Source organism: Mytilus californianus, unplaced genomic scaffold, assembly GCF_021869535.1.
Source record: "Mytilus californianus isolate M0D057914Y unplaced genomic scaffold, xbMytCali1.0.p SCAF_2, whole genome shotgun sequence".
NCBI classification, from domain to species: Eukaryota; Metazoa; Mollusca; class Bivalvia; order Mytilida; family Mytilidae; genus Mytilus; species Mytilus californianus.
Window position 1 is genome coordinate 72,764,207 of NW_026262668.1, and position 134,627 is coordinate 72,898,833.

Genomic DNA, 134,627 nt, shown 5'->3' on the forward strand with positions numbered 1-134,627 from the left:
TTTTTTATTGAGAAGATACAGAACCCTCTATTGCTACAGTACATGAATAACTTAGAACTCCAAATATTGAAACACTGTTACGTTCCCTTTTAATCAAAAGTAGAATTTAATTCTATAGAAGTATTATCTTAGGTTTTGTTGAATTTGATTCCATTGCACATGATATAATTATTTCTATATTTTGAATTTTTTCGTAATTAATTGGTAAATTAAATTCAGCCTCCTCGGTTTAGGTATTTTTTGTTATTTTAATTTTCTTCCACGTGTAGTATAAATCTGTACTTGCCTAACTCTTTTTTTTTGTCCATTCGAATTGCACACATTATCTTACCCCTTATACATTTCTACGAATATCTTTTGGTAAACAAGTAAAATAACAAAAATACCTAATTCCAAGGAAAATTCAAGACGGAAAGTCCCTTATCAAATTGCAAAATCAAAAGCTCAAACATATCAAACGAATGGATAACAACAGCCATATTCCTGACTTGGTACAGGCATTTCCATATGTAAAAAGTGATTTATTAAACCTGGTTTTATAGCTAGCTAAACCTCTCATATGTATGACAGTCGCACAAAATTCCATTATATTGACAACAATGTGTGAACATAAAAAACCAGACATAATAGGTAAAAATGTCAAAAATAGGGGTACAGAAGTCAACATTGTGTTATAATTTTAATCATCACAACCACTAACAGATATATCAACAAAGAAAATCAAAATGGCATAAAGACAAAGTACATCAGCAAAGATAAAAGACAGGAATACCAATTATGACACAATAACACAATGGCGGGAGGTATAAGTACCGAGCAACGCCAAAAGGATACTAAGAAAAAAATGGACTTAATAGTAAAGATAAATAATTTACAAAGACAAATAAAAGAACACTTTAACACGTAATCCAATGATAAACAACGTCAGTACCTAGAATCTATACTTTACGACCATCATGTATTATTTGTGAAGTTGATACTGAATATTTATCAACAGGGTCTTGGTATCATCCGATGAACTTTTTGAGAAAGCGAACACGTGGAGACCCAGTATATTTAATATTTTGATAGTGGGCGTGTTTTATTTAATAGAATCATGTGCAAAACAGTGTAGCCGAGACCATTGATTGGCGCGCTTAAATATCCCATTGACTGGGTCAGATTACGTGAACGTTCGTCTGTAACGCCCACAACTCACGACGTATTTATTATAGACATTTAAACTGTGGGGTCACCAAAGGGTCTCAACGCCTAAATAAAATAATTCGAAAAACTAATCAGGAATAACCTTTGTGTTTTGATTCATATTGAATACTTAAACGTTCTTTACTTGTGTTTTTGTTATGTTTTGATAATGAATTTTTATGATATCGGACGTTCTTTCAGCAAAAAAGGATTTAACTGGCTTTAAAAGTTACAATGGATGTGTTGATTATTATCTTTTTTTCGGACGTCAAAGCGATTTAACAATTGCGGTTGTCCAATTATGTCATCTTTTAACTTTTATCTGGTCAAAATTTTGTTTTAGAACGAATGCATGATCAACTTCAAAAGTGTGCAAACACAAAGCATATAGACAAAATATACTTCTTTCCTGTCTTTTTCGTACTTGCAAGTTATTAGACAGTAAAAAGGCTATTTGGATCAAGCCTTGTGAAATTTGCATTTACGTTTTTGAGTACACTGAAATGCAGTCAAGTTTAGCGATTGATAATTCATTGATAACATTCTGGCGTATCACAAACAAACAACTTGTAACGTCTCATTTTATTGGCCGAAAGATTTAAATACAACAACAATTGTAGTGTGCACGTGAATTGACACAGGTGACCGACAATGGAATGTACTACGTTACTACGAACGTAAAAAACAATGATTTTTGGTCGAAATAATTAAATAAGTATTTTGTGAATTTCAAATAGTAGGGTCGAAATATTATACTAATAATTTGTGTTAAGTAATATTCTTTATGCATGCAGCACTTGTACCGCACTATGAAAAATATAAGGATAAAATTAAATACATGTGCCGCTTTTATACGGATGAATGTATGAACCACTTTAATTTCTTTTATATTGACGCTAGGTTATTATCCTGACAATGTCGTAGTTACTTATAATAAGGATCTCATAATACTGATCCATTTCAAATTTATGATGGGTTGCACATTCCTCTTTTATTGTTTTCATGCTATAAAACGAAAATAATGTAGCTAAGCGTTTGGTCATTCAGAAATGACGTGTCATAAACGAGCAAATTGTCCCCTAGAGATCGTATCATGTGTGCACGTGAATATAGATGTACTATGCAATGTACTATCATGGTCACCACGAAATTCAAATGAATTCAGTGAAGGCATGTTGGTGTAAAAAGGTTTGAAATGTTTCATCGGCGAAGATTTCATTTTTGCATGTGTGGAACTAAAAAATAAATAAATACTTGTGAGAAATGTCGTAGTTTATAAGGAACTATATAAATGTACTGTTTTCGATTTTAATTGGTTGAAAATTTATCCTTTAATTTCATACCGTAAGAATAGAGCTTTGCATAACATTGTTGAACTATCCGCCAAAGTAACGTGTGGCATGCGTGCGTATTAAAATGAAATACAAAATCATACATGTATGATAAACTTATAAACGAAATATTAAGAAATTAAGGATGACTACTGTAAAAGTATGTACAAAAATGGAGTCACCTTTTATCAATACATTTAGTGAATAACCACACTGTTTAAAACTGATTGTTTTCTATGCAACTATTTAAATATTTACAATATATAATTTTCAACCGAGGATAGCAAAACAGTTAATTATAAATTAAGAAAGTATATCGCTGGAGTTTGTAAAGTACATTTCCTTCCACTGTGCCATGGTTTGCCATCTCCATTTTTTTCTCTAAACAAAGCATGGCTGGTTACACGTTCTGAATTTACTTAGAATTTCGGGATTTTTTTTTCAAAATCAAGTAAACTAAATCAGAAAAAAAAATCACACTATCCTAAAACTTATGAAAGAATATGAATAATGAACATGACAGTTTATAACAAAAAACCCATTTACTATAAAAATCGAGCAATATCTTTAGTATGTAATTTGGTTATTTTTGTAGTTTAGTACGGTTTCATTTCAAGTACAACGTTAATTCATCAAGTCCATTGAATAAAAGATAAGGCAGGGTGAGCAACTTGACAAAAAAAAAAAGGCAGGATGACGATTTATGTAAAAAAAAAAGCAGGATAAACTAATAAATATAGTCAGGACCTAACAGACTGAAAAAAAGAAAGACAGGACAGAGATAACAACTAAAAAAAAGGACAAAATGTTTCATCCAAGTCCCCCACCCCCAATCAAAATAAAATGGTAGCACCCTTAATCCAGAACCAATTGAGAGGAGACAGTTGAATTAAATATTTCGACGTGACTGTTAAGATTAAAGTTTAAAATTTTACATGCACATTTTTAAAAGCTAGAATTGCCATGGGATAATCAGGAACACAATCATGTACGTGAATACGACGATGGAAGTTTTTAACGACCTTGACCGGCTACGTGAATACTGATCAGTCCATTCTACTTTTTAGTACTCGTGTTCTAATTTCGCAGGTGTGAGGTCGAAGGTTTGAATTGACCAATGAAAACGATCGTTCCTTAACGAGTTAATCTAATAAAGTTTGTTTGACTGATTATGTTTCACGACCTTTCGCTAAGCTTGGCCGCAGTTCAGTATAGTTTGATGATCTTTTCTGCTAACTACTATACTTGTGAAAAACCCTTGGCAACAGAAACATATTCAGCTTTTTTTTTAATCGACCCAATTTACATAGTAATGGACGACTTCGTACATTTTATGATCGCAAATAAAATATGTATATATAATATACTGTGCACTGTAGTTCGTATATATAGTGAGACCCTTTGGCAACCCCACAGTTTAAATGTTTATAATAAATACGTCGTGAGTTGTGGGCGTTACAGACGAACGTTCACCTAATCTGACCCAGTCAATGGGATATTTCAGCGCGCCAATCAATGGTCTCGGCTACACTGTTTTGCACATGATTCTACACGATTAGTAATAGTGTTACGTCTTTTGGTAAAAACAATATCATGTTGAAAAAAAATCTGAAACGTTTCTCCCAGACAATAAATGGAGAAATTGATGATAAACGCCTCTCTTTTGAAAAGAAATGAAGAAAACCCATTAAAGGCTAACAACTTGTTTTTGTTGGTATTTATTTTTGTATAGGCAAATGGAAATAGGTTTTTAATATTGAAGACATGCCACTTTTCTGAACTCCACATATCAAGATAGTTGGTAAGATAAATTCATTACACAGTGTGCTAGTGACCTAATACGATATATACGGGGTCAGCAAATTTCAAATGGGGTTTTCTCTTATTAGGTCACTAGCAGACCATGTAACTAATATTACTCCATATTTGAAATGTCGATATGTGTAATGCAACGTCTGCTGCCTTACTCAACGATTTACAAAGTAATTTATATGACCACAAAATGACATAGAAATAATAGTAAAATCCATCTAAGGTCAAAAAAATGTACCAAAAATACCGAACTCTAAGGTAATTCAAAAAGGGAAAGTCATAAAAACTGACAAAATCAAACATTATAAACCAACGGAACGAATGAAAAAAAAAACTGTCATATTCTTGATTTGGTACAGACACTATCCAAAGTAAATGGTTGGTAAAACCTCCAACTTTGCCTGAGATAGTTGAAACCTCGTTTTCTTAATAATTTCTAAATTTCTAAATGGGCGATTTAAGAAAGGTTTGTTTTAAATCATGGCAGTACTGAAGTTCTGACTACTGAGCTAATGCTACCCTCGGGGACTGATAGTCCATCAGCAGCGGTATCGACCATGTGCTGTAAAAATTATAACATCACTTAATAAATGTCATTCATCTAAAGTGCTTTTCTGGTAATATTCAAGATGTTTGTATATTTAAATTTTGGTGTTCTTGTCGATTAGTAAAAGTTTCGATGAATTAGTCAATTCAAATATAGAACCACAATTTCATTCTTGATGTCATATCAGGTAATGTCAAAATATATTTACAATAGTTTTAACCTCAATAGTGTCAGTGTAAAAAATAATTGTGAACTGAAAATCAATATTATAATACTATGTCATCTATAACATCAATCAAAAAATCAAGCATCTTGATGATGTCAGTTTCAGATACTGTTTTGTTTGAATCAGAGTGAAGTACGATTTATCACTCCCTAAGACAAAATACTTGTATCTACTTTAGCCATTCTCTTTATGAAACGAAGCAAGATCAATTCTTTTAATTTGTCTTTTAATTCGGAATCCGGAATACTTATGTAAAGGTTGGAAAAGTCAAATGTTTTGATATAATTGCAAGAGACTTTGGTTGTATTTACTTTAGAAAAATGAAAACAACACGCTATAATTTGTATGCGTCCGAAGCGCTTTTCTGGATTTATTTTCATCAGGAACGCTCCAATCCGAATATTTGAAAGCCAAATATGTATAAGAACCGAAACAATTCAAGAGATAAATGAAAAAAGGAAGTAAAAATAGCCTTATCCATCTAAGGTCAACTTTGCCTGAGGGAGTTGAAACCTTAGTTTCATAACTTCAAAATTTATAAACGGATAATTTTAGAAAGGTTTGTTATAAATCATGACAGAACCGAAGTACTGACTACTGAGCTGATGATACCCTCGGGGATCGAAAGTCCACCAGCAGAAATATCGACCAAGCGCTGTAAAAATTAAAACAACACATTATAAAATGTATGCATCCGAAAAATCTTTAGAATTTTTAAGTATCCGCATCTGATTCTCTCAGTCCCTATAGTAAGTAGTTCCATAATAACTTTAAAACTCGGCTTTGATTGTTGATAAAATTGATGTTAATCATTTAGAAAGAGGTTTTGTGGAGCACTTGTAAGACCCAGCAATATAACGTTGCTTGTGTGGTATTTATGTAATTTAAGGTAATTTAGGTATCCAATACATTGAAGGAAGATCCAGTTTTTCATCTTTGGTTGAATTTCAAAAGGAACATAGAAAAGATCTATGATTAATTAGAATTTCCTCCTTGGTAAGTGTCGAGGAGGGTATTTGTTAAGTTTCCAAATGAATTGTCAATACCTAATTCTTTTATCGAGTAGTTTAAGTAATGTGATTTACACACAAAAGCGATGTTGTTTTTGGATTTATTTTATCATAGTTGTCATGGGTGTAGGACATGCCATGTCATATGGTGACCCGCAAATACAAAATGTCGAAAAACTAGTGTTTTCGTGTGGTTGTTTTATTGTTGGGTCCGTATCTTCTTTTATTAATGTATTTAATGTGCATGTTCCTCACTATCTTGATATTTCGATAAGTTTAAAAAAAGGAACAAATGTAAACTTCGATAATTTACTACATTAGGCGCTGCTGACATATTTTTTATTCTGAGAAAAAAACTGAATATTGTTTGGGTTTATGTTTCATGTATTTCAATCAAAAATCAACAATACTTAGTATTAAAGGTCGTTAAACACCTTGACGTAGTAGTAATAATACTTAAAAATTTAGTTTTTTTTGAGAAAACCAAATTGTATTTATTCATATTTTTTAGTTTCTGTGTATATTAACTTGCAGTTTAAATTGTTAATTAATTGACGAACTAATGCAATCTTACACTCTTATACATATATAAACAATCGTACTTTTAATGGTCCTACGGGAGTACTTATAAAAAATGAAAGAACTTTGTATGATTTTAAAATATGTAGTTCATATAATGGTATATCAAAAATGTACGTAACATAGCTAGTTTTGCACAATTGTGCACAATTCTCATATTGTGTAAGCGGACTCGATAATATGCGTGTTCTGAGTAGTTCTGAATCACTAGTCTGATAACACCTATTTTGTGAATTCGAACCCTACACGTGGCTGGTCTGTTCGACTGACTAGGATTGCTTATTTTCCTGCCGGAGGTAGATGGTTCTCTCTTGGCCCTCAGATTTCCTCGACCAATAAAAAAAATCGCGAAATAGCCGAAAGTGCAAAAAATGGCTTAAAACCCAACAATCAATCAATTAATCAATCATGTTTTGTAAGGTTTGATCCTCAATTCGTGTTATACATTTTCTTCCAACTTTTTTTATTCGAGCGCCACTTATGAGTCTTATATAGACGAACAAGCATATCTTGTTACAAATTATAAGCCTGAAATATTTGTATTATTATATTAACAGAAAGAAAACAAATTGGTTGAATTCTTAAATGCAATTACATTCTATTTAGGTTAGGTTCATATAAACTTTGACATGTATTTGTTTTATTTAGTCTTTTTTTAACTGTATCTAATTCAACTGTTTGTTATATGAATATATTGATCTAGTAGTAAACCAAAGCAAAATAAACCGATTGCAACAACAAAAATATATTTAAATATATTAAAACCATTCAATTGTAATGTTTTGTTCTCATGTTTTCCACATTATGTTGAGAGTCAGATCAAGTACCCATTCGGCATACATGTATTTTTATTTCTAACGATTTGTGCATTTCAGTTATTAGCTTTCTTAACAACTGATTCTAATTGTATTAGTTTCCAAGACTGTTTAGCAAGTCTTTCGTGCAGTTTTAATTAAAATTATAGTTATTCTCAATATTACGAAGTACATCACTTGACTGAGCACTCAGTTTAAGTGTAGTATTAAGGTACTTTGACCCGAGCTCCGTACATTGTTATGCGAGATGTATGACATTAAGAATTGTGAACAAATCACATTTACACACTGTTAATTAACAAAGTTGAAACATTTTGTAATTTCCCCATAATACCCGTAGGCATCGAGGTATTAGGCTATGCATTAAATTTGCTTTTCAAGGGCAAATAAACCATTTTTATTTCTATTTGAATCAAATATTTCTCTTCTGCCAGTCATCCGTAGTGGTTACTAACTTTTGGCCTCATATTTCGTCAGAAATCCACTTTCAGGTTTCAAATAAGTTTACCTAACGTATAGCGTGTTCGTGATTCTCCCAATGAATTATAAATGTAGTGCAAATGAATGTTATATCATTCTGACAAAATAAAAATATTTGTCTTCTGTTTAATCACTGTGTCTAAACTACCCCGGCAAAAAATGTTTGGACTCGATGGTATCTAATATCCGGCACGGTGACGGAACATCAATAGACAGAGAAAAGGTAGTTTTCTTGTTATTTATATGTTATTTTTATGATATCGAAGAATATATATTCACATATAACTATTTTCTATTGTGAGATGTAATATTTTCTACAACCATTCTAGATTAACGGAGAAATAAGTAAAAATGCACGTCAAAATGATGAATTGAGTGAACCTTGCCTCGAATTTGTTTAATTTCTCCTTAAATTGTTCACATGGTACGGAAAGAAACGTACGGAAAGAAAGATATTGACATGGAGATTGCAAAACTAGTCACTTTGAGCACCTCAATCCTTGTTTTTCTGCGTATGGAACGAAAGAAATATGTCATGTCAAAATGGAAGCACCCGGTTTTGTCAATGTTGTTTACTACACAATGACCCGGTTTTGTCTATGTATAGAACCCGGTTTTGTTTATTTTATTAAAAGCAACGTTAACACTGGTACCCTGAAACAAAAAATTAATTAACGAATGGCTGATCATGTGGGTTTTCAAACCAGATACCTCAATAAAGCGTGTGGCCAAGTTTAACTAAATTGTTAAAGAGGAGAAGATTTTTGTAAGATAATTGGCAAAAACGCAAAGAAATGGTAAAAATCGTAATTAAAGGTCTATAATTCTTACAAGGATTTCGACCAAGTCGACTTATTCGTATATATTGTTTTGCTGATCATTTTTGCTATATAACTTTTATATATTTCAAGATAATAGACAGAAATGGAAAAAAGGAGAAATTTGTCATTCAAGGACGTTAATTTCTATAAGAATTCGTGTGAGAGTTTTGATGTGTATGGACAAAAGGTAGAGCTCAACATTATGAACATATCTGCCCCTGTTAAATTTTCTCTATCTATAACTGTTTTCAAATAATAGACAAAACTTGCATTCCCCATGTTCTATTTTAAGCCATGTCGGCCATCTTTGTTGACAAGCGGGGTCATCAAATTTTTTTTAAACTAGATACCCCAATGATGATGAAAAACAGTTAAACATAATTTCGTTAGACCTTTTAAAACCGACATAAGATTGTGGATAAGGTTTGTTGAATGTATTGTAGCCCAGTAATTTCAGAGGAGAAGATTATGTAATAAAATAACGGAAGACGACGGACGACGGGGGCCAAGTGATGAAAAAAGCTCACTTTCCCCTTGAGGTCAGGTGAGCTAAAACCAACCAAGAATTCCAAACAAGATTGCACCGTTCTTGAATTAAAAAAAAAGTCTAACAATTCATAATAAAGGCTTGCACGAACGAGATAAACTAATCAGACATGGCAAAACAACTTCAATTGCGTTTTTTTTTAACAAAAATAAATTCTACGTATTATTTGTACAAGAGTGACTGTACGCACTGACATGTAGCGAATGCTACAATGATCGTTATCGAATTTATTTTGAAGGTCTGTAAGATAAATAATTTAATAAAAGTATCTCATAAAATTAACATTGTTCATGGAACAAAAAAGTCAAGGTCTGATGAAACCTGCAAGACGGACATGAACACATTACAATCATTAAAACCAACCAAAAAAAACCTTAACATTTACCAATTAATCAAGAAAATAAGTTCAAGGTCACTTAAATAGTCATGTGCGCCATACGAGCAAATATAGCTGACCTATTACTTATGGTATTAGAGATATGGATTTGAACACGAAATGTTAACCTTGATCATAGATATTAACCATTATCAGCTATTCATTTTGTTAGGAATTCGCTGAACCATGAAAATGAGGTCAAGGGCAATGGACATATGACAGATAGAAACATCGTTACATAAAAGATCTGTGTGCGAGGTTCTGTATGTTGCAGTCAGGCCTTCTAACTTCTGACATATGAAGCTTCATACAAATAGTTCAAGCCGCTACGAATTTGAATCCCTTGGTCTCGCATTCCGACGATTCCAAAATATCAATGTGAATTTTTAGAATAAACATGATAATCCTACTCACATACATCAAATTTCGCGGATGTCCCTGCTTTCTTATTTCTTATAAAATTTTAAGTTGGTATACGATTTAGTTATAAAACATCAGTGGCGAATCCAGGCGGCGTAAAGGTCACACGCTCCCCACCCCCATCTTTGATGGCCCAAAAAATACAACTATTAATAAAATAATCATTATTGCATTTTCTCGATGGCCTGAGACTATTATACTAATTTATACTTAGTATTATAGTTACAATTAGGGATAGATAGATTTGATTTTTAATGCATGATTATTGTAATCCTTTTCTCACCATAAACATTCATTTTCTATGGCGATTATGCAAGCATATATACATCACATATCAAATGTGCGCCCTTCAATTTTTAAGACCATAAACTCTAATTTTAAGTTTAAACACTAAAATTAACATAATTCATATAAAAAAAAACGTATAGAGAGCTTAAACCTCAATTTGCGGTTTAACCTTCATTTCTATCTATTTCGCAGTAAGAGTATTTTGTTTTAAATGCAAAGCAAAATTATAATTATTTTTGTTCCAATAATGTAGGAATTCAAGTGTTTACAGATTCATATAAATAATAAGTTGTCCTCTGTAAGAAATCGTTTTCCAACCAGCCACCAAACTCCTTTTAATTGCTGAAGTTCAATTATGTTATGCGATTATGCCTTTTTTTTTAATTTTGACAAAACCGGGTTCTGCCTTGTGAAATCTAGGACAAAACCGGGTTGTACACATTGACAAAACCGGGTGCTTCAATTTTGACATGACTCATTTCTTTCGGTCCATACGCAGAAATACAAATATTGAGGTGCTCAAAGTGACTAGTTTTGCAATCTGCATGTCAATATCTTTCTTTCCGTACGTTTCTTTCCGTACCATGTGAACAATTTAAGGAGAAATAAAACAAATTCGAGGCAAGGTTCACTCAATTCGTCATTTTGACGTGCATTTTTACTTATTTCTCCGTTAATCTAGAATGGTTGTAGAAAATATTACATCTCACAATAGAAAATAGTTATATATGTATAAATATTCTTCGATATCATAACAATAACAAATAAATAAACAGAAAACTACCTTTTCTCTGTCTATTGATGTTCCGTCACCGTGCCGGATATTAGATACCATCGAGTCCAAACATTTTTTGCCGGGGTAGTTTAGACACAGTGTTTAATTTAAAACACAAAACAAAAACATGTTTTATGAAATGTATTGTAATTCAACAAGAGAGAATATACATAGAGGGCAATACACAATCAAAAGTCCAATAAAAAAAGAAATGCCATGAACAAAAACAATCAACAATAACATTACATTGCATATTCATCCATTCAACAATCTAACTTTGATATGTATTTGAACATGTTAGTGATATGTTGTACACACATTTCAATTTCCTATCAATTGAATGCAACCTTGATCAAATTTTTATTCTTGACAGATATAAGCGTATACCAAATATTGTTGAATTGCAGAAGTATTAATCCATTGTACCATTAATATTATTATTATATCCTACTCAAAGAAAGTTTCTCAACAATCCCATTGAGATCAATGGAACTTAAACTTTGAGAGGTCATATCTTTGTAGATAATGCTCAAAATAATCTGAAATTAACAGCATTCTTGTTTCAAAAGATGTTGAGTTGATTAAAGAAGAAACCTAAAAAAAGTATAATAAAATTGGAAAGGGGGGGTGGGGGGTGGATCCCTCACAATGTTTATTTTTTTTTTAAGAAAATGTTAGTTTCTGTTCATATATAAATCAATTATGCTAATAGGTTCACCGCTTCGTCCAGTTTTTTTTCATTCATTGTAACCACACCCTGAGTAAAACATTGTTAAAATTGTGACTTTCAGTGTGTGACCCCTTTCCTCAAAGTTTGCGCACAATGTAGCTGTCTGAAATTTGGCCATCATAACTGTAGTACTTTTGAATACACAAACGATTGACTATTAAGAAAATACAAACTTCAAAGATAACGTAGATTTTGTTTTACTTTATTTTCAATCATGAGTTGTGTTTGTTAACTTTTTTTATCAGTATATATGGGCCTCGGAAGAAACTAATTTAAAAAATCTAATTATCATTCAGTAGATTATAGTATGTTATTGTCAACGTGCGTATCTCAAAAGAAATAGAGTCATGTTACCAACACGCGGAAGACTCGACATGTTTTAGAAATGCACATAAACGATTACAAACTATAGTATATCTGACCTATAGACAAGCACTTCTAATGAATCTGACTGCATTTTAAAGAGAATAATGAACAACAATTCTCAATTATGCGCTTTAATGCAAGTGCTGAATATTAGGAATATTTATTATATCATCTTAGATAATATGATAATATAATTATGATAGTAACAGCACAACACGAAACAACTCACACGACTATTTATTGAGTGCATCACATTTCATCTTGCGTATATAGTTTTGGAAAATATACAACCTTTTTTTATCAAATTAATTTTTAAAATCTTAAACTCCGAATATCGCAAAATAAATATATAAGACCGTCATAATCATGATCATTATTTAGACTAGTATTGTGAAAATAGTTGTAAATTTGTAAAACCCTATGTTATTCTGAGGTTTACATGTTGAAATGTGCTATTATGTTATTTATTTATGCGTTTCTCTGTGCTGGGTGTTCTTGTGTGTGTTTGTACTGTATTCCTGTCACGTAGTGTTGTCATTTTAGCGATATTTTTTAACATTGCCATATAAGCTGGAGCTTTGGCTATCAATAAAACTAGGTTCAACCCACAATTTTTTCATAAAATGTCCTGTACCAAGTCAGGAATACGGCAATTGTTATCAAATAGTCCGTTTCTATGTATGTTGGCGTTTGTTTTTGTTGCACTTCAGTGTTTTTGTTGTTCCGTTGTTTTCCTCTTTCCCTCGGTTGTAGTTTGTAACCCGGGTTTGTTTTCTTTTAATCGATTTATGACTTTTGAACAGCGGTATACTACTGTTGCCTTTATTAAACTCAATCAAATAGACTTATTAACAAGAACAAGTAAACATACACTGAACGAATAAATTAGATCTATGACAAAACATAAATACAATATTAATAAAATTATTTACAAATATGAAAAAAGAACACCTTCTAGGTGATCAACTGATTTTTTGCAGATCCTTTGGCTATTAGAAATATTTCCAATGAATACTTGTTGGTACTTAACTAATATTTTAAATTAATAAACTATATTATTTTATGGTTATATATAACTGAATAATTTCAGTCGAATGTAAAATGATTATCTATATATATTTAAAATTATGATATATATCAAATACACCTGTAATTGATTTCGTGTCATCAATTCAATTTTCTGTTAATAGTATGTAACCTTAATCAAATTTATATTCTGGGAAGATATTATTTGATTCCACAAATTGTTCAATTACAGAAGTAGCAATCAATGTATTTTGGCAATATATATTGTCAAACAAATTATAATCGTTACTAGATATTCTAAGACTTTAGTGTCTAAGATGCAAATTTTGATTGACTTGTATTTTATGCCATATTTTCTCACTGACTTTAACATACATCTTCTTCTATTTATTCTTATAGTGTATCCCACTCTGGCAGTGAGACTAAATTGCTGTCATCTTATCTGTTTGTTAGTCCGTCTGTTCGTCCTACAAATATTTCAGACACACTTTTCTCATGTGTATTTCTCAACATATTGACCTCAAATTTGTTGACTTGACAGTGATTATTTCGAAAGTTTAGGCGCTTTTTGGATCTGCCAGATGCCTAATTTTTGTTTCCCAACACATGGAATATTTTTATATGTTGAATGAACTTAAAATGTTTGGTATACACTACTCATGTACTATTGAAAATAATTACTTGTTATTTGGCTTGCAGTGTCACAGTGAGTATTTAGGTATGAATGTTTACTAGCTCTGTCAGACACATATTTCCTGTGTGTCGATACTTTGATTTTCAACATGTTGAATGACTTTAATATTTTCGTCACACGTTCTCCCGTACAACTTAACAGAATGACTTAATATTGGGTCAGCAGCTTGATAATGGTGAGTTGTAACGTGTTTTTCCAATCTACCAGACACTTATTTTCTTATGATTTTCGATACTTTGATTTTTTTGAATATGTTAAATGAACTTTATGGTCGTCACAAATTTCTTCAGTATTACTTTGAATGACAAGTGGTGGCAAGCTCAGCATGATAGGCATACATGCTAATTCTTTTAGTATCAACGTTCTTTTTCAGTATTCAAATGTATTTTGCGAAACTTATACAACGCTTATTTTCATTCATTTTCCTTATTCTGAATTTTTTATGGTAGGTCTGACTACTTTTTAATGTGAAATAACTCATCAACGATACCATGTTTCTGATTTTGTATGCCGATAGGTTTCTAAATTATGTCCTTATTTGAATCAATTTCGTTTGGAACTTATGTTCACATGGTTAAAATGATACCTCAAAAGAAACTGTTAAGTAACAAATAGCAAATGTGCTACTACAGGATACCTAATTTCTATCTTAATAAAAGGGAAATAAATATGCAAATTCCATTCTACCGAATAAGAAACAAATAAACAAAAATCAAAGAAAGAAGAAAAGAAAACTTTAATTTAACCTTATATGAACACGACAGTGTATATATTTAATAAGTCTTATTACCTAAATTTTTAAAGTTGTTCCAAATACCTTGGCATGGCAGAAGTAAAGGTAGCTGGGGTGTCTTTCTGCTTCTTTGATTTTGAAATAGCAGATAACAATCGGTCTAGATCTTTAATGAAAAGTGCAAATTTCGAAAGTAATACTAGTATGTAATCTATGTATAAGACTTTTCTTGTTAATATAGAAAATTATGTCTTTTATCATATTTACGGCTGTATTTTACACAAAAAAAACAGAATGTTTTTGTTTTACTCTTTTTTGTTAAACTTTGCCACATAAGGGGAGATAACTCAAATAAAGTAACTTTTTAGTAATAGAATGTTTTGTGAATTTACCTATTTTATTATGTAGCAAGAAAACGAATCGGGTTACCCCATTTTTTCTTTTTCTTATCTGAAAACATATTATTAGAGCTGTCTTCTCATATTTTATTTTTAAAAATCTATGGTGTAGTTTTCTTTTTATCACACAACATGGGGTTTTCCATGCATAGTCTATATACAACCTGTAGCCTGAAAAAAGGCCGGTGACCCATGCTTTTTATTATATTTTTGAAAAAGCATGATATAAACTACATTTTAACAAATTATTAGAAATTTCTACGGATTTTAATTTAGACCCACATCTACCTAAATAATATTCAATAAAATTTCTTTTTAAGTTGTTCCGTACGCCGTGGAAGGACGAACTTGCTATTACAGGTTTTGTTATCCGGGCTGTAAATATCCCAGGAATGTATGTTGTAAGACAATTTCCTACCCGTGTTGGGGGCGAGGAAAACGATCAATGGACGACGAGGTTCGACTTGGTATGTTATCATTAAGGTTACAGTACTACTGTTATTTCGTCATTGAGCTAAGTTTTTTCTCATACACTTATACATGTCATATATAAGTGTCACGACACAAATAATGGTGTGATATTTTACTCCGTAAAAATGACTATATTGAAACATTTAAACCTCAAATTTCAGTATATGCTTTCTCAATGGTTTTGATTTTAATTAGATTTATCTACTATTTTCATCAATTTCTTCACTTAAAAGTTAAGATAATATTGGAAATGGCAGAACAATGAAAATTTATCAAAAATAGGAATAAAAAGTAGTGTCGATTTCAGACGTTCTTCCTCATAACTCTGTTGTAGCAGTTTTTGTGTAAATGAACACATCCCAGCTTATTGTATGAACATGTACCAGCGTATAGTATCAATAGAGATATTTAAAAGCCAAATTATGGGGCAAAAAAGTATGTAATAGCTGAGAATTGTGAAGTGTACAATTGGAAATTTGAAGTAATCACGTTTGTCGTAGAATTTAGTTTCAAGTCGTTCATCTGTTTCAATATCGAGGAAAATGTCAATGTATGAAGCAGAATTTCTAGTTTCAGTAGTATACTTCATCTCAAGTTCACAGGAATATATAAGATTCAAGGACTCACTGGAATTTGGTTTTATGAAAGACAGGATATCATCATAACTGAAAGTGAAATTCAAAAACTTTGCAAAATGCTTTTCTTTTTGTCTTTGAGATGGTTTTGTATGCATTCTGCTCCATGAGTACAAAAACAAGTCGGCCAGTATAGGGGTTCACAATTAGAATACCAACTGTTTGTATCCTGTACCAAGTCAGGAATATGACAGTTGTGTTTCACTTGTTCCGATGAGATCATTGATAGTTTGCGTTTGATTTTGTCAGTTTTATTGACTTCCCTTTTTGAATTTGCCTTGGGTATTTTTGTTCATTTGTTTTTGAAAAATCAATCCACAAAAACTCAACAAATATGTTGTAGATTAAATAGTGCAGCATTTTGATGATATCATCCTCAGGGTATTTGGGTTTGTTTTTTTTGGAATCAGTGCGGTTCTTCACAAAGTTAGATTTTGATGACCTAAAACAAGAAAGGAGTAAAAAGGGGCACTAAGGCCATTATTTGGCCCAAATATTACTGTAAATTTAAAAGTTATCATACATATTCTTAATTTTGTCCAAACTAGACTAAGGTCGAGGTATTCAGAAAATAAAAACAACTTTCACTTTGAACGAGTTAGAATGGCAACAAACCATGACAAAATTTGCATATTTTGTAAAATTTCTTTGATTTTCCTTATTTTTCATCAAATTCTAAGTATATTTTACATTGGAAAAGTATGTGTGTACCCCAGAAACAACTTTATATTTGTTGAGATTATGTCAATAGTTATAATAAAGTTTCTCTTAAATTATTTTGTTGTTTCCTGGCTGCGCACGATGTTTCCACAATGGAAATAACGATGGAAAACTGCATGAATTCTGTATTTTTCATAGTTTTTGTGAAAACGGTACGTATTATGACGTAATTGTGACGTCATCAGATAAAATTTTTTATGTTTTTCATTGATATTTCTTGACCCTATGCATTTCCAAACATTATGTGCTAATTTAAAATCGTTGTCAAACATTTTATTTTCTTGTGCCAAAACCGGGCCTTTAACTATCTTTAATGAGAAGATGTATTCGATTTTTCAATTGAGTATGGGTTATAGTAGTGTAGAGCGTATTAAAATCAAAAGTTTTGATATTACTGCAAAATTGTAAGGATTATTTTTAGATATTTTGCAGTAGATCTTCAGAATGTTTAAGAATCCACATGCATCTGATTGGCACCACTGGTTAAATGTACCTCATTACAATATTTCTGAGGACCTTTTTTACTGTAGAAAGTAAAGTAGTAAGAAATTTGCAAAGATTTTTAGTCGAAAATCATACATCTTTAAGTAACCGTACTTGCGGCCTTCAAGAACGAGCAACACTGACATATTTTGCCTAGCTTACTATCAACATGTCTATTTGAAAAATATGCAACATTTACTTCGCCTATCATTAACATAAAAAGTCTATGACAATATAAAATAACTGTAAATTAACAAAATAAATGTATATTGGTATATTTTTAGATGACATAGAAGACAAGTAGTGAAAAAAATCATCTGAGCAGTCAAATGGCAATCAGTGTAACATGTGTAATAATAAAACGTTTATAAACTATATTTATTGTTTACATATTAAAAAAAGGAGATGTTGTATGATTGTCAAAAAACATTATCTAGTAGACACCAAATGACGTGGATGTAAGCAACTATATGTCACCGTATTGCCTTCAGCCATGAGCAACAGATATACTGTCAGCTATCAAATCTGTAAAGGACAAAGAAATGGACAAGGAAACACAATTATCTTAATTTGGGCAACAATTAAGGCATTGCACAGGAATAGTTTTGGATACTCACTTGCAATTTTGTTGATAAAATGATTTCAGATGTATTGCCTTCTTTTACACGACGGTTATAAAGTTCAATTACCTTTATTAATTAACTCTTTTTTAAGAATACGGGGATGTGTTATGATTACCAGTGAGACAACTTTCTTCAGGAGTTCAAATGAAGGTATACGCAATTACAGGTCACTATAAGGCTCTCAACAATGAGAAACACCTATACCGTGTATCCGGATTTAAAGACCCCACATGAAAAATTTGAACAACTACGTATAGATAAAAGGTATTGCGTTCGAAGAACTCTAATAAAAACTTTACTTTAATGCCTGAAGTAAAGACCATGAGTAACACATAACAAACATCTAACAAACACAGGGCAAGTAAAGAAAATACAAAATTCTTACATGCAAAAATAATCCATAATTGTAAAAAATAAGGGCGTCCACAACTAGCACGGGATATTTTCTACTGTTACCACTTAAACAGTTTGTTTACTCACCTTAACTTAATCTGGAAGAAGTGTTCAGATAATTTGAATTGGTTTTGTTCAGACGTGTAATTGTATCATTTGTATCTTACTGGCCCAACCATTTCTTCGCTAGCAATGAATTCGAACCAGGATTCCAGGCTACAGCCAATCTAATAAAAGAAGAGTTCCAATGTCCCCCGCCTTGCACATATTTAATCTATACAAGGGCAATAAAAAAAAACATTTTTTTTGTTTTTTTAAAACTTTTCACAAATATCTTAGACAAATGAAGGCTTGAGAGCAAATACATGTGCAATGCAATAAATTTGAAAAAAAATTGTAAACATGAAAGATCTTACAATGCAATTTTCCATATAATTAACATTTTCAACGGGCAGAACTCTTTTAAAAATACTTGATCGACACTGATTTTCTAACTCGTCCGAGACATTGCTGATATAAACCTATGATATAAGTTTCATACAAACTGGCAATAATTGTACATATTAGAGCGCTAACAATGAAATTTTCTATATAATTAACATTTCCAAAGGGTATAAATCTTTTAAAAATAGTTGATCGGCACTGATTTTCGAACTTGTCAGAGTCTTGTTGATATTAACCTATGATACAAGTTTTATAAAATTTGGCAAGTATTGTACACGTGCGAGCGCTAACAAGACAGGACGGATAGAGGCACGGTTGGACGTCCGGTATTTCTATGTCCCCCGCAACGCGTTGCGCGGGGGACAAACACTTCTGTACTGGAAAGTAATATGAATAAAGTCCACTGTTAGTGTTGACATAATCAGTTATGTCACGTCCCTGGTTTTGACACTCAGCTACTTTTGAACCGTGTGATGGGCGAGTCCTACATATTTGCTTACACTATCAATGCATTTAGTCTCTCTCCGTATTAAGTTCGAACAATTTTGTGTCTCACTTCAATGTTAGACTGAAACATACCTGGACTATTTATGTATTAATAAATCATTGATATAGAATTTTTGTGTTGGCACATGTTCTGCATTTGAATACGGCCTACAACAAAACCTTGTAGTGTCAAGGAATTAATTGGAAATTTCTTCAATATATATAACGATCTTGGGTGTCCTGACTGATGTCTGAAATGTTTAAATATTTTGTCTTCTCAAACTTTAATAACTGCAGGGTTTTCGCGAAAAACATTGCAGCTGGTGTCTGATCTTGATAAGACCAAAGAAAACACCACTCTATTGATACTCCTGATAATAAAACCTGCAAATATAAGAACAACTTGACCCCTGGAAATTCAGTTTCAAATTTTCCAGTTAATACAAATGAGATGTACCCTTCTTTCTCTTTTGTTTATGTATACTCGTTGGTATATAATATAGAGTTAATTGACTGTTTCTGTATTGGCCTTGTTATAGATTCGAGGTTAGCAGTATTGGCCCCGAGACTCGTAAAGTCGAGGGCCAATACAGATGATCGAGAATCTATAACAGGGTCAATACAGAAACAGCCAGTTCATAACACTTTTATGAAAATATTTCAATTCTTCGATTAAACCAAGAAACTTACTTAAGTTATTTGAACTTGTTTTTTCGCAGTTACGATGCATTATGAAATTTCTGATTTCTCGTCCAAGTACTTAATATTTGCTATTTTAATTCACTTTATCTAGAAAGTATAACATGTAAAAAGTAGCAAGAAATAATAATTCAGACAGTTTACCCATTCTTACTCTTGAATCATCTGCGTTCTGATGATTGATCAACAGAAATTAAACAATGATAATAATCTCTGACTATTATACTAACTTTTAATAAGTATAATAGTCACAGTAATAATCGAAAGTTATTCTCGGAAAGGCTTTTCCCGTATTGGACCGATCCGAAAAGCAATATTAACTCATGATTTTTATTATCACGGCAACGTCATGAGTATTGCACATGCTGATTTATCCGTATTAGGGGTGATTTGCTCATATCATATAATAATATAATAATACATCTTCATTTTGCTTTAATTATCAAACCATTGTCTTGTATTTCCGGGACATTGATATCAGATATCTTATCTAGATTGGAAAAAAAACAGGTAATTTATATCATTTCTTCATTTTTCTATATTCAAGTTTTGTACATAAACTTTTTTATTTTATTTTATTTTCACGTTGCTGCTGTCTTGAATCATTTTGGAAGAAGAGTAATGGCATCATAATTTAAAAAGGCTTGATTTCCATATCAATAGCAACAATACTTCGAGCTACCTGTCAGTTACTGCGAACATTCTGTGATTTGGTTTTATTAAGTATTGATTGATTTGTTGCTTTGTTATAGCATAGAATACCACTAACATTGCACTCATTGCATTTTTTCTGAATCGCGGTTGTTGAGTGTTGTTTTCTGCAACTTTTGATTGGTCACATGTTATTTGAATGATAGGGGAACTAGCAATACTATTTAAAGCATTAATATATGTTTTATATCAGGAATCTCTTGTTTAAAGGTTGTCTTTTTGTATATATATATGTTAAGGTTTTTTCTATTAAGGAATGTCATGATGATAGAAGATCATTTAAAAATTTCTCTTCAATTTATTCACAACTTAGTGCTTTACATATACCATAGATTCTTTTATATTGTTGAAAACTGTATGTGTAATTGTTCCTTTTGATTTTTTTATTGATGTGTGCTGTCTCATTTCCGTATGTCCGAAATCTTCTATCATGCACATTCAAAAGAATGATTTTGACAAAAAAAGTATAACAAAAATACTGAACTCCAAGGCAAATTCAAAAAAGGGAAGTCAATAAAAACTGACAATATCAAATGCTATCAATCAACAAAACAAGGGAAAAACAACTGCCCTATTTTTGACTTAGTACAGGCATTTTCCTTAGAAAATGTGGGGTAAAACATGGTTTCATAGCTATCTAACCTCCCACTTGTTTGATAGTTGTTTATAGTTCCGTTATATTGATAACATTGGGTAAGCAAACCAAACAGACGTAATAGGTTAATGTGACAATAATTGAGATCCAGCAGTCAAACTGTGTAAACCTACACAACAACTGAATAAAAAATTTAAACAAAAATACAAATTAATCTAACAAATACGTCAACAAAAAGGTGCAGTAAATAGTAATGACTCATCATAGATGCCAAGACCAAAATTTTGTACGCCAGATGCGTGTTTTGTCTACAAAAGACTCATCAGTAACGTAAATTAGACAATGACGTCACTAACAAACAAATTATTGTTGGCGTTGATAGTACATACAGTATGTAGTAGACACTTTCTCGATAAAGTAAAAATAAAGTAAAGACATGTTAGATCAAATTAGTAAAACGTTTTCAGTCAATATCACTCACATGATTGTTTTGTTTATGTTTTCCTGAAAATGTCCTTAAGGATCATAGAAAGATTATAACATGATGCCAAAAGAGAAAATTTCAGTGAAAATAAATGGTAACATGGGAATTCACATATAAATGATTCCATTCGTAATTAACAACTTTAATAAAACTGTAACTGAATAAATTTACATAAAGTAACAATAACAAAGTGCACATTATATTTATGTTGTATAATTTATATTCCTTTATTCATCTCTCCATCTCCGTTTTATATTTGAATTTTAGACAACCAAATATATATCTTTTTCTATTACAAAATCAAAATTACATCATAACAGATTTCAAGCAAGACAATACCATTTTTCCCGTATATCTTAAAATAAACAAATTATTATCTTTAAAAAGAGTAAAATAACAAAAATACAAATATTGAACTTCAAGGAAAATTCAAAACGGAAAGTCCCTTATCGTATGGCAAAATCAGAAGCTCAAACACATCAAACGAATGGAAAACAACTGTCATATTCCTGACTTGGTAAAGTTTAATACTGTTGTTTGGATGCATCAACACCCAATCTTTGTTTAAATCGTCTGAATATTATAAATTTAAAGTACATCAATTTCATTGTTTTATATTTTGAAACTATTCCCATCTTTGGTTGGAAGCGTATTTTTGTTTTACTTCCAAATGTTCTGATATACAGAAGCATTAACTTTTTTCATAGGCATATTTCATTAGTATTTATTTAGAGAGATACATTTTCATACATGTTTGTCTTTTCATGATCTAACCTTAAAGAGAGAACAGAAATACCCATACCATAGATAACTAAAAGCAATTGTTAACCCAAATAGGCCCTTACCTTAATATTCAAAATCTTTTAGAAAAATTTGGAGAAAAAATCCTAGATTATTTTTTTATTGACACTAAATTTTATCTGTGAAAAAAATTAAATAATTTAACTAAAGTGTTAACTAAAGAATTAAATAACTTTAAGGTGATAGCGGATAATGTAGTAACTACAATCTCGTCCCCTTTTCACGAATGTGACCTACCGAATTAGACTTTTTACCGGATTTGTACTAACGTGAGCAACACGACGGGTACCACATGTGGAGCAGGATCTGCTTACCCTTCCGGAGCACCTGAGATCACCTCCAGTTTTTGGTGGGGTTCGTGTTGCTTAGTCTTTAGTTTCCTTTGTTTTGTTATGTGAAGTATTGTTTGTCTGTTGGTCTTTTTTTTCTTTTTTTAGCCATGGTGTTGTCAGTTTATTTTCGACTTATGAGTTTGTATGTCCCTCTGGTATCTTTCGCCTTTTTTTAACATTATCTGCTTTGATTCATGATCAATAGAATTATGTCTGCATGCAATATTGTTTTCTGATTTTAAATTTTACCAAAACAAATCAACTGCTATTATACCTCGGACAACAAAATCTTGTGAAGACAGTGTCATTGAAACAGCAACTGATTTTGTAACCCCTGTTTGCTCTTTATAACCTGGATTTTCTATTCCTAAAAATATTAGTATCATAAACATATTAATAGCAATTTATTTGGAAAGACATCTTCAAATCACAGCACACTTCTGCTGAGCAGTGAGCCAGTATACCAGGCTAATGGTTTCGGAAATGTGTTACATTTGATTGAAAGTATAAATTTGAGTCAAAAACAGGTTCATTATTCTATAATTTGTTCGCAAAAGTTAGCAAAACTTATAAATGTGAAATGGAATAATAATCATTTGGTCACAAGGATGGTCTTTCTGTATAAATAATAACAGAATCATGTCAGTTTTCTGTTAATGAATTTACCTTGATCAAACTATTATTCCGGGATTGTTTGATTCTATATAGTATCCAATTACAGAAATGTAAATCAATATACTTAGGTATAATGTATATTTTAACAAAATTTTTTATCAGTACTGCTTTTTGATAATCATCTAAATTGTGGTTCATCTTGTCTTTCTTTTAAATTTTATTCACTTAATAAGACTTACCAAATTATTTTTAATTACATGCAAATACATACGGATTACGCATTGAGATTACTTTTCGTTCATCTCTTATATCATCACACGTTTTTCTACAATATAAAAATGAATCATTTTCAAATTGTTATTCTTCAAACATGCATGTTAAAGCTGTTTGAAATTATTTTTCAAAAAAGTAACTGATTTCGTATTTAGAGTTTAATAGTGCTGTTATTGAAAAAGGGATAAAAATGTCGACGTTGATGATTTTTCTTCTTTTTGCTGGTCCTATGGGTAAGTATATATTTTTTTTTACACACACATTTTGTTCTTAGATTTTGCGATGGTAAATGTATTTAACGATGTCTTTTTGTAGTGTATTATTTAATTTCCATCTAAGCCAGGATATTTCAACATATTTAATTTTATTCATTTACATAGCTGATTTTACCACACAGTGTGGCAATTTCGACTATTTATAGCTCTTAACCGATGCTCGACGCCAAAATGTCTACAAATAGAAAATATTATGCAAACATTGAAAAAAAGATATAAACGATAAGGACAAAGAGTATAGCCAAACCTGGACAGGAATCAGGTATATGCACGAAGAAAGTACATTCCTTACTCTTGTAAGGTTTCCTACGTTTTATAATAGCAAATTTCCACAGAACAATATCCACTCATATACTAATTTAAATTTAAGTCAGTGAATATATTTCAAATTACATTATGGCAAAGTTAAATGTAAAAAGATAAATATTGCTTGAATGTGAAGACATGTACAGTGTGTAAATGATATTCAGGAAATTGTTTTGTTTTTGTATTTGTTCCTGATTTCGTGGACGGTAATTGTTGTTGGAGATGTGCAGTGTATTGTCAAGAAGTATGTTGTAAATATGAGCGAATATATATTGCACGTAAGCTCTCAACCGAGAAAAAAGTAAAATTACAAATGTAGGTATGTAACAAACAATACAACAAAATCTATAGTAATCCAGGTATTGAGGTTTTTTCCATTTGTTAAAAATGAAAATTGTTTCTTTATTGTATTCATTCGTTTATTTGTTGTAGATAAGACCAATCAATGGTATAATGTGTTTTACGACAGTAGACAACATTAAGACAGTAAAACTTCCATAGTTTTAAGATGATTAATGACTTGTCGAATTATTTTTCTACATGTTTAAATTTTGTTTAATAAAAAAAAGGTTAGATAACGGAAATGAAAGAACAATGGAAAATAGTTTCAACAAGAATACATGTATCAGTGGTCTAAAAATATATGTATTCAATTCAAATTTTACAAAATCTGTAAATATAATATCTCCAACGTTCATTAAGAAATAATTGCTAGAACTCAAGGATTAAGTCAGACCATATGTGTATTTAGGTAAAACATGCAGCTTAGTATGCAAAACTAGACGAGAGCAACAGTCCGGACGGTGATAAGGATATATATATAAATATATTATTAATAAACACAACAACAAAAATTAAAGAATAGTTAATCCATATTATTGCAAAATTTCTTATAATAAAAATTATGAAAGTAGAAATACGAATCTTTTACTTCTTTGTATTGCATTGAACAAAACACTCATCGACAATACAATGTAGATGTAAATCTTAAATATAACGTTTTTCATATTTTTACAGCTGAGCTAAAAGACAAGCTAATTCATGACCCCTACAAGTCAGATAGAAAACTGATGCTTTCAGATAATAAAAAAAACTGTATCAAAAGAGGGACGAAAAACACCAGAGGGACAGTCAAACTCATAGATTGAAAACAAACTGACAACGTCATGGCCAAAAATAAAAAGACAAACAGACAAATAATAGTACAGATGACACAACATAGAAAACTAAAGACTAAGCAACACGAACCCCACCAAAAACTGATCTCAAGTGCTCCGGAAGGGTAAGCAGATCCTGCTCCACATGTGGCACCCGTCGTGTTGCTTATGTTATTACAAATCCGGTGAATAGACTAATTCGGTAGGTCACATTAACGAAAAGGGAAGGGTATTGTAGTTACAACATAAGGAACATATCCGATATCATCTGTGAAACGGTTATTACATAACGGTCAACGAACTCGTGATGGCGTCCGTAAAATTTACAAAAGGATGATTTCAAATTCACCATTTGGAACTCTTGGTTTACTAGCTTCCTTGTGAGCAGCAATCCTCTATCAAGGAAATCATGATAGGAAATACAAGCCCGGGAATATCATATCAATTGGGAGATATATACTCTGGATGCAGGCGCTGCTGGAATGTTGCTACATAGAAATGGAATGTTCACAATTGGAAAGCTGAAATCATCTCTTTTGTCGTAAAGTTTTGTTTTCAAACGACCCGCATTGTCAATTTCTAGATGTAAGTCAAGATAAGAGGCAGACTTAACTGTATCTGTAGTATCCTTTATCTCTAGTTCGATAGGATAGATTCGTTCAACATAGTCACCAAATTTTGTATTATTTAGTGAGAGAACATCATCTATATAGCGGAACGTAAAGTTAAAGGATATTGCTTACTTCTTATCTTTCTTCCTAAGAAGTTCCTGTATGAAGTCAGCCTCATAATAATAAAGAAACAAGTCGGCAGAAGAGGGGCACAATTGGTTCCCATTGGAATTCCGACAGTCTGTTGAAAAACACGTCCTCCAAACATAACAAATATGTTGTCAATCAAGAAATCAAGCATCTTGATAATGTCAGTTTCAGAGAATTTTTTGTTTGAATCAGAGTGATTCTTTACAAAGTAGGATTTATCCCTCCCCAAGACTATTTGTTTCTTCTGTTTATTCCTGTATTTTAATTGAGAAGATATAGAACCCTCTATTGTACACGAATAACTTATAACTCCAAATATTGAAACACTATTGCGTTCCATTTTGATCATAAGTAGAATTTTGTTCTATAGAAGTGTTATATTAGGTTTTTGATTAATTTTATTTCTTTCCACATAAAATGATTATTTCATTACTTTGAAATATTTACCAATTAATTGGTAATTCAAATCTGCTTCTACGTGTAGTATAAATCTGTACTTGCCTAACTCTGATCTTTTTGTCTCTTCGAATTGCACCCATTATCTTACCCTTATACATTCATAGGAATATCATTGGTTAAGAAGCGAACACGTGGAGACCCTGTATATTTGATATTGGGTTAATGGGCGTGTTTTATTTTAATACACAGTTAGTAACAGTGTTACATCCCTTGGAAAAAAACCATATGATGTTGAAGAAAAATATGAAACGTTTCGCCAAGACAACGGATGAAGAAATTGATGATAAACGATTGAATATTAAATGCAGAAAACACATTAAAGCCTAACAAATTGTTATTTGGCATATTTTTGTTGTACAGACAAATGAAAGAAGGTTCTTAATATTGAAGACTTGATCACTTTAAAAGGCCGCCTTCCTGAATTCATCATGTTAAGATAGTCGGTAAGACAAATTTGTTACACGGTGTAATTGTGACATAATACCATATATACGGGGTCACTATTCTATATGGGGCTCGTTTTTCACCCAATATGAATTAACTGAAACCGTATATATCGTATTGGGTCACTAGCACACCATGTAACTAATATCATTCAATATCTGTAATGTCGATATGTGAAATGTAACTCAACGATTTGCACGTTCTTCAGTAAGAATTGGTAACAAATGAAAACAACACTTTATAAATTGCACTTTCCTTGATTTACTTTCATCAAGAAAAACTTAAAGTTGAATATTTGAAGGGAAGGATGTATAAGAACCGAAACAGCTGAAATGCAATATCACAAAAAAGGACATAAAAATAATAGAAAAACACTCATAGGTCGATAAGATGTTCAAAAAAAAATACCGAACTACAAGGTAAATTCACAAAGGGAAGGTCAATACAAACTGACAAAATCGAACATTATAAACCAACGAAACGACTGAAAAACAACTGTCATATTCCTGACTTGGTTAACAGGTATTTTCCGAAGAAAATGGTTGGTAAAACCTGGTTTTATTGCTAGCTAAACCTCCAACTTTGCATAATGGAGTTTGAAACGCGGTTTTTTAATAATTTCTAAATTTCTTAATGGACGATTAAAGAAAGTTTTGTTATAATCATAGACGTACTGAAGTTCTGACTACTGAGCTAATGCTATATTAAAACTGAAATTAGTGCCAAAGAATTTAACTTTTACATTCTGACCTTTGTTATGAAGATACGTTTTATAGTTTATATTAATTCAAGCAAAATTTCAAAAAAACAAATAGATTCACCAGACGTGAAGATCTTTAGAGATAATCAGAGGCTGATATAGAATGTGCCCAGCGAAACTTACAACTTTTACAAAGTTTTGATACCGAATTCTATTTATACAAAAGCTATTTTGTTTCATAGGACAGTTTTGTATCTTATGGAGGATCTTTCATCTAATTTATGGAACAATACACTTTTTGATGTGAATTTTTTAAAGGATCCCGCCGTGACCTTACCTTTTATATTAGTGAAAAGGAGACCCCATTTAACCAATCAAACTTTTGTTCAAAGATGAATAGATCAGCTAGATATGATACAATGACAGTTACACACGAGTTTTTCTCTAGTTGACCAACTTTTGACTTTATTTCGACTGTTAAATTTTCAAGCGTCACCCATGTTGTGACATGCACGTTAAATAGACCATCACAAATTTACAAATTGACATATTTGCAAATACTTTTAAAACATCCCCTTTTCATGCAATTTTTCTTTTTCTTATAGTTTTTGTTAGATAATTATAACTGTGAATCATTAACATATCAACAAGATTCTATAGCTTAAGGGACTATCCGTTTTGAATTTTCCTTGGAGTTCGGTATTTTTGTTATTCTACTTTATTCTATAAAATATGGAAATTTGTACAGCGCAAATTAGATTTATCGTGTTTCGAATGGTACTGTTTTCGTTGAGTATAAAAGGGTTGGGGTAGTGAACTAGCAGTATCTCAAATCTATATAATTTAAAAATTCTTAGACAAAAAAGACGTGTAAACTTGATCATAATTATGTGGTATGCTGGTCACATTGATCAAATTGTAACAAAAAAAATCAAATAAATCAGGATAATTTGGTATGACCGACGGCCAAATGAAATAAACCTAATGTCAAAAATGTAAGCAACTCTTTCAAACAAGATACAGGCTAAAATGACTCAAATATTCTTTATCAATTTAGTACTATAGGATAGAAAATTTGGAAACGTTGTAAACTTTCATTGAATTACGATTATGGGCATTTGAAATTAATCTTAAAGATACAAATTACTGAATTTTTTTCTGAGTTTGTTAATCAACTATGCAGTTGGATGTGCTTGTTTGCTAGGTGGATCGCACAGACAGCGCTTTTTTCTCTAACTACCGATTTCAAAAGTAACATTTTTTTATACAGTAAAAAATGACCTTCAAAAATATTGCGATGAGGTATATCATTCAGCGGTGTCAATCAGATAGGGAGTCTTTAAAATTCTAAAGATCTATTTCAAACTCTTCAATCATAATCTTTACAATTTTGCAGAAATCTTAAAACTTTGAATTTTCTACGTTTTCAACTTCTATTCACAAAGATCAACTAACAAATCAAATATAACATCTATTAAACAGAGCTTTTTATAAAAATTAAGAATCAGAATCGTAGATACAAGTTTCCTGTTTTAGGCAATGCGAAATCTAATTTGTGAAGAACTGCACAGATTCAAAACAAAAATAAAAATACCGAGGATAATATCATCAAAATAATGTATATTTTAATTGACAACAATTTGTTCAGTTTTGTGGGTTAATATCAACATTCATTGGGTATTCCAAAGGTTATTGATTTTTCACGCCTACTGGCTGACTTGGTATTTTATCATATGAAGCAGAATTCATGCTTGCATCTCATTTATCAAAGTGAACTTCAAATCTACGTATATCTCAATGAACTTGATATAAAGTATGCTACATATTTACCTGTGAACTTGAGATTACCGATACTACCGAAACCACAAGGTTTTGTCATACCTTGATATTTTTCTTCGATATATTTACAACGGATGGACGACTTAAAACTAAAACATATGATAAACGGGATGATTTCAACTCTTCAAACCCTAGATTTTTCTACATTTTTAACTTCTATTCACAAAGATCAACTGACAAATCAAATAAAACGTCTCATTAAACAGAGCTTTTAATACAAAATAAGAATCGCAGATACAAATTTCTTGTTTGAGGCAATGCAAAATCTTATTTGTGAAGAACTGCACAGATTCAAAACAAAAGTAAAAATACAGAGGATAATATCATCAAAATACTGTTTTTTTTAATTGACAACAATTTGTTCAGTTTTGTGGGTTGATATATCAACATCTATTGGATATTCCAAAAGGTTTAATTTTTCACGCATACTGGCTGACTTGGTACGTTATCCTATGAAGCAGAATTCATCCTTCACACATATCCAAGTGAACTTCAAACGAATTACTATGTATATCTCAATGAACTTGAGATAAAGTATACTAAATATTTCCCTGTGAACTTGTGATTACGGATACTACCGAAACTAGAAGGTTTTGTCATATCTTATTTTTTTCTTCGATATTGACACGGACGAACGACTTAAAACTAGAATATATGATAAACGGGATAATTTCAACTTTTCAATTGTCAACTTCATATTTCTCAGGAGTAAAAAAAAACACATCGAAGCTACTCAGGCTTATAATTTTGTATGCATGACGGGCGTTTCGTAACATACCATCTGTTCCATTGTAGGACGTTTGCATATCTCAATTGTTACGTTACGCTCGTGCATGTTCACACTTTGACGAGTTTGTTAACAGAGGTGTGCTCCTTACAAAAAACAACTGCTGCAAATGAGTTCTTAGACAGAACGATGGAAATCGACACTACATAGGTTTTAGAAATCATCATCACAAATTATTTTCGACTTATGAGTTTGAATGTCCCTTTGGTATCTTTCGCCCCTCTTTTACCAAGTGTGTCCTATTGTGAAATTTTAATTGAGTGTGGATTCGCATTGCCGTGATACACGAATAGCAGGAGACGTTTACCCTGTCATCACATTCGGTCTCGCTCCTTATAGACATTATGAAATTCTATCCGTCTCTGTTTCATTATCCTAGGGGGGACAAAGTCGAGCTCGTCTAGCAATTTGGTGAACAACTTCAAAATGTTGGGGCATGCGAAAGACCGGGCTTCCGGACGTCATTATTCGATTTGTGGGCAAAAGTTAAGAATAGTTTTACCAAACTTGGCTTGATAATGTTTCATTGAGATAACCCCTCAAAATCAAGCACACAGCAGCTAATGATATTTGTAAGTTTTAGCAAAATTTAAAAGTCTAGATATTATCTTTTAAACCATACGTCCACCAAACTTAGTCTCGAAAGAGGAAGACACTTATAGATTGTTAGGCCAGTGTCATAGCAGTTAATGATAGATTGGGGTAGATATTTGGACACAATTTTGGCTTCCGGAATGTTATTTTTTAAACCATATCTGAAATATCTAAACAAACTAAGTTCGGGTTGTCAAATTTGATATATGCCTTTTTGTGCTTCTTTGTTACATATTTGTTTGTTTTTATAGTGATTAAGATTATAACATAATGTTGACTGCTGTACCCCTTTTTTGACATTTTTACTTATTATGTCTGTTTGTTTTGTTCACGGATCGTTGTCAATATAATGGAATTTGATGCGACTGTCATACAAGTGAGCGGTTTAGCTAGCTATAAAACCAGGTTCAATCCACCATTTTTCTGCATAAGAAAATGCCTGTACCAAGTCAGGAATATGACAGTTGTTATCCATTTGTTTGATCTGTTTGAGCTTTTGATTCTGTCATTTGATTAGGGACTTTCCGATTTGAATTTTCCTCGGAGTTCAGTATTTTTGTGATTTTACTTTTTTTCGGTAATGACAAATGGGGTAAGATATCCTATATTTTTTTTAATATAAAGGTCAAGGACAAAACATCTACTGGTGGACTAAAATGTTAACAAATTTTAGTTTCCGGACGTTATCTTTTGAACCCTATCTTGGATTTGTTTTTTTCTCAATCGATTTATGAATTTCGAACAGCGGTATACTACTGTTGCCTTTATTTCTTACCTTTAAAAGAAATAAATTGTTAATGCCCAATGAGATGACGAACATAAAATTGAGAATGGAAATGGGGAATATATCAAAGAGACAACAACCCGACCAAAGAGCAGACAACAGCCGAAGGCCACCAATGGGTCTTTAACGCAGCGAGAATATCCCGCACCCGCAGGTGGTCCTCAGCTGGTCCCTAAATAAAATTATGTACTAGTCAGTGAAAATCGACGTCACACTAAACTCCAAAACATATAAATGAACTAAAATTAAAAAACATACAAGATTAACAAAGGCCAGATGCTCCTGACTTGGGACAGGCGCAAAAATGCGGCGGGTTAAACATGTTTTGTGAGATCTCAACCTTCCCCCTATACCTCTAGCCAATGTAGAATAAAGAAACACATATCAATACGCACAGTAAAACTCAGTTTAAAAGAAGTCCGAGTCCGATGTCAGAATAGGTAACAAAAGAAACAAAGCAAAATGACAATGATACATAAATGAACAAAGTACTACTAGCAGTTACTGACATGCCAGCTCCAGACCTCAGTTAAACTGATTGAAAGATTATGTCTTCATTATATGAAAATCAATACCAATCCCTCCCGTTGGGGGTTTAGTATCATACCATCATAAAATATATGAAAAGAACATAACCCGTACCATGCCAACAATTGGTTTTAGAATAAATGTGTTTATATCCGATGCAAAGACCCTATGAGTGAATCAATATTAATACCAAAATATGCAATCCTTAATGACTTGACAACAGTATCGTAACTATATCCTGTCCGACTAAGTCTGTTTAACGGTTTGGTTAGCTTTTGATGTGAATGCCGACATGTTTGTGCTTTGTAAAGAATATTACCATATTGGATGTGAAATACCTGAACATATAAGATGTCTGCATGTTGATTTATATTTACGAATGATGTTCTTGTACCGATGATAAAATTTAGTAAATGTTTTGACTAGTTTGTGATATCGAAAACCCTGGTGTAATAATTTTTCAGTAATACAGAGATTTCTTTCGTTGAAATCAAATACGTTGTTACATACACGACCGAATCGAACAAGTTGAGATATATAAACACCATAAGATGGCGACAAGGGAACGTCACCATCTAAAAATGGATAATTAACAATAGGAAATGAAAAATCATCTCTTTTATCATAAATTTTGGTATTAAGTTTCCCGTTAAAGATAAAGATATCAAGATCGAGGAAAAGGGCAGTGTTCATTGTTAGTATTAGCTTTATTTAAAGTCAGTTCGGCAGGATAAATCTCTTTAGTGTACATACTGAAGTCGTCATTATTGAGAGCCAATATGTCATCTAAATATCTAAAAGTGATATTAAATTTTTGAATCAGATGTTGTTTCGATGGGTCTTTGCTGATTTTAGTCATAAATTGTAACGCATTACAATATAGAAACTTGTCCGCAATAAGTGGTGCACAGTTAGTCCCCATGGGAATTCCGATAACCTGACGATATACGGAATCTCCATAGCGAACAAGAATGTTATCTAGTAAAAATTCAAGGGCAGTTATAGTATCAAAGCATGTCCAATTGATATAGTTTTTTTTGTTTGTTGTTACTAAAAAATGACCTAAAAGAGTTTGAACATATATATTCGCATTCCGACTTTTTAAATGCAGGAAACGTGGTATATAGGGTAGAAAAATCAAAACTTTCAACAGATTCGAAATCACCAATATAAGAATGCAATTTATCAAGTACTTCCAACGAAGTTTTATCAGGTTAAAGGTCAAGGTTTGCAGCAGTTATGTTTAAATTTAAATGTGTACAGTCCTTCGGTTTTATGTTCAAATAATTTAATTGGAAGACCATTTGATATTCTGGAAAGGCATGAGGATTTTTTGTTGTTTGACTATTCATTTTCATCTGTTGTTAAGCATATTTTTCTGGCCTCCGCAGCATACTAATCTTCAGCAATCTATGATGGATAATGCCACTCGAAAGAAGATTTCATTGATTTTCGAAGTCAGTAGGTCAAAGGTTAAGGTCACGGAAACTATAAATAGACTAAAACTTTGCAAAAAATTCTATTCTGACAAATCGCTTTCGGTTTAAAAAGATCCTATTAGTTTTGTTTTTTGACAAGGTTATACTTACAGAGGTAATTAATGGAAATGGGTAAATGTTTTGATTCCCATAATGTGACATTCATTGTCGGGGAACTTTACAGTCATTTATGAACTCGACTTAAAGATCTATTTCCTGTACTACAAATCCAAAGTCGGCTTATGCAACAATGGTGCTTCTGCAATTATGAGTCAATCAAAACGGCATAGGATATGACTGAAAACTTGTTTCACTAGTTTGTCTCCATATTCACAATAGCTAATTTAGGATGATTGTTTCAACTATCAAACCAGAAAACTTAAATACTAAATTATCATATACTAGATAAGCAAATAGTTAAACTAAGTGATTGAGCTGTAATCAAATCCAGTCTTTTGAAAAGAGTATATTATATAGGCATAGCCCAATAACATTCGTTTTAAGAAATATATGTATGCCTTCGCATTATCTAAAGTCATGTAGTGACCTGTGAATATACTTTCGACAACCTAGTGTTTTTGTATTGTTGTTTCATTTGATCACCCAGTTTCTTCCTTTATTTATGTCTTTGATGTGTATATTCATCATGATCTTAGTATTTCGACAAGATAACATGAACAGCTTTAAAAATGTATTATTTACTACACAAGAAAAAAGTCATCAAAGATACCAGACCTATAATTGTGTACGCCAGACGCGCGTTTTGTCTACAAAATACTCATCACTGACTTGAATTAAAACAGTAAAAGGCCATCTAGGCGTTAAGGGCCACAAATTCCGAAAGTTTTTACCATATACAGCTTATGTAATATATTTTTGTGATCGAAAATCCTTATTACCGTATAGCGGGTTATTTTCGCGGGTGTAAAATTTCGCAATTTAAGGGCAACAAAGTATACGAAAAATTTTGGCGGTTTTTATTTTGGTGGATTCTTTAATCCCAATTAAATATTTTGGCGGATACTGAAATGGTTGCAGTTAAAAAGTAAAACTTGACAAAAAAGGGTCAATTGTTATTGTTAAATGATTGTTTTACCTGCATGACGTCTTATTTATTGATTATATTTTGATAAATTAATCAATAGAATACCGGTACATAGTTATTTGTCACAGGTGTACAAACATCTTGTAAATGTTACGGTCGATTAGTTACGAAATTGACTCGACCTTTGATGTACTATTGAGATTATAAAATTATCATGAGTGACTTGCAACTCTTATATAATTTGACACTAATTAATAAGGATAAAATACCTGACAGAGTACCTTACACTCTTATATTATTATTTATTTCATTATGTAACCAATAAACTAATTAAGACCTGACAGCCAGTGAACAATGGCCTTTGGCATTTATGTTGTTTAAATTAACATGATCCGTCGAACTCGAAAAAATAGATAGTTTACAAAACGCTTTAGCTATTAGAAAGAATCGAACGTATGCATAAATTTTCGCGGAATTTATTTTCGCGATTTCCCCTGACCCGCCAAAATAAGCGAAAATAAACACCCCGCGAAAATAACCCGCTATACGGTATTTCGAACAATTTAAAGTTTTGTAAACAGTAAATTCATAAATATGACAATATGAATGATAATTTATGTCAACACAGAAGTCGGGCTGACATGAATTGTATTCTGGGAAAAAACTTAAATGTACTGTTTGGGTTTTAAATTTCATGTATTTCAGTTACTAATCAATAATACAAAAAAAACTTGTTTATTTTGAGAAAAACAAATGAATGTATTGATTGTTGTTATCTAAATTCAAGATCAAATATATGATTTGGACATTTACACATCAAGATTATTATAATGGCTTCAATCTTCTTTTGGGTTTTTACTATGGATGTTACTCTTTCTTCTTTGTTTTTTTATCGGATGTCAACCAAACTGTTCTGAAAATGTTTAACAATGTTGTCGAGTATTATCGCATATTTAAATTTAAGATTTGAAAAATTGCTTTAAAATTTCATGGGAGGTAGATAGATTTAGTAATTTCTCACTTGTTTGAAGCGAGTTATAAATCACTAATCTTTGGTAATCAGGCGAAGAAGGAAAAAGCTAAATGTATACAAAAATCCAAGAACATGTTTCCGTTGAATTGTTTAAAAAATTAGGAGGGATGTCCGAAAAATTGTCAAAATATAACAAAAATCGCCAATTCGGATCTTTTGATCAAGATTTCTAAAATCTGCAACAATGAAGCACTCTACGACAGGCTTTTTCGAAGAACGTTATATTTATCTTCAATTTAAGACAAAAATCAGTCATGATGTATGTCGGTCCATTAAATTTTCAAATTCACCGTTCGTTGCAGTGTATTAGTAATGTTAGAGGTGAGATCAAATGTTTAAAAGAGGGGTACGGTACGCATTCATCATATCTTTATTTTCTACGATTTGTGTAATAGTGACAGAATTTTTAGGTTTCTCAACAACGACATCTCATAATATTAATTTACAAGACTTTTTAGCAAGTGCTCCGTGTAATTTTTAAACAAACAGTGTTATAGAATTCAAATTATTGTCAATATTACGAAGAATATTACATTGTTATGCATCATGCCTGACATTTAGATTTGTAAACAAGCAACTCATACTTACGCACTGTTAAGTAAGAAATTTCAAGCATTTTGTAATATATCCAATATAAGTGTTGGCATCAGGTATTATTGAAGCATTTTATTAGCTGTTCAAGGCCGAATTAATTTGTGAGTCAAGCTCTTGTTATTTTTATTTAAAAAGACAGAAGATACCAAGAGGGTAACACAAAATACATTTTCCAATAAAAACAGACAACGCCGTGAACAAAAAGAAAACCGACCAAAAACAACCAACAATAACATGGCACTACACATTCAACTTTTATTAATCTAACTGTATATGTGTTTAAACAGGTAACTGATATCTGGTATACAATTTCCAATTAAATTTATATAACATTGATCATGTTTTTTCTTATTCTGGGAAGAAATTATCTTATACCACATATTGTTAAGTTGCAAAAGTAACAGTCTATTTATATCGTTAATATTTTATTGTTATAAGATATGCAACTCGAACTCACCTAATCTATAAAGTGATATTTTCATTCATTAGATGTATAGCCCTTTATCGTCTACCGTGCGTTTGTAAAACAAATGAATCCCCCTACTCACCAACATGTGGAGGACTCGATATGTTTTAGAAATGCACATATAAACGATAATGGGCTAAAGTATATATCTGACTAATAGATCTGATTGATTCTTGAAGAGAATAATTAACAGAAGTTCTTAAAAAAATATGTTATTGTTTTACATATTAGAAATAGTTATTTTTTCATCTTTGATTTAGAATAATTAGCTGCGATTAGAAATAAGAAAGAAACTAATTTGTTTTATTTTCTCTTAAACAGTAGATAAACATAAAGCAACTCATTAAAGATCATTTAAGCGCATAACGTCTCATTTGGCGGGTGTCGTTTTAGAAACTATAACTCTCAAATTTATATTAAATAAATTTTTAAAAACATAAAATTCTTAAACCGAAAATTCATGGAACATTTTGAATATTGGTGAAAAATTGCACATATATTCATCCATTAAATTGTATGTATTTAATATACCTGTAACTGATATCATGTCATTAATTCAATTTCCTGTTAATTGTATGTAACCTTGATCAAATTTTTATTCTGGGAATATATTGTTTGATACCACATGTTGTTCCATTACAGATGTATCAATCAATATATTTTGGCAATAAATATAGACAAAACAAGAATAATAATGAATTCAGATATCAATTAAAATTGTATATAGATGTAAGTAATATATGTTTAATCACTTCTGTTATGGATATTCATTTAAGTTGCGATAGATTTTATATCAGTTTTATTTAACTATGTAATGGTTTTAAACGTATATTTATGAATTCGAAATAATTCGATTTGAAGATATTTGTCAATTAACAGTCATCTTTTTTTTATACAGAAATGATTAAATTGTAAAAAATAATCAAATAATAATTAACAGCTAACCTTCAAATATAAAATCTAGTTGACATTATTAGACATACCTATCATAAAAATGACTGATTTTGTATATTTTGTAGCAGAGCTATAATTACGAAAAGGTGAGAAATGTTGAAATTTGTGATGTTTCTGCTTCTTGCTGGTCTACTGAGTAAGTTTTAAACAAATTATATTCGTTACTTAATTTTTGTTATGACTTTGCTACTCTTATTTACTAAGATGCTAATTTCGTTTGACTTGTATTGTCGGTTTTTTTCTCTTTGACTTTTAAACACATCTCCTTTTCTTGATTATTATATCATATCCACACTCTGGGAGTGAGGCTATATTACAATCACATTCTCCGTCCGTTCGCTCGACACATATTTCCGTCATACTTTACTCATGAACAGAGTGAATTCGTATTTGATCAGCAGCTTGACAATGATGAGTTGTAATGTGTAAATGCTTTTCGAATCTGCCATGCACATGCCTCCTATGACACTTTAGATTGTTCAACATGTTGAATGAACATAATATTTTTGTCACACATTGTTTACTTGTAACATGTATTAAGGGTTTATTGGTTTCGTCAGACACTTACTTCTGGATTTTAGATACTTTTGATTAAAATGAAAATGACACGTTATCAATTTCGTGCGTCCGACGCGCTTTTCTGGATTTTCCTTCATCAGAAACGTTCAATCCCAAATATATGAATGCGAAATATGCATAAGATCTAAACAGCTATTTGACCAAAAGACACATAAAAGAAATAGCAGAATTCAACTGAGGTCAAATTTACCTGAGGGAGTTGGACCATTAGTTTCTTAATAATTTCTGAATTTATCAACGGAGAATTTAAGCAATGTTTGATAAAGTACTGACTACTGAGTTAATGAAACCCGCTGGGACTAGCAGTCCATCAGCAGTGGTATCGACCTAGTGCTAGTAAATGAAAATAACATTTTATGAATTTCGTGTTACCGAAGCACTTTTCTGGATTTACCTTCATCAGGAACGCTCTAACCCAAACATTTGAAAGCCAAGTTGTAGACCTAAAACACGTGAAGAGCTGTATGACCAAAAGGAACATAAAAATAAAACATGCAGCCAAATTCATCTAAGGTCTACTTTGCCTGAGTGAGTTGGAACCTTAAGTTCTTAATAATTTCGGAATTTTTCAACAGATAATTTTTGAAAAGTTTGTTACAAATCATGTCAGTATCAAAGCACTGACTTCTGTCATACAAGTGGGAGGTTAAGCTAGCTATAAAACCAGGTTTAATACACCATTTCTTTGGAAAATGCCTGTACCAAGTCGGGAATATGACAGTTGTTTTCCACTCATTGTGTTGGTTGATAAAGCCTAACGTTTGATTTTGTCAGTTTTTATGGACTTCCCCTTTTTTAATTTACCTTGGAGTTCAGTATTTATGTTGATACTTTTGTTCTGGGTTGATGATACCATAAGGGACTAGCAGTGGTATCGAGCCAGTGCTAGTGAATCAGAATAACACTTTTTTAATCTCGTGCGTCCGAAGTACGTGTCGGTATTCATATCACGACCATGCGTGTCACTTCTTGTTGTATTTACATTCTCGGCCACAATGACAGACATTTATTTCATTCAGATTGTAATCTTAATTTTTTGGGGAAATTATTCAATAGAAAAACAAAGGATATGGGGTATCCATCCATGACACAAAATCAGTACACTCACAGTAAAAAAACACACAAAAAGCAAAGAAATGTTTATTTCCTTATAGTATCCTAATTTTAATCCTCGACAGTTTTCAAAACAAAACAAAAAAACATTTGCTCTTGTGTTCGTTTACTGTGCCGTATCAAATCTGGCTGACATGATCATTGTTTATATGGGTTTTTGGTTTCTCTTTTCAGACCCCTTTTGGTGTAAATATTCCTAGTATTTATACATTTTTCGCTTTTGTTTTGACTGTTCCTTGTGAAGCATCGAGCAATAAACATCGATATGGTTTACATCGTTTTATATTTACAAAAATTATCGATTTCGATCAATAAGGTGTTCATACTATCCCATAACGAAAAGTTCCGTTGAAAGCGGTTATCTTAAATAGACTTATTTTAATAAGAACGGTGATATAAACAATTGAAACAATCAATCACGATCAGTTCAAACAGTTTAAACTAATTATGCCTTTACATGTATATAGTCCCGAAACCGATTGCAATCGATCGCAACTGTTCTGATTACGAACGATAAACGGTAGAATCAATTGCGATTGATTTAGTTTCATTCCGTGAGTGGTCGTTATACTTTATTTTTGAAATACTACCTTCATTTGAATCAGTCTCGGTTGATATGAATGTGAATATGGTTAAATCGATTCCTTTATAAGAAAAAAAAGTATAACAAAAATACCGAACTCCAAGGAAAATTCAAAAAGGGGAAGTCCATAAAAACTGATAAAATCAAACGCTATCAATCAACGGAACAAGTGAAAAACAACTGCCATATTCATAACATGGTACAGGCATTTTCCGAAGTGGTGGGTTAAACCTGGCTTTTTGGCTAGCTGAAACTGCTGAGTATCATATAGAAAATATGCTATTCCAAGCATAGTTCAGGACGGAGATATAACTATATAATTGTAAGATCTAATTTCAGAAATAATGTATATATATATTCTTTCTTAATAAAAAGAAACAAAAAATGTAAAGATGTCATGTTACCAAATTAAAAACATCAACAAGCAAAAACAAAATCAAAAATTAAAGAAGAAAAAAAAAACTTTTTATTCCACTGTTTAAACATATTGATAGTTTAATCAATATTTCATTGGTTGAGACTATCCCACGTGTCATTGAACAAATCTTCATATTCCATTCTGAGGATCATATTACCCTCTGAAATATCGGGATTACTTCGTGCGACGTTAAGCGCGGTTGATGTACATAACGTTTTGAACTTCTTATTCTTCTTAAAATAGCGATAGCAAAAATCATTATCATGTTCAAATTTATCTCAGACGATAAAACAAAAAGACTTATAATTAAATTTTGATCCTTACTGTTTATCAATGAGTATGTCGTGTTTAGTTTGACTTACAAAAACAAGCGGATAAGAAAATAAATGTATGCAAAATAATATTTAATGTATTGATAGTAAACAAAGCATAGGCAGTGGAATAAAACATTCATTTCCCTTTGCCTCCGGAGATATGAAGATTTGCTCACCCTCGAAAAATATTCTTGGGTGAACAAATCTTCATATCTCCCTCCGGCACGGGAAATAAATATATAATATGGACTTGACCGTAGGTAATGTTATTGAATACGTCTATTTTGTTTTTAAGTTGCCGTGGCGTGACAGTTGTTAATAATATTCAATAAATTTCATTTTTTCAAAGTTGTTCCGCACGCCGTGGAAGGAAAAACTTGCTATCAGAGGGTATGTTTGTGTAAATATAGCTACTGTTGTAAGACATATTCCTACCCGTGTTGGGGAAGAAGACGCTCACTGGACGACGAGGTTCGACTTGGTATGTTACCATTAAGATTACAATTTTGTTTTCATTTAGGCATTGAGCTAAGTTCTTTCCTTTTTTTTAATCTTAATTTGAAATTGTACTAGATAACAATAATAATGTTGTAATATGGTTCTCCTTAAAAATGACAATATTGAAAACATTTAAATTTCAAATTTCAGTATACATTCTTGCTCTGGCTTTCTATGAGATTTATATATAAGTTTAATCAATTTCATTACAAAAAAGTTAATATAGTAATGGAAATGAAAAATTTAACAAAACTGAGAATGAAAAAAAACAACTAACGTTTGATCACATAAGATTTTGAACTATAGAAATGAAGTAGTCCATATCGAAAAAAGATATGGTATGATTGCCAATGTAATGAAACTGTCTCAACCACTGATCACAAGACAAGGGTGTTAATTAGGCAACAGTTACTGAAGTTTACTGATGTTCAAATCTCAAAAATCGATTAAGATGATAAAATCAAGGTAACAAACAAAAACTGAGGAAATGACAAAAAAATAAATAACACTTTGTAAACTGTATGCGTCCGCAACGGTTTTCTGGATTTACCATCATCAGGAACCCTAAAAGTGAAATATTTCAAAGCCAATGATTTATAAGAGCAGAAACAAGAGAAGAGAGGAGACCGCGTGCGTCAACAGGGTAAAATTCCTCTGCTATGCATGCATCACCTGCTATGCGAATCGACACACAAAATGTCACAATCGGGGGAAAATGACACAATCGGGGGAAAATGACACAATCGGGAAAAGACACAATCGGTAAATTTACAGAATAACCGACTATTCATGTATCTAAATACCGTGAATTTATTTTGCTATTTTAACAGTGGCGGATCCAGAGGGGGGCGTAGAGGGCGTACGCCCCCCCCCCCCCCCTTTTCTTGAACCTTTTTTTTTTTTTTTGTAAAATGATTAATCAGACTAGACTTCGTGAACTTTGCCATTTTCCGCGTATTTATTTTTTATGCGACAATTCTTTACTTATAAAGATATGTTTCGCTCGTATTTACTGTAATATATTATTGATTATGTCAAAATCATGTGATTCGCTACGGTGGAGTTGACCAGTGCGTCGAAAACATGTCACTCAGTCATTTTGAAATTCAAATTGCAGTAACACATTGCTTAGGCTGGGGATGATAAGCTTGACACATTCAAAGCGACAATGGATTGAGCAAGAACGTATTTATTGACTTCTATTTCACAATTCCACCGAACAGAAAGTAATACTCTATTACACTTTCATGAAAAAAAAAGTTCCACAGCAATATTATTTACCTACGAAAACATGTTTAACCCAACACGCCCCAGCCTATTAATAACATAGCCGAAAAATGATCCCCAGTCAATAAGCTCTAGATAGATTTAAAGTCTAAGGTACGGACCATTTGATTTAAAGGGGCAGTCTGAGATGTTTGAGAGAAAAAAATCTGCCTAAACAAAAATTCTGGCCGTATCTGGATTGAAAACAATAATCTTGTCCACTTTTTTTGCTATTAGAAACAAATTTTCCAACAGAATTATTTAGCATTAAATGAATATGATGAATAAAAAAACGGGCGTAATTTTTTTGGGGCCGGGGGTTTGTATGTAAATCCCATATCTGACCGGAATGTCTGTTTCGTCGAACTGATAAAATGAATACTTTTTCAAGGCCCGACTGCAACCTGCCTGCTGGGTGTGGCCTTTATGTCTCCATTTGTCGACCGTCCTTCATATATTCGTTGTCATTTCAGGCTCATGCGTAGCCTTTGATTGATTTGGACTCCTCACTTCCCTTGTTGGGTGAAACATTTCAACCAAACATTTGGATAAAAATTGCTTGTTTGTCTTTCTTAACTCGTGTCGGTCGTATTGTAAATTTCATTGAATAGCCCGACGTATATCTTGTTTACAACAAGAAATCCGTGACGTTATGCTAACTAAACATACAACGAACGAGAATTTTCCATGTCAATTTTTTACTGACAAGTCCCACATCAAATATATTATTACATAGCTTTGGATCCATCCAATCATTTTATAATAGACAATTAATGAGGAGAATACGGCATCAAAAATGTCCAACCCTTACACTTTAACTATAAAATATACATGCCTTACGTCAGGAACCGTTAAAAAAGTGCATTTTACACTTATTTTATGTTTTTCAGCCAAAAAAAGGTCCAAAAATTTTTTCGATCTTTACATACTTAGCCCCCCCTTTCCAAAATCCTGGATCCGCCCCTGATTGACATATCGTATCGGTCAAATAACTGTTAAACTTATGTAGTGTCGATTTTAGTCGTTCTTCCTCATAACGCTGGTGTTGAAGTTTTGATGTAAGGAATACACCCCTGCTAATGTAGTCCTTATACTGTTGATCCATTATTATTAGTGGGATATCAATTTCAGTGTATTTCGTTGGTATAGAAAAACGACGAATTCAAATGGTCAAATAAGTACACGTTTACTATAGATTTGTATGCAAATTTTGGCTAAACCTTGAAATCAGATATCCACGAAATACAATTGTTTCCTCAATTCACGAAAATTGGTATCCACGAAAATATATGAATCAATAGTAGTGTGAACATGCACGAGCGTAACTTAACATTTAAACGCCATTCGATGCGGCAGAGGGTATTTAACAGTTGAGAATTGGGAAGTTGACAACTAGAAAGTTGAAATCATCACATTTGTCGAAGATATTAGTTTGAAGTCGTCAACCTGTGTCAATATCAAGGAAAAGATCAAAATGTGAAGCAGACCTTTTCGTTACATTTGTATCCTTAATCTCAAGTTCACTAGGATATATTAAACGCAAGCACTCACTGAAATGTGGTTTATTGACTGACAGGCCATCATCAATATGTCTTAAAGTAAAATTCAAGAACTTTGCAAGATGTTTCTCTCTTTATCTTTGAGAAAGTGTCGTATGAAAACATCTTCATGAGAACAAAAACAAGTTCGCCAGTAGGGTGTATAATTTGAATACCAACTGTCAGGTGAAATATCAATCCACCAACCTCAATAAATATGTTGTCGATGAAATAGTCCAGCAACTTGATGGTATCATCCATGTGTATTTGTTTTTTTTAAATCAGTGTGGTTTTTTCTTGACATAAACCAAGAAATTTGTATCTACTAGTCCTATTTTTGTGTTAAAAAAAGCTTCGATTGAGAATGGGGAATAGTTGTGTAAAGGGTAGTAAAATCAAATGTTTCTATTATTGCAAAATTGAAAAGGTTGTGTTTAAAGATTTTACAGTAGATCTTTGGAATTTTTGAGAATCCACATCTGATTGATACCACTGGTTGAATATACCTATAACAATATTTCTGAAGGCCGTTTTTTCACTTCAGAAAGGATAGCGGTAAGAACTTTGAAAGATGTTTTTTAGTTGAACATCAAACATCTTCAAGTCACCGTGCGCATGGCCTTCAACAACGAGCAACACAACATCGTATATGTATACTAAGAATACTATCAACATGACCGTTGAAAAAGGTAAAAGTTAAAATGTGCATCCTTGGCTTCGCCTATCATTAACAAAAAAAGTCTATGACAGTAGAAAATAAACGTAAATTTAAAAAAAATAACTTCTCTTTGATATATTTTCAGCTGACTTAGAAGACAACTAGTTGATAAAAACATCTATGCAGTCAAATACCAGTCAGTATAACAATAAAACGTTTATCAATTATGTTATTTTCTATATAAAAATCCATGAGATGTGGTATGATTATCAACGAGACAACTATCCAGTAGAGACCAAATGACGTGGACGTAAGCAACTATAGGTCACCGTACGGCTTTCAACAATGAGCAAAACTTATACCATATAGTAAGGTAAGGGTATGGACAAGGAAAAAAGTATCATAACTACCACTTGGTCGATACCTCTGCTGGTGGACTTTTACTCCCCGGGGTATCACCAGCCCAGTTGCTACTACTTCGGAACTTGCATGAAAACACTGATATTGTGTTATTATTAAAATTTGCTATTACCAATTTGAAATGATTCAAAATTAAGGAAAATATTTCCCTCATGCAAATCTCTGACTCCCTGTCCGGCTTTGTTTATATAGTTTGTTCTTTCGGTTTTATAAGCTATTCATTTTTATAAGTTTTGGATTTTAAAATATTTTGGCCTCGAGCATCACCGAAGAGACATTTAAAGTCGAAATGCGCATCTGGTGCAGTAAAATGTCTACCGTTAATGTTATTCAGGCATTGCATGAGAATATTGTGGATATCAACGTGCATTTGTGTTGAAAAACATTGCTGCAGAGGCTTTGTCTACTTTGACACGATGGTCATAAAAGATAACTGCCTTTAAAAAATTTACTCTCATTTGATTTACTCAACCTAACTTAATATGGATGCAGTGTTAAATTTGGATTGACTTTCTACTGACATGTAATTGTAACATTTTATCAGTTCCAAAGTTGCGCTTCCAAATAAAAAATTTGGAAATCATTTGAGTTGAAGGAATAAATCTCTATCGTGCATAGATCTAATTCCTTGTCCATGTATGGCTATACTTTTGGTCGTTTTCGATTATATTATCTCTTCAAAGATTGCATTAGGTTTTGGTTATCCAAATGCTTTGGCCAATGTGCAGTAAAGTTAGTTATCTGTCATGCTGTTATTATCATTAGGTCGATACCTTTGCTGATGGACTGGAACTACTATAGGATATCACCTGCCCAGCTTAACCTGGGATACTGGCCCAACCTTCGCGACAGGCAAGCAGTGAGCTAGGATCCCCTGCTACAGCCCAGCTAAGAACTTCAGTACTGGCATGAAATATGTATTTTATCCACTGTGTTAATTCTCATATCATTATCAGTTATGTGTCTGGCACTGACACTCAACTAGTCTTTGGAACCCTGTGACGGGTGTCTAATGCATACACTGTCAACGCATCTGGTCTCCCTGGTCGTGATCGGCATTTTTGTTTTTCACTTCAATGTTACCCTGTGTTATACCTTAGCTAGACTTTTATGATATTAACTAAACATCGGTATGATACCTCTGTTTTTATAGAAGTTCAGCATTTGAATACTGTCTACAACATCAAACAAAAACTTGAAATGTCAACGAAATGATGCAAAATTTCCTCAAAATATAAATGTATTTGATTGTTCTGAGTTGACGTCTCTTTTTTAGTTTGTTTTGATGCTTTTAAACGTTTGATTTATTTGGCTTCTCAAACTTTTTGAACTTGACGGATTCCCAAAACAAAACATGTCTGGAGAACAGAAATCGGTAACATGCAGATGATTTCTGATCTCTATAAGGTCAAAGAAAACACCGCTTGATTGTTTTTTTTTTATAAGAATACCTAGACATATTGGACATGACCTCTCAAATTCAATTTCAAATGTTTCCACCAACACGTAATACCAATGAAAAGTACCCTTCTAAACTTACTTTTACTAAATTCAGTGATTGAATTAGGATGATCGTTACCTTTTTGATAAGAATTCTATAAAAAAGAATCCCATTTCAAATAGTTATGACAAATGGGACTTTTCTTGTCCTAATGTTTCTTGTTCTTTCATGTGATATGTCCATTCCTATATTGGTTATATATATTCGTTTGACCCTTTCCGATTTTAATGAGAATACTGTTTTCAATACTGACATCATCCAACTTTATTCTGCTATAATTATTAAACCATTGTCTTGTATTTTCGTAAAATTGATATCTGCCATCTTATATAGTTTGCAAAAAGATTAGTTGCTGCATTTCTTAATTTGCGTCTGTATTTTATTTTTGTACATTAAAATCAGTTGTCATTCTTTACTTTTCTCGATGTTGCTGTAGTGAATATTTTTGGAAAAAGATTAATGATATGAAAGCTTATGAAAGCATGATTTATATATCAGTAGCAACAAATCTTCAATCTACCTGCACTGCGAACATACATTGATATGGTATTATTTAGTATTGTGTTACTTGTTGCTGCATTTTTACACTTGGAATACCTCTAAGTATCAATGCACTAATTGCTTTTTTTATGAACTGCTTTTGTTGTGTTTTTTTCTTCAACTTTTAATTTGTAACATGCAACTTGAATAATGGGAGAACTAACCATACCATTTCAAGATTAAGATATACTCCATGTCCTTAATATCTCGTTCAAATGTTGTCTTTGTGTATATATATATATATGTTAAGTTTGTTTTCTATGTAGGAATGTCATGTTGATGGTAGATCATTTAGATTAATTTTCAAAATATTCACAAACTTATTGCTTGACATATGCCTTACATATTGATTAACACTGTATGTTGACCATAATTGTTCTTTATAATTTTTGTATTGATAGGTGCTGTCTCATTCCTGTAAGCCTAACATCTTCTTTTATGCACATTTCAAAGAATGATTTTGACAAGTTAGGGTCCAATTGATAAAACAAATAAATGACAACTTCCCCACAGGATCATTTTGTTCTTATGTTTGCCTGAATGTGGCCTAAAGAATCCTGGAAAGATTATTACATGATTCCAACAGAGAAAATTCAGTGAAGATAACATGGGAATTCATATATAAATGATTCCACTAGTAATAACAACTTTAATAATACTCACTAACTGAATAAATTTGAATAAATTACATTAAGTTACAACAACCAAGTGCACATTATATGTATATAGTATATACCCTTTATTCATCTCTCCACCTCGGTTACACATTGCATTTAAGACAACCAAGAATATTTATTTTTCTATTTAAAAATTAATTGTATCATGACAGCTTTCAAACAAGACAATAATTTCTTTTCATGTATCTTAGAATATACAAAGTTAAATCCAGTTGTTTTGGGTGCATCAACACTCATTTTTAATGATATCTGTCTAAATATTATTAAATTTTCAAGTGCATGCTCTTCATTATTTCATATTTTGAAACTATTCACATCTTTGAATTGATTTTTTTTTTTTTACTTTCACATGATTTGAAATACAAAAATATAAGCTTTTCTCATGGACTTATTTCAGTAGAAGTTATTTAGAAAGATACATTTTCATATTTTGTTATCTCTTCATGATGTGGAAAGTAATACACAAACCATACTGATAACTGAAAGTAGGGGATAACCAAAATTTGGTAATACCAAAATATTTTTAAAACCTTTTAAAAAAATTTGGAGATAAATCTTACATTATGTTTATCAAAAGTGAATCTTAATATAAAAAGAAATGTGCAAATACAGAAATACCTGACAATAGTTATCCAGCTATCTCAATAACAAATACAGAAATACCTGACAATAGTTATCCAGCTATCTCAATAACAAATACAGAAATACCTGACAATAGTTATCCAGCTATCTCAATAACAAATACAGAAATACCTGACAATAGTTATCCAGCTATCTCAATAACAAATACAGAAATACCTGACAATAGTTATCCAGCTATCTCAATAACAAATACAGAAATACCTGACAATAGTTATCCAGCTATCTCAATAACAAATACAGAAATACCTGACAATAGTTATCCAGCTATCTCAATAACAAATACAGAAATACCTGACAATAGTTATCCAGCTATCTCAATAACAAAATAGAAGCTGTTTGAATTCGTAAATTTTTTGTAAGTCTGTTAAATGGATGCCTTGATGTAATTTCTTTATGAATGTAGTATGAGAAGGTAGTTTAAAATGTTTGTCAGTCACATATTGATAAAATTCTAAAATTCCACTGGCAGTCACTCCCTAATTTCATCAATTTCCTGAGATTAGACATTTCCCGTGGTGTTCTTAAAACATCTTCAATAACATGGTTTATATTTTGGAAATGCTTAAACACTCTGAGGAAATTAATGAATTTGCCATTAGAGGAAAGCAGTGGTATATAAAGATACTGTACTGATATAACTGTACTTATTTCAGAGTCACAACATTAAGAAATATCACATTAATAATATTATGATTAATTATAAAAGTCTCTTCCGAAACCTTTTAAAACTATTCTTTTACATCCTTCACACCAATCATACATACAAATACAATATATAATTTTCTGGTTAACTGAGAATTCAAAATAGGAAAGTTATTTCAAATTTAAGTTGGTATTTTTCAACTTCCGAAAATATAAAAACATGTATACTTTAGCTTGAAGTCTGAACATTAAGAGACCTGAATAAGTAGGGTGAATCACACTCATGAAATATTGTGTAAGAAAAGTTTATATTGATCAAAGGAAAACATTCTGTTTAATAAATGCACACATTATATTGAATTTGATATCTATTTTTATACATCAGTATGTTGTAATAAGTACTTAACATTTCAATACATCAGGAAAAAAAAATGTATTTTAACAAAGTAATACCATAATATTAATATTAATAACATCTGTGGATTTACTATAAAAGTCATTTCCAACACTGACATATTTACATTCAGTTGGATCATTAGCCAAAGTGATAAAATAAGACTTTAAAAACTCATCATCACTTGAAATTTGCTGCTATTAAAAATCAAGCCCCATTTCATCCTTCCTGCAAGGTGCAAATAATACCCTCAATGAAAAGATAATTAACACTCAACCAGCTTTGTTACAGAACGTAATCTTCATTTTACACTTTTCTCATGCAACTTTTCCTTACACTGTCATACTCATGAATATGCACCAGGCAATGTCATGATGTTTTGCATTAAGCCAGACATGCAAATAAGGAATATAATTAAGTTTATAATAGTTATACACCTCATCTGTATAATTTTCACCAAAAAAATTCTGACAATAAATATTGTTTACCCTTTTTGGCATGATTGTCATGTAACAAGATTTCTCATTGATAGAGTGATGACACGATGTTAAGCAATCAATAATCTATCAGTCTTGTTTCTTAAAAATGGCAACTATGCATGCAACAGCTTCATTATTATACAACCAACATCAACAAAAATCAATAAATTTTCTAAATTTCTCTTGAAAATCTGAACACATCATTAAATATAACATTTTATAAAAATAGTAAAAAGGCACTGATCAAATTAACATGTCAGTTATACAAAATGAACCTTCTTATCAAGTTTTTTAAGGTCAAACATTTACTAGTAAAACATCTTGTACGGATTTATCTGGTCAAACATTCAATAATATAACATCTTGCTAGATGTATCTATTGCATAATATTTCTATTTACTTTTACTACTTCGGATTGAGGAAAATTTTTTTTGTCATGAACATTTGATTTCCTGTTTTTGCTTATGTCAGCAAACAGGCTTATAGAAACTGTAACATTTAAATTTGCAGTTTAACTATGGCCACGAAATCCACCATCATTGGTACCCCACAAATCATAGTAGTGGATTCATTATCATACGTTGTATACCAATTTCGTGGATTTCGTGGGTACAGGGAAACCACAAATTGAAATATTCAACGAATTACAAATTTGCTTTATGAATATATGCAGACTTTTGGAAAACCACAAAATCAAATATCCAAGAAAGTGCAAGTTTTCCTCATTCCACGAAAATTGGTACCCACGAAAATAAATGAATCCACAGTATTCAAATTGATAGACAAGAATATTTTTTTCTATTCTGCAACCAAAATTTTAATTCTTTTCTTAAGAACTTCTTGTTTCTTTTGAATAGACATTCTATAATGACTTTTTTATTTTTATCTTTAAGGCATAATTGCTAGATCTTATGCAACATTTTTTTTCTTATCATGATATAAAGAAAATATATTTCTGAGAAGTAAAAATTTAAATGAAAACAACTTTAAGCTGTAATATAGCTTGCTAAATAAGAAATAAAATGTTCATCATAAAACATTATAACCTAAAATTAATTCAGTTGTTACATTCAAAATTTTTTACAACTTTTACAAGTGCATAAATGACAAAAAACAGTGGTATCTAGAAAATATGAGTATGGGTTGTTCTAGATAAAAATCCTAAAGTCAGTTGATCTTTTCTCTTGTAAGTTGTTGATTTATGCAATAATTTTCAATCAGTGACAATTTTAACCAAAAACAAAACAAATCTGAAAGCTGTAGGATATAAAGGTAAAATCAGTTCTGTCAATGGTTACACTGTACCAAAAATGGACAAACAAAAGATGAGATTAAGTTTGGTGAATATGCAAATGATCCCCTCTCTCCCATCTCCCCCCTTTTTAAAATCTGAACCCTTAGAGGTTTGTCTTTTGATTTGTTTTGTTTGGACACAGATGACTGATGTAATGAGATCAAAAAATGAAAATGAAACAAAACAGAATGCTGTATTTATGTAACAATAATTGTTCATTCCTAAGTGTTGTTAACTGGAATAACATTATCTGTCAATACTGTGTTTATGTACTAGATCATTCCTGATCATTGTGAAATGAAATAAAAGAAGTTTGGTCATAGGGCTGTCCTTTCTGTATAAATCACAACAGAGTCATGGTTAATTAAAGTGTCTGTATCATCCTGTGACCTAGGTAACCTCGGTAGTCGTTGGTTACGTAATACTGCTATAGCTGCTGCACTTTCAGTCCTCATTCGACTAGTTCTTTTTAAACTTGCTGACTGAAAAAAAAAACATTTTAAAATTCCTTATTCTGATTTACATTTCAAACTTGCATATATGAACATGATTAATAATTATCTGTTGGTATTAAATCATTATTAAACATGAAAGCAAAATGTCTACCATGTAGTTAGGAAGGATAATAAAGAAACTGAAGAAGGCCAGTGGCCGAAACATCTTACAAAATGGTTTATTTACTACAATAATTATAGGGGTGAATTCAGTAAAAAAATATACGTCATCAGGGACCGCCCATTTGGGGGAGAGCTTTCTGTACAAAACTGAAGTCCTGTGCTCTTCTGATTGGTAGATAATGTTTGTAATAAATATTTTTTGATAGATGGATCAAAACTAGAGTTAAAAAAAAATAAAAAATGAATGCTGAATGTACTAAATTTTTTTACTACAGGGTTGAAAAGTAATGGGGGTCAGTAAAGGAATTAAGTGCGAATCTACAGCGTTTGTAAACAAGGCCATGTGAATGCCCAAAAATGCCGCATGACCCTATGTTTTTATTGTTGCAAAAGATAGGGCTACATTTGTACTTTCATGAATGATATATGAAAGCTTCCAATTTCTAAAGGTAAATCAGGTATAAATTTAATTCAAGACATAGATTAGCATTAAAGTCAATGGGAGATTTTTTACTGAATTTACCCCTAATAATTATCTATCTTGTTGGTATAATTCATATTGAGTTATGTCCCTTTGATCACTGTCCAATTTGAATTTGATTGATTGTGTGATTGTTCTTTGCTCCCATCCAGAGGAATTTTAATTCAAAGTCACTCAAACATACATGTTTAAGAAAACTATGAGAATTTTGATAATCATGATTTAATACCAACATTTTTGTGAAAAAAGTGAAATCATATATCTAAAGTGTTTAAGTAGATAATTTATGTTGACCTTGAATAACTTAACATTATCTGCTTTGATTCAAGATCAATTGAATGATGTCTGCATGCAATTTTGTTTTCTGATTGTAACTTTTACCAAAATAAATCGACTGTTATTATACCTCTGATAACAAATCTTCTGAAGACAGTGTCATAGAAACAGCTATTGATTCTGTATCCCCTGTTTGATCCTTATAACCTGGATTTTCTATTCCTAAAAATATAAATATCAAACAGTTAAATATCAATGTCATTGGAAGACATCTGCAAATCACAGCACACTACTGCTGAGCAGTGAGCCAGTATACCAGGCTAATGATTCCAAACATGAGTTACATTGCAAGAAAGTATAAATAAGAGTCAAATACAGGTTCTCAATTATATAATTTGTTCACAAAAATGAGCAAAACTATGAAAAATGAATTAATTTCTGAATATAAATTTTGGAAGTGTATGTATTGAAGCAAACAAATTTCACACCATACAACATTATGCAACTTATAATTTTCAAGAGAGTTGTGACTAAAAATCCAGATTTAAATATACGGAGTTCATGCTTGGCATACTTTGCTAATTAAACCTTTCCTAAATAACTCATCAAAATCTGTAGAATAATGTAGGTGTGACTGCAAGCACTTACAAAAGATGATATCAATAACTTAGAAATTGCATAAAAAATCTGTCATGTATTGTCACCCCTCTTAAACTCTCTGGGCAACTGCACCATATTAGGATATGATTTTTGGGATAGAAACCCTATCAAGCTCATAAATTTAGGGACATACCATTTATAGAGTTATTGCTTGATCTCTTTATCAGCTTTGTTCCTGGTATCTCCAAAGAAGAAATAACTATTGATGGCTGTTCCTATATAAAAAAAAAGAGATACTGTAAATTCAGAAATTATTGCGTGCATTTATTATTGCGATTTTGTCATTTTAAACTAAAATGCGATTTTAAATTTTGCGATATTGAGAAAAATCCTGTTTAATTCATATGAAAAATTTCAAAATGCGAGTTTAAATTATTGCGATTTTAACCCTGTCGCATTTTTCGCAATAATAAAAACATCGCAATAATTTCTGAATTTACAGTAATAACAATGGTCATTTAAGAAACCTGTTTATTATAAACCGATTCACATCATACTTCATTTAAGCCAGGGTAAATATGGTTTAACAATGCTTATGCAGTCCACTGATTTTCATTGTCAATTTCAACCTTAATTTTCTTTGTTCAAATCTTAATGGTGCTCTGATATTTTTTATAAGTCTTTCTGGACAATGAATGATTAAATTTGTAGGAATACTTAACATATTTAAAATGCAATACATTGATGAGTCCAGCATATGTTTTTTCAAACACATATGCACAGTCTTTGACTTTGGTGCAATGGGGATGTTTTGATTTTGCTGTGAAGTGTCGGATGTTTACTTCATCGTTGAACACCTATATTTAACTGTCAAGACGTAGAACAACAATCAAAGCTTTGTTCCTTTGATATATTGATTAATTTTCAGGTAGTTCAAGAGACTGATGTCCTACGTTCATCTCCATGTACCACATATCCTTTCTATTCAAATGCCAATTCAACATCAACATGTACAAGAAATGCCAAAATTTGTATTTAAATTAGAACACTCAAGAAGTTAAAAAAATGGTAAAAGATCATATTTGATTAGGGCTATTCCATTAAAATGTATGTGGGAGGGTAGGAAGGGACTTTCAAAATATCCCTACAACCAAGAACCATATTTTAGATAATTTTGCATAATGGTAATAGATGCATACTGAAAAGAGACCCATGACCCACATTCAATAGTTAAACTTCCCTTCCTACCCTCCCACATACATTTTAATGGAATAGCCCTTATTCCAACAATTAGGCTTTTGAAATGGAAAAAATGCATTACATAAGTTGAGGTTATAATGTAATAGATGATCCTACAATGATTTTCACATACAACCCATTTTACTTACAGTTCTATCTTTTAACTTAGATAATGTTTTTTTGTAAATATACTTACGCTAGGAAACATCAGTCATGGATAGACGTATTCAATACTGTTTATCTACAGTTGATCTGAAAGATGGCCTAGGATGTTCAATCATACCAATATAGATTCCACCACTGCAACAAGTGTGTTATGATATTTCTCCACTCGAGATAGTTAAATTTTAATATTTAAAGTGAGGCTTGTCGAGCTTTTTAAATAATTAAAATTTAACTGTTGAGAGTGGAGAAATATCGTAATACACGAGCTCTTGTGGTGGAATCTGTTTCTCTAATTTTTGTGCTATTTTCACATTTCTTGATCGGTGTGAGAAAACTATTTCTCCTCACTAGTGAAATATCTGTTCTCGGCAAATGATTAGTTGAAATTTAATCATGACGTCAAATTTTCTTGGTTTCTTCTGAATTTCCTATTGTGAGGTCATGAAAAAAGGTGACCATGCCTGATGACTTCACATATAAAGAACACAACTTTCTGCAAATCTTTGAAAAGGAAGGATAAAAATCATTAGAGAAACAGATTACACCACTATAACTCGTGTATTACGATATTTCTCCACTCTCAACAGTTAAATTTTAATTATTTTAAAAAAAGCTTGGCAAGCCTTGCACTTTAAATATTAAAATTTAACTGTCTCGAGTGGAGAAATATTGTAACACACTTGTTGGAGTGGTGGAATCTGTATTTCTCTAATGATTTTTATCCTTCCTTTTCAAAGATTTGCAGAAAGTTGTGTTCTTTATATGTAAAGTCATCAGGCATGGTCGCCTTTTTTCATGACGTCACAATAGGAAATTCAGAAGAAATCAAGAAAATTTGACGTCATAATTAAATTTTGACCAATCATTTGCTGAGAACAGATATTTCACTAGTGAGGAGAAAATTTTTTTCACAATCGGTTGAGAAATGTGAAAATAGTGAAAGAATTAGAGAAACATATTTTCACAATGATAAAAAGTTTTCTTTCTACTGTGACTTGACTATATGTGTTGCTGTTTACCTTTACCTATTGTTCAACCAGATTGTAAAATTGACAATACAATTTGGACATTCAAATTGACCAGTTGGTATTATTGAGTCTACCTTGATGCTACCTGTACTGTTTTTTTCATCACCTAACCCAACCTTACAGCATGCTTTTTTCATGAAGTTTTTCTTCACCTAGGGATATTCTATTATAAAATTGATAGGGAAGAAAATATTATATCTAATTGTGACCCAGAAATCTAAATCAGTAAAAGATTTTCTTAACTGCATGTTAATATGTATGAAAATTAAAAATGATTTTACGTAATAAATGAATCTTTAAATTTTTTAACCCTTATACATAGTATTGTCCAGTTGTCAGTGAAACAAGAAATAGCTATTCAAGTGTTTTCAGTTTCAGTTTTCAGATGGATATGTTATGCATTACTTCATATATCTCTTCAATTTATTTTCATTTTGGAGTATTATTCACAGTGTTTGAAATCTTTTGTAATCAATGTGCATAAAATACTGGGATTTATTTTATTTGAATTCACTTATTAGATTCCATCTAATTTTGCTTCTTAAAATGGACTTGTTTTTTCTTCCAAGAATGGATTGTCATGAATGTATCAAGGAAGAAATCATTCATTCAAAATGTTTTATATGGCATTCACATGATGATATACATGTTATATTCGAAATAATTATGGAATATACCTTGCAGTGTTTTTCTTTGAAATCTATTAGGATTTTTGTGCATAAAAATACTGTGTTCACTCAAGGGAATTCACTTTTCATAAGATGGGATTTAGTTAATCTAAAAGGTAAAAAAAATAAAACTGGAATGCAAGTAGGAGAAATAAGTTCATCCAACATGTTTCTGTGGTTTTAAATGTGATTTTGAAAATTATCATTATAAAACTCTGGATCTAATATGAAGATAATTCACCTGTTTAAATGTGATATATATATATCATGGAAATAAAATAAAATGTGAATACATTGGATATAGTCTTATCTAGTGATAAGGTGAAAAATAAAAGCAAAATTATTCAAAAAATTCATAATGTGAGGATAACAATTTTGAATGGGATATTGGAAATAATCATAATAAAATTCTGGATCTAATATTGATTAATTGGGACATATATCATGGAAAATAAAATAGTAATACTGTGGATATAGTAAAATCAAGTGATGAAGTGAAAATGTAAATAAAATATTCCAAAAAATCTGTAAAGTGAAGATAATTTTTTTGAATGTGATATTGGAAATAGTCATAAATTACAAAATTCTGGATCTGCACCTGTTTAATTACATATATCTATCATGGGAAATTAAACAGAATCCTGTGGTTATAGAAAAAAATCTAGTGATATAGTGAAAATGTAAGAAATATTCCAAAAAGTTAACAAAATTAGGAAAATATATTAAAATTATTTCAAATAGTGAAACCGGAATACTGAATGGGATATCAATATCAGTGCCAATAAATAAATTAATGAACAAAACAGTTTATTCATAACTATTATTTTGATATTTTACTATGCATAAGCACTTTGTACAAGGCTCATGTCAATAAATATTGAACAAATGTCTAACTGAAGGAATGCACACATTTGTTCTGGTGTCTATTAATTCTGGAAAATTATGGAAATTATGATATTATTAAGATTTCCACAAGAGTTAAAAAAATTATTTTGAGTTATCTCCCATTAGAAGAAGCTAAGGAGGTAAGAGAGGTCTTTTCATCAATATGAAAGAAATCCAAGCACTCATAGTATTTGGCAATGAAAATGTAGTGCATATAACATGCAATTAAATACCCTGCGAGAAAAAAAACCATATACATTCTTGTTCTGGCTTGCTCACTCCTAAAATTAAAATAAAAAGCTCTTGTTTTCCTTCTAAATGTTGCGTTTCTTTGGCAATTGCATGGCCAATTACTTTAAGGAATACATTCATTTCAATGAAAAAAGACTATAATTACATGTGTATTTCCTTTACTTGTTTTAGGATTCTCTAATGAAAACATGGGGAAATAAATCTTTAAAAATCAGCAGTATTTAACAAATATTAGAACATAAAATACGTTTTCCACATGGATAACTTTTGAAAGACCTAACCCAGTTACACTACAACATTTACAATTGAACAGGTGAAGTGATGGGACAGACTCCAGGTAGACTCAAAATGCATGAGTGATCATCTATTAATTAACTCTAACAATACCAACTGGTCAATTTAAATGTCCAAATTGTATTGTCAATTTTACAATCTGGTTGAACAATAGGTAAAGGTAAACAGCAACACCTATAGTCAAGTCACAGTAACATCACTGTGTCACGCTACAGTTATAACAAAATCTACCTTCAGTATTCCTAAATTACCTTCTTTGTTTTATTGTTAGATCCATATAGTACAGTGTCTCCAACAAAATCTATTCTCCTTAATGATCCTCTATCTTCTAACTGTTCAGATTTAGATGTTCTGAAATTGGAGACAGAAATTAAAAAAATGCACAGGGAGAAAAAAAAAAGATCTGACTCCTTGCATTCAAAATATCAAAATATATCTTTACAGTTCAGGTCAAACAAAAGTATGTGTGAATATTAATGAATAAGAGAATATGCGTGGTATACATCACTGAGGCAGCAACCCAATGCAAAAAAAAATGCTTTCTTCAGGTCAACATTAGGTCTTTCACAACAGACAAATGCCTATACAATATGTCAAGCTCTGAATTGCCTGGAGTCTAGAAAAGTTGTGAATTCATTCAAATAAGACAAAGATTTGCCATCAACACCAATTATCCCCAAAAACCAAAATAATATAATAAGGGTATAACATAAGACAACAACTGAGAAAGTTCCTGGCAAGTACTTGACACGTAGCAGGTTTAAACTATTTCTCTTCAGCCCTCAACTTGTTAATTTGTTACTTTGGAGTACTAACTTTGTTAAATCAATTTCTAAAATGGCATAAGAACACTGACTTACTCTGCTTTTATCTTTGAAAATTTTAAGAAAATTAGTTGAAAAATGAATTTTTAACCATTTTAGGAAAATAATGTATTTTTTATGGAATATGCTGTAAACATATTTTTGGAGGGTTTTATTTTCAAGATTTAAATGTAGGGGTTAAATTCGTGCACCCAATGATGAGTGCCCTTTTAACATCAATATTATTGATTTGTACATACTCTTCACAGGGTGGGGGGGGGGGGGGGGGGTGGGGGGGAGGGGGGGATTTTTTTTTCAACATTTACAGTATAAAAATAAAATTATAGAATAAAGAATAAAGTAAAATTGATATATTTGTTTTTGAAACTACTGTATATCTCATGATAATAAGAAATGACATCTTACCTTAAAGATTTGTCTTCTTGTAAGTTTCCAAATACTCCAGGATTCTTTGTATTCACTAAAATAAATCAGTTAAACTTTAAAAGTATACAGTATACATAATCAATTTCTAAGAACTAAAATACGGAGAAGGGACAAAAGGGGACAGTAATCACCAAGTAATCTTTGTTGACCAATGCTAAAAGTAATTGGCTATTCCATTTAAATCAAGCTGGTACATATATTAGGGAAAATTAATCTTTTATGTTTAAGGGGGGGGGGATTAAAATTCCCCAAAATGTTTTACACAAATATGAAATATGCATAATAAGTCGATTTCAGGCACAACATAAAAAATTTATGTCTCTTACTTGTATTCAAGACTTCCATTTTTAACAACTGCATATCATGTAAATCTTTTCCTATTTTTGAATTGTTTCTTTGTTTATATAATGTATTTCTTCATTTTTTTGTCATGTGACAGACCATAACATCTGTTTAATATGGTTTAACATATTCTAGCTTCCTTCTTCCCATTTCTTAAATCAAGATATTAAATGTTATCTGATACTTTGTACCTTGACATTTAAACAGGTGTTAATTTCTGCAATATTTTGTAAAGAAATCCCCAAAATATACTGATCAATAATAAAGTAAGTACTTTTGGAATTAAATATTCAAATTGCTATATCTTTAAAACTTAAGCAAAAGGATTGGTCAGAAATTTGACACATTAGTTTCGACATCAAGAGATTTATATTTTACAAGACTGAAGAATTTCAAAGTAGAAAATTTTTAAACTCGAAAAACAAATTCTTTGTTACCTCAGAATTTTTTTTTTGACAAAATTGCATCCCTCATTGAAGTCCTAAAAAAGAATTAATTTTAATTAAAACTTTTTTACTGTGAAACCCTGTTTCAAGATTGGATGTGAAGATTTCTGCAATAATTTTTATCTGAAGAATTTTAAACTTTTGCTTCCATTGCTTTAATTTCAAACAAAAATAAAATTAAATCATTCAAATTACAAAAAAAGATGTGGTACGTTTCTTGAATTGCTGAGTATATTAATGTACAGTTAAACCTGAATAACCAAACCCTTCATATAGTTCCTGTTGGAACTTATATAATGCTCACTTACCACGACATGCAATAAATATTCTATTTCAACCTGTGTATACCAAACACTTGTAAGTCTCAATAAATGTACTTTAAAAAAAAAAAATCAAAGTTGTTGGTTAAAAAAAAGGATTTTATTTCAATTATTTATACTTACCAGTCAGAAACATACTTTTGGATTATCTTTCTTTACTACTTTCATAACTCGCAAACACACAGATGATCTTGATTCAAACATTAACTAACCCAGATCATCCTTGTGGTTCATGCTTCATTTATCTTTCGGCGTGTACAAAACACGTTCAGTTCGCATTCGGTCAGTAAATGTTTTACTGCCGCAGTATTTGTCGTTTGACTATGACTATATAATTGTTTAACTATGGAAGAAACAAATAGAATATCCGAAGAAGACTTAGAAAGTGATTCTGTCGGTATTACTATTACCGGAAGTACAGGTAACCAAATTCGTGATACCAAAATGGCCAGAACCGGCAACAAATCCTCAACAAGTAAGTCTAAAAAACGTTCGTCCAAGACGGCAGATCTAGAAATGAATTTTTTCAGCATAGAAAAAAGCTTGAAAAGCGGTTTGATAAACTTTTTGGCTTGCTACAGGCAGCTAATAAAAATGCAGATAGTTCTCATACTGGTGGGTCAGCCACGCAGGAGAACGATGTTACGAGAATGGATAACGTCCCTGTACAGAGGGAATGCAGACCATTAATTCCTTTGGAACCTAACTTGAATGAAGATTTAGGTAGTCCAAGAATTGTAAGAGATTTTGATGAACGCTCAGAAATATCTTTAGAAGTAGATCGTCGAGAGAGACGAGATCTGTTGGGTCTAATTTCAGATCATGAAGACAGTGATACTCAATCAGTGAGTAGTCATTTACTTGATAAAAACAGTAATGCTAATAAAACTGACAGGTTTAGTAAATACTTAAACTTAATTACTTACACTACATGCAACAATAAAGTTGATAGACTAGCTAAAATTTTTAAGGATGATTTACCAGGTGACAATAGTGACCAGTCAGTAGGTTTAATTTTAGATGATTCACAAGTTAAGATTTTATCTTACTCTTAGAGAACTCAACATCCTGAACATTTGTCTGCTTATAAAGGTGAATATAGATCATGTTTTCCTGTACATGAGAAATCTTTACCAGTGTTACAAGTGCCAAGTTTAGATGATATGCTAGAACCTATGATTAAACGTGTGCATACAAATAAAACCGTGAAATCTTGGGACAAGCAAAAACAATTATTTTCTCAACCTGTGAAACAAATTGAGAAGCTATCCTATTCTGGACAGGTAGCTTCCAGAATTGGAATAATTTCTATTTCGTATATGCAACAAGCTTTGGGCACTTTGTTGGGTAATTTAGAAAATGACAATGCTAGTGAAGAAAATTGTCAATTAGTTAAAGATTTATTTGCTATGTCAACCAAATCTCTTGACCAAATGGGTAGAGCTGGAGCCTTTCATCATATGATAAGAAGGAAATGTGCTGCAACAGATGCAGGCATAAATAATTTAAATCACATTCAAGCTAAGGTACTTTATTTACCGCTTTCTGACGATGGTGTTTTTGGACAAGGTCTGGAAAAATAACTTGAGAAAAGGAAAGAGCAAAGGGAACAATTGGAAGATTTGTTACCCGAATTTCACAAAACCAACAAAAGAAAGTTGGACTATGATAGTCGTGATAATTGGTTGAATAAACAATCAAAGTTTGCAGGAAACTCAACTATCCAAAAGTATGTTTCTGACTGTTAAGTATAAATAATTGAAATAAAATTCAAAAATTTGTAATCAAGTTAAAATTTTATGAACTATTTATACTTACCAGTCAATATTCCCACCGCCGCCCCATGCTTTAATTTCAGTGCGGGTGTTATGTACACGCCGATAAACTGAAGCATGAACCACACGGATGATCTGGGTTAGTTAATGTTTGAATCAAGATCATCTGTGTGTTTGCGAGTTATGAACGTAGTAAAGAAAGATAATCCAAAAGTATGTTTCTGACTGGTAAGTATAAATATTTCATAAATTTTAACTTGATTACAAATTTTTGAATTTTTCTTTAAAAATATTTCCACTACATATGCATTTTCTTACAAATATTGTAACTAAGGAACTGTCGTCTACCAAATAAAGATAAACATGAGGTTTTTTATAATCAGAGCCAATTTAAGTAATTTTTTCTATAAATTCTCAATTTTAGATAAATAAGTTAGATTTTCAAAATTTTGGACTATGAAATTTATTCAATTGATCTAGCGATCAAGATTTCTTAAAAAATATAAATAAAGGTTGTAAAGCTGCAATGATCAGCTGAATCTATGCACAATGTCAACAAGAGTGTACACACTGAAATGTTTTGCCTGCTTTACTGACCATGAATGATATTAAAGATAAAGTTTTACTACAAGTATCAAATAAACCCAACATTATCATTGATCCATGACAATGAGGTCAAGGTCAGATAAACCAAGCCAGACAGACCTTGCAAGGAACCCATATACCAATAATAGCTTCCCTGTTACTCATAATAAGTGAGAAATTCATATGATTAAAAAAACTCTACATTTCTTTTAAGCACTTTCTGAAATATTCAAATGAGATCAAGGACAATGGACATACGACAGATAAATACTTTATAACCTGGAGGATACATATCTTGTATAAAGAGGCGTCTGTATACAAGATAAGAAGCCTCTAGGTTCACTCTCTGAAATATAAAATTCTTTCAAATAGTTGATGACCCTGCTGGATTGTAATCCCTATGTCTTGTATTAGGCGAGACAAAAATGGCACTTCTCCACAACTGAAGAGTAAGTACTGTCTTAAGTACCACAATTTTATCCAATGGAATTGAAATTAGAAAATTATATCAAAGAACCTCCATATATCATTCCTGCTAAATTTGGTTTTGGTTAGAGAAAGATTTTATTATTGTAATTTAACATTTAATCCTACCATATTTTGCCTGGTCTAATCTTTTCCTCCTGATACATAAGCAGGTTACTAGTATAATCACCATGACAACAAGTACAGCTCCAGCTATAATGCCACCAAACACTGCTGGTGATAACACAGAGTTTACTCCATTAGGTTGAGAGAGGCTTACTGTTGTGGCCTCTGTTGACATCTCCTCCTTAGTTGTTGTTTCAACTGCCAAAGGTGGCAAAGAGGCTAGAAGTACATTTTTACATATTTACTTTTTCTATAATAAACACGGAAGAGTGATTCATAATTTTGTTTTGGCATTAGATACATCTTTGCTGTGTATGAGTATATTCACTATATTAAGCATAAGCAGATCAATTGAATACTTTTTGTATAAATTGAATAAATTTTTAAAATAGTATGAATAAGAAGCAGTTTTGGAAAACAGTGTTTTTTCAACAATGTTTGACTTTATTTTTTTTAATGTGACTATAAAAATCTTGAAAAAGTTTTTTACCCAAAAAAATTAATATTGTGACAGGGGAAATAACTCTAGAAAGTTTTAAATGAAAACCACCTGTTGATGCTGTGTAATCAAACTTGTCTCCTACACCCGCACCATTTACTGCCATAATAGTAATCTTGAATACATGGCCTGGTGTTAGATTTTTTAATATCCCTGTAGTCAAATCTGTTTGGATTCTTTTGACCACTTCTGTAACAAATTAAATATCATGGATTTATATAACAAAAAAAAACACAATTTGGTTATGAAATAATGAAATATAATTGGGGAGACAGTTGAGAGGAAAAATTGAATGGGGAGAGAAAAAACAGTAAATCAATGATGTTCTTTCCATGTAAACAAGTGAGATAACCAGATAAACTCCCCTAGTTTAACACAAAGGAAGTAAGTAAATAAGATTCTTAAACTAATACTCAACACAGACAAATATGCTGTAAAAGAAAATGAAAACAAAAAATAAAATCATGAAGAACTTCTGTTAGTTAATTATTACTGAAAGACAATAAGATCGATGCAGCTAATTTGGTAACAAAAATCAAACGGCTGTCATAAAAATTACTCATGCAACTTCATCAAAAACTACCTTGACCAAAAACTTTAACTAAAAACTTTAACCTGAAGTGGGACAGACGGACGGACAGATAGACGAACAGACGGACGAAAGGACGGACAGACGAAGGACGCACAGACCGAAAAAACATAATGCCCCTAGGTGGGGCATAAAAACCAAGACATTTTCAAGTTTAGTGAGATAAGGCCTGGTACTATATACCAGGAAGTTGTCATAAGTTGCGGTCACGACAAACATTATGACCTGATTCTCACCGGACAAAAAGATGTACAAAAGTAGTCTATTCTATCATATCCTAAGAAACCTTTTGGTTATTTTACAGTATTGGCTTAGGGTTGCTCTGGAAAACGTTATCTGGTGGGTTTACAGGAACTTACATATACATTTCTGTGAGTGGTTGTCATTCAGTATATGAGTGGTGGGGTTCTGAATAATTGCCTTCAAAAACCCCCATATACTTTTTTTTAAAAGAGCTTTTTACTAGAATTCAATACATGGCATACAATTTTACCTTTTAGATATGTATATAGGGTACAAACTATACTAGGTAATTAATCCTTTATCATAAATCATAGAGCGTAATCTATATACAAACAACTCTTCAGTTTATTTACATACAATTTTTATTCACAGTCAGTAATATCTCCTCTATATAGATTACACCAGGTTATTAAAACACATAAACTTACTCGCCTCTTGACATCATGTATAGCCACTTCTAAGTCAAATATAATTTCTAGTACAACTCAACTGTACTTTGGTACTTTTTAATTATAAGAGGACTTTAAATAACTTTTATTCATCAATATGAAGGACAAATAGTGACCCACAGATTTTCATATTTTGGTTACTGCATGTTTTTCATGTTTTTGGGTGACAGTTTTATCAATTTAACTTTATATATATATACATAACAGAAAATACTTACTGAATAGTTGTACCGTTTGTAGTCTTTATAGACAGACAGAAAAAGGAATTAAAAAGATGAGATACTGACCTATCACATTAACAAGAGAATGAGATGAAACAGCAACTTCGCTAGATCCTTGCAATATCAATTTCAGTGTGTTTAATCATCTAAATATTACAGGCACCCAGAAATGTTGCCCACCAGAAGCTAAAGCCTTCTATTGTATTATTTGGATTAAAATTACACTTATTTAGTATTATCTATAAAATCCAACTTTCTTAAGAAAGTAATTCTAATATCACACTTTGCGATAATAGTTCCCAAATTGGTTTAAACAGTTTAACCATCCTATTTTGGTGATTGGTTTCAACCTGTTTATTATGATTTATATTATTTAAACCAATTGTCAATTTTAATTTGATTCAATAATTAATAATTATGTAATTGATATCAGGATCAGTGAGTGGTTTTATCTAATTTTCTGACATAATCTCCTGGTCTATGGATGGGCACTGAGGACAGTCTGATTTACCTTATACATTTGATTTATCCTAACCTGACTTCCAATTTGCAAATTAATATATTTGTTTGTCAATGTAAAGGATATTTACAATGTTTAACTGAAATCAGAGATTTTTTCTGAAGAAAAAAGCTACATAAAAATGTATATTTTGTACTAATAATATAAGGAGACTGATTGTAACCTTATACTTTGTCACTGCAGGACAGGGTATTTATTGCTTATTGTTTAATTGACTGTACTTCATTGCTTATTGTTCAAAAAGTCACATCCAGTGACTAATAAAACAAGCAAAATTGCAATGAGAACAAATAACAAGAGTTTAATTCATGAAAAAGTGGGTGGGTCCAGAAAAGGGCAGATAATTCTAATACTAGACAAGTATGAGGAATCTAAAACACAAAACGAGTCTGAAAAAGATATTAGGAGTCATCAATTATGAAAAAAATTTGAAAGATACAGCCATTTATTTGCCTCTCATTATCAAATTATGAAAATATCAAGAAAGTGCAACGAGTGCAACCCATTAAATATCACATTATCATCTCTATTTGAATATCTTTTTCATAAAATATATATAAGCATATTAAATAATAAAATAAACTTACCTTAATCTAACATCCCATATGTAATTTAATCCTTAACTTTCTGATAGGAAATGTTCTATTTATGGCCAATCAGTCAGATTATTATATACATATTGTTAAAAAATAATTATATTTCATGTATAATCATAATTCCAAGCAAGATATTTATAAAACTTCACAATATAATCATCAAATAAGATTTATTCACCTATTATATAAACAAATCTCCAATGTCAGTGATCTATTTCAATCTTTATCAATACCTTTAATTAGATATCATTTTACCTGTATAATTTAAACAGGTGTGTAAATTTAGCTTTAGGCCAGTTAAAGTTAAAATACAGATTACTGAATAATTATGAGTGATGAAGATGATATACATCAAGATTTGTTTTCACCTCTTTTATATCATTGTAATCAGAGACATATACTACGAGAGACTGACGACTCTACTTAATGGTAATATAATCTTTTGACATATCATATGGCTCTCTCATTATAAAACTATTTTTACACCGACTGACATACATTCTAACTTTTATCTTTTTTCTTCATTATTTTAGAGAGGTGGTGTTGGTATGGTTATTACTTCTTGTTTCTATATATAGTACAACTACGATGTTATAAAACATGGAAATCTAGATGACCTCTAGATAGGATATTAATTATGCTTAAAAAAATTCTATTTTTAGTAAAAGTGACCTTGACCTGTTGACCCAAAATTCATAAGGCTTTCTCCCTTTTCCTATATCTTCCATCAGATTAATTTCATTCCAATGAAGCTACCATGCAGAAGGAAAAAATGTTTCGTTTTTATTAACAGTGACATTGACCTTTGATCTGTCGACAAAAAAATAAGACTTTCCCCCTTCTCTTTCCCTCTCATCTGTGTAAGTTTCATTACAATCAGGCAAGTAAATCTCAAGTTACCATCTGGAAACCATTTTCCACTTTATTGTAATAGTGACCTTCACCTTTGACCTTTTAACCCCAAAATCAATAGGTTTTTCCACCCTCCAAATATTGATCATTTGTATTAGTTTCTTTCAATCACGCAAGGGAAACAAACTCAAGTTATTATCTGGAAACCAATTGTTTCGTACACACTGACAGAAGGATAGACAGACAAAGCCAATACTAAATGCTCCTGAAATATTTTCTGGGAGCATAAAAATGTTACAAAGTAGGACAAATATTTTCTGATTAACTTAAGTTTTTCTTATACTAAATTTGACAAACAGTACCCAAATCAGACAGTGAATTAGAAAGCTATTTAACCTGAAGCAGCCTTCAAAGAAAATATTTGCTCAAGTAAAAGATTTATTACCAATGAAAAAAATATAGCTTTAAGGAAAATCTCATTTCTATATTAAGACCTAAATTAAAATCATACCCCCTAAGTTTAGTCCATATAATCGTAAGTTGATAAATTTTTATAACTACAAATTTGTTAAGACTGACTATATACTTTGGCTGTGAACCAACTATCCTGACAGTATGATTACTTATTTAACAAATTGATGTTCAAATCCTCAGGAAAATCATTCATGTCTGACACATCCTGTACACATCTTCAAGTACAAAGTCAACATATTGTAGACCATTTGTATTTTATGTTCTTCAATTACTTTCTTTCAAGTTGTTTTTCAGTCAATTTAATGTTTTCAATTTCTATTTAATTTAAAAGTATTTCCTCGGGCAATGGAATAATTTAATTCTAAATTTTGCAATTTGTCTTGGTATAATGTTTTTCTTATTTTTTTGAAAGAATAATTATTGATAAAGGTTAATGCTAAATACATGTTCTTTTTGATCATTTTTACATTTGTTACAGTTTCATGTTTATCAAAAAGCTTCTTTTCTGATCAATTAGAAATGACACAAGTTTTATGACATAATATACATTATTTTTGTATTTATAAGTAACATTTGTCCTACAATAAATAAAACAAAAAAACAACACTAGATGTTCCCCAAAGCCTGAATTATTGCTAACCTGGTAAAAATATTTGACAATAAAATCACCAGCAACGGTGTCAGCCATCTTTCACACACTAAATAAGATTGTTACAAGGTTTGATACAGATCCACTAAGACAATATATAAAACAACAGCACGCTCACCTAGATATAAGTGCATCTTCATAAATGGCCACTCTCTAACATTGTAGGTGGGATATAATTCATGACTAAAATCCCTTTTTTTTTGTTGATCATGTCTTGCTGATCATTTTTACCTTAAACAGTTTTATTCTGTTTTCTAAAATTTTTGCCCAAAATGAAAACAGGGTAAAAATCATTGTAACGGCAATAATTCCTATAAGTAGTCCAATGACAATTTCGGTTATGTTTACCTATTTGAAGATATTGCTTTGCTAATCACTTTTCCTCCTTATAGATTTCAGTTTCTGCAAAAATGCAATAAAGAGCTGTGCCATGAGCATATAGAAATAACATAATTTTCAATACAAAAATCAAGCAAACAGATACTTTTTCTCGATCTTGAAAGATCTTGTGTACACTCTATTTCACGTGACTGTCGGTAAACAAAATGGCATGTACACGATGACAATAAAAGCAAATGCAAGCAAATGCTTTTAAAGATGGTCAAAAACATGATTAAAGGGCAATTACTCCTAAACAGAGTCGACTGACAATTTTGGCCATGTTGACATATTTGTAATTGTTGTCCTGCTGATCATTTGTGCTATTTAAAGTTTCTATCTATCTTACAGTTTCAATAATATAGGCAAAAACTCAAAAAAAAATGTAAAAATTGTTATTTAAGGGCAATAACTCCTATAAGAAGTCAACTGACAATTTTGACTTTGCTGACTCATTTGTAGATCTTGTTGTGCTGATCATTTTTGCTGTTTTAAGTTTCTTTCCATCTATTATAGTTTTCAGCATAATAAGCAAAACTGAAGAAAAAAATTGGTAAAATTCGTTTAGGGCTATAAAAAGTCGTCATGACTGTTTTGATTTAAATTGGCCAGTAGGTATATCTCAATATTTTGAACAATTTTGCAGAATCATCTAACAAATTTTTCAATTAAAGAACCTTTGTGAGCACACTCACATACCCCATGCCCCCACATTGTCAGTGGGCAAACAAAATCTCACTAGATTCCTAAGTTCAAAGGGGCATAACTCCTAGAAAAGTCAACTGATGATAATTTCTTGTGGATATGCACATCTACATTTTATGTCCTTATTATCTACAAAGTTTTATGAAATTCTGTTGTGTGGTTTAAAATTCTAAGTTCAAAGACTCATAACTCCTCCAAAAGTCAACTGATAATATTTTTTTGTGGATATGCACATCTGCATATTATGTCCTTATTATCTACAAAGTTTTATGGAATTCTGTTGTGTGTTTTTAGAGGAGTTGCGATGACAAACTGTTGCAGTAGTATATTAAGGCCAAAATTCTGAGTTCAAAGGGGTAAAACTCCTAGAAAAAAATACTATCATAATTTCCTGTCGAAATGCACATCTACATAGTATACCAATATTATCTTCAAAGTTTCAGGAAATTCTGTTGTGTGGTTTCAGAGGAGTTGCAGTGACAAGAACAGGACTGACGGACGGACAGGTCAAAAATATTATACCCTACAGAACTTTGTTCTGCAGGGTATAACTAGATACCCAAATTAAAATTGTGGTAAAGTTTGGTTCAAATTGGCCCAATATTTTCATAGTAGATTTTTGTTAACATTAAGGAAAGACAAAAGCTCAACTTCAGCCTACAGGTCAAGTGAGTTAAAATAAATTGTCAAGTAAATTCAGAACAACCACCACAAGAAGGAGTCTATTAACAATTTCCATCACTTTATTTTCTTGCAGATCTTGTCTTGATCAGTTTACAGTTTCTCTTTATATATAACTTTTTTCAAGACAATTGAAAATAAAGAGCTGCGCCATGAGTGCATGATATGCCTGTCGCTTTTTCAAAGAATAAAGTTCCATAACTCCTCAATGTCATATAAGAAATTTATAAAAAACTAAAGGGATGTTATTTTGATAGATGTAAAACAGTCATCAAAGTTTTATGAAAACTGCTCAAAGCACTTTTGAGTTATTGTCCGAAAGCTGGAAAATCCTCCCTTTTTTATGAATAAAATCCCATAACTCGGAAACGTAATATCAAAAATTTATAAAATTGAAAGGGAGCTTGCGTCAATAGAGATATAAACAATTCACCCAAGTTTCACGAAAACTGCTTAAAGCATTTTTGACTTATTGTCTGAAAACTGGAAAATCCCCTTTTTTAATGAATCAAACCCCATAACATGAAAACGTAAAATCTAAAATTTATAAAAATCGAAAGGGAGCTCATATCAATAGATATAAGCAATTCACCAAAGTTTCATGCAAATTGGTTAAAGCGTTTTTGATTTATTGTCCGACATTATGACGACGGACCGACAGACAGACCGGACAGACGTACGGACGGACTGCCAGATGGAAGGACAAACGGACATACAAAAGTATACCATAATACGTCCCATTAACGAGTGTATAAAAACAATAAACTTAATCATTTAGTGGCAGTAGCTCCTATAAGAAGTTGATCCACAAATCTGTTATGTTCACCTATTTGTAAATCTGATCTTGCTGATTCTTTGAGCTGTTCATAGCTTCTCTCCATCTATCAGAGTTCTTCAGATAACAACCAAAATCTCCAAAAAGAGGGGTAAAAATGGTTATTGGAGACACAAATAACTCCCACAAGTAGTTGATTGACTGATTATTTCAGTTTTGTTTACATATTTGCTGATCTTATCTTGTTGATCGTTTTTGCTGCTTGCAGTGTCTCTTTAGCTATTACAACTTTTAAGAAAATAGCAACAATAAAAACTAGATGCTCTATAGAGCCTGTGTCGCTCACCTGCATCTTCAACAATGGCCACTTAAATAAGTAAAAATAATAATTAAAGGGGAGTAACTCTATCAAGAGTTACCCAACAATTTAAGTCATGTCAAAATATTTCTAGAAGTTATCCTGCTGATATTTTTTCCTTTTTAAAGTTTCTATTTATCTATTATAGTTTTCAAGATAATAGGCAAAAATGGGAAAAAATGGGAAAAATTGTCATTAAAGGGCAATAACTTCAATAAGGAGTTGACTAATGAATATGATGATGTTGGCTTATTTGTAGAACTTGTCTTGCTGGTCCTGTTTGCTTTTAAAGTTTCTATTTATCTATTATAGTTTTTAAGATATAAGGTAAAATGCAACAAATTGATAAAAATCTTCATTTAAGGGCAATAACTCTAATAAGGAGTCGGCAGAAGATTTCAGCCATGTTGACTTATTTGTAGTTTCTGTCCTGCTGATCATTTTTTGCCTTTTTAAAGATTCTATCTATTTATAATAGTTTTTAAGATGTTAGGCAATAACCCAAAAAATTGAATGTCATTTAAGGGCAATAACTCTAATAAGGAGTCATCAGATGATTTTGGACACATTCACTTATTTGTAGATCTTGTCTTGCTGATCATTTCAATATTTAAAGTTTCTGTCTATCTATTATAATTTTCAAGATAATAGGCAAAAAAGGAGTAGGTCCGGTAAGGGCCGATTTTGGCCTCAAAATTCAAGTTCATCTGATGAAAGATTTTGGACACTTTTTAAACACTTAAGTGTCTACTTCAGTCGATTCAATCAGTTTATGTGAAAGATTTGAACTGATTTAGTCATTAAAGACGCTCAAATTCAAGCTTAAATATGAAAAATCTATCAAACATGCCATAATATGTCACTTTTCAGATGGTTTTTGTCAAAAATGAAAGTGGCCGCATCCGTGTTCATTCTCAATCTTTATATATGTTATGTATTATCATCAAATACAACTTACATTTAAATATTAAGAATGAACACAAATGCGGCCACTTCCATTTCAGACGGAAACCGTCTAAAAATTAACCAAAATGCTAAAATTTCGAAGATTTCAGTAATTTAGCATGACTGAATGATGCTAGTACCCGATACATGTGCATTGTATTGTCAAAAACAGCCCATATTTATGTAACAGAAATATTCTTCTTTCCGATAAATAGCTAAAAATTTACATTTTAACAATTTTGTAAAACTGCTATATTTTGGGGCCAAAAAGGGGTCTTACTGGGCCTACTCCTTTTAAAAATGGTAAAATTTGTTAACTAAGGGCAATAACTCCTATATGAAGTCGTCTGAAAGTTTTGACATAATTAGACAATAGGTAGAGCTCAACATTCTGAACATTTTTGCCCCGGTCAGAATTTCTGTATTCATAGCAGTTTTCAAAATAATAACCAAATTTCCATTTTACCCTATGTTCTATTTTTAGCCATGTTGGCCGTCTTGGTTGACAAGCGTGGTCATCAGACACATTTTTAAAACAAGATACCCCAATGATGATTGTGGCCATGTTTGGGTAAATTTGGCTCAGTAGTTTCAGAGAAGAAGATTTTTTTAAACGTTAACAGACGACGACGGACACAAAGTGATGAGAAAAGCTAAAAGGCAAAAAATTGTCTTTTAAGGCACTAAATAACTCATATAAGAGATGATTGTCAATTTTGGTTATGTTGACTTATCTGATGATCTCTTTAGATCACACCTGAAAAACTTACAGCAACTGTGGAGATAAAAAACAGCAATAAAATTATAGTTTCATTGTACATTGTATTAGTTATTTTCAGTATTTAATTAAATTTTAGTGTCATGTACAATCATCCTATAGCCTTTTTTTCCAAGACAAAAACGATGTATGTAGTTTTAAATTTTCTGTTTTTTATAAGATGGGTCCGGAATTTCATATCATAAAGTTTCTAAATGAATGAATCACTAAAGCTAATCACTGAAGTTAAACTGACTTGACACTTACCATTTCCAGACACAGTATCATCAGTTGTTGGTCTAAATATCAGAATATTAGATGTGAAGTGGTCTGCTCCTAATCCTTCATCCTGATACTGGATAACATAGTGCTGAATAACTCCATTAGGTTTTGGTGGCGGTGACCAGGTTAAGGTGATGCTTGTGGGTGTGGCTTGGTGATTGATATTTCCAACTGTACCAGGTGCTAGTTGCACAAAAAAGATTTATAGGTATATATTCCAATATATTCTATTTTGTACATGAGAGTAATTGTAAATATATTCAAAGAGTGCTTCATAATAAAAGGGGCTATTAGATGGACCATGATTGACCAAATATAATTAAATACTGAAACACATTCACAGTGCTCAATACAAAGCTTTTAAACTGCAAAGCATTGAAAGTGTGGATATTTTCACAGGTTGTTATTTTCACTATTTCAATGTACCAGTATTAACTATTTACACAGGTGTTCAATTCACAGGTGGAATATTTTCATGAATTTTACGGGATTGCAAAATACACAAAAATAGCCTCCCCCCTAAACATTACCTCATTAACAGTAAGTGTCATCTATATATATATGTATACATATCCGTATAAGGTAAAGTTACTCACTTTAGTTTTCTGTGTTGTGTTTTGAGGAATGACTGTGTTTGTTGGTCTTTTTTGTTTGTCCATGGTGTTGTCAGTCTTTTATTGTTTGGCCACGGTTTTGTTAGTCTTTTTTTGTTTGGCCATGGTGTTGTCAGTCATTTTTTGTTTGACCATGGTGTTGTCAGTCTTTTATTGGTTTTGATAGGTTTTTTTGTTTGTCCATGGTGTTGTCAGTCTTTCTTGTTTTTTTCCATGGTGTTGTCAGTCTTTCTTGTTTTTCCATGGTGTTGTCAGTCATTTTTTGTTTGGCCATGGTGTTGTCAGTCTTCTTTTGTTTGGCCATAGTGTTGTCAGTCTTTTTCTAGTTTTGTCAGTCATTTTTTGTTTGATCATGGTGTTGTCAGTCTTCTTTTGTTTGGCCATGGTGTTGTCAGTCTTTTTCTAGTTTTGTTAGTCATTTTTTGTTTGACCATGGTGTTGTAATTTTTTTTTGTTTTGTTAGGTTTTTTTTGTTGTCCATGGTGTTGTCAGTCTTTCTTGTTTTTTCTCTGGTGTTGTCAGTTTTTCTTTTTTTTCCAAGGTGTTGTCAGTCTTTTTTTGTTTGGCCATGGTTTTGTTGGTCTTTGTTTGTTTGGCCATGGTGTTGTTAGTCATTTTTTGTTTTGCCATGGTTTTGTTAGTCTTTTTTTGTTTGGCCATGGTGTTGTCAGTCATTTTTTGTTTGACCATGGTGTTGTCAGTCTTTTTTTGATTTTGATAGGTTTTTTTGTTTGTCCATGGTGTTGTCAGTCTTTTTTTGTTTGGCCACGGTTTTGTTAGTCTTTTTTTGTTTGGCCATGGTGTTGTCAGTCATTTTTTGTTTGACCATGGTGTTGTCAGTCTTTTATTGGTTTTGATAGGTTTTTTTGTTTGTCAGTCTTTCTTGTTTTTTCCATGGTGTTGTCAATCTTTCTTGTTTTTCCATTGTGTTGTCATTTTTTGTTTGGCCATGGTGTTGTCAGTCTTCTTTTGTTTGGCCATAGTGTTGTCAGTCTTTTTCTAGTTTTGTCAGTCATTTTTTGTTTGATCATGGTGTTGTCAGTCTTCTTTTGTTTGGCTGTGGTGTTGTCAGTCTTTTTCTAGTTTTGTCAGTCATTTTTTGTTTGACCATGGCGTTGTCATTTTTTTTTTGGTTTTGTTTGGTTTTTTGTTGTCCATGGTGTTGTCAGTCTTTCTTGTTTTTTCTATGGTGTTGTCAGTTTTGTTTTTTTTTCCGAGGTGTTGTCAGTCTTTTTTTGTTTGACCATGGTTTTGTTGGTCTTTGTTTGTTTGGCCATGGTGTTGTTAGTCATTTTTTGTTTGGCCATGGTTTTGTTAGTCTTTTTTTGTTTGGCCATGGTGTTGTCAGTCATTTTTTGTTTGACCATGGTGTTGTCAGTCTTTCTGTGGTTTTGATAGGTAACTTTGTTTGTCCATGGTGTTGTCAGTCTTTCTTGTTTTTTCCATGGTGTTTTCAGTCTTTCTTGTTTTTCCATGATGTTGTCAGTCATTTTTTGTTTGGTCATGGTGTTGTCAGTCTTCTTTTGTTTGTCCATGGTGCAGTCAGTCATCTTTTGTTTGTCCATGGTGTTGTCAGTCTTCTTTTGTTTGTCCATATGGTGTTGTCAGCCTTTCTTGTTTTTTTCATGGTGTTGTCAGTCTTTTTTTGCCTTTGTTAATTTTTTTTTGTTGTCCATGGTGTAGTCAGTCTTTTTTTGTTTGGTCATGGTGTTGTCAGTCTTTTTCTACTTTTTGTCAGTCATTTTTTGTTTGACCATGGTGTTGTCAGTTTTTTTTGGTTTTGTTAAGTTTTTTTTTGTTATTCATGGTGTTGTCAGTCTTTCTTGTTCTTTCTATGGTGTTGTCAGTTTTTATTTTTTTTCCAAGGTGTTGTCAGTCTTTTTTTGTTTGTCCATGGTGTTGTCAGTCTTCTTTTGTTTGTCCATGGTGCAGTCAGTCATCTTTTGTTTGTCCATGGTGTTGTCAGTCTTCTTTTGTTTGTCCATATGGTGTTGTCAGCCTTTCTTGTTTTTTTCATGGTGTTGTCAGTCTTTTTTGTTAGGCCATTGTTTTGTCAGTCTTTTTTTGTTTGACCATGGTGTTGTCAGTCTTTATTGTTGGTCCATGGTGATGTGTCTTTTTTTGTTTTGCCCTGGTGTTGTCAACCTTTTATTGTTTAGCCATGGTGATGTCAGTCTTTTGTTTGTTTGTCCATGGTGTTGTCAGTCATTTTTTGTTTAGCCATGGTGTTGTCAGTCTTTTTCTGTTTGGCCATGGTGTTGTCAGTCATTTTTTGTTTGGTTGTGGTGTTGTCAGTCATTTTTTTGTTTTGCCATTGTGTTGTCAGTCTTTTTTTGTTTGTCCATGGTGTTGTCAGTCTTTTTTTGTTTGACCATTGTGTTGTCAGCCTTTTATTGTTTAGCCATGGTGATGTCAGTCTTTTGTTTGTTTGACCATGGTGTTGTCAGTCTTTTGTTTGTTTGTCCATGGTGTTGTCAGTCATTTTTTTGTTTGGCCATGGCGTTGTCATTTTTTTTTTTGGCCATGCTGTTATTAGTCATTTTTTGTTTGTTCATGGTGTAGTCAGTCTTTTTTTTGTTTAGCCATAGTGTTGTCATCCTTTTATTGTTAAGCCATGGTGATGTCAGTCGTTTGTTTGCTTGACCATGGTGTTGTCAGTCTTTTTTTGTTTGGTCATGGTGTTGTCAGTCTTTTTTTGTTTGGTCATGGTGTTGTCAGTCTTTTTTTGTTTGGTCATGGTGTTGTCAGTCTTTTATTGTTTGGTCATGGTGCTGTCAGTCATTTTTTGTTTGGTCGTGGTGTTGTCAGTCATTTTTTTGTTTGGCCATTGTGTTGTCAGTCTTTTTTTGTTTGTCCATGGTGTTGTCAGTCTTTTTTTGTTCAGCCATTGTGTTGTCAGCCTTTTATTGTTTAGTCATGTGTGATGTCAGTCTTTTGTTGGTTTGTCCATGGTGTTGTCAGTCTTTTATTGTTTAGCCATGGTGATGTCAGTCTTTTGTTTGTTTGATCATGGTATTGTCAGTCTTTTTTTGTTTGGTCATGGTGTTGTCAGTCTATTATTGTTTTGTCATGGTGCTGTCAGTCATTTTTTGTTTGGTCGTGGTGTTGTCAGTCATTTTTTGTTTGTCCATGGTGTTGTCAGTCTTTTTTTGTTCGGCCATTGTGTTGTCAGCCTTTTATTGTTTAGCCATGGTGATGTCAGTCTTTTGTTTGGTTGACCATGGTGTTGTCAGTCTTTTGTTTGTATGACCATGGTGTTGTCAGTCATTTTTTGTTTGGCCATTGTGTTGTCAGTCTATTTTTGTTTGGTAATGGTGTTGTTAGTCTTTTTTTTATGTTAGGCCATTATGTTGTCAGTCTTTTTTTTTTGTCCATGGTGCTGTCAGTCTTTTTTTGTTGGGCCCTCCTGTTGTCAGCCTTTTATTGTTTATCCATGGTGATGTCAGTCTTTTGTTTGTTTGACCATGGTGTTGTCAGTCTTTTGTTTGTTTGACCATGGTGTTGTCAGTCATTTTTTGTTTGGTCATGGTGTTGTCAGTCATTTTTTGTTTGGTAATGGTGTTGTCAGTCATTTTTTTGTTTTGCCATTGTGTTGACGATCTTTTTTGTTTGACCATGGTGTTGTCAGTCATTTTTTGTTTTGCCATGGAGTTGCCATGGAGTTGTCAGTCTTTTCTTGTTTGAACATGGTGTTGTCAGTCATTTTTTGTTTGGCCATGGTGTTGTCAATTTTTTTTCTGATTATGTTTTCAATTATCCCGTATATATCATGTCACCTTTTTTTTCACAGTACAACAAAGACTGTGCTACTCTCATCATATCATCTCTCCAATTGACTACTAATATAAATACATCAAACATTGATGGGTTTTGGTTTGAGTGATGCATTGTTTTGATCAATTTATATACTGTGGATTCATTTATTTTTTGTTGGTATCAATTTTTGTGGATTGAGGAAAATTTGTATTTTTGTAGACACTTGATTCATGCTTGCCAAAGTCTATATACAAGCCTACAGCAAATTTGTACTTTGTTGAAAACTTAAATTTGTGGTTTGCATATACCCACAAAAAAAGGTACACCATGAATAATAATGAATCCACAGTATTGGAAATTTTGTTAAGAGTACTGTTTTATCAACATGAGAATTATTCATGGTTTTACTTCACTAAATCAAAAGAACAATAATTAAAGTCCAAAATATTAAAATAAAATTTATCTTCATAAATTGATGATTGCAAAAACTTCAGACTAACCTGATTCATTAGTTCTGACAGTTCTCCATTCAGTATATGGCCCATCCCCATTTGTTACACTGTCTGTATATATACCTAATCTTATTCTGTATTCCGTCCAGGGTAACAGTTGTCTGTTAAAGCAAAAGTAAAAATACATTTTTCAAATCATTTGGGTTTCTTTTTAATTACAATTTAAAGAATTGAGAAACAGCCCAATAAACAACAATTAAAGACAGGTCATGTGAGCCAATTTAACAACTTAATATTGCACTGATTTGAAAAAAACTAGAGGCTCTCAAGAGCCTGTGTCGCTCACCTGACTCTACTTTGGTTTTAGAAATCATGTAAAGATAGATAAAAATCATAACAGATACCCAAATAATGATTGAGGCCAAATTTGGATTAATATTGGTCCCATTATTTAATAAAATATCCTGGTGGCCATCTTGAACAGTAAATCTGCAACAAAGTAGCAACACTTGGTCAGCACCTCATAAGGAACATTCATTCCATTCAGTGGTACTCTAGAAGAAGACATTTGTATGTATTTCCCATAGGGTTCTATGTTAAACTAAGCCCCCCCCCCCCCTAGCAGCCATCTTGGATGATGGATCGACTGCAAAGTAACAACACTTGGTCAGCACCTCCTACGGAACATTCATGCCATGTTTGGTTCCATTCCATTCAGTGGTTCTCTAAAAGAAGACATTTGTATGTATTTCCCATAGGGTCCTATGTTAAACTAAGTCCCCCGCTGTCGGCCATCTTGGATGATGGACCGACTGCAAAGTAACAACACTTGGTCAGCACCTCATTAGGAACATTCATTCCATGTTTGGTTTCATTCCATTCAGTGGTTCTCTAAAAGAAGACATTTGTATGTATTTCCCATAGGGTCCTATGTTAAACTTAGTCCCCCGCTGGCGGCCATTTTGGATGATGGATCGGCTGCAAAGTAACAACACTTGGTCAGCACCTCATTAGGAACATTCATGCCATGTTTGGTTTCATTCCATTCAGTGGTTCTCTAAAAGAAGACATTTGTATGTATTTCCCATAGGGTCCTATGTTAAACTAAGTCCCCCGCTGGCGGCCATCTTGGATGATGGATCGGCTGCAAAGAAACAACACTTGGTCAACACCTCATAAGGAACATTTATGCCATGTTTGGCTCCATTCCATTCAGTGGTTCTCTGAAAGAAGACATTTTGTATATATTTCCCGTAGGGTCCTATGTTAAACTAAGTCACCCACTGGCGGCCATCTTGGATGATGGATCGGCTGCAAAGTAACAACACTTGGTCAGCACCTTATAAGGAACATTCATGCCATGTTTGGTTTCATTCCATTCACTGGTTCTCTAAGAGAAGACATTTGTATGTATTTCCCATAGGGTCCTAAGTTAAACTACGTCACCCGCTGTCGGCCATCCTGGATGATGGCCGACTGCAAAGTTACAACACTTGGTCAACACCTTATAAGGAACATTCATGCCATGTTTTGTTTCATTCCATTCAGTGGTTCTCTAAAAGAAGACATTTGTATGTATTTCCCATAGGGTCCTATGTTAAACTAAGTCCCCCGCTGGCGGCCATCTTGGATGATGGACCGACTGCAAAGTAACAACACTTGGTCAACATCTCATAAGGAACATTCTTGCCATGTTTGGTTCCATTCCATTGATTGGTTCTCTTAAAGAAGACATTTTTATGTATTTCCCATAGGGTCCTATGTTAAACTAAGTCCCCCGCTGTCGGCCGTCTTGGATGATTGACCGACTGCAAAGTAACAACACTTGGTCAGCACCTCATAAGGAACATTCATGCCATGTTTGGTTTCATTCCATTCAGAGGTTCTCTAAAAGAAGACATTTGTATGTATTTCCCATAGGGTCCTATGTTAAACTAAGTCCCCCGCTGGCGGCCATCTTGGATGATGGATCGGCTACAAAGTAACAACACTTGGTCAGCACCTCATAAGGAACATTCATGCCATGTTTGGTTTCATTCCATTCAGTGGTTCTCTAAAAGAAGACATTTGTATGTATTTCCCATAGGGTCCTATGTTAAACTAAGTCCCCTGCTGGCGGCCATCTTGGATGATGGACCGACTGCAAAGTAACAACACTTGATCAGCATCTCATAAGGAACATTCATGCCATGTTTGGTTTCATTCCATTCAGTGGTTCTCTAAAAGAAGACATTTGTATGTATTTCCCATAGGGTCCTATGTTAAACTAAGTACACCGCTGGCGGCCATCTTGGATGATGGATCGGCTACAAAGTAACAACACTTGGTCAGCACCTCATAAGGAACATTCATGCCATGTTTGGTTTCATTCCATTCAGTGGTTCTCTAAAAGAAGACATTTGTATGTATTTCCCATAGGGTCCTATGTTAAACTAAGTGCCCCGCTGGCGGCCATCTTGGATGATGGATCAGCTACAAAGTAACAACACATGGTCAGCACCTCATAAGGAACATTCATGCCATGTTTGGTTTCATTCCATTCAGTGGTTCTCTAAAAGAAGTCATTTGTATACATTTCCCATAGGGTCCTATGTTAAACTAAGTCCCCCGTTGGCGGCCATCTTGGATGATGGATCGGCTACAAAGTAACAACACTTGGTCAGCACCTCATTAGGAACATTCATGCCATGTTTGGTTTCATTCCATTCAGTGGTTCTCTAGAAGAAGTTCAAAATGTAAAAAGTTAACGACGACGACGGACGACGCCAAACGACGGACGACGGACGCCAAGTGATGAGAAAAGCTCACTTGGCCCTTTGGGCCAGGTGAGCTAAAAATGACAATCCCTTTGACAATGAAGGATTCTTTTTTATATGAAATTTCAAAGTAAAATTTTACATCTTATTTTAGGCAAAGTTGAAGTTTAAAGTCTATCTATGTAGTAAATCCTATTTAATTGCCCATGTCAACTTTAGTTTTCCTACAATGGTCTTGGTGGTATGTTTAATGGTTCTTTTGTTTGTAGATTTTATGATCATATAAATAGCAGGGCAAGGATTGACATTTTGATTGAGTTTGTAGGACGACTATGGATTAATCCAGCCTGTTTTATTAATATCATTTGCAACCTTTATCAATAGATGTCAGAGTATATCTTTACCTTGTTTGAGGGTTTGAGCTTTTGGTATTCTTTGAATACATTCCAGCTACATTCATAATGACAACAGCAACACAGTGTTTTTTCTATAATATATTGATTATTTTCTAGTATGTTATGAGATGTATATGCACATACCAACTTTGTTTCAAGGGATAATACAAATATATACCTAATTGTCACAGAAGTCCTCTGTATATTATCAACATAGTTTGTCTCTACAGAATCTCCATCAGTATACTGTATAATAATACCAGTTAATTTACTGTTCCATGTACTCTTGTCTGGTAACTATAAGATTATTAATTGTATAGCAACATATCATCTATGAAGATTGTAATCAAAACTTAGTATGCAAAAATTATAGTATTAAATGTTACAGTAGTGCAACATAATTTCTACAGACTAACTACAGTATCAATATAATTTGTATATTATCCGTATAAATTGCTGCTATCAAATTTTATTTCAATTATTTATACTTACCAGTCAGAAACATACTTTTGGATTATCTTTCTTTACTACGTTCATAACTCGCAAACACACAGATGATCTTGATTCAAACATTAACTAACCCAGATCACCCGTGTGGTTCATGCTTCAGTTTATCTTTCGGCGTGTACAAAACACGTTCAGTTCGCATTCGGTCAGTAAATGTTTTACTGCCGCAATATTTGTCGTTTGACTATGACTATAATTATTTAACTATGGAAGAAACGAATAGAATATCCGAAGAAGAATTAGAAAGTGATTCTGTCGGTATTACTATTACCGGAAGTACAGGTAACCAAACCAAAATGGCCAGAACCGGCAACAAATCCTCAACAAGTAAGTCTAAAAAACGTTCGTCCAAGACGGCGGATCTAGAAATGAAGCTTTTCAGCATAGAAGAAAGCTTTGAAAAGCGGTTTGATAAACTTTTTGGCTTGCTACAGGCAGCTAATAAAAGTGCAGATAGTTCTCATACTGGTGGGTCAACCACGCAGGAGAACGATGTTACTAGAATGGATAACGTCCCTGTACAGAGGGAACGCAGACCATTAATTCCTTTGGAACCTAACTTGAATGAAGATTTAGGTAGTCCAAGAATTGTAAGAGATTTTGATGAACGCTCAGAAATATCTTTACAAGTAGACCGTCGAGAGAGACGAGATCTGTTGGGTCTAATTTCAGATCATGAAGACAGTGATACTCAATCAATGAGTAGGCATTTACTTGATAAAAACAGTAATGCTAATAAAACTGACAGGTTTAGTAAATACTTTAATTCAAGTGTACAGAATATTTCTACTGTTGATGAAAATTCTTCAGGTAACATTAACACTACATGCAACAATAAAGTTGATAGACTAGCTAAAATTTTTAAGGATGATTTACCAGGTGACAATAGTGACCAGTCAGTAGGTTTAATATTAGATGATTCACAAGTTAAGATTTTATCTTACTCTTGGAGAACTCAACATCCTGAACATTTGTCTGCTTATAAAGATGAATATAGATCATGTTTTCCTGTACATGAGAAATCTTTACCAGTGTTACAAGTGCCAAGTTTAGATGATATGCTAGAACCTATGATTAAACGTGTGCATACAAATAAAACTGTGAAATCTTGGGACAGGCAAAAACAATTATTTTCTCAACCTGTGAAACAAATTGAGAAGCTATCCTATTCTGGACAGGTAGCCTCCAGAATGGGAATAATTTCTATTTCGTATATGCAACAAGCTTTGGGCACTTTGTTGGGTAATTTAGAAAATGACAATGCTAGTTAGGAAAATTGTCAATTAGTTAAATATTTATATGCTATGTCAACCAAATCTCTCGACCAAATGGGTAGAGCTGGAGCCTTTCATCATATGATAAGAAGGAAATGTGCTGCAACAGATGCAGGCATAAATAATTTAAATGACATTCAAGCTAAGGTACTTTATTTACCGCTTTCTGACGATGGTGTTTTTGGACAAGGTCTGGAAAAACAACTTGAGAAAAGGAAAGAGCAAAGGGAACAATTGGAAGATTTGTTACCCGAATTTCACAAAACCAACAAAAGAAAGTTGGACTATGATAGTCGTGATAGTTGGTCGAATAAACAATCAAAGTTTGCAGGAAACTAAACTTATAATAATTACAATAATAATTATAAGAAACCGTCTTTTAATACTAATAGACAGTCTTTTATAAATTCGTCTAATAAGTCTTTACAGAGAGGTGCCTTTGGAAATAAAGACAAGGAAGACAAAGATGCCAAGACATCAAACAGTGGTACAGGTTCCTGGGGTTCTTTTCGTATCCCCAAGAAACAGTCCAGCTGACTCAGAGATACAGGTAATTTTATTTCAAAATCAAGACAAGATACCAGTAGGGGGTCGTCTCAGATTTTTTCTAGAAAATTGGAAAAAGATAACAAACGACCAATGGGTTTTGTCTGTAATAGAAAAAGGTTACAAATTAGAGTTCATAAAGAAACCATTTTGGCAGGGAATAAAACAAACAATAGTATCTCAAAAAAATATGGAAATTTTACTTCAAGAAGTAAATATTTTAATAGAAAAAGGTGCAATAGAACAGGTTCAGAGAGAACAAAATCAATCAGGTTTTTACAGCACATTTTTTCTGGTCCCCCAAAAAAATGGGAAGAAGAGACCAGTCATAAATCTGAGACCTCTCAACGGGTATCTTCAGAAAAAACATTTCAAGATGGATTCACTGACCAAAGTCTTGAATATAGTAAAACCAGGAGATTGGGCCATAACACTCGACCTAAGCGATGCATATCTACATGGCCCAATATTTCCAAGTCATTGCCAATATCTAAGATTTTACCTTCAAAATCAAGCATATCAATTCAAAGCTCTGTGCTTCGGTCCAACATCTGCCCCACGAGTCTTTACAAAAATAGTGTCCGTAGTGGCAGCCTACTTGAGAACGAAAAATATAAGATTAGTAGTATATCTGGACGATTGGTTAATTATAAATCAACAAAAAGCACATCTATGCCTAGATCAACAGAATGTCTCAATCTCTTGGTATCGCTAGGGTTCATAGTGAACAAAGAAAAATCCAAACTAGTTCCGAGTCAGAAATTGATTTATTTAGGGGCACTTTTTGACCTGGAAAAAGGGTTAATATTCCCAACACAGGAACGAATAGACAAGTTGAATCTAGCCATTCAAAAAATAATGAAAGAAATCCAAATGACAGCTTCAGATTTTCTTCATCTTCTGGGGATAATGGCCTCATGTATAGAACTAATTCCAAATGCTCGTTTGTACATGAGACCAATTCAACTCCATCTTCTCTCTTTTTGGAGACCAGCATGTCAAGAGTTCAAAACATTAGTCCCAGTGACACAACATCTCAAATCTCGTCTAATTTGGTGGTTGAATTCAGCGAACATGCTGAAAGGCTGCTCTTTGCAACCTCAACAGACTTGTATAACCATAACTACAGATGCTTCAAAAGCAGGTTATGGGGTGAAATGGACAAAAAAAAATTTCAAGGGGAATGGTCTGTTTCAGAGAGCAAGAAACACATAAATTACTTGGAATTGGAAGCAGTAGTGCTTACAGTCAAACATTTTCTAAAATATCTGATAGGGAAATCTGTACAGATAAGATCAGACAACACAACTGTGGTCCAGTACATCAACAAACAAGGGGGGACCAAATCACCTCAGTTGTGTTACAAAACCTGGGAACTTTGGACTCTAGCAATTCAATCCAATATAACCCTGAAAGCAGCTCACATAATGGGAAAGAAAAACATAATTGCAGATTACCTGAGCAGGAAAAAAATTCTGCACACAGAGTGGTCACTGAACACTCAAATTGTACAGAAACTTTTTCTCTTGTGGGACCAACCTCTGATGGATTTATTTGCCTCGGCAGAGAACCGTCAGACGAAGGTGTTTTGCTCATGGATTCCACATCCTCAAGCTTTTGCCTTGGATGCCCTGACAATATCTTGGGAGAAAATGTATGCCTACGCATACCCCCCAATCTGCCTGATACCCAAGATATTGCAATATATGAGGCAGTTCCAGTGTCAGATTCTCCTGATAGCTCCTTTGTGGCCCAGGAGACACTGGTACCCAGAATTACTTCAACTATTGATAGATTACCCAGTCAGTCTCCCGATACAATCAGACCTTCTCTGTCAACCGAGGTCCCAAGTTTTTCATCCGGACCCGGGGGTATTCAGTCTGACTGCTTGGCTTCTATCAACAGATCTTTCCAAGCAGAGGGCTTTTCTAAAGAAGCTAGAAATTTACTGTCAGCTTCATGGAGGAAAGGAACTCAGAAAGACTATAGTGCAAAATTCAAGAAGTACTGTAGCTGGTGTAGTACAAGGGAAATTAATCCCCATAATGCAACTTTAAATCAGGTAGCAGATTTTTTAGCCTATCTGTTTGAAAATGGATTGCAATATAGGACTATTGCAGGCTACAGGTCTATGCTTTCCAATGTTTTACCTCAAGTTGATAATACTGCAGTAGATCAACATCCATATATTACAAGACTTATAAAAGGGGTTTTTAATTCTAGACCGCCTACCACAAAATTATTACCGGAATGGGATTTGCAGTTGGTTTTAACCTTATTGCAGAAAGAACCTTTTGAACCTATTGAAAATATTGATTTGAAACATTTGACATTTAAAACTGTTTTTCTAATCTCTATTACTACTTTTAGGAGATCTAGCGATTTGTAGTCTCTCAGAGTGAACCATTCCTTAATGAGGATACAACAAAAAGGCATTACATTTATTAGAAGTGGTTTGGCAAAGCAGGATCGACAAAATCATAGAAATTCAAAAATTGTTGTTCCTGCATTCACAGACAATAAAAAGTTAGATCCTGTTACATGTCTGTTACAATATTTAGAAAGAACAAAGGAATTTAGAAGTAGTTTAGATAAAGACCAACAGGGAAAACTATTCCTTTCAACATGTGAACCGCATAAGCCTGTAACATCACAAACTATTTCTAAATGGATCTTTCAAGTGATTAAATTAGCGTATCCTGATTCTTCATTGAAAAATATCAAGGCACATTCAACTAGAGCAGTTGGACCCTCTTGGGCTTTATACAAAGGTGCATCTATAAATTCTATTTTAGAAGCAGCTGATTGGAGTTCAGAGTCCACATTTGGAAAATTCTATCTGAGAGATTTGTCAGTTAATGTATTAGACAATTTGTAAATATGTTAAATTTTTCGGCGAGTTGCGTTGGAGAATTTGTTATTGGTGGAAGTATTTTAAATATGATGATTTCATGATGAACATTATTTTGTGTTGAACTATTGATGTGTTATATATAGACATTTGTACATAAGGTGCAATTTAGATGACAGAAATTTATACAGCATATGCCTCCAGTTCAGTAGAAGGACTGCTTTGGAATCTATCCAAAAGTATGTTTCTGACTGGTAAGTATAAATAATTGAAATAAAATTCAAAAATTTATAATCAAGTTAAAATTTTATGAAATATTTATACTTACCAGTCAATATTCCCACCGCCACCCCATGCTTTAATTTCAGTGCGGGTGTTTTGTACACGCCGATAAACTGAAGCATGAACCACACGGATGATCTGGGTTAGTTAATGTTTGAATCAAGATCATCTGTGTGTTTGCGAGTTATGAACGTAGTAAAGAAAGATAATCCAAAAGTATGTTTCTGACTGGTAAGTATAAATATTTCATAAAATTTTAACTTGATTACAAATTTTTGAATTTGTCTGCTTTAAAATTAGGTTTATCTCCCTTGTAGAAATATGTGTGTACCAAGATTGGTAAAGATCTGCTGTATAGAGTAACAGATCAAATAATATAACTCATATCAACTGAATATAATAAATAAAATTTAAAGCATACTTTTTTACTAAAGCAAACCTCTTCCCATTAGAAAGTCCATCGGAAATGTTTTTCCATATTTCTTACATGTATCCTTGACCTTTGCCATTGACTCCTACATTAAATATAATTCAAGCTCTCCTCATGAATAATCATTGGACAATGTTTAACAAAAATTATATTCATGACTTGAGATATACCATACAAACAAGTTTAAATGTTCCCTGTCATACTGTGACATGAGCTAGGCCCTCTGATCTTGAAATTAAATAGAATTTTATTTCCAAGCATTTTATTTTTGATGAAGACTGGATAAAGATTGAAGTTAAACTGTATATATTGTGACTCCAATCTATGACCTTTATACTTGAAAACTAATTATGTCCATGCATAGGATGGTGTCTGATAAAGACTGAGGACAGGACTGGAGCTCTATGGTACCTTTAGGTTTTTCATTATGTTGACCTTTGACCTTGAAACTAAATAAGGTTCAATCACTTTTCACTGTCACACAGTTGACAATGTTAGGAGTAGATAATATACCAGACCAAAATAATTCCTACAAGAGTGTTAAAGACATATTTACACATGCTGTAACACACAGAAGGACAGATGGTGGTGTTACTATATCCCCTCAAGATTTAAATTAAAATGTTAAAAAATCATTTTTCAACACCAACCTGAGACTACTATAATCAAGTAGTCTCAGCTCCAACTATCAATATTTTTATATACCGTAGAAAGGCTTGTATAGTTCGCAGTGGTACATAGTCCGCACCCCCTTCTCCCCACGAAATTTTAGGTAAAAAAACTTTTTGTAACTGTTAGGAAAGGTCTAATGAAACTCCGGTAATTTCAAATCCTGTGCGGTCGTTTGCGGTATTTTCTTGGAAAACCCTGTTTTCCATCATCAAACAGAAGCTGAAACTGCTTGTAAATGATTCTAGAACGCTTCATGATTGTTAAAATAAGTTTAATTCACTTAAAAAACAATTTAGAAACTTGTGTATGTTTAAACAGGAAGTTTAAAAAGCACGTGTAAAAGAAGAAATTAACCGGTGAGAGTCGAAATCCGTACATAACAGATATCACTATAATACGACTTTGAAAGTAAAACAGTTCCATCCTTTTGTAAAACAGTCTTTAATATATCTATCACATTAATGTTTGAAGGGTCTTAAGCTAATACAAACCCTATTAGTCAGTATGAAACACCAAAACGGAACGAACAATGACCGATTACGTTTTGTAGTTTACAAATTCTAAGCTGGTTTACAGTTGTCTTTTTCACTATGTTTGTATCGTTTCAATCAAGCAGATACCAGTTTATTTCAACCAATGCATTGAAAAGAAACGAGAAATTTGTAATGAAAGGTTTAGTTTTTATATTTATCAGTATTAATTTGATATTGAATAGAAATAACTTATTAATATGGATGAGTTAAAATTATTAGTTTGAAAAATGATAAGAGCGCCCTCTACAATATAAATAACAAACGTAAACAAACCACCTCGCCCGCGAAATTGAAATTTTTCTCTTATTTCTTGCTTAATGTACTCTATAGTCCGCACCCCGTCTGGAAGGTCCAATTTTGGAGAATAAAACCGCGGACTATACAAGCCTTTCTACGGTATGTCCCTTAAATAAATAACATAATATTATTTTTACCTGAAATTTTAATTCAACGTCTTTATCTGATGCTTGTATACTAAAAATCACTGGAGGAGCTGTGGGTGCTGAAAATAATATATTTTTCAGTAAGATCAATTTTTCACATTAATTGAAATTGAAAGCACACATTTTTTCTATTGCTTACATCTGTATCTGAAATTTCACAAGTCTATTATCAAATCAGACCACATCTCCTTATTTATAATGGTAAATTATTTTATGCATACTCAGGGAAAGAACACATTTCTTAACAAATCATTTAGGTAGGTTACTCAAAAATGATGAGCCAAGATTATTGAAGAAAGCATTGGATTCTGTAAACATTAGTTTTTAGATGAAATAACATCACTTGAGCTGATCTTTTCAAACTGCAAAAACCAAAATGATAATACCTGCTGGAAATGTATTTGAAATAACAGCATTGCTTCTATCTCCCCAACCAGCTTCATTTCCAATCTCCAAGACAAAAGAATACCATCTCCATGGTGACAAGGATGTGATATTGATAGAAAAATGTGTTGTGGTAATCTGATTTGTTGCAGAGGTAAAATTTAAATCAGTAGAGTATACACGGTACTTCAAACTCTGACCATTCCATGTATCCATTGAAGGGTCCTGAAAGAATATATATTCAAACTTTTTCTGTGAAAAAATTCATTACTTACTGTAAATTCATAAATTATTGCGTGCATTTATTATTGCGATTTTGGAAGAGTGGACAAGAATGCAAGATTAATTATTGCGATTTAAGGAAAAAGTGCATACGGATAAATGTCTCTGATATCAGAATGCAAGTTCTTATTATTGCGAATCTCACCCAGTCACATTATTCGCATTAATAAAAAACAATGATTTTCTGAATTTACAGCTTATCAAAATGTGGTCAGGTTTAATGTAATAATGTTATATTATAATGTATATCTTTAAATATATGCAGTCAATTAACAGGGGATCTAGTAGAGTAGGGTACCTTAATCTAAGCCTAATCTAAGCTTATCTCAGCTCATTTACAAAAAATCAGATTCAGGGATTCTTTAAGAAGATGAAATTATTTCAGCTAAAACATGGAACCATTTTTCTGTGTGACAGCCTAAGTTAAAGACTTGTTTCTGTGTGACAGCCTATGTTAAAGACTTGTTTCTGTGTGACAGCCTATGTTAAAGACTTGATTCTGTGTGACAGCCTAAGTTAAAGACTTGTTTCTGTGTGACAGCCTATGTTAAAGACTTGTTTCCGTGTGACAGCCTATGTTAAAGACTTGTTTCTGTGTGACAGCCTATGTTAAAGACTAATGTTTCTGTGTGACAGCCTATGTTAAAGGCTTGTTTCTGTGTGACAGCCTATGTTAAAGACTTGTTTCTGTGTGACATGTTAAAGACTTTTTTCTACATACCTGCCATCCTACTTGAATAGCAGTTGATGATAATGTCTGTATTTTTGTGATCTGTGGAACTAAACTTGGAACTGAAAAAAATATAATTTTCTTTAAATCTTAAAGCCACCAGGCTTATTCTTCATTCACTTACCTGTATCAAAATTCACTTTAATTACCTTTTTTTAACTTGAGATTTTAATTAACAAAATTGGAACCAGTAAATCAAATATTCCAAGGAGTGTTATACGAGGAATAATAAAAATCAAACTGGTTCTAAGAATGCCATCTGGACCATATGCTGTTCTATATTGGTTGTCTTAGTCCATTTGGGCAAATTAGTGCTTGCTGGTTGAAGTTTGCTGTGGTGTCAAACATTTCTGGTGAACCCTGCTATCAATTTTTGTATACTTTTAAGTTATTTTGCTCTTCCTGACATTTATATTTCATTACTTTGTTTTGAACAATTTGCAAATCCAGGAAATTAAATATCCATAAAAATACAAGTTTTCCTCAGTTCACAAAAATTGGTATCCATGGAAATAAATGAATCCATAGTAGTAGTGTAAAATATGCATGTAATGAATGATTGTGTCGGACTTTCTTCCATTTCTGTTCAATCTTAAGAATATTTTGTGTTTGGAAATGTTTACATATCAAACAGATGGACAAGACAAAACCAAGTCTCACCATATGATATGGTTTTTTTACCAATCAGTAATAATTTCATCAAAAAGATAAATTGGTCAGGACAGGGCCATGGACATATATATATATATATTTAGTGATCTTCAGACTATCCTTTTAATATCATGTTACAAATATGATTTATTCACATTTATATTTCTTCTTCATCTATGGGATGAAATATAGATTAATTGTGACTTTTCATTGTTCAGTAAATATAAGAAACACCAACCTGAAGCTGCTGTTTTGACATCAACATAGTTTGATAATTCTCCCCACATATCTTCACCACTTTCTTCTGTTGCACCCCTGACCTTGAACTCATACAGAGTGAAAGGCTCAAGGTTACTTATTGTCATGGCAACTGATGGTTTGTTGATATCATTAGTTGTAACAAGGGACATAATCTCTAAAACATAAAACCAGCATGTAATTATGAATCTATATCGTAAACAATTGCAATAATGGGAAATCTCAGACATCACAGGGTTAGATTTCCAATCTCCAACGAAGCTTGTCAAAGTCAGAGACAATAGGAATTCTTACTACAGAGTCTGAGATGTCAGAGTCTTGCATTTTTATTGGTGTTTGATTCTTTTTCTCTCCTGTCAATAATCAAAAGATTTTTATAAAAATCCAATATGTCAGGAAACCATGTGTGTAGGTTGTCTCATTAAGGATTATCAAAGTCCTTTGAATTAAAAGCAGAAGATTTTTGAAAATATTTACAAAAATTACCAATAAATCACAGAAAATAACTTTAAAGGACAATAACTTCAATAAGATGTCAATTGCCAATTGGTCATGTTAACTTATTTGTAGATCTTTCTTTGCTTGATATTTTTGCTGTTTACAGTATATCTCAATCTATAATGATATTCAAGATAATTAACAAAAAAAATTAAAAATTTCCTTTACTCTGCTCCAAAATTTATTTCACCCAGGGCCTGTATAAAGCTGAAAATGCCTTTATTAAAATGTTTTTATGGAACACCCTTCAAAAAAAATTTCGGCAGGGGTTCCCCTGACCCGACTAACCCGCCGGGTCTGGGGGGCATTCACCCAATATAAGTATGCTGAAAGAAAAGATATAATAATGGTTTATAGAAAAAGTAACACTGAATAATTCTGAAAATGGAACATATCAAGGAGAAATTATTAACACCCCCCCCCCCCCAACCCAACTCCCAGAAAAATTTGCACCCCCTGGAAAAAAGTCAAGTCATCCCATTGTAGTCTTACAATAGTTACTTAAGACCCCTTATCATTTTTAAATTAATTTTCAAGTTGTGTCCATTTGAATTTTTTTTTATATTTTTCCCATAGACTTCTATAGTAAACCCCTATGTTCTATTTTTACCAATGGGGACCATGTTGGTTGTAGGGCAGGTTCATCGGATACATTTTTCAATCAAGATACTCTAAAAATAATTGTGGCTGACATTAATTCCATTTGACCAAGTAAATTAAGATGAGAAGATTTTTGTAAAAGATTAAAAACATTTACGAAAAAATAGTGAAAAATTGTCTTTAAAGGGCAATAACTCCTTAAGGGGTCAATAGACAATTTTGGTCATGTTGACCTGATGAACATTTTATCCCTGTTAGATTTGCTCTAAATGGATATAAGAAGATGTGGTACGAGTGCCAATGAGACAACTCTCCATCCAAGTCACAATTTGTAAAAGTAAACCAAATGCTCTAGTTTTAGAGATATAAGCCAAAAACTGCATTTTACCTCTATGTTCAATTTTTATCCATGGTGGCCATCTTGGTAGGTGGGCGCGGTCATCGTAAACATTTTTTAAACTCAAGGATGATTTAGGCCAAGTATGATTTAACTTGGCCCAGTAATTTCAGAAGAAGATTTTTGTAAAAGATTAAAACAATTTACAAAAAAATAGTGAAAAATTGACTTTAAAGGGCAATAACTCCTTCAGGGGTCAATGACAATTTTGGTTATGTTTGACTTATTTGTAGATCTTACTTTGCTGCACATTTTTGCTGTTTACAGTGTATCTCTATCTATTATAATATTCAAGATAATAACCAAAAAACTGCAAAATTTCCTTAAAATTACCAATTCAGGGGCAGCAACCCAACAACCGGTTGTCTGATTTGTCTGAAAATTTCAGGACAGACAGATCTTGACCTGATGAGCATTTTTACCCCCCCTCCCCCTGCCCACCCCATCAGATTTGCTCTAAATGCTTTAGTTTCAGAGATATAAGCAAAAAAAACTGCATTTTACCCCATGTTCTATTTTTAGCCATGGTGGCCATCTTTGTTGATGGGCGGGGCCATCGGATACATTTTTTAAACTAGATACCCTCAGGATGTTTTAGGCCAAGTTTGGTTTAATTTGGCCCAGTAGTTTCAGAGGAAAAGATTTTTGTAAAAGTTTACGGACGACAGCTCACTTGACCCTTTTGGGTCAGGTGAGCTAAAAATAAACAAATACACGGGAATGGTTGACATAGTAAAAAAATTCAAGAAATTAACTCATCTTAAAAAGTTGAGGAAGTTATCACCCTTTAACCTGTGTATGAGAACTGGTTTTCAAATTACTTACCAGTGTTATCTCCCTTTATCTTATACCAGACTTGGTATTTTCTAATCTGGCCATTTGTTTTAGCAGGAATTTCCCATTCTAACTGCACAGTTGAGCTGTTTGAAAACAATATTTTCAAATTTCTTGGTGCTGATGGACCTGTAAAAGGTGTATAAAAATCAAAATGATTGAAAATACTGTAGGGGTTTTACTTCATCAGATATTTCTGGAGACTGTCCAAAAGTAAGGAATGTTGTCAATGGATGTTTACTTTTTTTTTTTATTATTTTCTGCTTTTTTATAATTCAAGTGATAGAGAAGAATTAACCATGGACGAGAGTGTTTAAAAATACCTTCATTTTGAAGCGGTCAGTAGGAAACCTCAAAACATTATCCTATTTTTATTCAAATAATTCTGATCATATTATCAAATCTGTTGCACTAAATTAAAGTTTCCCCTTCAATATTTAAAGAGGACAAACAAAATGAAAAATATAATTTTATTTTACCAGAGTCCATAGTTTTAGCAGATAACACATTACTAAGACTGCCTTCCCCTGCTGGATTATCACCAGACACTACAAACATATACACGGTTCCTGGAGATAAACCAACAACTTCTATCTGTGCATCTGTACTGCCTGCTGTAATTGGTAATCTTTTGTAATCAACATCTATTCTGAAAGTATACAAAGGATACATATATAGTAAAAGTTTAATCAACAATACCTATAAAAGTATTTTCATTACCACAGAACCAAGGAGTTGTTATTCACCTATGCTAAACATGTTTTCTGTTGACTTGCTCTCAGCACAATATCTGAAACCGTGAGCCATTTAGACACTGATGAAAAATTTCATGCTTAAAAGAGCATAACAGAAATTCAAACTATCTTCAAACAGCAGAGCAGTGAAAAGACATCAACATTGTAGCACTTGTTTTGTAAATATAATCAGGTCAATAGATGCTTCCATTCTACCACACTTGACAGGTAAAGTGTTGAATATTTAGGTCACTTTGATAAGAAATTAAGGTGATTTATCACCCTATGGGGAGCAAATTATGCAATGCCCATTATTATCAATTCTAACAGTTCATTCCAACAAAACTACCCCACAAATTTTTTCACAGTACTTAACTATTAATGAAGACTGTATTTTGCCCTCTGAATGTATCATTGATCAAAATCTTCATGGCAAATACTTGAAACATTTACTTTGTTTATACAAGATACTTGAATTAATTTCAATCAATTAGTACCTCAACTAAGGCCAGTGAAACACACTGTTGAACATTCGATGTTTATTCAACTGTATAATTGACTTACTCTTTTTTGTAATATATGATGTACTGAGAGAGTGGTGTGTTTGGTTTCTGTGTTGAAGGTGACCATGTCAAGGTCACAGATGTTGAAGTGAAGGACACAGCTTTTGTCAACACTGGTGGAATAGGAGACTCTGTAATATAACAAATTAAAAAATTTGATCAATTAATATATCAGAATAAATCAGGATAGAAGATACGTTGGACTAACTTGTGTCTAATCCTTTCTGTGCTAATTTGAAAATAAAATATGTTGAAACTACACTGCTAAGAAAAGTGAAAATAATGCACATTTTAAATTTACTTGCCCTGTGTTTAATTGTTCCTACAACAATATTCATTTCAAATAATCTAGTCAAAAGTCAACTCATGATATTAAAAGGAAACCTCAAATTAACCAAAATTAACCAACTGACCATGTCATCAAGGGGTATTAGTCAGGAACTACAAAAAAGAAGTATTTCAAGGTCAATATTGACCAATGTTTTATCAACACTATGCTACTAAACGAAAATAAAATCTGAAAGAAAATTGGGTTATTAATAATTTTCAACTGTTTTCCAATGCATCCAAAAAGGACTGTATGTTTCTCAAGTCCCATCCCTCCCTAAAAAAGTGTGCATCAACCATTTTCAATAAAATAAAACTATATTTGGCAAAAACAACAAAATTTCAGAGGTAAAAAAAAGCCTACACAAAAATTGTCTATGAATGTACCCCCTCCCCCATAGCTTTGCATGCTTTTGATAATTATGATGGATGGCTGTTTAACATCCAATGGCAAATTAAATGCATCTTCAGGTCAAGATCATGTTAATGGGATAAGAATATTAACCCTGCTATGTACGAGACAAACACATTCTTCAACCAACCAGTCTTTACTCTTACTCCATCATGCTGCATGCTTATTGGAGAAGCAGCAAATACCAAGTTTAACGTCTTTGTTATAACCTGGTTAGGTTTTCAAACCCATGTCCTCCCTCACTCAAAAGTCACTAGCTCACTGAGGCAGTACATACTTTGGAAAATGGTTTTTAAGTATGGATGACCCCTCAAAGTGGGGTATACAAATACTCACCTATAACTGAAACTGTGATTGGAAATTCAGTTTTCCCAGCAAGGTTTTCTGCCACACATTTATATTCACCTAGAGTAAACATATACATCATGCATAATTGAGTTGCCAACAACACATAAGTAACCTTCACGGAAGTTTGCTTGTTTGATGACAAGTCTTCTTTCCGAATTGCATATGATTTCATATTGATTACATAAACCACAGACACTTTCAGTTGTTGACACATTTCTACAATAAAATGCTTCGCTGGGCGCAGCTTGATACGACCACAGAGGTCGAACCCTGAACAGTTGGGGCAAGTATGGACACAACATTCAAGCTTGATACAGCTCTGAATTTGGATTGTGATTAAATATTTGACACAGCATAGGTTTCTGACACAGAAAGAATGTGGTCTAAGAACTTGAATTTTTTTAATTTACCTATTATAGTCCAATGTCCAAAATCAAAATACATTGTTAGATTCAGCATATCAAAGAACCCCATATATTCAATTTTTGTTGAAATCAAACAAAGTTTAATTTTGGACCCTTTGGACCAACTTGAAAACTGGGCCCATAATCAAAAATCTAAACACATGTTTAGATTCAGCATATCAAAGAACCCCAAGAATTCAATTTTTGTTAAAATCAAACTAAGTTTAATTTTGGACCCTTTGGACCTTAATGTAGACCAATTTAAATAAAAACGGGACCCAAAATTAAATATCTAAATACACGGTTAGATTTGGAATATAAAAGAACCCCAATAATTCAATTTTTGATGAAATCAAACAAAGTTTAATTTTGGACCCTTTTGACCTCAATATGAACTAATTTGATAGCGGGGCCCACAAATAAAAAATCTAAAATCATGGTTAGATTCAGCATATCAAAGTACCCCATATATTCAATTTTTGTTGAAATCAAAAAAAGTTTAGTTTGGACCCCAACTTGGACCAACTTGAAAACTGGGCCCATAATCAAAAATCTAAACACATGTTTAGATTCAGCATATCAAAGAACCCCAAGAATTCAATTTTTGTTAAAATCAAACTAAGTTTAATTTTGGACCCTTTGGACCTTAATGTAGACCAATTTAAAAAACGGGACCATAAATTAAAAATCTAAAAACACGGTTAGATTTGGCATATCAAAGAACCCTAATAATTCAATTTTTGATGAAATCAAACAAAGTTTAATTTTGGACCCTTTTGACCTCAATATGAACCAATTTGATAGCGGCCCACAAATAAAAAATCTAAATACATGGTTAGATTCAGCATATCAAAGAACCCCATATATTCAATTTTTGTTGAAATCAAACAAAGTTTAATTTTGGACCCTTTGGACCAACTTGAAAACTGGGCCCATAATCAAAAATCTAAACACATGTTTAGATTCAGCATATCAAAGAACCCCAAGAATTCAATTCTTGTTAAAATCAAACTAAGTTTAATTTTGGACCCTTTAGACCTTAATGTAGACCAATTTAAATAAAAACAGGACCCAAAATTAAATATCTAAATACACGGTTAGATTTGGAATATAAAAGAACCCCAATAATTCAATTTTTGATGAAATCAAACAAAGTTTAATTTTGGACCCTTTTGACCTCAATATGAACTAATTTGATAGCGGGGCCCACAAATAAAAAATCTAAAATCATGGTTAGATTCAGCATATCAAAGTACCCCATATATTCAATTCTTGTTGAAATCAAAAAAAGTTTAGTTTGGACCCCAACTTGGACCAACTTGAAAACTGGGCCCATAATCAAAAATCTAAACACATGTTTAGATTCAGCATATCAAAGAACCCCAAGAATTCAATTTTTGTTAAAATCAAACTAAGTTTAATTTTGGACCCTTTGGACCTTAATGTAGACCAATTTAAAAAACGGGACCATAAATTAAAAATCTAAAAACACGGTTAGATTTGGCATATCAAAGAACCCTAATAATTCAATTTTTGATGAAATCAAACAAAGTTTAATTTTGGACCCTTTTGACCTCAATATGAACCAATTTGATAGCGGCCCACAAATAAAAAATCTAAATACATGGTTAGATTCAGCATATCAAAGAACCCCATATATTCAATTTTTGTTGAAATCAAACAAAGTTTAATTTTGGACCCTTTGGACCAACTTGAAAACTGGGCCCATAATCAAAAATCTAAACACATGTTTAGATTCAGCATATCAAAGAACCCCAAGAATTCAATTCTTGTTAAAATCAAACTAAGTTTAATTTTGGACCCTTTAGACCTTAATGTAGACCAATTTAAATAAAAACGGGACCCAAAATTAAATATCTAAATACACGGTTAGATTTGGAATATAAAAGAACCCCAATAATTCAATTTTTGATGAAATCAAACAAAGTTTAATTTTGGACCCTTTTGACCTCAATATGAACTAATTTGATAGCGGGGCCCACAAATAAAAAATCTAAAATCATGGTTAGATTCAGCATATCAAAGTACCCCATATATTCAATTCTTGTTGAAATCAAAAAAAGTTTAATTTTGGACCCCAACTTGAACCAACTTGAAAACTGGGCCCATAATCAAAAATCTAAACACATGTTTAGATTCAGCATATCAAAGAACCCCAAGAATTCAATTTTTGTTAAAATCAAACTAAGTTTAATTTTGGACCCTTTGGACCTTAATGTAGACCAATTTAAAAAACGGGACCATAAATTAAAAATCTAAAAACACGGTTAGATTTGGCATATCAAAGAACCCTAATAATTCAATTTTTGATGAAATCAAACAAAGTTTAATTTTGGACCCTTTTAACCCAATATGAACCAATTTGATAGCGGCCCACAAATAAAAAATCTAAATACATGGTTAGATTCAGCATATCAAAGAACCCCATATATTCAATTTTTGTTGAAATCAAACAAAGTTTAATTTTGGACCCCAATTTGGACCAACTTGAAAACTGGGCCAAAAATCTAAAATCTAAATACATGTTTAGATTCAGCATATCAAAGAACCCCATATATTCAATTTTTGTTGAAATCAAACAAAGTTTAATTTTGGACCCCAACTTGGACCAACTTGAAAACTGGGCCCATATCAAAAAATCTAAACACATGTTTAGATTCAGCATATCAAAGAACCCCAAGAATTCAATTTTTGTTAAAATCAAACTAAGTTAAATTTTGGACCCTTTGGACCTTAATGTAGACCAATTTAAAAAACAGGACCCAAAATTAAAAATCTAAATACACGGTTAGATTTGGCATTTCAAAGAACCTCAATAACTTAATTTTTGATGAAATCAAATGAAGTTTAATTTTGGACCCTTTTGACCTCAATATGAACCAATTTGATAGCAGGGTCCACAAGTAAAAAATCTAAATACATGGTTAGATTCAGCATATCAAAGAACCCCATATATTCAATTTTTGTTGAAATCAAACAAAGTTTAATTTTGGACCCCAATTTGGACCAACTTGAAAACTGGGCCAAAAATCAAAAATCTAAATACATGTTTAGATTCAGCATATCAAAGAACCCCATATATTCAATTTTTGTTAAAATCAAACAAAGTTTAATTTTGGACCCTTAGGACCTTAATGTAGACCAATTTGAAAACTGGACCCAAAATTAAAAATCTAAATACACGGTTAGATTCGGCATAACAAATAAAAAAATGTGGTCAAAGATTTTACAAATCCAATGCACCATACTGTGCAATTAAAGATTACTTCTTGAAATTTTTCAATATTTGAAAGTTAAAAAAAAAACAATATTTGAAGAATAATTCTTTTTAATTTCTGAAATCTGAAATGAGAAAAAATTGACCCCCCACAATTTCTTCCCCCCCCCCTTTTTTTCCCCAAAAAATTCTTTCCCTCAAGATATGGTCATAATCTCATTTCATATTTCCAATGGAGTTTGCAACCATAACTACCCATTTAAATTTACCATAGTGCTAACTTAATCTATTTTATAATAGAATTTAAAATATAGTGTCAAATCTTTCATATGGATTTTTTTTTTAAAAAAAGATGCAACATTTGCAGATATTTTTACTGGTCTTCCTTTATAAATATGCATTTCTTTAAACATAATTTAAAAGCAGTGTAAGGGAAGTAACCAAAACATTGTATTTGGATTACCTCCCTTACACTGTTTTAAATTATCTTAATTGTTCATTAACAATTACTTAATACATAATTTAAAAGCAGTGTAAGGGAGATAATTTCAATGATGTATTTGATTTATCTCCCTTACACTGCTTTAAATTATGTTTTGTACTAAAGTATTTGTCCATTAACCAGGACAACCTTGTTTTTCCCCTTTTTTGCCCCTAATTCCTAAACGGTTTGAGCCATAACCCCCCAAAGCAAATCCTAACCATCCCTTTGCGGTATGGAAACTTGTAGTATAATTTCAGAGAGATCCATACACCGTTCCACAGTTATTGTCTGGAAACTAGAAAATGCTTATTTTTGGCCCCTTTTTGGCCCCTAATTCCTTAACTGTTGGTACCATAACCCCCAAAATCAATCCCCACCTTCCTTTTGTGGTATTGAACCTTATGGTAAAATTTCAAAGAGATCCATTCACTTAAACTGAAGTTAGAGTGCGAAAACCAATGTGTCTTCGGACGACGACGACGACAACGACGATGACGACAACGTCATACCAATATACGACCGCAAAAATTTTTTGCGGTCGTATAAAAACCAGTATATAATAAATATAGCAGGCTACAACTGTATCAAATCAAAACTTCTATCATAATCGCCACAAGCTAAAGTGCTTTGATCACCAGACTGCTACAAAGATGCCAGTATTGCACCAAAGTGCCTTATGGTACAAAATACAGCTTCATAAGAACTAAAATATTTTTTTGGGAAAGATAGATTATCGTTATCAAGGAGCAATATGACCTTAAAGTTTTATGGCACGCAGTATATCAAATGAGGTTAACAATTAGGTTATTAAATATTTACATCAAGAGTAGCAGAAAATTTGTCAAATATTGTACTGTTTCTTGCTCTTTTTATTGTGTATAGAGTATTCTATTTTGATGTAATCTATTCTTACAAAAAGGAGACGAGATAACATGAGGAAATAAAAATATAGGCCAAGCATCCTATCATATGTAAAAACAAATTCTGATGTTACAAGGCTAACAGTCAGCGAATTAGTAAGATGAGGGTAAAATCAACACTATTATTTTTACATTCAAACAATTTCACATTTCAGAATCTAATTTTAAGCAACCTTGGGACTATTTTTCATAAACATATACCAAAATGTTGGGATTGCATGATGAACAATGAATATTCAACAAATTTTATGGTTTTATTTTTGTTTATGTTGTTAGGTTGCTGCTTCAATGATGTTAACATCAATTTCCCTTTTTATTATTGAAAAACAAGAATGTGCCCATAGTACACGGATGCCCCACTCACACTATCATTTTCTATGTTCAGTGGACTGTGAAACTGGGGTCAAAACTCTAATCTGGCATTAAAATTAGAAAGATCATAACATAGGGAACATGTATACTAAGTTTCAAGTTGATTGGACTTCAACTTCATCAAAAACTACATTGACCAAAAACTTTAACCTGAAGCGGGACAGAAGGACGGACGAACAGATGAACGAACGAACGAACGAACGAACGAACGAACGGACGCACAGACGCACAGACCGAATAACAAAATGCCCCTCTACTATCGTAGGTGGGGGATAAAAACTTAAAAACAGACATTCGTTGTCTCATTGGCACTCATACAATATCTTCTTATTTCTATTCAACCAGAATTGTTGTGTTTCAGGATATAACTTATTATTAGACCTTTAAAATCAACAATTAGAACCTACCTTTATCTGAAACTTTGGCATATTTAATAAAGAGTTTGTTTTGTGCTGGTATAGTCACTCTGCCATCCAGTGATGGGACAACTGCTGTTTCTTGGTGGAACCATTTTATTGTTGGATTTGGTATACCATTAACTGTGCAAGTTAAATCAAGCTCTTGGTTCAGATAGACTACAGGATCTCCATTTATGGCTTGTATTCTTGGTAAAACTGAAACAAAATCTTATGATGAAAAATTTGTTGTTCAGAAAAGCAATTACTGTATTAATAAACTGTTATCACAGAGATATGTCTTGCCTTTTTGTAATTTTGATAATGCAAATGTTGAAATTAAAATAGCAATACTTTAACATGTAAGTTATGCAAATATTCAAAGTCAATGAACCATGACTGAAGATACATGGCTAAACAATCTCTATGGAAATGAGATGTGCCAATGTTAATACAACTGCATACCAAATACCATTGACTTATAATAAGTTGTTCCCTTTAAACAAACCTAAACACAAACATTAACTTGTAAACTATGTAAAAGTTTCAAAGTCAATGAACCATGAAGAGGGGGTGGGGCTATATAATCTCTATGGAAATGATACTTGCAAATGCCAATACATTTGCATACCAAATATCATTGACTTAACATTAGCAGTTCATCTTAAACTGATCTAATCACAAACTAAAACATGTAAACTAAGCAAAAGTTTCAAAGTCAATAGACCATGACTGAGGGGGCGGGGCCAAATATTCTCCATGGACATGAGATGTGCCAATGCTAATACAACTGCATACCAAATATCATTGACCTACCACTTGTGGTTCACCATAAACTAGACCTAATCACAAACTAATACATTGTTGACGCTGCCGCCGCCACCAACACTGGAAACAGCATACCTATGTCTCGCTTTTTGACTCTGTCAAGGCGCGACAAAAACTGTCTTGAAAAATAATCAAACAGATACCTATATATAGATATTCTATTGGGAACTATTATTGCAAGTAACATCATTACTTGGATTATATCCATTCATTGGGAAGAAAATGTTGGAAGCTTTTTTCTGAAAAAATGTTTCCCTGCAATATTGATAAGGGACAAGAAACGGCAATGTCCTTGTTTTGCATAAATATGAAAAAAATCTGAACATGGAAGATCACAACATGAAGCTACCATGTTTTCATAAAGATGAATATGTTTAAAACATTTATGAAAAAAAACAATTTTCTAATTGTTTTTATAAGGAAAGTGACTGATACGCAACTTTACCTTATATGTGGTAAAAAAGTATGTAAATGTGATATATTTTATTATTTCTGAGTTGAAATAACTTCAAAATATAAAAAGAAAGAAGTCTTTAAACTTTGTTTCAAAATCATAGTTTGAAGACAATAACAGTCATCACTGTGGCTATATCACTATAATAATAATTATAATATTACATTTGTTTTTGTAACTACAACATTTAATCAATAATAATTCATTTCAGGACAAAAAAAAGTTGTAATGTCCTTACTCCTTTCACTTTCCAAAGAATTGGGTTGCAACAAAGACTTTATTGAAAAAAAAAAACAACCTGCAAACTTAATTCAATTCAAATATGTAACTATGTACTATGCTGATGACTGGAGACTAAAATTAAATATAATGTATCATTACAATACTGTAAGGAGAGGTAAATCACTTAAATTTATCAAATTGAATAAAACATCCTAAAAAATCAAGGTACAAGGGCTACAGAAAACTAGATTATAAAATTTCTACAGAGCAGTACAAATCATACCATGCACACTTAACCTCCCATCCCTGGTGGCAGCTTCCAGAATGTTAGAGGCTACACAGGTATACAATCCAACATGGCGCCATGTTACTATGGCAACATGTATTCCATGATTATCACTAGATACAATAATACCTGGTGGAAGCAGGTTAGTACCCTGAAAAATATATGAAAAATATATACCCTGAAATAGATATGTTTACAGGTTGTCAATTTTCAAATATCATCAAAATTGAGTTGAGAATACTTCATCACAACCAAGTAAAACTATGAGCTACTGCTCAATTATATAACCTCTGCTTTAAGAATTCATTGAATAGGATGATGATGAGCTATGAATCTGAAAACACATCACACGGTAAAGCATGCCCACATAAAACCTGAAAACAAATTTTAAGAAGCTCTTGTTTGTAGTTCTTTAGAAAAATTTCATGAGACTGACAGACATACAGACATACAGACTTGAATTATTAGTAATATTTTCTCATAATGTTAATTCTTACATTAAACAGCCAAGAAACTGTTGGAGTTGGATGACCTCTGACCTCACAATCCATGTCCACAGACAGGCCAAGGATTACAGTTTTGTCCAACGGCGACTTAATAAACTCTGGTTTCACTACAACAATAAAACAATTTTGAATAGTCAAAACAAAAATTTTTAACTAATATTGTTTAGGATAATGAACAAGAAATGTGCCTTCTGGAGCATCTGAGATCACTCTCTGTTTTTGACGGGGCGTGTGTTGCTCAGTCATTTTTTCTATATACTGTAAATTCAGAAATTATTGGGAGGTTTTTATTATTGCGATAATACAACTAGGTGATAATCACAATAATAAGAACTCACATTCTGATATCTGATGCATATAAGTGTATTCAGATTTTCCTGAAATCGCAATAATAAGTCTCCAATTTTTGTCCTTTCTCAAAAATACCTATTCCATGTTTTTTTTTTTGTCTGTTTTTCTTGATTTTATGGTTTAAGATTGTCCCCTTAGTATCTTCCACCTCTTTTTCATACTACTGCTCTATATTTACATTATAACAGCTGTTGTAAATGTTACTTAAATATCCTATTCTAATACAAGCATCATTACAATCATCATACCTTCTCTAACTTAGCCTAGCTTGTGTCAGATTCTACTTCTGTATGATAAAGGTGCCTAGGACATGATAAATCCTAAGATATAGTCCATATGAGCAAGTCACAGCAGTGCAATTTCTAAACTTATGAAAGAATTTAAAGACATTCAATAAGAAGAAAATAGTGCCAGAATGTCGGATTTTCCAACTACTGTGAATTCATTTTTATTCGTGGGATTCAAATTTTCGTGGATTTCATGGGTATAGTTGAGCCACAAATTTAGATGTTCAACAAAACAACAGTGCACAAGCTGAAATGTCTCGCCTGTTTTCCTGACCATTGATTTTATGTTGAAAGTCTTAAAGACAAAGGTTTTACTACAAGTATCACATAAACTTATCATTCTTAAAGATCCATGACAATGAGGTCAAGGTCAGATAAAATCTGTCATACAGACATGTACACCTTACAATTATTCCATACACCAAATATAGTTGACCCATTGCTTATGGATATCAAAAAACAGACCAAAACACAAAAACTTAATGTTAACCAATGAACCATGGAAATGAGGTCAAGGTCAGATGATACTGGATAGACAGTCATGTACACCTTACAATCATTCCATACACCAATTATAGTTGACCTATTGCTATTAGTATTTGAAAAACAGACCAAACTTAACATTGACCAATGAACCATGAAAATGAGGTCAAGGTCAGATGAAACCTGCTAGTTTGATGTTAACCCTGTCTGACGGACATGTAGACGTTGCAAGGAACCCATATACCAAATACAGTTAACCTATTACTCATAATAATTGAGAAATTCACATGACAAAAAAACTCAAATTTTTTTTCAAGCAGTCATTGAACCATGAAAATGAGGTCAAGGACAATGGGCATATGACAGACGGAAACTTCATGACATAAGGTATCTGCATACAAGGTATGAAGCATCCAGGTCTTCTACCTTCTGAAATATAATGCTTTATACAAATAGTTTACGCCGCTGTCGCCGCTGGATAGTAATACCTATGTCTCGCATACTGTGACTTTCGTCGCAGGTGAGACAATAAAACCATGTAATTAAATATCTGCAAAAATACAATTTTTCATCAGTCCATGAAAACTGGTACCATGAAAATAAATAAATCTACAGTACTTCCTTTATATACAACATCTTTGCTGATGTAAATATGTCTAAATTTCAGTTCCAATACAAGTATAAATTTCTGTAACTTAGGATTTTTCATTTCCAATTTTAAAACTTTTTATTTAATATGAGGCTTGTGAGTTGCATATTTTATTTATCTAGATTCATTGACAAATGACTTATCATCATTGCATAACTTACAGTGGAAATATTTCATTAATATTTGTATACGAGGTGGAAAATAACGCTCTTTTTATTTCTGCAATAACCCTTAAGGTTATGGCAAAAATGTAGTAAAAATATTGATGGATACATACTGTTAACTGTGACAGTTGCCATACCAAAAACTGCACCAGCCATATTAAATGCATGACAGGTATAGATTCCTGCATCATAAAGATCAACTTTCTTCACAGTAAGGTCAGATAACCCGATAAGAATCCTGTCACTTGAAATAATATCTTTTCCATCTAAAAACAATACCATGAATAGATGAATTACATTGTCTTGAGAGATAATAATTGTGTTCTATGGCCTTTTGGTGTAAAATGTATAAATTTTCGTCTATTTTATGTATGCTTCTTCAAATCAACATAATATGTTGTACACACTATACTAATATAAGGCAAAATTATCTCAAATATTATATTTCCCGATCGTCCACAAGACTAGAGGGACACAAGATTTTATTATAATCTATTTTTATTTACAAAATAATATTTATACGGATAAACAATAAATTCATATGTATAAACATGAATACCAAACAGAAAAATCATGAAAATAATATATAAATATATTAACAATATTTAAACTGCCAATACATGTTTTTACTCTGTCATAAATGAACACACCAGCCAGGAAAAACCAACTACACCCAAGTTACCTCAGTCAAAATGGAAACCTGTGTCCAAACCCTAATGCTCGGAAGATCATTTTAAAAATATGAAAATGTAAACAATAACATGAATAAACATATAATTAGAACTTGACCAGTTCTAAGTTGGCGAGAGAATGGTCTTATAGGTAAATTAACCCCTGAAAAATGACCAGTCACATGATACTACAGTTGTTATCCTGTGTCCATAAAATTGAGAATGGAAATGGGGAATATGTCAAAGAGACAACAACCCGACCGAAGAGCAGACAACAGCTGAAGGCCACCAATGGGTCTTCAACGCAGCGAGAAAATCCCGCACCCGGAGGTGGTCCTCAGCTGGCCCCTAAATAAAATTGTGTACTAGTTCAGTGAAAATGGACGTCACACTAAACTCCAAAACATATAAATGAACTAAAATTAAAAATAACATACAAGACTAACAAAGGCCAGAGGCTCCTGACTTGGGACAAGTGCAAAAATGCGGCGGGGTTAAACATGTTTTGTGAGATCTCAACCCTCCCCCTACACCTCTAGCCAATGTAGAATAAAGAAACACATAGCAATACGCACAGTAAAACTCAGTTCAAAAGAAGTCTGAGTCCGATGTCAGAATAGGTAACAAAAGAAACTAAGCAAAATGACAATGATACATAAATGAACAAAGGACTACTAGCAGTTACTGACATGCCAGCTCCAGACCTCAATTAAACTGATTGAAAGATTATGTCTTCATCATATGAAAATCAAGTACAATCCCTCCCGTAAGGGGTTTAGTATCATACCATCATAAAATATATGAGAAGAACATAACCTGTATCATGCCAATAACTGGTTTTAGAATAAATGCGTTTATTTCCGATGCAAAGACCCTATGAGTGAATCAATATTAATACCAAAATATGCAATCCTTAATGACTTGACAATGGTATCGTAACTATATCCTTTCCGAATAAGTCTGTTTAAAGGTTTGGTTAGCTTTTGAGGTGAATGCCGACATTTTTGTGCTTTGTAAAGAATATTACCATACATGTATATATGAAAGAACTGTAAGTACAATAATTTTCCTCTAAACTTCGAAACACGGAAAACTATTAGTCATCATACCATGAATAAAACCAAAATTCCCTAGATTGCAGTGAATAAGTTCAACTTTTAAAAAGCAAAAGTTAGAATTCTAGCATTTTCATTTTTTTATTTTAAACTGCAACAATATGAAATTTGTAGATTTTTTACCAATATTTACTAGGAGTTAAAACTAACCTTTTAACCACTGAATAGTGGGTTTAGGATCTCCGTTTACATAGCAAGGTAGTACCAAATCATTGTCTGATATAACTGTGACTGATTCAGTAAAATCTACAATAACTGGTGGCACTGAAATACAGCAGGAAACAATAGATAAATATGTACCATTGATGTTTCTTTTTCTACTCTTGTGTTCATATCTGAAAACATATAAAAAATCTTGAGGTAAACTATTTCAAAGGAGCCATTACCTCCAACAAAGAGAGAATCTCCATCGAGCAAAATGAAAATCTCAGCCATCAACGTCTTTTGGCTCTCAATAACCTCTAAAAGGATCAACCCAAAGTTTCTCAAGAAAGGGGTACTCTATTAGCTGCTCCAAGTATAGATTAACAGGTTTTCTACACACTGGTGTCGTAAAATATCGGCCACAAGCCACAATGTGAACCTTTCTGGTGAGTGTGTTCAGACAAAAATTAAAAGTACGATACCAGTAGAAAATATTTATTACCTAGAACTTTCAAATAAGCAGTAGATTCAGCTTCACCATATACATTTGTAGCTTTACATGTATAAAGTCCTTCTCTTATCTTGTTAACATTTGCCATGTGAAGTTCTTGGTTCTGATTCCTGTAAATTACATGCAGATTATAACAAAATAAAAGGTTCTTTTATAAGATGGTAGAAACTAGGAATCTTCTTTGAAATTAAGGGTGACAAGTATCAATACAACTTTCTATTTAACATTGAACAAAAGCTTAACAAGAATTTGTGTCCATAGGACAACATGCCCTGCTTGCACTTGCATAATTTGCCTTGTTCAGTGAACCATTAAATCAGGGAAAAAACAGTAAGTTTGCATACAATTGAAACAAGAGGCTCATGATCATGAGCCTCTTATCGCTCACCTGTAATTTCAGTTTCAGGCATTCGACTTATTTGTAGATCTTACTTTGCTGAACAATTTTGTCATTTACACTTTCTCTCTTTCTATAATAACATTAAAGATAATACATAACCCAAAACTGTAAACTTCCTAAAAATTAACTTTTTCTGGACAGTAACCCAACAATAAGTTGTCCTATTGGTCTGAAGATTACTTGACAGATAGATCTAAACCTGTTTTACACTTTCACCTATGTCAGTTTTGCTCTTACTGCTTTAGTTTTTGAGATGAAAGCCAAAAACTTTATTTGACCCCTATGTTCTATTTTTAGACTCTGCCGCCATGTTTTTGAATGGATCAAATCCCCAAATACAATCTATAAACTAGATACCCTACGATCATTCAATTAAAGTTTTTAAGTATTTTGCCCAGTAGTTTCAGAGAAGAAGATTTTTGAAAAAGTAATTAGACTTTCACAAAAAATGTTAAAAAAAACGTTTGAAAGGGCAATAACTCCTCAAGGGGTCAATTGACTATTTTGATCATGTTGACTTATTTGTAGATCTTACTTAGCTGAACATTTATTGCCATTTATACTTTCTCTCTATATATTATAATATTAAAGAAAATAACCAAAAACAGTAAAATTTAATAAAAATAAACTACTTCCAACAGTAACCCATTAATGGGTTGTCGAACTTGTCTGAAAATTTCATAACAGATAGATCATGACCCATTTATCACTTGAACTCCCTTTCACTTTTGCTCTAACTGCTGTAGTTTTTGAGATATAAGCCAAAAACTGCTTTTGTCCCCTATGTTCTATTTTTAGCCATGGCGGCCATGTTTGTCGATGGATCAAAACTTCGGATGCAATTTATCAACTAGATACCCTTAGGAACATTCAGTTAAAGTTTGGAAGTATTTGGCCCATTATTTTGAGAGAAGAAGATTTTTGAAAAAGACTTGCACGAAAAAATGTAAAAAATAAATGTTTCAAGGAAGGAGTCAATTGACTATTTCGATCATTTGACTTATTTGTAGATCCTACTTAGCTGAACATTTTTGCCATTTACACTTTCTCTCTATCTATTATAATATTAAAGATAATAACCAAAAACAGTAAAATTTCATAAAAATTTACTATTTCCAACAGTAACCCTACAATGGGAGGTCCAATTGGTCTGAAAATTTCATAGCAGATAGATCTTGACTTATTCATCTTTTTAACTCCATGTCACTTTTGCTCTAACTGCTTTAGTTTTTGAGATAAAAGCCAAAAACTGCATTTGACCCCTATGTTCTATTTTTAGCCATGGCGGCCATGTTTGTTAATGGATCAAAACTTCGGATACAATTTATAAACCAGTTACCCTAAGGAACATTCAGTTAGATTTTAGAAGTATTAGGCCCAGTAGTTTCAGAGGAGAAGATTTTTAAATGTTAGCAAACATGATGAATAAATTGTGTAAAATTGTCTTTAAAGGGCAATAACTGCTTAAGGGGTCAATTGACAATTTTGGTCATATTAACTTTTTGTAGATCTTACTTTGCTGAACATTTTTGCTATTTACAGTTTATCTTTATCTTCAATAATATTCAAGATAATAACCAAAAACTGCAAAATTTCCTTAAAATTACCAATTTAGTGGCAGCAACCCAACAATGGGTTGTTCGGGTCGTCTGAAAATTTCAGGGCTGATAGATCTTACCCTATTGAACATTTTTACCCCTTGTACTTCACTGTTTGATTTCATATGTAATATTGTCCTGAAGACGCCATGCTTGATGGCGAAACATGTCGACCAGAATAAACTCTTACCATGCGGTAATCGATGGGTGTTATTGTCTTTATTATCGTTTTATATTTACCCCTTGTCAGATTTGCTCTAAATGGTTTAGTTTTTGAGATATAAGCCAAAAACTGCATTTGACCCCTATGTTCTATTTTTAGCCATGGCGGCTATGTTTGTTGATGGATCAAAACTTCGGATACAATTTATAAATTAGATACCCTAAGGAACATTCAGTTAAAGTTTGAAGGTATTTGGCCCAGTAGTTTCAGAGGAGAAGATTTTTGAAATAGTTTACGACGACAACGACAGACGACGGACGAAGACGGGCCAGGTGAGCTAAAAATTCACATCATAATAAAAATGTGTACTAAGTCTGAAGTTAACCAGAAACATAAACCTGAAAATGTACCGACTTTCAGTGAACAGCGAAATCAGGGTCAAAACCATAATTTGACATAATTCTTTTTAAAATTAACCTGATACTGGATGGAAGGAATATCAGACAGAAGGCACACAGACCAGAAAACATAATGCCCCACACTATCCTAGGCAGGGTATAAAAATGTGGTCTGATGAATGAGGAGAAAATTTCACAATGGATAAAAGGAGATATGAGAGTAAACTAGTTTTTATTCCAAGATACATCTCAGAATATCCTTACACCAATTCTAAGGTACAATCATTAAACTTATAATAGAAATGAAGGGATATCAGGTATCCATCCATGACACAAAATCAGTCCATGCAGAGCAAACAAACACAAAAATCAAAGGAACAGCACTTTTAGTTCATTCTCACTATAATTGTGTACTGTACTATTGCTTGTGTTTTTTACATTAATATGTGTGTCAAAAGACTGACCTTAAAATTAATGTGTCATCAGGAATAACCATAAGTCCATCTAAAAACCAAGTAATCTGTGGGAAGGGATCTCCTCCAACCATGCATGTCATCTGAGTTCCATCTCCAGTAACCACAGAGGTTGATACTGGAGGATCTAAAAACACTGGACCACCTATATAGCAAATTCAAAATATAGTTACTTTTACGAAACAAATAATAATTTGAAAGAAAAAAAATGAACTTACCGGTAAGTAGTTTTTATCATCATAATCAGGCTCAATTTCAACTTCAGAGTATACAGTGTATTTACTCGGTAAAATTTGCTCACTGTCGGAAGAATTTAAGAGTTGTAAAATTACAAAATTTGACCTCTTAAACATAATATTTCATTAAAGAAAATGTAAAGTCTGATTGATCTCAGACAGCTATATCTTCTTAACATAATTATTGACCTTATTAGCATACCTCCAATCTGCAAGTCTGCTGACTTTGAGGTTCTAGATGTGGGAATAGCATAACTATTTGTAGCTACACAAAAATATCTGCCTTCATCCTGTTTCTGTATATCTGTAAAGAATAGATTCCAGATTCCAACCAAAGGATCAACAATGTAAACAGCCTGTTCTCCTGTTCTGAAATAAACAATTTCCTACCTTGCAAAAACAACTTGTATCTTTTAATCATTAAATCTTAGGTATTACCCAAGCTCATTTAACGTGTCTGAATTATCTCCCCTTAAACACTTCTACAAGTAAAATTTATTAAAAATTTGCTAAAATGTAAATTAAAAAAGCATGTTATCTTTAACTGCTATTTCCAAATGAAAACTGATCATAAACAGTAGAGTATTTGTTTGTCATGAGAAAATACTGACATCATAAAATGTATTAACAATATTTCTTTTTTCCCCAAGAAGTTCAACTAAAACCATATTAAAAAAAGAAGAATGTGTCTAAGGAAATAAATGCCCCAGCTCCAGCTTTGCTATTTTCCAAGTTAAAAAGGGGCATAACTCTAGAACAGTAAATGACTCACTGCCCAAATTCGAACTCTGTCTGTGTGTTGTGAATTTTTACAAAATTGTGATAACAAAATTGTGTTTTTAATAGAGCTATTTTCAAGATCATCATGCTGCAGTCAAGAATATATGTAAAAATGATGTAGTTCTCTCCTAAATAGTGGAAATTGGCAGATATGGCGGAGAGCAGATAATTAATATCATATGAATTTCATTGGTTGGTTGTTTTTAACCGATGTTACATCAGCTGAAAAAATCATGAAGAGTTTTATCTGTATTTCATAGTATTGTTGCTTTTGTACCAAGTTGCATTACCTCAAGAAATACTGATTGGTGGAGAGCAGTAAAGATTTTACCTGTATTTCATTGGTTGGTTGTTTTTGTACCATGATACATTAGCTGAAGGAAAGCTGATTGGTGGAGAGCAATGAAGAACAACTGGTTGTCCTGCTGTTATATATAATGAATCTGGTTCTTCTTGGAATAAAAGGTCAATATCTATGTAAAGAATTGTAAAATGTGATGAATTTTACAGCAATAACATATGAGTCACAAATACCAAAACAAAATCCTTTTTTTTCTGCAAGAAAAGAAATTGGCATTGCTCTTGAACATAATAGGCGGTATCCACTTTAAACATGATAAAAAGATTAATTAAACATGTTCTTATGGTCCGTGGCATTGGTTTATTAATAAGTTGTCATTGGCTTTCAACTGGCTTTTAGTATAGATCTGTGAGTTCTCTAACATCATTATTTTGTGTCTTTTGTCTTTAAGTTATTTGTTTTCTTTTCGGCTTTGTGTCGATCTAATGAGTTAGGCCATTTCTAACTGAGTTTTACAGTTTCTTTTTATGTTCTGCTGTTAAGCTAATGTCTCATGTTAAGGGAGGGGCTGCCATATACTGTATGTGCTTGTACCAAGTCAAAAGCCTGTTAATTGGTGGTTGTCATAGGTTGCTGTCTGTTAAATCAGTTATTTTCGATAATTGTTTTGTTATAAATCAGGGCGTTGGTTTGGTCATATTATGTCATGTGGGGTCTTTTATAGCTAACCATATGGTATTGGTTTTGCTCATTGTTGAAGGCCATACATAGGGTGACCTATAATTGCTTAAATCCATGTCATTTAACTCTGTTGGATAGTTGTCTCATTGGCAATCATACCACATCTCCTTATTCTAGTTAATATGAGAATCAATGTTATAAAGTATTTTTAATATGATATTTTTAAGGGAATTTACAATTAAAAGTTTACATGAAATTATTCATTATACAGGTAGCAAAGGAAAAAAATACCTTAATGTGACCTACCGAATTAGACTATTTACTGGGTTTGTACTAACATGAGCAACATGGCGGGTGCCACATGTGGAGCAGGATCTGCTTACCCTTCAGGAGCCTCTGAGATCACCCCCAGTTTTTGGTTGGTTCGTTTTGCTTTGTCTTTAGTTTTCTATGTTGTGTTTTGTGTACTATTGTTTATCTGGTTTTTTTTTCTTTTTTAGCCATGGCGTTGTCAGTTTATTTTCGATTTATGAGTTTGAATGTCCCTCTGGTATCTTTCGCCTCTCTTTTAAATTAATGTACTTACAAGAAACTTGAACAAAAACATCTTGAGTTCTGACATGCCCAAGATAGTTGCTGCCTTCACAGAAATAGTAACCTTGGTCATCTTGGATCAGTAGCACGAACTCTAAACTACCATTTGTTAAGACTCTAACTCTTGAGTCAGGAACAATGACATCTTGGAGTTTGTACCATGTGATCACAGGTTTAGGGAAACCACCTATTGCGCAGTTGAGAACCAACAAAAAACCCTCTGGTGCCATCACTGTAGAATTCTGGGAAATATCTACATCTATGTACGGTTTTGTTTCTGTTGCTGAAAGAGGAAACCTCTATCATTACATACCAAGTCAAGCAATAGAAACTGTTAAATTAAAAAGACAGTTACATCTATAAATGATTTCTAGGATATGTAAATATTTAAATACTGTAAATTCAAACATTTTTGTGAACATTGCGACCTCATAGGGTTTTGAAAAAACAAAAACTGGCATTTTTAATTATGATAGCATATTTGTATAAAGCATTGTCTGAAATGGCAATAATTATCTCTCATATTTGTCCATTATTAGTTTTACAATCCCAATAATAAATGCACCCAATTTTTTTTCTGAATTGACAGTGTTGAAATTTTATTCAGTGTATATGTTACAGTAAATTTGTATAATCAGTGATTATGTAGAATCCCTAAAATGTTCAGGGATTATGTAGAATCACTGGTTAGTTTAGGGATTATATATAATCACTAAAATTTTCAGGGATTATGTATAATCACTAGAAAAAATGTCAGGGATTATACAGAATAACTGAAATGAAGAATTAGTTTCATTTATATAGAAAATGGATAAAAGTTAAATAATTCATTCTTTAAATCATATTAAAACATCATTACAAACATATAGATTGTAAAATGTAAAGCACAATATGTTAAAATGATAACCTTAAAATTGAGAATGGAAATGGGGAATGTGTCAAAGAGACAACAACCCGACCATAGAACAGACAACAGCAGAAGGTCACCAACAGGTCTTCAATGCAGCGAGAAATTCCCGCACCCGGAGGCGTCCTTCAGCTGGCCCCTAAACAAATATATATACTAGTTCAGTGATAATGAACGCCATACTAAACTCCAAATTGTACACAAGAAACTAAAATTGAAAATAATACAAGACTAACAAAGGCTAGAGGCTCCTGACTTGGGACAGGCGCAAAAATGCGGCGGGGTTAAACATGTTTATGAGATCTCAACCCTCCCCCTATACCTCTAGCCAATGTAGAAAAGTAAACGCATAACAATACGCACATTAAAATTCAGTTCAAGAGAAGTCCGAGTCTGATGTCAGAAGATGTAACCAAAGAAAATAAACAAAATGACAATAATACATAAATAACAACAGACTACTAGCAGTTAACTGACATGCCAGCTCCAGACTTCAATTAAACTGATTGAAAGATTATGTCTTCATCATATGAATATCAGGCACAATCCTTCCCGTTAGGGGTTTAGTATCATACCATCATAACATATATGAGAAGAACATAAACCGTGTCATGCCAACAACTGGTTTTTAAATAAATGTGTTTAGTGCCGATGCAAAGACCCTATAAGTGAATCAATATTAACGCCAAAATATGCAATCTTTAATGACCTGACAACAGTATCGTAACTATATCCCTTCTTAATAAGTCTATTTAAAGGTTTTGTTAGCTTCAGAGGTGAATACTGACATTTTTGTGCTTTATAAAGAATATTTCCATAAAAAATTGGATGTGAAATACCTGAACGTATAAGAAGTCTGCATGTTGAGCTATATTTACGAATGATGTCCTTATACCGATGATAAAATTTAGTAAATGTTTTGCCTAGTTTGTGATATCGAAAACCCTGGTGTAATAATTTTTCAGTAATACATAAATTTCTCTCGTTAAAATCTAAAACATTGTTACATACACGAGCGAATCGTACAAGTTGAGATATATAAACACCGTAAGATGGTGACAAGGGAACGTCACCATCTAAAAATGGATAATTAACGATAGGAAATGAAAAATCATCTCTTTTATCATATATTTTAGTATTAAGCTTTCCGTTAATGATATAGATATCAAGATCGAGGAAAGGGCAGTGGTCATTGTTAGTATTAGCTTTATTTAAAGTAAGTTCAACAGGATAAATTTCTTTAGTATACATACTGAAGTCGTCATTATTGAGAGCCAAAATATCATCCAAATATCTAAAAGTATTATTAAATTTGTGTATCAGATGTTGTTTCGATGGGTATTTGCTGATTTTTGTCATAAATTGTACTTGAATACATTAAAATGTTATGCACAACATATCAAAATGTTAGGAACAATATACTAAATTATTAAGCATATAATATTAAAATATTAAGCACAATATTTTAAAAAACAAACATTACATTCACTCTGTGGTTAAAGTTTAAAAAAAAATAATAACTTTCTTAAACTATCCTGGATTTGTACCAAACTTGGACAGAAACTTGTTTATGATCAAAAGCTAGTATCTAGAAAGAAATTTAAAAACAAATTATTTCCTGTTTATCCGTACATTACTTATAAATGGACTTAGTTTTTTTTCCAGCTAACATTACATTCAGTCTGCAGTTAAAGTTTTTAAAACATTTTTTAGATACATAAACCATTTCAGTAACTGTTAAATTAATCTATCATGTGCATTTTCCTATCACACTGAAAACATAGACAACAGCAAAAGTAGGCGAGACACTGGGTTCCGCGGAACCCTTACGAATGTTTCTATACATTTAGTTGCGTCAGTTCTCTCAGTTTGAATTTCTTGTTCATTTGAACACAAAATACACACAGAGGTTTCATAACCTTCCTCGCCATTTGTTTTACTACAAATAAAATGCACTGTGGATTTACATTTTGAACATTTTTTGTCATATAAATGATCTTGGTAAACCATGATGAACTTGAAATTAAATAGATTGCATATCATCGTCAGATATTTAAGTTTTGTTATTTTTTTAGATCCATGCCCACCAGCCCCAATCTTATGTTAATGTATAAGGATGTAAAGAGTGTAATCTATGTGAAATATAAGAGATGGTAGGAGGCTTTAAACAATTTAAATACTTACTGTTCACTTAAACTTTCAAGGAATAAGAAAACACAAACGACAAGTTATCTTTATTTAATTTTTATCAAACACAGGATCTTTGAATTATTGATAATCCCTGAAATCATACTAGGGAATTTGTAGAATAATTATTAAAATGTTTAGTGATTATGTAAAATTACTGGTCATTTTCAGGGATTATATATAATCACTAATGATTTTGGTGATTCTACATAATCCCTGAAAAATCAGGGATTCTACATAATCCCTGATTATACAAATTCACTGTAACATATATACAAACATTCCAAGAGAATGAAGGTTCCTTGTTAAATACTGTTGGAGGAGAGATTATACAAAATGGCAACCCTCTATTGAGAGAGTTGCTAAAAATAAACTTGGTATTACCAATTTTGATTTTTTTTTTATATTATATTTACACAGTGTGATTACATATTCAATTCTTAAATCAAGTCTTCAAAGTTTCAAAGTCTCTAGTTTCTACATTAAGTTAAATACACAATAGTTGGTACCCAGTCCATCAAGAATGCTACAGAGAATTGGCTTTCGGTGTCTGTACTTCAAATGTGCACATCTTCAATATATAAACAGTGTTCTCCCCAGGCCCTTAAAGGACCGCGGGCCCGCGATGTATAATTTTCTACGGTGGTGGTATCGTTCTTGCCGCGATGTATAATTTTTCTCCGTGGTGCTTAAATTTTCGGGAAAAAAATTGTAAATCGGTAAAGTTTTAAACGACTTGTTAAACCTTTTCCGTGGGTATAAAATTTCAGAAGAAAATTGACCAGTTCAAACCAGTTCAATCCAGTTCTTACAACTAGATTGTTTACACCACGTGATCGATTTACCTTTTGAGGTTAACCTTGATGATTGGATTAATCGATGTACATGATTCTTTTGTGTTTTAATTAATAAAGAGATCATAATTAATTATCACACTTGTGAGGGACAAGCAGACATTTGTTAAATAACTCTATCACTCCAGCCTTTGGTCATAAATAATTTGCGTATTTTAAACATGTTGGAGTTACTTCCCCTGATTTAGCTTATTACAAATAAGTGCTCCTAATATATTATCTATCATTGAAAATAGAAATAAAGTACAAATTGAATGCAAAATTATATAAGAATGTTACTTTAAGGATAAAAACTTTCTTTGAACATACCAACAAAAATATATTGCAAATTATTTTTGATAATCATACTTTCATTAATGCACAGACATATTATAATAAATAGGTAGTAGTTTCCAATTTGTAACTGAAAGTAGTCAAAGTCTTTAGTCACTGATTGGAACTCAGCTAGATATGATACATGGGTGCACAGATAGATGATATAAATTTACTCTTCATGTCTGTCTACCAAGAAACACAATAATGATTATAATAATAATTGTATTGTTGTTTAAAAGAATCATGTCAAGTAAAGCTATGGAAAATAGTTTTTAATTTACTAAAGGTTCTGCATTAAAATTTAATCTTGTTTAAATTTAATTGTTATGGTGTAATCTAACAAAAATGGGGAATGTGTAGTGTAACTACAAGTATCAGGACAAATTGGCTTGATCAAAATATAAAAAGTGACTTTAGTTTAAAGACTAAGAGTGCTTTCTTTTATTTATTCTTAAAAGAAATTAAAGTATACAAACTGTTTATTGATTTACTTCTTTTTTTACCAGTAATTTTTTGACCCAAAGTCTACATAATACAGTAAACAAAACAAAGACAAAAAGGTAATGACACAAAAACTAACAAGAAAAAAAAAAGCGATGCAACGCGACACGACATATTGTACAAATCATTTTGACACGCGTTACCCTGGTGCTATCCAAAAATCCTGGGGAGAACACTGATATAAACAAACATAAAAGAAAGTTTAAAAGCTATTCATCAATTTAAAACTGTTAGAGGATTAATAACACAGAGCAGATACCCTATTTTCCAAGCTGCCCAACATTCACTATTCTATCAGCCAGAAAACCCAAAACCTGCCAAAAATGAATAAACTGCTTCGCTGAGCCTAGCTAGATACGCCCGCACAGGTCCAACCCTGAACAGTTGGGGCAAAAATGGACACAATATTCAAGCTTGAATCAGGTCTGAATTTGGATTGTAATTAAATATTTGACATATTATAGGTTTCTGAATAAATGTAGTCAAAGAACTTGAAATTGGTTATATGAATTGAATTTATATTCAATTAAAGATTTCTTGCTGTTGTGCAATACTTAGTAAATCTGTTGTCAAACTATAAACAAATAAAGTTCAATTAATTCTCAATGTCATATTAGAAATTTATGAAATAAAAAGGGAGCTTACATCAATAGATATAAACAATTCACCAAAGTTTCATGAGAATTGGTGACAGCATTTTTGAGTTACTGTCCGAAAACTGGAAAATCACCCCTTTTTTTAATGAATTAAACCCCATAACTCAGAAATGTAAAATGTAAAATTTATAAAATTCTAAAGGGAGCTTACATCAATACATACAAACAATTCACCAAAGTTTCATAAGAATTGCTGAAAGCATTTTTGAGTTTTTGTCCGAAAACTGGAAAATCCCCCCTTTTTTTATGAATAAAACCCTGTAACTCTAAAACGTAAAATCTAAAATTTATAAAAATCGAAAGGGAGCTCATGTCAATAGATATAAACAATTCAATACAATTTCTTGCAAGTTGGTGAAAGCATTCAAGACTTATTGTCCGAAAACTGGAAAATCCCCCTTTTTTTAATGAATTAAACCTCATAACTCGGAAACATAAAATCTAAATTTTATAAAAATGAATGGGAGCTCACGTCAATAGATATAAACAATTCACCAAAGTTTTATGCAAATTGGTTAAAACATTTTTGAGTTAATGTCCGACATGTTGACGATGGACAATGGTATACCATAATACGTCCCGTAAACGGGTGTATAAAAAAATTGCTGTAATATGTATCTCAGCTTAACTGATCTATTCTTACCAGATATTTTAACTTGTACCAATAAACTCTTTACTCGTATTCCTTGGGCTGTGTTAACTGCTACACAGGAATATGATCCAGTCTCCCTAGGTTTGGATTCCAAAATTAGTTTCATGTAATACTGCCCAATCATGTCATATGAATGGGATCCAAATCTAGCTTTATACTGTGAACCAGAGGTGACTTGCTGTCCATCTTTTTCCCAATAAACTTGAGGGGGTGGGGCACTTTCTCCAGTAACACATTCCAGTATGGCAACTTCACCTTCTGTAACTGTTACTTGTGATGGGTTAGTTACAAATGCTTTTATATCTACAATAAAAATATTTTATTTTATTTTAAACCTCATTAAATGTGATCTCATCCTCATCATATAACCTTATTTGGCACAATATGGAAGACAACTATGTCTATATCCTTGAAGTTAACAAAATCACAGTTCTGTAAATGTTCAGAAAGTATTACATGCATTTGTTATGGAAATGTTGATCCACAAACAATAATGTGAGATTAATCAATGTAATTTCTGTAAGTTCTGAATACTATTACTGCTGTAGATTCAATTATTTTCATGGGTACCAATTTCCATGGATTAAGGAAAACTTACATTTGTGTGGATATCTAATTTCTTGGTTTTGCCATAGCCTCATACAAGCCTATATAAAATTATAATCTGTTGAACATCTTAATTCGTGGTTCACCTATACCCATGAAATCCAGGAAAATTGGAATCCAACGAATAATAATGAATACATAGTACCAGAGATCTCCTTTAATTCACATCTATGAGAGTTTAAAATATTAGGTTACATGACATCATGCAATGCTTATACTTTTGCATTTATTGAAAAAATACAAAATATCCAATAAAAAATTCTGAATTGGAAATGATAAAGATATATATATAGTTTTACAGAAGCATAATTTAATAAGTGAAATGGTGTTCTTTAAAAAAAATTGTTTTCCCTAATCATGTTCAAATTCTTCATCAATTCTGCCATATATATTCTAAAAACATATTCAGTAGCAAATTCAATCTTTTATCCGTTATATATATATATATATTTTACTGCATCTACCACTTTTAGCCATTCTATATCATATGGAGTCTGATGAATAGTTGTCTCAGGAGCAATCATACCACATCTCCTTATATTTATACTAAGTTCCAGTATTAAGTTAAATTCCTTGAAATATTTAACTTACACTTAATCCTGATATTTATGTTAGAAAAAGTACACCCTTCTCTACCCTGCTTAAAATATCTTACATGCTTGAATGATGACTGCTGATGACAATATGATTGTCTCTGAACTGTTACTGCTGGTCACATGACAACTGTAGTTACCAAGTTTACTTTGCTGTACATCAACTATCAGCAAGGAATTGTTGGAAAATACAGAGGCTGATAACTGGTTCCCATTGTGGTACCAAGAATATGTTAGGGTACCAGGTAGATCTGTTACAGCTTCACAATTTAAAACAATATTGTGTCCATATACAACAGCCTGACTTAGTGGCATTTGTGTGAATTCTAAAAACAAAACAGTAAAATCTTGAATAATGTATATATTCAGCAGTTTTTTTTCTGATTACTAGCTTAACTCACTTTTAGACAAGGAATGAGCTGTCAAATTGACAGCAAACTGGGTTTTCTGTATTTTGAAAGGCCCTTTTAGGCTTTTTTCTTCCTGCCACATTCTAAGCCTATTTTCTAATCTATCATTCAAGAACCATTACTCCTGAGCAGCAAAAAACAAAATTGCTAATTTCAAACTTGACCACCATTTTAAAGAGCATTGGTTGAACAGTACATAAGTAATTGCATGGTAACGACATAAAATGCAGTTTTTCAATCTATCAAGAACCATAACTCATTGGTAGCAAAGGCCAAACTCATCAATATCTAACTTTAGTTTCATTTTTCATCAGCAACCACATATTAAAGTTTTATAAGCATTAGTCAAGTTGTTCATAAGTAATTGCAATATCGACATAAAGTACCATTTTCCAATAGATCAAGTACCATAACTCCTGAACGGTAAAAGTGAAAATTGTCTTTATTGAACTTGACCTCTATTTTGTCATCAATAACAACATATTATAATTTTAAAACCATTGGTAGAAGGGTTCATAAGTAATTGAATAGAATGACCTCCATTTTGTCATTAGTATCAACATATTAAAATTTGAAAAGCATTGGTTGAACAGTTCATAAGTTATTGCACAGAAACTGTTGGCAGCCGCCCATTTCCAATAGATCAAGCACCAGAACTCCTGAATGGTAAAAGTGAAAATCATCTATATAAAACTTGACCTCAATTTTGTCATTAGTGTCAACATATTAAAATTTGAAAAGCATTGTTGAACGGTTCATAAGTTATTGCAAAGAAACTGTAGGCAGTCGCCCGCCAACCCGCCATACTTCACCAAATTAATAACTGTCTTTTTCGGGAAAAACTCAGTTAATAAAACTTGACCTTGTGATGTTAAACATCTGAACATCTAAACATTAAAACCTTTTAGATTTCAAGTTACTTTTCCAGATTTCTTTCAGGTATTTAGATAGTTTAATGGCACTCAATCCATTATTTTAAAATATTCCCAAGTAAAGCTCTTTTACATTCTAATAATACATTTGTAATGAGCACTGGAACATGGTTTACATTTGAAATATCTCCCGTCTACCAAAAAGGTGAAAAATTGCTCAAATTTAAATTATATTTTATCTCACATTACAAATACATAACTAAATGGCCCCGATAATTAAGTTCAATGGTTCAAGATAAAACAAATGGTTTTAAGTTGATATAAAGACATGTGAGAAAGTTAAATAGAATTCTTTTGCACTTATTTTTTTTAAAGCATTGATTTTTACGTCTGTCATGCCAAAAATAGAGATTTTATCATCCGAAATTTCAACTAAATTAAGGCATAAGAAAAATAGAGCGCAGGCGTTGACAAACTAAATATTCAAGTCAGATATGTAAAATGTTATAACAAACATTATGTGAAAAGATTTTTTTTGTGGACACATGCTCTATGATGCTTGTTCAAAAAATCAATGGAAATTTACTCATTTTCATTGAATTTTTGTTGACAATCAAAATCAATGCTATTTGTGATGACATGAATTGAACTCAAGTACATAAATTTTTAAGCAAAAAGACATATTTCCTATTTAGTCATTGTATTAGCTATGATTCATTGTGATATTGGTCAATAAATCTTAACTTGAAATTGTAGCTAGAATTAGGGGCCATTTTAGGCCTTACCGAACCTACTACTTGGCCGATCCAATAACAGAAAGTAGAATGGAATGTTGTCAGATCATTGTTAGTGAAGCATGGACACAGGAACTGTTCTTCAATCAGATTGATAGCAGGTTATTTTTTTCTAAGACCCTCTATTTTGTTAATATTTATAACATTTGCTTGCTGAACATAAAGTGGCAAATATTTAATGAATATTCAGGATAAGAGTAGAGTATTATAAATATTATGATATAACCTTATGTTAAATTAATGAAGATGATGATGGATGGCTGTTTAATGTCCAGTGGCAAATTAAATGCATATTCAAGATGAAAACATATAAATGTGTAATAGATATACATGTATATATATAACCATGCTTTGTACTAGATTGACATGCTCAGCCAGAATTGTAAATGTCACATGGTCACTTTGGCTTATCCTGGCTGGGGATCAAACCCTACAGCTCTCATACTCAAGGCCAGCAGACTACCACATAACCACAGTGGCCATTAATTTTATGAAGGGATTTTATTTAATGTACATACCAATGAATGCTGCTACAGGTACCACTAATAAAAAGCAGATAGGTATATCACGGTACCACATTGTCAGTATTAATTTAATCCTGAAAAAAATAAAACCATAATATGTATATAAATGCTGTTTTATGTGTCATTTTTGTGCTATTAATGAAATATTTTCTTGGTATTGAAAAAAGACTAATTATCCATCATCTTTACTGTGTAATAAAAATGTGTACATGTTCTTAACTAAAACAGAAATTCCTTTCTTCCCTTTACACATAAAAAACCCAGCTTATTTGAGACTACAACTGAAACTTGGTGAATTTTCAAGATCAGCAATTGTGACCAAAAAACTGAGGGTTGGTGAGGTAAACAGAAACATTATTGTAAAGCCTTAGATGTAATTACAATTGATATATATCAATGTCATCTATCATCACATGAACATTGGAATAATAAATTGAAAGAAACAGATCTTAAAGTGTTACTTTAATTATTGAAATGTTATCAAAATTGAATCCACTTATCAAATTTTAATAAACCTAAGCCCTCACATAATACAGTATTTCAAGAGAAAAAATTAATAAATCTTTAAATTATCTCCGAAAATCGTCACAGGGTTACCTGAACAGTCTCATTACAATGACCAAGTTCTTTTAATTCATGCTAAGATATTTAATTCAAATAAGTAAAACCTATTTTGATATGAACTTCTACATACGTCAACCTCATTTATTGACCATAGAACTGCTAAGCTTTAATTTAAATTTTGTTGCTAAATAGTAATGTGATCCAAGACTTTTCATTTATCAATAAAGAGCTTTAAGGTCTAAATATTTGGCCCCTTTTTTCTGTCTTCAATCTTTTCTTGCATTGTGGGTTTTCGGGATTTTTTAAGTTTGGTCTTTTTACCTTTTAAATTTGGTGGTAGGATCTTTGACTTAAGTTCTAATTTTTGTATTATTAATAAACATTACTTTGATAACTAAAAATGCTAAGCACCAATAGTTTCCTGACTGCACAGATTTATATAATTTATTCACCAAATTTTTGTGTTTAAAAAAACCAATAGCCCTTTGAATTTATACACCTCCTATAAATAACAATAACCTGGGCCTGTCAGATCAAGTTACAGCCAGACATTTGTACATTCCTTGTTGAATTCTAGCCTTATAATACCTTCAAGTGCTAAGTACTTTATCATATACACAAAAATTACCTGTTCTCTCTCTCTCTCTCTCTCTCTCTCTCTCTCTCTCTCTCTCTCTCTCTCTCTCTCTCTCTCTCTCTCTCTCTCTCTCTCTCTCTCTAATCGCCCAAAATCATGTTCGCTCCCATTCACGTCTCAACCCCTTTCATGTTCGCACCCTTTTTAAACATTTTATGTTACATTATGTTTTTAATCATGTTTTAGTCCATGTATTTCTATAAATAAAGATAATAAGTTTTGTTTATTGTTTTAAAATAAAGTGACATTCTAAAACCATAAACATGTTTCCTTTAATAGTGTTTTATGAATTATTTTGATGAAAAGGATAATAAATATTGTCATGATGATCAAAGGCCTAGTTCATTCATCTAAGACTTGTAAAACAAAGGGGGAAGATACCAAACGACTGTCAAACTCGTCACAATGACATTGCCACAATGTATTCATTTCAGCTATAAGTTCCTACAGAGCATTTATTTCCATTTGAAAAAAATCTTGAAGCAATCATAAACATCAACAATATTAAACTTTAACATGTTTAAGCTCACACAATCATTCTAATCATGCACTATTCCAAATCAAAAAAGATCACTCAAATATTTAGGGTAACCACACCTAAGCTAGTTATTATGCAACAATTATGACTTGCAAACGCATTTATATAACAATAATACCAAATTAGCTTAGAAAATACCAATTAAAGGATTCATAAATAATTAACATTTAGTAATTAATATTTTAATCACAAACAAAATAATATTTTAATATTTTCTAAAAAATTCACGAATTTTTATTCATGAAAATTTAAATATTTTGATATAGGCCTATACATCTAGAATTAACATCTAATAATTCAACCTGTATTTCATTAAAAATAGGGTGTGAACGAAACAAGGGAGTGAACGTGTGGGGTAAGAACATATAGGGTATTTTTCAATTTTAATCCTCTAAGGAGGTATTATAGCAAAACTTGTTAATGCCCAAATAATAGACTTTACTTTGGTTTGATTAGTGTGAGACTTTTTCATTTTCAGACATGCATAAACATTTTTTTCTTTTTTACAGACATGTATGAACATTATAGATTATTTCATTTACCTTAAATTGTATAAAGTACAATCCAACGTTTATGTTAATCTTATGCCAGTTTCTTCTGGCAGACGATTTTTTAACATATTATTTACATACATGATATAGTTAACCATGGAATCACCTAAATAACATTAATTATTGATCTTTCGAGTCAATTTACAACAATTAAGTAACAGTCGATGTTGATTTTTCATGCTGACTGTGCCACTGGTGTTGTTATTTGGAATGATGTAAAATATTTATGAAAATTTGCAGTAACAGTAAATCGATGAATCGGCTTCAGATGTAAATAAATGGGAGATAACCGAGTAATTATGGCGGGAAATATTTTCCGCGAAATTGTGTGTTAATATGGCTGTATCTTGCCCAAGTTTGGAATTCAGGCCCAATTTCCTTTTCGTATCTACTGTCGAACAGTGAGCTAGTTTATGATCCCAGGCAGAGACATATAATACAATGTCTCTGTCCCAGGCTACTTGATTTTTCGAAATAATTCTTAAAAGGGACTGGTCATTTGCATAGTCAATTTTTTTAACACTTCAGATGGCGAGCATGGAAAAAAAATTAGCTATTCTGTATTTCAAACATGCAAAAATTATAGCGAATTCGATGAATTACTCTAAATCAGTATCTGATTATTCAACACATGATTCGGATATGTCATATATATAACTATTGTGTCATAACTGGCTTCAAACTTCAAAACTTCATTTCAATGTTAATTATAATAAATGCTTTATTCATGCGAGCAGAGACATATAATACATATTTATATGTCTCTGATGCGAGTCATGACCATCTTCTGTTCGTTTGTTGGACATGAAGAATGACAATAATAAGGAAAAATGGTTTGATGTCAGTTTTTTGCGGAAGGTTTTCTAAATATTATACCCCTTTCCATATGATAAAATCACTGAAAATATTAATTGTTGTTTCCTTACATGATTAATCGCAAAACTCATGATTGAGCATATATTTCAATGGTTCAAGATGAGTCAAGTGTGGCATTTTTTATTTGTCAATTATTGTTTTAACGTGAATAATTTTCCTTGATGATCTGGAGACATTCAGGCGACCCACACCCAACGCTTTCTCTTACAATATAGAAAATATAATTTTTTGGCAGAACGTCATTTTTTTTCTCGCCTTGGCTCAAGTTTCAACATGTTCTTCCAGGAAAGTATTTTTATCTGAAGTTAATTTACTAACTTCTTTAATAAAGGGTATCATCATAGGAACAATGTGCTGATATTGTATGAAGGTGTGGTAAATGTCAATGAAACCATAACAGGCATATCTAAACAAAGTTACCGCCTCGGTGGTCTCGTGGTAGCGTGTTCGCCTCAAATGCGGGAGGTCATGGGTTCGAAACCCGGCCGTGTCAAACCAAAGACTATTTGCTGCTTCTCCTCCTCCTCCTCCTCCTCCTCCTCATCCTCATCATCATCATCATCATCATCATCATCATCATCATCAAAGGTGATTTAAGTAACAAACAACTTCTGCACTTGAAGCTTTATTTCCAATACTGATACACTATTTTATCGAATAATAATTATATAAATAGAAAGTGTATGCATGTACTTTTTGTTGTAAGGCATTAAAGTATTGAAACGTGCTTGAAGGGTGGGGTGGGGGGGGGGAATTTTAATGTCTTTGGAGTTTTGGTGAAATTTTAATGTCTTTGGAAGGGTTGTCTTGTATTTACCACCAATTTAAAAGTTTTGAAAGCTAGTGCGTGGGATAAAATCACTATAGACTAATTCATCTTCAATACATTGTTTTCACCGTTATCACCTTATGTGGTTATTTCCAAGTAACACCTGAGTAGGGCGTTAATTTCTTTAAATTCATTAGTTCACATTTATTGGCTTTAGTTCTGTAATGTTTAGGGTTGAAACATTTAAACAGCGTATTTATACAATATTGTGGTTTTTTGTTTGTAATTATATTCTTGATTCATAAATATGCTACATAGAAGACTGGTTACTCATAAATGATAATACCGAGACGAGTCGACTTTTCTAGAGTTCAGCAGGGAATTCAGCGATAAAGACTGTATACCAATGTAGCTTCAATCCCTTGTATAATGGAAATGGAGTATGTCAAAACTAAACCCTGATTAGATTTTTTAAAGTTTCAATATATAGTTACATTTTCTCCAGTACATCTTGTTCACACCCTTTAAAAATTTTTTTGTTCCAACAGTTAGATTTTTCATAGATTGATTTATTGTTGTTTGCTTCACATCTAGCGGCAAATATTACATGCATGTTCAGGACGAGAATAGATCAACAACTTATCCAATAGGTAGTTCGAGTAGGATGAAAAAAATCGCAGCGTGGAATCTATATCTTTTAAGAAAGAATTGAAAAACGATAGTCTCCCAAGTAAACCTGAAACGTTTTATTTGTACGGTCCGAGAAAATTGAATATTATTTTAATTCAATTGCGATGTTCCGCTTGTATTTCGAGCTAGCATTATACTTGATCCTTACTGTCAATGTCGGTCAGATATTGAAGATGTTCGTCATGCCTTTTTCATTTGTCCAAAATACACTTCATATAGAGAAACTTTACTTAATAACCTTAATTGGCTTTCTTAAAACTTAAAAACTGTTAATTTGCGGAAATTAACTTGGTACTTTAGAATGAACAAATTATCCGAATTTTCAAACATGTTCAAAATTTCTTCAAAAGATCAAACAGATTTCTTGTACCTTTTAAAAAAAAAATGTTATTGATACTGACACGGACCATCGTCACCGTTGACATCATCATCAACACCCACTCATCAACACAGAATTATATAACTTCTTAATCTTTGCATCTTCGTTTTCTTTTCTTTTCTTTTTTATCTATAATATCATCAATAAACTGTTTGCTTGCATGCTCATTATATTATCATTGTACATATTCATATTGTATTATGGAGAAGACTTCAAAAATATGATTTACTTGTGTCTCATCAAGTTTGCTTTAATTTATATATAGCACATAAAATATATTTAAACTAAACTAATTGGGATGATGGGCAAGAAATTTGGACTGCCACTGGAAAATGAGGATATGTTTGATAGTGGCAGACATTTTGCCTTGTAACAGACCATCTACGTACCCCTCTTATAGTTGATGTAAGGCAGGACGGTTTATTAATATGCAGTGAGCGTGGTCATTACCTTACATGAGGCTTCGGATTTAACGTACCCGTTCCGACAGGACGTGGCTATGCATTTGTACAAACATCCCACACATTCCACTTTACCGACGGTTTTACTGCCTGACGGGAGAAGTCCAGGGGGTGACCATATTTATATTGAGGTTGACTTTTCTTAGACATATTTATTTCATATAACCTGAAAGAAAAACAAATACACTAGTCAGTGTATATGGATATTGAGTTTTTAGACAGTGACTTAATTGACATCTAATACATTAACTATTCGACTTCCAAAACTTTCTATGTGTTTCTTTTTTATTTGAAAATATGAAAAAAAAATATGTGGAGTAAAGTCAATAACTAAAATATAAAATAGCCTGGCAAAATGCGGTCTTCAACATGCAGTATAGACAAGTGTCTGTACAATATATACTAGTCAACAAAAGAAACGATAAAAAGGCACTGCATTTTCCATATATAATTAAATTGGATGCACTGTACCAAGGTAAATAATTGCCCAATTAGTCTAATATTTACAGAGTGTTGTTTTCTTATCAAAACCATTGATTTAAGGCAAATACTCGAATTTTTGTTATTTGCAATTTTTGTTATTTCAAAAATCGTATTTTCATCAAAAATTCAAACATCGATATTAGAACTTAAAACTTTCAACATAAACATGATCTGCTTGAAATTTTAAATGCCTTTGCAGATATTTGAATACTTAATTAATTCTCATCTTCGAAATTAAGTGCCGACTTTTGTCATCATTTTCCGCAAAAGAAATTTGACCCCTGTGTTCAATAACACGGTATTTTCTCACTTTCCAATTCGGTCAGATGGTTTTAATCATATGCATTTGCTTTACAAATGATTTTTTTTTCATTGGATAATTTAACAGTTTTTCTATCTATTATATTTTATGATAAATTAGAATTAAAACTTGTGTATCGTTACTTTTGTTGACTAGTATATGTTAAGATGTAAGTTCTAAATCGCCAAAAGTCTAGAACAGTTGAGACCGAATAACGTGAGGATATCACTAAAACAAGGTTCCTGACTTAGGACAGTAACATGAACATGTCGTGGGGTTGCTATGTTTTAAGTACAAGGTTCACATTGAATTCATGCTATAAATTCCATAAAATAAACACACGTCTTACAGTTCTATCAAAATCGGAGTTCCCCCTAAAACGTAAGGTTTTATATTTTAAGAAATTGAGTGGAATTTGATTACATAGCTACAAGTTAGAATAAATGTTAATTCAGTTTATGATACTCATCACAATTTCCTTAATTCCAAATCTGTTCCTTTGTCAACTTTTCTTTGTTACTTAAGTAATGCAGCTGCAATGGATATTTTCGAACAAAAACCTTGGGAATTAACCGAGTGTTTAATACATATGCAACTGAAAATAAATTTATATTCAAAGACTTTTTTTTATAGTTTCACGAATTCCTTTACTTTCAAAGAGATTTTTCATTGAAATAAAACAAGTGTAATTATTTTCTAACAACTAGATTTTAAAATACCTTCAGGAATTTTATTTGGGACAATTACAAAGGTTGTGTTAAAGTGCTATAACCTTATTATCTAAGGAAGCAAATGAAATGAACTTGATTAGAAACCTTTTAGATATTTAAGTATTTGGGGGCTTTTAATTTTTTCAGCTTTTGTTATACTTCTATGCGTCTTCAGTTAAATGGTTGCTAGGGAAAGTTTTTTTCCCCCAAAACATGAGCAGGACATAAACTAAAAAAACACCAGAATCTTTGATTTGATGATCAAATGGGACAGAATACCGACGAAGATTTGATGATCAAATGGGACAGAATACCGATGAATAAATATATTTATTTTTATTAATTGTAAAACTACTATTTCATTAAGTAATCTCGAATCGTAGTGCATATCCAAACTTCATAGAATAAACCAACGAAACTCCACTTGCTTCGGACATAAAAATTACCAGCAAGTGATTGGTATTCTGATGACAACTAAATGTGCTGCCCATTTATTGAAGATTTACTCTTTAACTGTTGTGAATTTCATTTACGGCTACACTTCATTAACACCATACGAAACACCACTTGATATTAGTCTAACAAAACCTGCAGACGATGTATTTTCCGTCAACAACCAAAATGTTTTCCAAATGAATTTTATCCTTGTCAGCTCACTATTACTACTGGTAAGTCACTAAATCCAACGTGGTGACTGATGTCGTTTTAGACCTTACATGTATAGTATTAAAATTCATCATGGTTATCTTCATAAATAAATTTTTGATGAACGGGAATAATTTTTTTTCAATTCTTAATTTCCTTTTCCTTGCTTTATTGTGATGTTCCGTTGAGTACATTTATCAGTTGGTTCCATATGCGAGTGCTTGCTGTGACGTATCAGATTTCTATGACAGTAATATGTAAGGTAACTGGGGTGTCTAAATGCTCGGCGATAGATTTTTCTTAAACTTCTGTTAAAGACTTCTTGGTCATTGTACTTTCAAATTTCAATTCACGGACCTTGTTGTTCCGTTAAAATACATTGAAATTAACGAATTTTGTTAAATTTTATATTGTTTATACAGGAGAAACTTAATTTTTCCTTATCGAGGAAACATTAAACGATAGAATTGGCTAAAATTCAATGAGAGAATTGCTTTTCATTAATACTTCTGAAATATCAAATAAAAATAGTGGGCCTTATTTTCTTGAAAAATCCAAAAAACACAAATTGTACTATCAAATTCAGTATGATAATCTGAAATTGATTTTAAAAGGATTTTTTTTCTGAAAATTATAAAATTTACTTTACGACACTTAAGTTTTGTGATCGTTTGATCTTTAAGTTTCAAGTTTTAGGTATTTTGTTGTATATTGAATAATACTAGGTAAAATAAAACAAAAAAGTATTTTTGCAACATGCCCAGAAGCAATGCTCAGAAAAAGACACCCGATCTATACCTTAACTATTTTCTAAACTGAAATTTTACTTACATTTATAACTAAAACAACTTTTGATAGCAGGGATAAAGATTATCAATTCTGTTTTTGCTTAATTTATATTATTTCTGCAATATCCAGCATCCATAGCCATTTTATCTCGATTGTAAATACACTCATGTCAAAACAGTACCATAGCCTTGCTTGTGCTGGAAAAATTAATCATACCTTTAATTCAAATACTAGTATAAGAGCGCACTAGTTCCCGGAAGTTCAGAAGTACAAAAACAGGTACTTCTGATCTGAGGGACAGGCAAACTATGCATTCCTGTTTAAATCTCATATCATTTTTATATTCAATATAATCATTCAAAAAAAGTTCAACAGCTATCTAAGGACATAAAGCTTTCATTTCATACCAAAACTACCCAAATATTTTACAAATTTTTAAAGTTACAGCTTGGTGTAGGAACTAAATTGTGAGAAGTATGTAGTATTTTTATAGTACCAAGTCTAAATTGAAAACAACGTTCATACCTATGATTGCGTTGGATAAAAACCGCAATTTTTATACGTGTGCATGTAACAAATTTCGTTGTAGAGGGGTCTAAATACAGCACAAACAACATTTTCCAAAAAGACCAAAAGAGTGAAAAAATATATTATAACAAAACGCATTTGACTAGCAGGTCGAACAACTGATGTTCTTAAACCCTGCTGACTGCCATTGGCGATTGCCAAATGAATTGATCACAAGGTGTAACAAAATGGATCTCTATATTAATTTAATACGAAGTAAAAAACAATAAATTATTATTATTATTAAAGTATTTTTATAGTATATATTCTTCCTGGTCTGGCCCGAATTAATGGTTCTATTCCTATAAAAAGGTAGGAGTAAGATCTCCAAACAAAATCTAGCTTTACCCCACCACATGTTCGTGTGCCTATCTCAGTTAAGAAAAAACGTCCTTCTCATGCTTATTATTTGTTTGTAGTAGTCCAAGATAAAAATCTCTCAAACGGCATTTATTATCAAATTTTGCGTATATTGTTTGCAAAATACAACTATGTATTGCGTTTAATCCCAGAATAAGCTTGAGCTTTCGTCTTTGTTTTAAATTTGATAAGGAATTGTGGCACTGTAGATTGTTTCTATAAAACTTTGTCTGATAGAATTTTAAGTTCATGATGAACTTGCCACTATCGAATTTAATGACATATGTTGCTGTGATTAACTTTTTTATTCAAAAATATAACATAAGATGTAACAACAAGATTCAAAATTCCCTAGTAACTATTATGATGTGATAGTGGGTGTGTGTCTTTTAGATTATTTAGCTTTTTTCATGTGTGGCAGTTGCTTTGTTTATTTGTTTGTTTTGGTTTTCGGACCATGGCATAACGTATGTCAATGCTTCAAACGTAATTATTAGAATAACACGAATTAACATCCCACTTTTAAACCAGATGACGCAGGACCTCTTACGAGGGGAGAATACCGGAACAGATAAATTATAAACAAAATACAAACTAATTTCGAGGACACTTCATTTGGCATAGCTTTCCTCATTCTTCGTTGGTACGCATGCGGTGATTATCGAGCCCGTATTATTTGCTTAGGATAAAATCGCCAAATTTATTGCATTTAATTAATATTTACAAAAGGACTTGTTTGATATATAAGTCATTCTCAAGTCTGTGATCTTACAGATAGTAACTTAATTTTCTTGAGTTCGGTGGCTGTAGTTGATCCCGTTAAATAACTGCACTGGTACACAAGTGGATATAAAGGATAAATTTAAAACCGTCAACAAATACGTTAAAAACAAACGAGAAAAATAAAAATCGGGATAAAGTGAAAAATAAGAAGAAATTATTGCAAATTACCTGCGAATTACAGACTCTGAGATTTTCTTGCGGATTTTCTAAAAACCAGAGCACTCAGCTTTACATAAATAACTGGCTAAATCGTAATCTTTTACAATCTGCAATAGGAAACAAACAGACGCGACAGATTTTGTAACATTCAATGCAATTGTTCCGATTCTGGTTAATTCGCGCTTAACGGGAATGTAACTTGGAGCAATTTCGATACCTTACATATATTTATTTATATTTTTTTATACTAATCTATAAGCTCAAGAAACTTTTATAACAGTTACTCTCAGAATGCAGTATTTGCTTCCATTGCTGTTCGTTTTGTCCAAAGCTTCACAAGAGGTAAGATAATTTTATTTTTTTAAATCTTTTTAGGGATGGAAAAA

The 134,627-nt window shown here is 32.1% G+C and overlaps 1 protein-coding gene and 2 long non-coding RNA genes across 6 annotated transcripts; 1 reads left to right on the forward strand and 2 right to left on the reverse strand.

The window, feature by feature from the left end:
- Positions 1-37,846: 37,846 nt before the first annotated feature.
- On the forward strand, positions 37,847-45,322 carry LOC127728165 (uncharacterized). 2 transcript variants are annotated; one of them, XR_007993998.1, is made up of 4 exons: positions 37,847-37,903; positions 38,194-38,264; positions 41,485-41,616; positions 45,241-45,322. It is a non-coding gene; the product is annotated as an uncharacterized LOC127728165 (long non-coding RNA). The 2 variants fall into 2 exon arrangements; XR_007993999.1 differs by lacking the exon at positions 37,847-37,903 and adding an exon at positions 37,935-37,985.
- A 2,869-nt stretch (positions 45,323-48,191) lies between these two features.
- Positions 48,192-121,694, reverse strand: LOC127727671 (cell adhesion molecule DSCAML1-like). The gene is made up of 29 exons (XM_052234787.1): positions 121,442-121,694; positions 120,172-120,483; positions 114,101-114,391; positions 112,864-113,005; positions 111,955-112,121; positions 111,508-111,661; positions 108,476-108,594; positions 107,980-108,093; positions 104,101-104,216; positions 103,601-103,754; positions 101,826-102,032; positions 95,989-96,144; positions 94,915-95,044; positions 94,096-94,265; positions 93,608-93,745; positions 91,268-91,444; positions 90,370-90,440; positions 89,369-89,591; positions 88,974-89,041; positions 81,623-81,741; positions 78,342-78,454; positions 73,457-73,654; positions 64,049-64,186; positions 63,502-63,717; positions 59,419-59,473; positions 58,441-58,540; positions 53,852-53,933; positions 53,189-53,280; positions 48,192-52,166 (listed from the first exon to the last, which is right to left on the reverse strand). Exons 1-29 carry the CDS (start codon positions 121,692-121,694, stop codon positions 52,002-52,004), a joined length of 4,440 nt encoding a protein of 1,479 aa, XP_052090747.1. The 3' UTR covers positions 48,192-52,001.
- LOC127728187 (uncharacterized) lies at positions 96,520-98,784 on the reverse strand. Of its 3 annotated transcripts, none has more exons than XR_007994026.1 (2): positions 98,113-98,784; positions 96,520-96,649 (listed from the first exon to the last, which is right to left on the reverse strand). It is a non-coding gene; the product is annotated as an uncharacterized LOC127728187 (long non-coding RNA). The 3 variants fall into 3 exon arrangements; XR_007994024.1 differs by lacking the exon at positions 98,113-98,784 and adding an exon at positions 97,320-97,463; XR_007994025.1 differs by lacking the exons at positions 96,520-96,649; positions 98,113-98,784 and adding exons at positions 96,921-97,049; positions 97,320-97,463.
- Positions 121,695-134,627: the final 12,933 nt, after the last annotated feature.

Excerpts from the sequence above, each read along its gene's own strand:
- LOC127727671 (XM_052234787.1), bottom strand. The coding sequence starts at position 121,694 with ATGCCACTAAGTCAGGCTGTTGTATATGGACACAATATTGTTTTAAAT. Across the intron at positions 96,145-101,825 it reads TGCCAAAGTTTCAGATAAAG|ACTTGTCATCAAACAAGCAA; the intron begins GTAGGTTCTAAT and ends TTCGGAAAGAAG. Across the intron at positions 89,042-89,368 it reads TTCAAATACATTTCCAGCAG|CACCCACAGCTCCTCCAGTG; the intron begins GTATTATCATTT and ends TATTATTTTCAG.